The 144,179-nt window shown below is 43.8% G+C and overlaps 1 protein-coding gene and 1 long non-coding RNA gene across 15 annotated transcripts; both read right to left on the bottom strand.

Annotated features, from left to right (window-relative positions):
• Positions 1 to 8,613: 8,613 nt before the first annotated feature.
• On the bottom strand, positions 8,614 to 11,834 carry LOC134165376 (uncharacterized). Its single transcript, XR_009965504.1, has 3 exons — positions 11,763 to 11,834; positions 9,411 to 10,876; positions 8,614 to 8,862 (listed from the first exon to the last, which is right to left on the bottom strand). It is a non-coding gene; the product is annotated as an uncharacterized LOC134165376 (long non-coding RNA).
• Positions 11,835 to 27,730: 15,896 nt separating this feature from the next.
• On the bottom strand, positions 27,731 to 124,141 carry ARPP21 (cAMP regulated phosphoprotein 21). 14 transcript variants are annotated; one of them, XM_062621969.1, is made up of 20 exons: positions 124,002 to 124,141; positions 122,447 to 122,615; positions 121,575 to 121,616; positions 120,563 to 120,652; positions 116,776 to 116,926; positions 115,466 to 115,544; positions 114,119 to 114,178; positions 113,200 to 113,340; positions 97,888 to 97,996; positions 96,041 to 96,142; positions 89,473 to 89,510; positions 87,368 to 87,427; positions 85,307 to 85,539; positions 78,688 to 78,918; positions 74,145 to 74,314; positions 72,516 to 72,620; positions 70,030 to 70,293; positions 62,234 to 62,360; positions 29,680 to 29,831; positions 27,731 to 28,575 (listed from the first exon to the last, which is right to left on the bottom strand). In XM_062621969.1, exons 2-20 carry the CDS (start codon positions 122,612 to 122,614, stop codon positions 28,318 to 28,320), a joined length of 2,580 nt encoding a protein of 859 aa, XP_062477953.1. In that variant the 5' UTR covers position 122,615; positions 124,002 to 124,141; the 3' UTR covers positions 27,731 to 28,317. The 14 variants fall into 14 exon arrangements, with proteins under 14 accessions (XP_062477953.1, XP_062477944.1, XP_062477959.1 ...); XM_062621960.1 differs by having other exon boundaries at positions 122,447 to 122,659; positions 124,009 to 124,080; XM_062621975.1 differs by having other exon boundaries at positions 85,310 to 85,539; positions 122,447 to 122,659; positions 124,009 to 124,080.
• Between the last annotated feature and the right edge of the window lie 20,038 nt (positions 124,142 to 144,179).

Genomic DNA, 144,179 nt, shown 5'->3' with positions numbered 1-144,179 from the left:
GCCACCTTCTTGTAACACTCCCCAGTGTGGGGAAGGGAAAATAGCCACTATTCTGGTCACTTACCTTCCCACTATTGAGAGTAGAGACTCCTCCAAACGCTGATTCAGAGCCACAGCCTAGTTTAGCTAAACTATGGGACTTCCTTAGTTTTGTTGGATGTTATCCCATTAAACATTTTATTTCATTTCCAAGAATTCTGTCCTTGCTCAGTCCCATGTTTTACGCGTCTCTTTGGGTGCTTGCTTGTGGTGGGAAAGTCACATCGTTCATTACATCCCAGCCAGTGCCCAGAGCCAGCACCCAGTGAGTTATAGGTGACCAAGGAGACTTGCTTGCAGGAAACCCTCTCTACCTCTCAATGTGAATCTTTCTCCTCTTCCTCTTTGGCAGCATGAGGTTGTTCCTGATCTTTTCCCATTCACTTTAACCTTTTAAATCCATTCATTGAGGCACTAGCACACTTTCTGTGAAAGCACACTGGGCTCAGTCCTATGTGGAGTGCTTTACCCAAGCATTTAGCTACATAATGAGTCTTGCTTAATAAAAGCTGACATATTAAACACTGTTTCTGCTGAAGTACACTGCTCTGATTCTCCTGGTGATTATTTGATTGCAATGTCAATAAATCAGTCACCAGGTTAAAAAGAGAAACCAAAACAAATCGTTAATGTGGTCAGGCATAGGAATCCTAATGTCGGGAGGGAAGACACTCAAAAGGCCTGTAAGGTGATGTGTTGGGTCTTGTTTAGTGATGATCACATTCTAACCTTCACCTGCTCAGCACCAACAGAGCAAGGCAATCTCTCCCACTACCAATGAAGCTGTAAATAGGTGGGAACAAGGATTCCCTCCCTAGGAATAACTGCTAGGCAAAACACACCAGAAGAGTGTTTCGAATTGGAAGTGGCATACACCACTCTGCAGACAGTTACAGACAGGAAAGGGACAGTGCTGTTTCCCCCTGTGTTAGTAACTTGCTGAGGTGCAGTTACTATGTGGATGCATCATGAAGATAGATGAGACCCAGTCTTTGAAAAGCAAATGAAAAGTGCGTGAAGGATGTTCCCCCTTTAAGCAGAAAAACTCAACTCTGCTATTTCAAAGCAGAACAGTGAAGTAATCGGACAACTCCAGGCTTTGTCCACAGCAGTGAGTTACAAGGACAGCTTGGGCTTGAGGTCAGTACTGAGAGCGAGAACTCTGCTTTCCCAAGTGTGCAGCGTGCTCATTTTTCACTGGAGTGCAGTCAGAAACCCTCATGTTACAATCACAGCCAATGCAAGAGAAAAATGCTGCTAATAAGACAAAGAATCACTGATCACTTCTCTGATCTTGCATCTGCCTAATGACAAAAAGGAAACGGGCATAGATAATCCACCCTGCCCACATGCTGCTTTGTGGCCTGAAGCAACAAACCATCTCAACAAAACCAGAAGGAAAAGGTCTTTTACAGACCCCAGCTCTCATTCAGTTTCTCTTCAAATGGGAAGCTGCAGTTCTCAGTTTAGGAACGACCCACTCTACTTTTGCTAAGCTGCAAGAAAAGGCTTTTCATGCAGAACCACTTAAAACAATTAATAGCTATTTCTGATTCCCACCCATCGTGGTTGCAGCACAGCACCTAAATTGCATGGGCAAACACCTGGACTGTGTCTCCACTAGATCAGGCAGAAGCTGAACACTCAAAGATGGCAGTGAAGGACACACAAAGCCTTCTGTCATCACTCATGAGGGGCTTTTCTTTGGTGGACTACAGACATCAACCATAGTAACCAAGAACTGCCCATCCTACTACATCCCCTGCAAGGAGGGGAGCTCTCTCAGCTCTACTTCCTCTGGTCTAACACATCACACCTTACCTGGGGCTTCCAGGTGGAAATGACACCACAGTGCTTCCTCATTCTTAACTTGAAACCCATCTGACACCACCTTGCAACATCTCACCCTACCTTTGCATTGGTGGTGTGATCTAACTCTTGCACTACAGCTTAATGGCACTAAGTCAAGAGGGCAGCCATCAGAATGCATCTTCCCACAGCAGCCACCTTGTTACCTGGAGCCAAGTGGGACAATTGACTGAGGCCCTACAGCCCCATTCCCCTAAATATTTGCTGTTTGAAAACAGGTTTGTACTTATCTGTCAAGAAAGATTGGTTTGCTCCCAGGGCATAGCAATGATTTTCTTAGTACCTTTGAGACTTCCTATGGGAACAAGCCTGTAGCAGATGCTGGAGCCCAGCTCACTTGTTTCTTTAATTCTTTAGTTTGAGTTTCCCTTTTATGACAAATTCCCCCTGTGTAGTTTCTCCTCTCAAACACATGCAGCCATCTGTATCCACTGTATCACTTCCTTATCAACTGACCTTTCTCAGCGAGAGGAATTCCTTCAGGAAACATCATCTTCCTAAATGCTATCTAATGAACTCCTGCAGAAATATTGCCTTGACCTTCAGCTGGCACCTCATCATAAAAGGCAGCTCCTACACAGCCTCTACAATACCTAAGCACTCCTTTCCTTTGCAGTAGACAACAAGATGATGTTTCTTCCCCAAGGGAAGTAGTAAGCCCTTTCTCCTATATGCCAATGGAAACAGCATTTAACAGCATGTGGATTATTCTCCCCATTTCAGGACACCTTCTACACACCTACAGGAATGGTAATTACCATGCTATGCAATGAGATTTGCAATCAGTTGGCCGCCTGTCCTATGTCATGATTAACATGTCTAGCAGTGCTATGTGTCAATAGCTTTCATTCTGCTGGGTACCTCACTGAAACATGGGACTCATTGCAACAGCCATTACACTTACAGCATGGAACTGAAGTCCTTTTTGTCTGGCTCTGAACCCTTCCTGCAATAACTCAGTGGTGACTGTGCAGAGCTTGTTTCCAAGGAAATACTGCAAGGACTACATGAGCGTGGATATATAGACCACGAGTGAACCCACAGCTTAAGAAGGTCTTGCTCAATCAGTACTCTTTACGCACTCATCCTAAAAAAGAAAACAGGGCCATTTTAACAAGCAATGGTGACAGAGAACAACCAAGTTCTACAGCTTTACACCAGATCTATGGGGAAGTAACTTCCCATACAAGCCCAAATTGCAGCCATATTTCTTCAAATTTCACTTTTTATCCAATAATTCATGCCTCTGGTGAGGAGTTGGAGCTGCCTTTATAGGTATGTCTGTAATATGCCACAGAAGCTCTCCAGTTTGGCTCTCACAAGCTTGACCCCTGCTCTGCAGACAGTTTTATGCATCTCGGAAGCACAGCAGACTATTCCTGTACCCTAGACCATTAATTGCCTGTTAAATCGCCAGTTTCAGTTTCAGATCCATCTCTTTCTGTTACAGTGGCAATAATCTCTAAACTGCTTTCCATTGCATAAGCAGGCTCTGATGAGATTTGTCTTCAGGACTTTTTCTAGTTACAGGATTTCAATGATAATGCCTGAATAATTGGCAAGAGGGGGCTGGAAATAAGCGTGCAGATAGGACAACACTTCTGCAGAAGCTTAACGTGCAAGAAGAGTGTGATAGTAATGAAATATCAGGCTGCTCATAACCAAGTAATAGCATCTTCCTGCTGTCAGTCCAGTCACTTACCTACATGACAAAAATGAGCTAGCAGTTCACATGGCTAGACTGCAATAGTGTGCCCACTGCTCTAGATCTGGACCCCATGAGAGGGACAGCGGCACATGTAGAGCCTCATCTGACATGGAAATGACATGCTGCAAAAGATGTGCTGGCCCCGAAACTCCTTGTGGAGGAAGAACCTAAAAGCATCTGTCAGAACTGATAAGCCTGCTTCTTTGCCTCAGGAAGAGTTTGTATAGTTATTCAACTACATCTTGAGTGTGACACCAATGAACCTGTGAAAGCACAACTGGGTGACAAGGTGCTCTAAGACCTGAAGAGGACAGGAGAAATCAAGACAATTTTTCTATGTTTTGCATTAAAAAGGGCCTGAATAATTCTTAAGTGAAAAACCTGTTTCTTACCAAGATCTTATAAGCTACCTTAGCACTATTAGCCTATAGAAGAAGCAAGGTAATGCAACTTAAATACGTGTTCTTCCTTTGCAAATCAGGCAACAGCAAATGGCTTCCTTTTCCACGGTGACCAGGAATGCACGTACAGAAAGCTGGAGCCCAGTTATCACTCATGCTGTACTTAATGAACATTTAGTCAAAGCCCAGATGTCCTCTGGTATCTTGAGGTGGTGTAGCAAATGTGAGATGCCCATGAGGAGGCTCAGTCACGCATCACACCCAGGGCAGCTCCTTCACTTCTTACAACCTGCACCATCTCCATGCAGTTAGGTTACAGAGCCAGCTTTCTGTCTCCAGGACCAGACATGGTGGCTCGCTCAGCATTATTAGCATTACCTAAATCCTTTGCAAGCAGAAAATCAAATTCCCAAGCCAGTTATGCTGATGCTATCATTAATATTGGCCAATAAGTACATTATCACAAGCTGGCTTAAGCTACAGCTCTAACTGTTGGAAACATAAGCAGGTAGATGCATTACCAAGTACTTTATACATTTGGATTTTGCATGGAAGAGAATGTCAATGTATTTCTAAACCTAGGAGGAAAAAAAACAAACAGAATGCCATGAGTTTTCACTGGTTTTAAGGAAAAAAACAAATGCCTTTTCTTCAATGTTTTTTTCTTACTTTGAGTCCTGTAAGATTTTGTCTAGGAATTCATTTTGGGTCTAAACTACCTCTAATTTTATTTAAGTGCAGAATAAGTATTTCTATCTTCTGAACACTCAAGCGTATTATACCGATTCATCATGTTATAGCACGTGTTCCATAAACTGCAGGAAATACCATCATCTGAAATGCACGCTTCATTCAGGATCCCAGCTTATTTCCAGCACAGCAAAAAAAGATGAAATCATAAGAACTAATAATCAGAGGCACTTTTATGGGTCTCAATGCTCCTGACTCTCCAAGTTCTGTAACAACAGAAACTCACTTAGAGAATAATGATGTTCTCAATATTTTTTTCCCTGTTGCTGCCATTTATACAGTCCTAAGGGTGCTGTCTGGGAAAATAACAAGAGCTACTACAGAACAGCTCACTGTCAGCATTGAACATCAGCCTAAGTGAGACAGAGATCAACCTGAAGCGCACTTTACAAAGCCTGTCTTCAGACCTGGGGTAGATGCTTGATGGCAGGAATTGCATCCGTCCTCCGCCCACACCACCCCCTGCTCTCTGCAAACTGAATCAAGGCAGAAACCTTTCAAGCAGGTGCTGAATGGGAACAGTTAACACTTGCCCTACTCTTCCTTTCCGCAGTGTGAAAGATCCAGAGGTACTTCTAGGGATAACAAGTGGGTAGCATACCTGTTCTCCACCAATGGTCTTCCCAGGTGAATGGTGGATGATCACTGTGATGCCAGGTAAGTCGGGCAACTTCAGCTTCACTGCAATACCTCCTACCTAGAAAGTTATTTTATCAGACATGTCACGAAATACCCATCACATGGCAGATGCCATTAAGTAGTACTGGCTTGCTACGTCCTCTTATGCAGATCAATCAATGAACTTTATACAGCTAGTAAAATTGTACCACTGTAAAACCAACATAGCTGGGAGGAAAAAGGCTTCTTGCATGCTGCCTGTTAAGCACATGCACTTAACAGCCCTTATTTCACACGTGGTGTGCTTTTTTCTTCCATGTTCACCAAATGGTACTTTTTTCCCTTTAATGAGCATCCCTCCTCAGGTTTCGGATCCAGGGCTCTTTGGAGAACAGGTGGGAGAAGCTGCTGACTAGCACCAGGGGTACATTTTGGATCACAAGCTATTCTGTTGTTCAGGAGGTGCCTGCAAAACAGAGAAGTCATCCCATTGAATCCCACCCCACAGCCCTCTCCGCACAGAGGCATAGTCACTCTGATAGCGTTCTCCCTCCTTCATTGCTCTGGCACGTTCAATAGCTCTACATTAACCTTCAGGGGTCAGTTCACTTAATGAGTTGGATGAACGGTTTCATCGCTTTGCTTTCAATTGATTACGAAAAACAATCTTAGTGAATTCATGAGTCCCTTTGTGCTCCTCAAACTGTAAATTAGTTAATTTATGCTGCACGTACAAGTTACATACTTGTTTATGCACTGGATTGCTAAAACCCTGAGAAGAGAGGGATAAGCATGTGGGAGTGGAGGTGAGTTTATGGACATAATTATACAGCATTTTCCAGCTTGTTTTTCACTATCTGTTAAAGCAACAACCCAGGCACCAGCAATGAATCCAGACAAACCCATGCACAGCAACAACTGGATACTGACTTCAAAGCCCCTGAATTTGAAGACAAGATGATGCCTACTCCATGTAAACTTCCAGGCTTCGCCATACACTGCACCCCTCAGGACACGCTTATAACAAGGGACTTGGCTGTCCTCCTTGCTTCTTTGCCCCTGGAGATGGACTCCTTCCCTGCATCACTGTATAGCAAAACTCTTAACACAGTCACCTTGTACCACATGGCATTTACATAGCTAGAATATGAACAGCATGAGATTTAAATGGCCGGGCCAGGGTTTAGACAGCACATCATTTCTGGCAAATGTTCTTGTTAAAAGAGTCACAGTTGGACGTGTGATTTTCTGTGCATTTTCCTCAAGGATCAGGAGACTAAAAAGCCATCATCTCTGAAGGGCAAGACAGCTAACTCCTACTGATGTGTTTCCAGGGGAACCAATGTCCCCACTGACTGCAATATTTCCTCCTAAAATCTGCGATTTCGCTTTTCATCACCCAAGCATTAGATGCTTCCTCAGACCTGTAAACAATTCTGTTTGCATCTCATCTCTTCAATTCCATCTTAAACTCATGTTTATCGCACTTTAACAGCACATCACTTTAAAAGTGTTCTTCTTGTGAGCCAAATGTACCCACAAGCATCAGGTCAGCTAAAACCTTGAATATATACATTGAGAAAAATAATATCAACTTCTCTGGCATTTCCACTTGGCCAGAGCCAGTTCACACCACTCCAATGTTCAACTATGATGAAATTAAGTTTCCAGACAATTCTCCTTCACTATTCATCTCTCCTCCAAGTCTGCTGTGCCGAACTGAATGAGTTTCAGTTCCCAATGGAATTCTCGTGCTTTTCTCAAAAAATCAGAATAAAAAATGCAAGTGTAAAAATGCAAGAAACACCCCCAAATTTGCACTAATGCTGTGGGGTTTGTTGTACAACCTCATTTACTGGATGTCCACACAGGTTCTTTCCTCCCTGAATTTTCCCATGTAGAGCTTGTCACCTCAAAGCTGTTGGACAACTCCCTCCCTGTCATCTATGTCCTCTATTGAGAGAGGAGCACACACTGGTCTCATTTCTTTGTCCATATAAAACAGTGTCGACAGCCAAAGTTGCTGCCCATCCAGTCATCAGGCTGCATTAACAGCACAGTTGTATGTACTGCCTGACCAGAAGATGGCCCTATACAGCCATGTCCAGGGGACAACAGCCTTTTTCTTCTCTCATAATTAAGCAGGGACAAGAAGCACACCTGGGGACAAGAAGTGCAGGAAACAAGAAGTTCTCTCCCTTCCCTCCTCCCGATGCCTTAAGTAAGTATTCTCTTTATGAATTGCAAGCTCTGGAAGATGAAGGCCTCTCCAAGGAGAAAACAGCAAAGACTTCTCCCCATGTATGGTTGATGAAAACAACATTTAACCAGTACCTGAAGTTTTGCAAGAGACATGAATGCCAGCCACAGAGCTTTTTAGATGGGTGACAGTAAAGATAACTCACAGAATATGTTGGTATAAAGCTTGCTTTTGTGTCACTTGCTTCTGCCTGTAGATCTAAGTCTTGTCAAGTTTGCCTTACAGTGCATTGAGTTTATACTTCTCTAGAACCACAATGTTAATCTGTTGAAATCTTGATTCACATGGGCTGGTAACAGCTACAGGACCTGGAGATGCCTGTTCCCAGGAAGGGCAGTCCATAGGCAGACTGAAGTCACTGCTCGCAGATGCTTCAGAGGCATCAAGGGCACTCCACGGCTCATCCACTAATCCATGCAGACCACTCAGCATTAATTGCGTGCTGAGCTATCTAGAAATCAGTGTGGGAAGATGGTATTAGCCAAGCCATCATTGGTAGCAACAAGTTATGACTCGAGTCCTCTAAGGATTTCCATTGAATTCAGGACCTTTGGAAAATCCTGGCTTCAGAAATGGACTCCACAAAGTCAGGAAGCTCCAGAAGTACATCTGCAGAGGGATCTGGCTAGCTTTGGTATTTCCTGAAAGCACATCAGTTACTATTACACACATGCACATAATATTTGGATGGATTAAAGCTCAAACCCAGGGCACAGGTGCTACCCAGCTCCTAAACAGATGAATCCACTGGCTTGGTACAGCCTTGAGGCAGTTTTTTCCTTTTGCCTTTCTTATGGATCTATGGCCAAACACAAACTTTCTTCTCCCCACCTCACTGTCATTTCAGGTTGATGCATTATGCGTATGGCCTAATTTCTGACATGCTTCCTGGGATTAGATGAGTAATAAGAAGTAGTGCACTCTTATGGGTCTCAGACAAAAAGACAATTGCACATGCACAGCCTGTGTTCTGTACAAAACAAGTCACATAATGAACACATGCACACTTTGGAAAAAGCACATAAACCAGGTAAATCATTGCCAGCAGCCTCTGGGGCAAGCCCCTTGCCCAAATTGCTCTATGGACAGCAGTTTAAGTTCTCCCCAGCTGGGTAATAAGACTGTGATTCAGTTTCCAACGCACACAGTTTAATCTGCCCTCCATTAGGTGAGACAGACAAGACTAAATGAAGTAACATTGGTTTCCCAGGGTAAGCCTGGGTGCTTTGTGCCCTGGGTTCAGCAGCAGCAGTCATTTTTCTCCTCAGTAGCTGGTGCAGTGCTGTGGTTTTGACTTTCAGCCTGGGAACAGCGCTGATAACACTGATGTTTTAGTTGCTGCTCAGTAATGTTTAGTCTGACCAAGGACTTTGTGAGCCTCATGCTCTGCCAGGGAGGAGGGGAAGCAGGGAGCAAGCAGAGACAGGACCTGACCCAAACTGACCAAAGAGGTATTCCATGCCACAGCACGTCATGGCCCACTATAGAAACTGGGGGCAGTTACCCGGAAGGGCTAGATCACTGCTCGGTCAGGCTGGGTATCGGTCGGTGGGTGGTGAGCGGTTGTGTTCTCTTCCCTTGTTATTCCCCTTATCATTATTATTATTGGTGGCAGCAGCAGTGGTTTGTGTTATACCTTAGTTACTGGACTGCTCTTATCTCAACCCATGGGGGTCACATTCTTTCCCTTCTCCAGGAGTAGGGGGAGGAAGTGGGGGGAGTGAGCGAGCGGCTGCGTGGTTCTGAGTTATGGTTGGGCTTAAACCACAACACTTTGTTAAATCAAAATCTAAACACTGGCTGCTGTGAGGAAAACTAATTCCGACTGGAGAGGTGATGATCACTGCTACCTTTGCTGCCAATGAGAGTTAGCATGTAACCTAAGAGAGCCTGGTCTTGAAGCACAGGAGGAGTGCAGCAAGCACCAGGAAGCCCTCAGTCAAAGTACATTAACACATCAGAATCCTTTCATTGATTCCCTAAAAGCACTAAGTTGAAATTATCTTTGAAAATATAGAGAAGATTTTGGGAAAAACGGGTTTAAACATGAGTCTCTTTCCATGCCCAATTATGCTGTACTCCCTTCTGTCAGTGGCTTAACATGAGGGTAGTCACAAGCAGTTTATTTGGGGGAAAAAGGGCTTATATATTAAGGAAAAAGTCATGCCTGGGTTTTATACAGCAAAATAATACTGCTGAAACTACAGTCACCAATTGACCTTTGCTACATGCACACAAACACACCACACCTAGAGGCATTCTGACTTCTATTGCCATCATTCCCCATTCTTCACAAGCTGCTAGCACCAGCACTTTTCCAACTCAAAGGCAACGTGGCTCATTACAGTCAGAAAGAGATAGGAGGCAGGAGAGCACATGTGTTTCTTAAAGGACTATAACAAGAGGGAATGAAAAATCCTTCAGCTCCATTAAATACATAGCATATAAAAAATTAGCCAAGTTGGAATTACACGGCCAAATTACATACACAGATAATTGGTACAAGATAATTGCTACTAAGTTAAGCTCCCATCTAAAGGGTGGTGAAATCACAGATGGGGGAAGTGAAATGAGGAGGAGGTGTAAAGTTAGCCCTGATTACGCCTTGTTTGACTTGACCGTTTGAACAGCTAATCCTCTGCTAACATATCTGTTTTCAGAGATACCTCATTTTTAAAAGGCTGGATCAGTTTGTGCCTAATGTCATACTCAGGACGGTTTTGATGCGATCTTCAGTTTTGGGGGGTGGTGGCAGGTTGTTTTACTCTGCTTCAGATTGATGAATCTTTAATCACATTGATGGGGAAAAGTTAATAGAAAAATTAATGAAAACACAACAGCAGTGGCTGTGATTGTGTAAGGAATAATAATAAGGAGAACAACAGGTGCAGTCTGTTCGATGGCCCAATTTGGAATACTTCATGCCCAATTACAGACACACTCATTTTCTACAAGGCAGACAGTTGGATAAGAAAGAGATTATAATTTTCTGCTTTATGACTACTGTATAGAATACCTAAGGTCATAACATGGATGATTTATGGGAAACAATAGTTCTCATAGGACAGCTGCATGAAAAGGAGCCCAGCTCTCCCCTGCCTTGCAAAGGTATAAGCAGAAGGACCCCAGCGAGCCTTGTGAAGGCAAAGCATCCCAAGTGAGCCTTGTTTTACAACAATCACAACAAACAGAAGAGTTTCTCCTTGAATTCAATGCCCAGATGCAGATTTCCTGGTGAAAGAAGGAGGCTGGGGTACAATCATGTCCTGCACATACTCCCCCCCCACACACACCTTCTCCACTCTTTCTTCCCTCCATGTCCCTGCTACGGGTTATATCCGTGCTCCACCTGCACTGCTTCTCTTGCAAAAGGGATACTCCCCCCCTTGAAAACAACCACCTGCAGGCCCTTCATTTGGTAGCATCCTCTTTTGATGTCCTAGATGGCTCCCTCTTTTACCCTGGCAGAAATACAGTTCTACCTTATACAAGGAACTGCAGGATCTCCGTATTGCCTCTGTCCAACAACCCCCCTGATTTTAATGCTAAATGAGAAAAAAGCCATAAAATGAGGAATGACCCCAAACCCAACAACCCTGTCACCAGAGTCCAGACCAAACTCCTCACTTCAAAACTGCAAAGTACAACACTAGGATTTCAACTTCCTCTATTGGAACCCACAGTTAGTAAATTCTAGGCCAAACGTATCTGAAGACAAAATCCAACGGGTGGTTTTACCCCTCTGTTTTCCCAGGTTGGGTGGTGGTTGTGCTTATTTGGGTGGTTGATTTGTTCTATATCTTCCAAACTGAAACTTAGTTCAACCTCTGGTGAACTGATACTTTTGAACCAGAGAATAGACTGTTGGGAAGTCTGGAACTGGATATACTTCAGGCACAGCAGAAGTTCAATATGACTTAATGACATAAACCACTTTCTGAGTACTTCAAGTCTGCAAGATGACAAAGACCTTGCTTATCAGTATAAATATAACTCCTCAGATTGCTGCTGATCCCAATGAGGAAAGTCTTTGAATCCAATGCTAACTGCATCTGCCTGTGGTCTACGCAGGGGCAAAACACCTGAGAGAAACAATTGTTTGACTTATTAAACTCACCTGAAGTTTAAGGTCACTGCTTTAACAGGATCTTGTTTAGAGACTCTCCCTCTTATTGATTTGGGTAGAGCATAAGGGTTAGGAGTGGAGTGCAAAAGAAAAAGCAATATGATTTAAACTAAATTACTTCTCTTGCTACCCAGGGCAAAAATTCAATGAGGTCTGAAATAGGTCAAGTCCTGTTTTATCAGCTGCCACCTTAATCAGTCTGGATGTGGGAAGCTGTTAGCCACCCATATGGCTATTTTAGCTAAACAAGATATTCTCTATGATTGGGAGAGGCATTTTCAGGTTCATAAACTTGTAAATAATAATTTTTTGCGAGGGCTGTATCAGAAATGGGTTTCATGTTTTACACTGCGTGCCCTACAGGCACAGAAGACGACGTTGATAAAGTCTTACAATTATACACTAGCAAAAAGGGGCACACATCAAGATTCATATCACGTTAGCTCACCTAGAAGGCCTTACCACCAGTTAAACAATAACCTGGTACCTGCTGACACTGAAGGAGAGCACAGAATCAGAGCAAAGCCAAGCCAGCACTCGGTTCTATCTCTGAGCCTGAAAAAAGCGCTTTAGGATGAGTACAAGGATGGGAAGGAAGGCATTTCCTGTGCCTTCCCCACTATGCTTTTCCAGGATTTAAGGCTCAGAGGGCTTTTTGAACCAGACACAGTGCCTTTCTCTACATAGTATCCATATTATTCTTCCAGGAGTTTGCCTATAAATTGTGGTCATCCGTGGCAGCACAGGGCAAAGAATCCCACAGTTTCGCTTCATATGGTTTAAAAGAGCCTTCTGAGATAAACAGGGAATGAGCCTCCAAAAGTTATTCCTAGACAGGGAACTGCGTGCTATCAACCTCCCACTGGAGCTACAGGGTTTTCCACTGTGTAAAGAAATTGCTAGCTGCAGCATTAGAAAGAAAAGACAATGTTATCTGAAGCAGTGCCAGAATAGCTCCTTATCTGTTTGTTCAGGGTGCCTGTAAGGTACACTGAAACAGGCAGGACTTGCATAACCCATAAATGCAGGGCAGCAGAGCACCACAAGCCCATGCCACAGCAGTGTGTGTGCGGTATATATAAGTGAATATAGATCTGCAGTCTCAATTCTGTAATCATTGATGCAATCTAATGCACACGGCCACTTTTCAAGTTCTTTTTATATCCTTTGCTAATGTCCTCTCTGCTAAGAGGATGCAAAAAAAAAATCACAGCTATGTGCTTAAAAGAGAAAGCTCTGCTTCTACTTTGGCTATTCCCTATAGTGAAAAGCTAAGGATGCCCAGCATTCAGAAGATTAAAAAACAGAGAGAGAAGCAAACACACACAAATCCCTTAAAGGTCTGTGGGGAGCCAGCAAACAGAACTTCAGAGCACTGCGGGTGAGCAGTAAATATTGCTCACAAAAGGGGCTCCTATCAGGTTTTCACTGGTCATTATTGCTAGGACACTCCTAAAGATGGCAATGTGTGCACTCACATTAAAGATTTCCACTGCTGAGATACTCCTGGGTCCTATTTAGCACCCATCCTACAGGAATACCTGCAAGGGCACTTCTGTGAGGGCAAGCCCACCAGTCCATCACAGCTGCAGAGCATCTACCATGATTGTACACAGCAGGAACCCTTTGCAGCTGATTGCTCTGCCCAGCAGCTGGACTGAGCCAAAATAAGCAAGAGCAATTAAGCAGGGTGTGAACCTGAGTGTGGAATAGCTCAAGGACTGCAGAGGTGGGGTTGACCAGAGACAGGCTCCACAGCAGTAGGATTAGAGCAATGCTCTGTACTGAGGTCTCATAAGACCTGTAACAGGAGGACCAGTGAACTAGGAGAAAAAGGCAGGGACCCAAATCTGGGGTAATGCAAGGAAAAGCTTTGGAACATACAGGAACTTTGCACCACTGCTCACAACCCGACCTCCCAGCACCCACATTATCACCTTCAAAGCACCTCCTGTATGAAGACAGGCTGAGGAAGTTGGGGCTTTTCAGCCTGGAGAAGAGAAGCTACGTGGAGACCTCAGAGCAGCTTCCAGTGTCTGAAGGGGGCCTATAGGGATGCTGGGGAGGGACTCTTCATTAGGGACTGTAGTGACAGGACAAGGGGTAACGGGTTCAAACTGAAACAGGGGAAGTTTAGATTGGATATAAGGAGGAAATTCTTTCCTGTGAGGGTGCTGAGGCACTGGAATGGGTTGCCCAGGGTGGTTGTGAATGCTCCATCCCTGGCAGTGTTCAAGGCCAGGTTGGACAGAGCCTTGGGTGAGATGGTTTAGTGTGAGGTGTCCCTGCCCATGGCAGGGGGTTGGAACTGGATGATCTTAAGGTCCTTTCCAACCCTAACTATTCTATGATTCTATGATTCTATTTATTTCACAATATGAATCAATTCATTAATGCAGTACCCCTGCTTAGTACAGTAGGAAAAGCTTATCTCTGCCGTACCAGCATGCAAGCCAATCCCAACCCATCACTTCTCAGGTACTAGAATTACAGGACACAATAACTAGAACCAGGACCCTTACCTCTTTATTCAGCCCATCATTTTGCTTCCTTCTGGAGAACTCAAGCTAAGAGGAAGAGCAATTATACACAGCTGCCCCATCAGCATCACCAATGGCTGTAAGCAACCTGCAGCTGCTGCTCCAAGAAGTCAAGCCTTAATCAGAGAGTATCAAGCCCAAGTCCCCTTGAAACAATAGCCAAACTGAAGGATGTTTGTGGAACAGAGACTTTGTGCTTGCTAGTGTTCCTCTGAGGTGTATCTGTTCAAAGATTTAGTTCCCGAGCAAAAGCATAGCAATTGGCTAAGATGCTTCCCCATCTCTTTCTGATTTTGGAGTGTTGCTGTAAGAACAGAGAGGCAGCATGTGGGGACACTGACACATTTGCTGCTAGTTAAAACCCGGTTCTCTGCCTCACTCTCTTGTAGAAGTGCTTGTGGAGCAGGAGCTGCTCAGGAAACAGGGTGCTGGGTACAGGTCAGTCCTGGTGATAGGATGCATGAAGTGGGTCCATGCTCCTGATACAGCTTTTCAAGCATCAAGCTGCCTGCTCAATTGCTTAAAATGGTGTTCTCGGGGTAGCTGAGCACCAACTATGAAACACAGTCAGGCAAACAGAGATTTGGATCAACTCCTGTTGCTACAGAGGCCCCACCATCTGTGTTTAATATCAGCTCAAATCTCTATGCTACAGTCACCTCAGAAAATCTAGCCAGATGTTTGGAGATTAGATGGTCTCTAAGCACTGGGTGGGCATGGCTCCAAACCATGCACACAGGGGCACGGGGACAGAATGTCTGTATGGGCTTATTGTCATCCCTGGATGAAAGCAAGAGGGTGACACAGTGAATGCTTTGGACAGGATTCCTTGACACAGAAGGTGCCTTTTAAGCTGTATTTCCTCTGTTTTCATGCTTAGGTGATACGCGGATAGATGCCACAACTCGCTAAAGTTGTAAAGTAGGAATGCTTTATTCAGCGCTGAGGCGCATGGGGGATAGCTCCTCCCCAGCATAGGTTTGTATTTGCACAAAATACCACTGGTCTTCATGATGCTTTTATATGTGCTTAGCTATTACACATGCTTAAAATGCACCCACAGGGACGCTGAATTTAGTCACAGGCCCCACAGAGAACCTTGATGTATGTGTCCATGTAGGAGCATGGTGGGAAGTCGAGATGCATGAGCTACCAAAGAGTGACACTGGCATACAGGAAATCACAATGAGCCCTTCTGCGTGCTGCTGGGAGTCAGGGGACCTGAAATCTGTTCTTATCCCTGCCACTGAGCACTGCCCTCAGCTGGGTCATTTCCCTCTTGTTGTTTCTTCTCCTCTTTCCACTTCTTTGAGATTAAAACTGTCCAAGGGGATAATTTCACAGACCAGCTCTGCACTGAATGGAGCCACCATTTCCACTGCCTTATCCATAAAGCTTGTATAGCTGTGAGCAAACCATGGCATTGACCCTGGTTAAAACAACGTGGGTTTGGGTTTTATTCCTGGTTTTGGGACTGCTAAGGGCTTGTGCTGGGGGAAGAACAAGGGCAGGAGCAAAGGCACAAAGCTTGTTCTGCCCCTTGGCTGACAGGAGCTGGTGAAAAGACCACCCATACACATGGTCTGCAGCAAGAGGTAACCTCCTGACCTGCCTGGTCTGAGCTGATCTCAGCCTGAAGGTCACAGCCAACAGGACTGCATTCTGCTGGTGCTGAGTTTCTTGGTTTATACAGTGGTGCACTTGGAAAAACTAAGGAGCCATAAGGAGCCACAGCTGGGTCCAGATAACGGTGCCCATCCGCCCTAAGTACAAACCTGGACCCAATACTTTCTGGTGCCTTACAAATCAATGAGCACCTGGAGAAGGCTCACAAGCTGCTGAGGTGCATAACCCCCTCCTCATCCTCTGTGTTCACTGACACAATGTTGAAGAGGGAAGCAGAGGAACAAGCACAGGGGAAACATGCTTGAAATTGGACAAACTCAAGATGTACTTCAAAGGCTCCACGGTGCCAGGCAGAAACAGTACTGCTCAGATGTATTTAACATCATATTAACACTCAGCCTCATACCCTAATGAGAAACAGTGTGACATTACTTATTCATTCTGAAATAGTTTATTGCTGTGATGGTAAGGCTGAACTATGGCTCCTGCAGAATCTTATTTTTCTTACCAGCTGTAATGAAGCTGGTTTCACAGGAGCCCTCTCCCAGTTGTAATGAGCTGCCTGTCTCCTGCCACTATGATTCAGTGAGAGAAATAAGACCAGCTGAGAAATACTTTATACTTTGATCTGTCTCAACAAATCAGTTCAAGAGCTCTAAAACAGAAACCCCAGGGAGAGGGAAGGGGAAGCGAAGTTCAAGCAGGGAAGTTTTAAAGCTATATTTGATTCATTTCACCAGAGCTATGGTAGTTAAGAAAATCACGTCTGTCCATCTTTTTTGAGCTTTCTCAGCTCTCTCAAGCCTTACTACACTCCTAACTTTAGACAACTTTATTTCAGAGGTAACCGAAAGAACAAGTGTCCATCTATATATCTATAGCTATATCTGTCCTGGGTTGTGACAAGAGTGATGGTATATTGAAAAATGTGAGATCTGAGCAGGATGTGAATGGTATGGAATAAGGGGTGGATACTGTCCTGGGTTCAGCAGCAGCAGTTGTTTTTCTCCTGCTCAGTAGCTGGTGCAGTGCTGTGGTTTTGACTTTCAGCCTGGGAACAGCGCTGATAACACCGATGGTTTCAGTTGTTGCTCAGTAATGTTTAGTCTGACCAAGGACTTTGTGAGCCTCATGCTCTGACAGGGAAGGGGGGAAGCCAGGAGGGAGCAGAGACAGGACCTGACCCAAACTGACCAAAGAGGTATTCCATACCACAGCACGGCATGGCCACTACATAAACTGGGGAGAGTTACCCGGAAGGGTTAGATCACTGCTCTGTCAGGCTGGGTATCGGTTGATGGGTGGTGAGCGGTCATATTCTCTTCCCTTGTTATTTCCCTTATCATTATTATTACTGGTGGCAGCAGCAGTGGTTTGTGTGATACCTTAGTTACTGGGCTGCTCTTATCTCAACCCATGGGAGTCACATCCTTTCCCTTCTCCTCCCCATTGCCCTGGGAGCTGGGGGGAAGAAGGTGGGGGGAGTGAGCGAGCGGCTGCGTGGCTGACTGAGCTTAAACCATGACATATACATATATATAAAACCTGACATCTTGAAAAGTCAGGCCCTAGAAGCTGCCCAAGTTGGATTTCTCCTGTTGCCAATATATCAACGACCCTGTTATCTACCTCTTAGGAGAAAGAATGAATTGAGAAAAGAAGTACAGTAAGAGAAGGAATGGGTAGAGCCACACAGGTTTTGCTCCGTGCCTTTGAAGTTAAGCTGCTCTGAATGAGCAAGGCATGAATCCTACCTCTGGGATTCATCCTGCACCCTCCTTTGCAACGCTGGGGATGAGGAACTCATCACAGCCTTGAGCATTACCATGCTGATGTCTCCTAGCCTTAACATCAGCTACATGGAGGAACTTTGTATTTCTCTTGCACTCTTGCACTCCTTTTGTTCTCTGTTTTATTTTGTTGCCTGCCAACTTGCTGCAAGATCTTGGTCAAACCCCTTCACCCAAGTGGCTCCATCTGCTAAGAAGTGATGAGGCTTGCCTCCTTCCACAGGGAGTGTACAATGAAACATCTGGGGAGCATTATTATCAAGTTTTGTGCTATTGAAGAGGTTTTGCTGGATAATCAGCACTTCCCTGAAAGAGGGTAGAAATTTTAAGACTTTTAGTAAAAGAGAGCAAGAATTAGCAGGCAAAACCCAGATTTCAGTTATGAAGCTCCACATCGTCAGCACCCAAAGCTATCCTCAGTCTCCTGTATGTCCATGCCACTACTGCTGTTTCCAGCACACACTGGGAGTCGAATCTGTGCTCAAAGATGGCCACAGATGTGCAAACCAGGGGTGTCTTAATGCAAGTTCACCGCTGCAGCTCACACTGGCAGCACTTTGTGTAAAAGAGGGAATTGTAAGGACTTTGTAAACCCAGCCCACAGTTTTCTTGCCTATGTTTTGCAATGGACAGCACAACTGCACACATCCAACCACGCTGCTCTTTCAAGGGGGCACGCCAACTGAAGTCACATTTGGTATCCCATGTATTTTAACCAAAGCCATATTAGCCAGCCTGAGTGCCAACAACAGGTAAGATAACTTCTGTCAGGGGGGAAATATGTTTTCCAGTGTGTTGGTTGGTTTATACTTTTAATACCACATTCTATTTCCAAGACCATTTTGTAGCTGTGAATATTGTTTTAAAGAAAAAAAAACAACAAACCTTAGGAAATTTTGAGTTTAAAATCTGCAAAATTCAGAGATAAATTCAGAGATGGTGATAGTGCTTGAAAAACAACTCTGCCTTTCTCTTCTAATTGATGTTCAATGGTCAATGGGATTTTAAGGAAAATGCACAGCTCAGAAAACACATCAGAAGGAGGGAATGAAAATGAGTGACTAAATCAAATCATTCAAGTACAACACTAAATTAACTGATTACTTATACTTGTCCTTGTCAATGTTGGTGTTTGCACTGTCTTACGTGTGCTGCTGTCCCTAAAGATGTGCAAGGCTGGATGTGGCTCTGAGCAACCTGATCTAGTTGGAGTGGCCCTGCTCATTGCATTGGGGTTGGAACTGGAGGCTCTTTAAGCTCCTTTCCAACCCAAACCATGCAATGATTCTATGACCAAAGCCCAGTGGATTGCCCGTGCAGAAGCCTCTCAGCCCTGCCTTGCCACCATCCTCAGTTGGACCCATGAGGACACTGCTCCTCTTTGCTGTAGCTTTGGGGAGAACATGCCGGCTGTGACTGAGATTGGAAAAGCAATGCTGGCAAAGTTGTTCTGTCCATCCCCAGAGGGCTCTGTTGCTTCTAAAAGCTGAGTGTGCGATATTTACACTGCTCACCACACCTTACTTCAGCACTGGGCTTTGCCCAGCAGTTACCAGCGTCGGCTAGGAGGAGGCAATGGTGCCTGCTGAAGCACGGCTCCAGATTCCAATGCCACAGGCACGAGGGGCTCTTAATGCCTGCTTCGGCTGCTGTAAGCAAGCGAGAGACAAATGCAGGCTCAAGTGTCACAGCAGATTACCGAGCTGGATGCCTGCTTTATCATGACTCCAAGCTTCGCAGATGCCAGGACGGCTCGGTCCACACGAGTGACCAGAAGGTCACATAGCTGCATGTCTAGGGCCGTCAGCATTAGGCGCTATTTGCAAGCTAAGTGTGGATGTGATCCAAAGCTGACTGATGGGAATGTGCATCTGTTGAGGCAGTTGGGCCCACAGATGACATTCGTTGCTATCTGAAAGCCACCAACAACGTGGGGCTCTGCTGTCAGGGTCTTAACTCCCTTCGTAGGCTGGCAGGGGACCCAGATTCTCTTACAAGCTGCCGGCCACAGTTTCACTCTGAAATGGACCAGCTGAGAAGCCACACACAGATAAATGGCTGTTGAGAAGAAATACAGGGGGTGATAGGTTGAAAACCAGACTGGGTTTGACCCTTGGTTTTCTGGGATTCACAGGCACGGTGCACTGAATTGAAACCCCTTGCTCCGTTAGCTGTCAGCAGCAAAGATCACATCCCAGCACTTCCCTTGCTCTTCCCACAGCTCAGGATCTGACTGATCTCTTAGTAAGCCGTAGAAATAAGGCGTTCAGTGAGAGAGCATCCCAGACCTCCAGGCTTTTTCTCCAACTGCTACCCATGAGACACAGTGCACTGATTCATTTTTAAGAGGCTGTGCTCCACTTTGGTGAAATACCAGGGGGTAGAGGTGTGTGTCTTAATGACAGTGGGTGCAGGGTGCCGGCAATGCAGCGGTTGTCATTGGTCTACCTGGAATGATTTCTATGCCCTGGGTATCATTTATCCCACTTCTCACTGCCTAGAAGTTAGATATCAAGCTGCACTAATTATCTTGGCTCCCCTATTGCCAACAGACAGAGGAATGGGGACTCGCTCAGAGCGATTCATTCCACCCTAGAATATTGCATCCTTACAGATCTCTGTAAAGGATATGTCTTTATTGTGAAACCCTGAGAATAATAGCTGTTCTTCTATCGAAATCAGCAGCAGCAAAGGGAAATGCTCTTTGTGGGTAGCACAGGCAGAGAATCTTTAATGGTGTCTTTTCTGCCTGTGTTTCTATGGGAGCTCAAAAGATCGGTCCTCTCCCACAGACCCAGTTCCACAGTGTGGTTATTAGCATCTCTTTCATCTCCCTTCTGGCTCTCAAGGGTGCCAGAGTGTTAGGAATCCTTTTCCTACTGATCTGATACATATTGCTGATACTAGAAATGCCCTCCCTGGAGGGCATACCTTGTGTGTGGCCATCACTGGCTTTTCCATGCTTCCACTGTACAAAGAGCACCACAAGAGTATTCATAATAGGCACTGAGAACAAGCAGTCAGGATCTGACTTCACTTCCAAGCCACACTGGTACCAGGTCACCCATGTGCCTTTACAAGCAAGCACAATGGCAGGCTCCATGCTTTAGCCAGCAGGTTCAGAGACTTGGCCACGCTCATCCCCAGGGGCTCAGCACACATGCCGAGAGCAAACAGCAGCATTTCATCTGCCCTGAGCCTCCCCCCATGCTCCCCAAACCAGCCACCATCACACCTCTCCTACTGTATTCAAGTCATTTGTTTTCTGTGGACTATGTTTGAAAGCCCCTTTAACTCCAGCTCCCAGCAGTACAGGCTTGGAACAAGCAATGCAGTGAGGAAGGGGATAAAAGATGCAATAAAGTTCCTCTTTTAGCCACTCGCAGCATCCACAGAGCTCATCACAGCAGAGCTGAGCAAAAAGACCTTGGCATTCCTGTTTGCTCGCAGGTATTGCGGCTGCTTTGGAATGCAGATTGTTCAGTTCTCACAAATACAGATGCGTTTCTTTGCACAAAAAGTGTTCACTGACACCTCTGTAGTTAAACCTCACCCATTGTTTTACAGAAACAAGCTTTATTGATGGGATGAATCAATGAGATTACAGCTAAATTGCAGTTACAGGAGAAGGGTCCTCTGCTGGGTGAGTGGTTTGGAAGAACTGCAGCTTCCCATTTACACACCTGGAGTTTGTTACTTGCCCTCACTAACAGCCATTTTGGCTAACCAGATACGCGTCTTTTCAGACAATTAGCTTTCCCATTCCAAAACCCTCCAAACGGCATTGATCCAATCCCCAACCATATCTGAAGCTAAGAGGGGCCGTGCTTCTGGTTGGGTACCACAGAGCATCTCTCTACCAAACACAACCCCATTCCAGGGGAGCGGAGAAGCACATGAATAAGTAATAGAACAACTCTCAGATCAATTTTTTCCCCTGTGCTTTCTGAATGCTTCCTGTCCGGAGCTCATTCCACTGCTGTGTGACAGCTCTGATGTCTGCAACGGCTTTATTCACACATCAGCAGTAACTCCGTCCACCACATGCCAGCTACACATAATCCCCAAGTCCCAGTGGACTAGGAAGATAAAAATCAAGAAACACTCAAACCAAACCTTTTCCTCCTCCCTCCCCATCACCAGGACAGCAGGAAGGATCCAGATTTACCCAAGCATCCAGATTTAGCCGAGTGTCCTATGTACAGCCTGGACCCCTTTGTCCCTTGTAACGACTCCCTGTTAATTTCAGCTTGGTGGAAGATGGCAGTGAGCCTCACGACATGTGGTTTCCTGATATCCAGGCCAATAAAAGAAGTTGAGTTTGCTGATGACACCGAGCTGTGTGGTTTGGTTGATATGCAGCAGGGAAGGAATGCCATCCAGAGGGACCTCGACACGCTTGTGAGGTGGGCTGATGCCAACCTCATGAGGTTTAACCATGCCAAGTGCAAGGTCCTACAGCTGGGTCGGAGCAATCCCAGGCACAGCTACAGGTTGGGCAGAGAAGAGATTCAGAGCAGCCCAAGGAGAAGGACTTGGGGGTGTTGGTCAATGAGAAAATGAACATGAGCCGGCTTCAGTGTGTGCTCACAGCCCAGAAACCAACTGTGTCCTGGGCTGCATCAAAAGGAGCGTGACCAGCGGGTCAAAGGAGGTGATCCTGCCCCTCTGCTCTGCTCTTGTGAGACCTCACCTGGAGCATTGTGTGCAGTTCTGGTGTCCTCAACATGAAAAGGACATGGAACTGTTGGAACAAGTCCAGAGGAGGCCACGAGGATGATCAGGGACTGGAGCACCTCCTGTATGAAGACAGGCTGAGAAAGCTGGGGCTGTTCAGCCTGGGGAAGAGAAGGCTGCGTGGAGACCTCAGAGCAGCTTCCAGTGTCTGAAGGGGGCCTATAGGGATGCTGGGGAGGGACTCTTCATTAGGGACTGTAGTGACAGGACAAGGGGTAATGGGTTCAAACTGAAACAGGGGAAGTTTAGATTGGATATAAGGAAGAAGCCCTTTCCTGTGAGGGTGGTGAGGCACTGGAATGGGTTGCCCAGGGAGGTTGTGAATGCTCCATCCCTGGCAGTGTTCAAGGCCAGGCTGGACAGAGCCTTGGGTGAGATGGTTTAGTGTGAGGTGCCCCTGCCCATGGCAGGGGGTTGGAACTGGATGATCTTAAGGTCCTTTCCAACCCTAACTATTCTATGATTCCATTCTATGATTCTAAGTGTCAAGCTGTGCATAGCCCATAGTCATGGGAATATGGTGCCCAACAGGCTTATGCACCCAGTAGGAAGCAGGGCTGTGGATGCCTGAAGCAGCTCTGAATTAGAGCACGCTGTGTGTTTCATCTGTACAGATGAAACAAAATGAAAGAGTGGCCATTAATGCAAGCAGGAGCTTGGTTCAAGTGCCACGTGTGAGCTCCATGCAAATTCAGTCTGGTTTGCTCCACAGGAGAGAAACCTCACCTCAAGCTTAAGGGGGGTCAGGCCTTGGCTCTCACTGAAAATATGGGTCAGGGAGATTCTGGATGCTCCCTGGCCTCTGTTTTACTTCCTGCTAATGAGATTAACTGAGAGGGTTTGTGTGCATGCTCTAAACTGCTGTTTACAGGAAGCTTACAGACATCCAGCACTTACAGGTGTGATACCCTTGCCTCTACAATGGATGGCGCAGGGTGAGGCACCGACAGTGATTTGTTTTCTTTTCCCTGTGCAAATATCCCCTAATGTATTTGAGGAGCTTTTTTATCTGAAAGGCAGAATTTGTCCAGATTTACCATTTAAAGCTCAGGGTTTTTCTTCCCTCCTTGGCTCCTAGATAAGACCATTTATTGTGCACATAACTGCATGAAGGTTTGCACATCAAAGGACTGTACAGTGACCACCCACCTCCTGACACCACCGTCCCATGACTAATCATGCCTTCAATGAATCAGCAACCCTGAGCGTGGAAAACGGGAGCGCGAGGTTCACGGGGAATTCTGTAAACCCTCTGTTTTTAAATGAAATGCTTCAGGAAAAAACAAGCAATCCTTTTTATTCCATCTTGAAAGTTCTTAGCTACACATATGCATGCACAGGAGCCCTTTGCCCCCAGTGTTCCACCTGGCAATGAGAACTGATCCCGGTGAAATCACAGTTAACAGGAGCCAAGCAGAAAACTTCCAGCTTTGTCTACTACCGATTCACTTGGTTTTCCTACCATGTACCTGCAACAACAGAAGTTACTAAAGCATTTCCCATTCAGCTGTTTGCCATGTAGATAAAAGCAGGTTTTTATGATGGCGGGGAGGATCTGGCATAAAAGTGCAAGCAAAACCTGGGTATGGCAAGTGCCTTGATTCACCCCCCTATGATTCACCCTCAGGGTTAAAAAGCCCAGGTAGCCTTAGGAGCTGTGAAGTCTGCTTTTTATCTCCGGATACACAGCGCTCCAAGAGGCCCTTTTAAAGTGTTCCTCTTGGGAGGCATCCAGTAGAGCTCAGTGGAGATAATATCTGTACTGGGGGGGGCATATGTCTTCTACTCACATTTCCTTCCCATCACTGCCTTTTGTGTCTGCAGCATTCAAGGCAAAGAGGTTTTGACTTATGTTCCTAAATCTGCAGCCCCCAAAGTTATTCCTTAAAAACCCAAGGATGAACAGAGCTATCACTATATAGCCCAAAGGGTCAGCATGTGCCGTAGCTCAACAGCCCTGCGAGCTGAAAGGACACTGACCAGTGTGTGCTTTGCATCACTTTAGGGAATGCCAGCCAACAGTGGCGCTGGAGCACTCAATGGCTAAGCCAGGGCCACACTGCACAGCAGCTAATGGGGCAGAGAGCAAGAGGCTCTGGGCATGCTACAGCCTCGCCATGCAGTTCCATTCCTTTCTGCTGGGGTAATTCATGCAGTCTTCCTTCAGTAAAGGAAGCTGTTCACACAGAGCTAAGCAGAAACATAAGGGAATGCTGGTTTAGAAGGAAATCATTGACTTCTCGGGCAGCACAAAGGGCAAGACAATAGCAAGTGGCATCTGGGTTCTATTAGGATGTACAGCCTCTGCAAATTACAGCCCAAGTGAATTAGACCCACCTAAAAGGCTGATAGTGTCAACTGATGCAGGCAGCTTAGTTCAGGATACGCCTCTTCCATTTCTAAGTGCAATGTACTTTAAAAGAACAGTGGCAAATTAAGTCTGTGCAGGGCCTTGGGAGAGCATTCCATCAGCTTCAGCATATAGAAAAGGAGAAAGCACTACAAGTATGGAGCAGGTAAAAGGAAAATGCACACAGTCCCTAGCACTGCAACAGGGCTGAGCATGCCCAATTCCAGGGGAAGAGCAGAGAAAAACAAGGAGAAGAGCACGTCCTGTACATCACTGCTATGAGGTGGACGCTGGATCCAAGGCAACCTATTGCCAAGCTGCTTGAACTAAGTTGGGCCAGGTGAGTGTGACAGCTCTCCTCTTACGGAGCGTGCTATAAAGGATTTCAAAGCACTGAGAACAATGTGCTGAGCTTCACCTACCAGTTTTTGTTGCATGTATTTGCAGGTCACTTCCTTTTTAACTCCTCACCTTTTGACGATGCTGAAACACCTCTGGTTTAACCAAGCAGTCCAGCTCAGAAAACTTCTATCAATGAACAAAAAGTTTAGGAGAAAGACATGAAAATATCGTATGATTAAAAAAAAACAAGGAATAATTTTTGTGCTTCACTTGCTATAGGCACAGAATTACTTCATTGCCTTCCAGTATAAATTCTTCAGCACAAAGCAGATCTGTGCACCACCACGTGAGATTCTCCCCCATGTATGTGATACCTGAATAATTAGGGCACTCTCTACAGCTGAGGGAGATCGAATTCAGTTTCCTCATATGCCTAAGGAGATTCAAACTCTTTGGAGAGTGAGACAATCAGAGGATGTAGGCCATGCTGAGGTGGATGGCTGTGACCTTCTCCTGAAACTGCTCAATTTCACCTAAAAATGTCTCATTTTAGCAAGAATGTGCACTAATGTGCAGGCAGGAGCTGCTGCCACATGGCTGAGACGTCAATCAGCAGCATCCCTGTTCCCACAGCCACCTATGGGCTTTACACAAGCTGGTCATTGAAGTGCAGAGACAGGTAAGTCATGGGAGCCTGTGTGTGGCCATCACCATTGTCAAGACCATGGTCAGTCATGGGATATGCTGTTTGCCAAGGGGACATGACCAGGAGTGGCACGAGGATGCGAGGAGGGAGATGCTCTCCTTACTTGCTTTTTGACTCCCTTCCCCATCACTACTGAGACTATCTACAGCCCAGCTTGCCATTGACTGATGATGCTGAGAGCAGACTTTTTTCACCAGACAATTCACTCATAGCTCTCTGACAAGAAGGGAGATCAATAAGGTAACAGCAGTGCTTCAGAGAAGAGATGGGAACTAAATATAGTGATTAGCAATGGGTCTCTTCTCTCCAGACACTGCATTCATAGAGGTTGCCCTCCCTCCATTCTCCTTCAGCCTGGCTACACACAACCTGGCCTGCACCAAGTCACTTGCAGGTCCTTCCTGCTGGACTCTGGCACCTACATGGAGAAGGATACCCATTCAATCAGCTGTCAGTCATTCGGCAGCAACAACCCCATGATGTGTCATTATAGGACAGAAACCTCCATAATATATAAAACATTAAAAGGAAATAAGCCATACAGTGCAGGGCATCTGAAACAAGAGATCAGGGTCATAGGCAAAATTCAAATGCAGGATGTCCATTTATAAAAGGAAAATCAGTAGGCTCTCCCAAAGCATTTCACATCTAATTGAGGAGTGAATTGTGTTGACTTACCTGCTCGTGTTCTTGACTGCCCCATAGGAAATGATGTGATTACACTACATATATTTCAGTGTTTCTTATAATCCCATAGGACTGGATTCCACACTTTGAGACACATATATAAAAAAAAAGACTGAACTCTGGAGGGTACCTGTTCATTGCATTGAAAAGAAATATGTTGGGTTTAATTATGGGTAGTAGCTCTTCCACTTCAACAGCAGAAGTGTGCAAAGGAAAAGCCACCCATCATTAAAAGTAAAGTAAAACCTGTTTCTCATTCAGATTAACAATGAGCAACAGCCTTGCAGGCTGCCGTCATCTTGTGTCCACCTATAATTGTACTATCACACATAGAGATTTCACACATAGAAGGATCTCAGGCTTTTCCATGACACACCTGTGTAGTTCTGTAGTGCTCAACTCGTGTTTTAAAGGTGTTTAAAACTGATCAAAACTGCAGCTCAGGCGAAAAAACAACATAGGTTTTTGCCTGGCAAACACATTTGGGACTCAGATGTTGCCATCACTGAAGCAGAATGGGGAATTCCATGCAGCATTTATGAATGAAGAATAATTTATCAGCACAGGCTGGGAATTGGAGTGAACACGGACATAATAATGAGAAATGACACAGGAAATAAAAGCAAAGTTCTAAAAATTCCTGGCCATCCACTGTGCTGCTTGTTTTAAGACACAAAGACATTGTTCATCCCCACCACTTGAACATGATGGACAAGCTACCTGCAGCTATCTTTTTGCTGCAAAATGGCTTTATACTTGGAGTATCAGTAACTGGGTCGAGTATGGTAGGAGAACATGGCAGGAGAACTGTGCTACATCAATAGCAACTGATCTTCCAGCCAGTCCTTTGTCTTCTTAGATACAACTGTTATATGGCCTCTTTGACAGGCATGACTTAGGAGAGGCTCGCAGCATTGGTGAATTGTGTTTGTGACATTACAGCTCCTAGGGACTGGAAGAGCACAAACTTAGTTGAAGGTGATCTGGTACATGCTGCACTGAACACTTTTTTAGTGTCTACATTGCAGTGGTCTTAGCTCTTATGGTCCTGCATGCTGAGATGCAGGTACATCACCTTCTCACCAAACTCCTATCAGCCCAATAACCATTAATCCGCAAGACAATGCAGAACCAAAGGGAAGTTCACTCACTCAGAAACAGAGAGGAGACCAAGCAGGTGGTAGAAACATGACCTTTCTCCATGAGGTCAAATAGCTTTATTGTGATTAAGCACTACAATACAGTATATATCCATAAAAAACCCTCTATAGTGTATATAAATTATTCCTTCCATTCAGTAATTCTTTTTTTTTTATTTTTAATTTCTTTTATTTTACCATTTCCATTACAGCTTTGGTACAATGTGATTTTCTTATATTTTTAAATACTTTTAGCTTCACAAACTCAACACAAAGTACAAAACTAATCCGAATCGGGGATATTACAATCTACACAGTGGTGTTCAGTGGTAGGAAAAAATCTTACCTCAATGAATTCATGTCACTAGCTAAGCTATAAAGGCATACCTAGCAGACATGACAAAAATATGCACCATTAACCAGCAAACATCTTTTTTTTTCTTTTTTTTTTTTCAAAATTTATTATATTTTTAGGTTTTTTACAGGTTTTTCCAGCAGCAAATCACTTGAGCATAGTCAGTACCTCTGTCCTCAACTGATTATCCTGTTGTGTTCCTCTTCGTTTGAAGGCCATGAGTTGTTAGTCAGGTAATGCACCACTACCCTCGTATATCCACACGGAGCCAGTGTCAGTACTTGACCTGCCAGCCTGCACTGTTAATGCTCGCACAGTTTGTCCTGCAGCTGGCAGAAATAACTGGAACGTTATTGGAGGGGCAGTGTGGGGCGATCAGCCGTAGGCTGTTCTGTGGGGCAGGAGGTATGACATTACAGTAGACAGGCATTCCAGTGGCTGTAAGTGTCCCTTGACCTGATTGATTAGGTAGCATGATTGGTTGTTGGTATGATTGTTGTGGCAATCCTTGAGAACCCTGGGTCATTGGCACCTAGGCAGGAATAAGGGACGTAGGAAACAAGAGTGATTACTAACGAAATGACAGTAGGTCCCATGTATTCCCTTCTACTCCCTTCCTTCTAGCTGAGCTTCAGCGTACAAGATGCTCTGCCAAAAAGTGTCATTGTCTGCTGCTCAGAACTGTTCTCACCCCAAGGATTATGTTAGAGAAGGGCTCAGGAGAAATCCTTCTGCTACCTGGTCTGTCATGGTGCAGCTGAATATGGATTTCTGGGATCAGTGCAAGCAGAAGACTCAAGCCTGTTGTACCCAGGCCATCTAAAAGGTCTAAACCCTTTAACGTGGCCATCAGCCTTTAAAACACATTTTCAACGTGGCAATCCTGGAGATGTAAGGGGGAAATTTTACCCACAAGCAAGTCCCCCATCTCCACCCGGGGTGCTGCAGTGTTTTCAGAGCAGCCGGGGGAAAGGCTGCTCAGCCAGTGCAGTCTGTTCAAATAAATTTGATGCCGTTCACAGTCTTAAATTCCCAGAGGGAGCAGCAGGAAACACAAGCACAGGCTCCCGCTCACAGGCTCTTCTTCACCTCACAGAAACCCGGTACAAAAGCTGGGTAAAAATCAAGCCAATGCCTTCCCTCTCCTCAGCCCCAAACAACAGAATTCTATCTGGCTACAGGTTGTTATAGGAGGCACGGCGAGATCCTTGGCAGGACTCTCCCCATATGAGTAATTCTTATTGGCTCAGGAAAGCCTCCAGCTTCCTTACAGGAAACAATACTGCACTGGCAAAAAAAGAACCCCAACCAAAAACCCCACATCAAACCAACAGCGATGCTTTGTCTTTACTTCCTTTCAAATTCACTTTCTTCCCAGGAAGAAGCAGAACTCCTTCATCCTTTGTGATGCTCTACCTGCACTGCAGGCTGCAAGGAATAGTTCAGTTGAAGTATTCCCAGCTCGGAATGAAAACTGGGAGCAGTTGGAATACACAAACAGGAAGCAAAGAAACCCATTTACCCAGCTGCCACACACTGCCCTAATGAAGTAATAAGACCATTCTGTGATATGAGAGCTTGATTGAATTAAGCACTCCCAAGAAAAGCAGTCTTCCTTTAGGGCCCCCCCAAGTACCTGATAAGACGACATGGCTGGATACTGCACCATCATGCCTTGCACCTGATTCCCCTGTTGATTATTCATCAGGTTCTGGCTTTGGGGTGGCTGCTGCATTCCCATGAGACCCTGGAACCCCTGCTGCTGGTTCGGCAGGACAGGCTGGTAACCTGGAAGAAGATAAGGCATCTTCAAAGGTCCTGTTTGCTTCGAGGGGCAAGATTAAAACTGTCCCAAGGAACAGCACGTGAACCCATCATTTCTCCCCACATTCATCAGAAAGTTGCTGTTTCTATTGAAGCATTACTGGAAGTGAAAATGGAAGGGGAATAAGTAAGAGCTTATTTGGCCTTCACAGTTTAATCTGGCAGTCTTCTTTCAGGCCACGTTTTTTCTCTTACCCTGTTACCTTTATGGTAACACAGCTCCCGGGCATCATGTAAACAGAGAAGGCTCTATTTAATCAAGGAGGACATCTGTATACTCATTGATTCCTATTTGGCAAGGGCTTTTTATACTATTAGAGAGCATTTCCCACCCTACTAGTTTTGTGTTTGGCAGAAGAGGAAAACCATCAACTGAGGAGTGTCTGGTCCTCCCCATTGCTTGCTGGGAACGCTGCTGACACACAAACGACTGCGCAGGGATGAGAAGTTGGTGCTTCTGCTTCAACCTCAGACTGGCTCTGGGTCCAAAGTCACCACAACAGTGCAGGTTTTCTGCTTGCATAGGACTAAGTGAGAAATGGGCAAAGTCTGGATGATGGGGAGGGCAGGGTGATGTGCGAGTGAGGCAGGAGCATGGACGGGAAATGAAGTTTGGGCAGTGAGCTGCTCAGCAGCGACACTCTCTAGCCTGAGAATGGGCCTTGCTGGGTGGAATTGGGCTGGTGGGGGATGCTGCGACTTAGAGATGGGGGATTTTGCAGAAAAAGTCTGGAAAAGGGGGAAGAAAGGGGGGAAAGGGGGGGAAGAAAGGGGGGAAGAAAGGGGGGGAAGAAAGGGGGGGAAGAAAGGGGGGGAAGAAAGGGGGGGAAGAAAGGGGGGAAGAAAGGGGGGGGAAGAAGGGGGTAAAGAAAGGGGGGTGAAGAAAGGGGTAAAGAAAGGGGGGAAAGAGGGGAAGGGAGGAAAGGGGGAAAAACAGGGGGAAAAGGGGGGAAAGGGGGGAAAAGGGGGGAAAGGGGGGAAAAAGGGGGAAAAAAGGGGGAAAGATTCCATCCTTGAAAAATGCAGCCAGGCACAGGCACTACAAGTCCATGAATAATTTCTCTCTGAGACATCCTGTGCCCTTTATTTTTTAGCACGCAGCAATGCAGCGCGCTGCTAGCCCTGTGGGGATGGTCTCAGAACAAGCAAGTATCTGGCAAAGAAGAATTATCAGAAGGAGCAACGCTGTGCTGTGCTGTATGAAAAATGCATGTCACGTCCGCTCCGTTGATACCCATGACTACAGCACACAGCCCAATATACTGCACAAACTGGAGAGCATCACCTGGGTATTTCTTCATTGTGTAAGAAAAATAAAGTAAGGAATGCCTCTGTTTCTGCCAGCCCATTGGCAACTGACAGCTTCCCTTCCAAACCTCCCTGAGGCCAGAGGAATGCCAGGCATCTCTGGTCAATGTTTTGGCATTAAAGATGCTTTTCCTCGGGTATGAGATTAATGCCTCTGGTCAACTGAGCAGAAAAAAAGGATAAATTAATTCCACGAGTGATTAACTTGGCTGGGATATAGCATCAAACATCTCCCAAATGCACCAGATTATTATACATTCAGATTTGCTCTTTTCCTATGCACAAACACAGCGTCAGCAGCTTTTTTAGTCACAAAAATTACCAACATCAGAAGTGCTGTAACTGAGTTTCCAGAAGGCTTATGCAGCAATAATAAAATTACAAGTCCTCTTCTGCTCCTGTGCACCAATTATGGGGAGGGAGAGAAAGGACAGAAATAAAAGATTTAGCACTACTATTCTGGTATTTGCAAGACACAGTTTAAGCAGAGAGGAGTCAACTGACAGCAGAAGCAGCAACAGATAATTCATCTTGTGTCACATGTGGTCGTCAAAGCAAGTCCCAGATGTTGGAATGAATGGCTGACGGTGGGCCATGCATCAAGTGATGCTAAGTTGGGAGATGCAATCAAACATTGGGTCTGGGCTCGCAGAGTTGGACCGTGATGCACAGGCCCAGGAGGACATTGCTAGAGTCAATCAGAGCGAAGTCCCTCTGTTACCTCTAGTAAATATGATTGCGTTACCATGACTTTAGTGATAGAAACGTCATCATGGTGTCATAGAGTGGTTTGGGTTGGAAGAGACCTTAAAGCTCATCCAGCTCCAACCCCCTGCCACAGGCAGGGACCCCTTCCACTGGAGCAGCTTGCTCCAAGCCCCTGTGTCCAACCTGCCCTTGAACACTGCCAGGGATGGGGCAGCCACAGCTTCTCTGGGCACCCTGTGCCAGCGCCTCAGCACCCTCACAGGGAAGAGTTTTCAGTGCACAGCCCATAAGAAATCACTGTTCCCCCAGAATTACTAATCTTGTCCACACACAGTAGTTTCAATCCTCGAGTCAGCTCTGCCAAGCTTTTGACATGCAATCAGCCTTGGGAACTGACCACAGCACATGAAAAGCCATGCACTGCTGGGCAGAGGTGGGCATTTTGGAGCTGGACACCAGTGCCAGGAAACAAGTGAGAGCAGGAAGTGGCACCATGCTTTCTGCAGCAATAGTTTGCTTCATACTTGCTCTTTTGCTCATTAGCTTTCATACTACATAAAGTGTAATCCTTAAAAGCCTCTTTACTGTCCCCTGAGAACATACATACGTGGGTTATTTTCTAATGGCAGTACACATCAGATGAACCACCCTATTACTGCAAGCTCCAGGGCCTCTTTACTGCAATTATGCCATCCTGCTCTATGTTATCTCTGCTACAAAGGAGGAGTTTTTAAATCAGGGCAAACATGAGAGACATTGTTAAACAACCAGAGGAACAAATCACGCACAGAATTTCAATGAATGCCTCTGAGGAAAAATGAGCCTTGGAATGCAGTCAAAATGGAAGATGCTGTCATTGAATCAAGGTAATTCTCTGAACCTTTGCAGCCTCTATCACCATGCCTACAGCCGGCTACCTTAAACATCCCAGGGGAGAAAGACCCACATATGCTTTAATTTCCTGAAGAGGCTATGGAGCTCAAAACCCAAAATGCAACAGTCTTGCATCTCTGCCAGTAACATCACTGTAGGCTGTCATTAAAGCAAGTCTGGTGCTGTGCTGGACGCAGCATACAGCCTTCCCGAATGGCATATCCCTATTTGGAGGGGCTATTCCATTGCTCATTTTAGATTTGAAGCATATATTGGGAAGAGAGCTTTGCAGTATGTGCATCAGCACTCCAGGTAAAGAATAACCAGCACTGAGCTGATGAGTGTAGCAGCCTGGCATGAGTCCCTGCACTCCAGATCTTACTGTATTCTGACCACTTGAACACAGCCCATGCATCTAAGCCCATGCAATGTAAATGCATAAATTCACAGTGGTTTTGAGGCGATCTGACAGCTCACCTGCTTCCTTCCCACTTCACTCACTGCAGTGCTGGGAGCAGCCAAGCCATTGCCACCACCAAACCCCAAACGCAGGTACCTCGGCCACACACTGCGGGGGTCTAGGCAAGCAAAGCTCAGTAGACGTTCTAAAGGGAAACCTCAGCACAGCTAACTGGGCTGGGTGCGATGCTGCATAGACCTGGCCATGCTCCTGCCTCCTGCCCGCTCTGCCACCGCTGCAGTGACTTCCCAGTATAGACCAGCTCAGCCTCTTCTGTGACTGCTACCAGGAGCACCTTGAAGAGACTGAATCTGAGCTCCTATGGGAAAGCCAAGGGGAGCAAGCACCACTTCTTGGTGCAGATGCAAGGGAACACTCTGTGATGTGCTGAAACCAGTGGACCGGTAGGGTCTGCATCCAATGCTGTGCTCGCTGCAAGGGTTTACATCTACAGAAGGCTCCCCAAAAGTGCTAAGGGCTGAGAAGAGAGCTAAACAAATGATCTGAGGTCCGAAAGCATGCCTTGTCCTGGGAGACATAATGAGCTCATTCTGCTCAATGTATTCAAAAGATGAGGAGGAATCTGCAGGCAGATACTTCTTGAACAGAACAGAAAATGCTGTAATACAATTAAATGGTTGGAAGTTAAAACTAGAGCTCTTCAGATTAGAAATAAAGCACAAAGTTTCAACAGACCCCGTAATTAACAAGGAGGCAATTTATCCAGAGAGGAAACATATTTGCTATCACCCAAACCCTCTAAAATGAGGATGGACAGCTTGCGAGAAGATATTCATCAGTTCAAGAGAAGTTCTGGGGATAAAGATATAATTAGAGAGCTGTGTCCAGTATTATTCAGAGCATTAAATTGTATGTTCCAGGCTTGAAATACTCATGAAAATGTTAGCCAGTTAGCTCTTAACACTCTTCTTATCATCGCCCAAGGAAAAGGACTAATCTTTCGCATGCGAGATGGGATCTTCTTCCCAGTCTCCTCCCTTTGGTGATGTACTGACAATGACACCCAATTCACTGCACAAGCAGGCAGTTCATCTCTGTCTGTGGAATATCTGTGCAGATTCCAAGGGCAAATTCTGTCCTATTTTAGTTTCCTCTGCCCTGGAGCAGTGCTCAGTAGGCTGAAGAATGCCATTGCTATCTATTCCTTTTTGCTAGGCTATCGTTTTCTTTACTTTTTGAAACAAGCTATGGGTAAACTGTAAGAGGGGCTGGGTGTAAATTTTACTCTATAATCATAGAAACTTACAACCCCCATGCTAGTTACAAACCAGAAAAGAAACAATACTGTTAAAACTGTAAATCAGTCATGCATGTATCAGTAAGCATGGTAAAGTTCTTGGCAAGCCATTTGCTGAAAGCCCTGAGCTGGTCCATCCTAAAGTACTTGCAAAGCTTCACTTCCTAGGTGAGGCAGGCCTTACTAGGAAGGAAAAAACAAAGCAGTTCAGCAAGATCAAACACTGTATCTTAGAATCATAAAATAGAGCCATAGAATTGGTTAGGTTGGAAAAGACCCTTAAGAGCATCAAATCCAACCGCTAACCCAGCACTGCCAAGTCCACCACTAAACCATGGCTCTTAGCGCCACAAAGAACCTTTTGATTCTCAAACGGACCCTAAATGTTACCTGTAAAAGACGAGGAAGGGAAGCCACGCTAGGGAACTTTGCATTTAGGATAGTTGGCCAAGCTGTGGAAGGTGCATACTGCAATCCCTTCCCAGCAGGAATCTGAGGCAAGGGGTTTCCAGCAGCCGGAGCAAAGCATTCCAAGGGGTCCCTCATCTCACCTTCTACATGAGCAGCAGAATTGCCAGCTACAAAATACACTGCTCGCTCTAGAGAAGCAACGCTCCGGTGCATCGGGCTCAGGATTCAGTGTTCCGCACTGGATTTGGGTGGCTGCCGAGGAAATGGGGGGGTTCATTGTGCGCTTGGGTCACTACCCAGGCAGTTTCACTGCAAACGATGGACTGAAAGTCTCACGGAAAGCATCAAATTAAGCTATAAATTGAAGCTAATTTTGACTGTAGCCTCACCCCACAGTGTCTGCAGTCTGGAAGGCTCCCACAGAAGATGTGCTAATTAATGTGCCCCTACTGGTGTGTTATTTCCTATGTGAGTCTGAAGATTTAAACCGCGTCTTGTGCAGCTGGAATCCAAACCACTTTGTCAACAATTCTGTAGTTTAAGCTTGGATCTCGCACCCAAGGCAGGCTGCAAACCCAATCTGCTGCAGTCGATCAATCCACTCCTACTGTGTCTGCTTCCTCACTGCAATGCACATAAAAACGTCTTGACCTGGTGAGACAGGCTTTGTGCTCCGTTTGAAGACATCACTTAGAATTTATGGGTGTGAACTGGATACCATGTGAGCTAGAATGACAAATACTCAATAGCTTAATGCTAAAAATCCATCCCTTTCCCCTCAAAACATGCAATTATTTTTCACATACACACAAAAGGAAACCCAAGAATACCCATGCCTGAAATAAGTCTTAAAAAGCAACAACGAAGTTGGAGGTATGAGGTGGCAGCACACAGCCTCCTTTCTTTCCCCACTGCACTCGGTAGGCTCAGACCCTCCAAACCAAAGGAAGCCTTTTCCCATAAGTGACTTACAGGCTGACTTCTTTCATTTCAGGCCAAAGAATGTCCCACCCCAGCAGTGCAGCCCCAGGGGAAAGCATGGGGCATTAACACCAGTTTTGTTCTCAGTATTTAAAACTAATGACATTGATCTTTCAAGTTGGGTGAGATTCAAACAGTTTTGCTGATGGCGCTCCAGTTACATTCCTGACAACACAGTCATATATTCCTACACTGATTACAGTGACAGTGCCTTGAACCATCTGCAGAGCTGGGGTTATAAAACGGCAGGATTTTGAACTCAGAGCCTCAACATGTAACTGTTGCCAAAATTGAGCCCTCTGGTCCCCTAAATTTGCTGTAGCTTTGCTAAGAGCACATTCGTGCTTCCCAAACCTGGTACTAGATCGACAGCCACATCTGTTGGCAGACCCACAGAGCAAAAGCCATATTCAGCTGCATTAGGAACTCAGCACGATGTATATGCATCAGAGAGATGAGCCAGTAAGATTTGTGCTCACAAGAAGAAAAGTACTGGCTAGAAGACAGCTTGTCTGTCTTTCCCCTCCCCTCTCTCCTTGGTTTACAAAGCTATAAATCCCACAAAAGCAATAGCACAAAAATATCTTCATCCAGCTCCAGAAGAAGAAACCAGATTGGGAAATTTGCTGCAATTTTGTGTTATTTCAGAGCGACCAGTTGTTGGATTTAGTAAAAACTGCTGATGGAAATGCTCTGATACACAATAGGTTTTGTGGTAGGTGATGGCTCTGAAATGCCCCATCTGGCTAGTTCTGCTGGAGCAGGATCTGTCTTCTCTTTGCCCCTCTTTGTCTTCTTCATTCATTTTCCCCCCAAAAGCCATAGGAAATCCTGGTTTTACTTGTTTTGCAACCCCACAGGCTGGCAGAAACCCAAAGCACAGAGCATCTGAAGCATGGATGGTTTCATGCGCTACTTGAGACAACACTGCCAACCGGGGGCACTTTCCTACTGCTAACAAAATGGGGGGAAAATGAGGGGAATAACCCACCCTCCCAGTTCAAAAGATGCACAGGATCAAAGCCTCACAAAGCTGTTATAACTCTGCCTGCCCTATATAAACCAGAATAAGGTACATCTTTACAAAAGCTAAGAGAGGGTTGCTTTGTGCACAGATGTCTCCTCAAGAATAGTCACCACGTAAACCAAATGGCCTTCTCTGGGTGGTGGAGAGCCTCTTGTTACGGTGGTTTAGATTCTGCTCATGAGAAATGATGAAAGCAGCTACCTTCAGGGCAAACATACAAAATCAAGGATACAATGGCCTTAGGAATCGCATAGAGATGCATACCCACCCCTCCGTCACTTCTCCACAACGGAAAAGAGTCGTTTTAAAACTCGCTACCAAGTAAAAAGGCTCAGACAAACAAGCAGCATGATTAAATTCTTTCATTATACACCTAATGAAATCACATACTGTAACACCTTCTGAGACTACAGTTTTAATTAAGGCAGGCTGGCATTTTGGCTTCCTCCCCCCCCATGCCCATGTTCCGGGGGAACAGCAGGTAAGGTCAAACAAAAAGCTTATGTGATAAAACTGCGTGAGAGTGCTCCTGGGGGACCTGGCATTATTAACAAGAACACGAAGAAGGGCACAGTTGAACAGTTCAAAAGATAAACGAGTGCGTTCAGTTTACTTTTCGCTATCAGCTGGAGAACTTGAGAGAGCTGTTATTTGACAAGAAATGTATATAAATAGGCAGCAAAAAGAGCTTGAAGGGATACGAATAAAGGAGATTCAAGGTTGGGGGAATGTTTTCCTTTGGTTTAAAATCTAGATCTATTCTTTTACTTCTCTGCACAAAGGATTTCCAAATTACAGGGACGGCTTTAAGAACATGCTTCTAGTAAGTGGCTTGATGCTGAAAATAAACCTGCTCTTGCTGACAACGTAAAACCGTATCATTACATGCCACTTTAATCACTTATTTCATCCCCTTTTCAATGCACTTTATGTTTTGAGGCCGCTGAGCACTGTGTTCCTGTTCTTCAGAAATTATGACACAAATTATTTGCTCTTCTCCTTGAAGATAAATCTGAGCTGAAGAGGGGCACCTCTTTCGGGCACGGTTTGGAGCTCACAGCTTCTGTAAGATTCAGAAAAGAAAATTCTATTTTTAAGACAAAATCCTTTTATCTCACTTCAGTAAAAATATCGAGGGAACAGCCAGCTGCAAGCCAAAATAATTGCAACACAATAATGCAGGCTCCATTACAGCAGCGTAATTCTGGTAAAGCAGCTGATCCAGGATCTTGGCACTTACCCAGACCCCTGGAGCCTGACTTAAATGCATTAACCCAAAGCATGTGCAGCTGTTTGGTAATATGAGGCTTCTGCATTTTATTGGAGAGCAAAAAAAACAGCCCCTCAGCCAGCAAATGACACAGGTGATACAGAGACAGGAGGGAAGTATTTAAGCCTTTGAACTAAGTTAACCCATGGAGTGACGTGAACAGGCTGGGCAGCTATGGGGAGATGGCCTTTGGGAAGTGTTTCCCTTTGGCCAGCGAGAGGAGCAAGGGTTGACAGTGGAGCAGTGCATGCCCAAAGCTAGCTGAGGTGCCTGCAGGGAGGGTACTACAGGACCTGGAAACCATGGTTCTGAGAGGGGTGAAGCTGCTCCATCCCCACAGAGCTAAGCACTGAAGGCACGCACTGCAAGCTGTCACGCAGCTCTCATGGCATCATGGAGGTCCCGAATAGCACTAGGCAAGACCCAAGTGCTTTCAGTCCCTGCCCACCAACCCTGGTGATGCTAATGAGAATCACCCATGGGCAGACAAACAGATCACCCTGGAGAATATGTGGGTTGCTCTTAATAGAGCTTTACTGCTTAAAGACCAAAACAGATGCAACTGGAGAAGAGAAGCTGCGTGGAGACCTCACAGCAGCCTTCCAGTATCTGAAGGGGGCCTATAGGGATGCTGGGGAGGGACTCTTCATTAGGGACTGCAGTGATAGGACAAGGGGTAACGGGTTCAAACTGAAACAGGGGAAGTTTAGATTGGATATAAGGAAGAAGTTCTTTACTGTAAGGGTGGTGAGGCACTGGAATGGGTTGCCCAGGGAGGTTGTGAATGCTCCATCCCTGGCAGTGTTCAAGACCAGGTTGGATGAGGCCTTGGGTGAGATGGTTTAGTGTGAGGTGTCCCTGCCCATGGCAGGGGGGTTGGAACTGGATGATCTTAAGGTCCTTTCCAACCCTAATGATTCTATGATTCTGTGATTCTTCTTGTAGTCCTTACCATGGACATAGGCTGTTCTACTGCTGTAGTCTCCTGCAATTCCTCCTGATGGGATTTTTGAGTAGCTAATACACAACTAAACCACCAATGTAAAAACTTGTTAGTGGTGTTAGTGTTGACAGGAAGATTCCTTGAAAGCAAGATTCCTTTGGCATGTGATGTGCTGTAGGTCTTGCCTCGGGTTGAAAAGTGGCTCCTAGAGAGATGCCCTTGCCAACAAAACATTCCAGTTTTCATTTAGAATGACTATATAGCATTAAGTTCACTAATTCTGCTGAATTCAGAGACAAAGTACCCACACACTGTCGCAGAAAACCTGCGTTTTCTTTAAAGCTAAGATTTACAGTGAACTGGGATGACAGGAAGCATACGAGTAACTATTTTATTACTATCCTTTTTGGAAAAACCAACCAAACCCAAACCAATACGTTTCGCTAAAGGCTGCACAAGCAAATGTCTCTTTTCTCATCCCTCTGCCCAGAAAAATCTACTCTGCAGAACTGCAAAACGTAACCTGGGTTAAAGATTTATTCATTTTCACATGGGATATTTTTCATGCGAAATGGTAACTTCCTGTAATTCAGGGCAGGAATATGAACACTGGAGCTGGGACAAATTTACACTTGGTATTAATTAAACCTCTGATTTAAACCAAAATGGCACTAATATAACTCTTGGCATGCAGACACATACACACACCTGTACCTGAATCAGTGGAAACGAGCACCACATATCATGTAGAGCTCAGAAAGTTCCATAGCAGCCTGTTCATTAGGATTGCTGAGCTCTAGCTAACCACCCACTTCATCAGTGGGATTCACAGCTCTCATTTCCAGCTTCAGGTACAGGCTCCTGCCCACATCCTATGCCCTGGAGGAAGGCTGCAGTGATGCACGGTTCACCGTGCTGTGTTACACTTTACTGAGGGCACAATAGGGTAAATAACTATTTATTTAGTAGCACCATCAATTCCCACTAACAGTTTCTGCTTTTCACACTCGTAACCTAGGCTTCATTTCGTGGCTCAGCCCCAGGAAGAGTCTTCACAAACACATCACCACCTGCACGGCTTCTGTGTACACCTATAGGTTAATGTACCACAATGCTGAGCAAAAGGACTTGTATTTGTTTATTTACCTATAACATAAGGGCACAGCAAGTTATGGGCTACATCCCCCAGCTAGAGGCGAACAGACGCAGGATGATACTGAAGCCAACAGGACTTTGATGGAGCATATGTCTGCCCATATGGGTCCAACTGCAAAAATCCCATCTTTTCCAAGTGTGCCCATGCAGAACGTAATCCAAAGACTATTGGGGTTAGCAATCAGCTTTAACTGGCTTTGTACCATATTAGGAGCACTCGCCTGCAACACAGCGATTACACTGGCCCCTATACAGCAGAGCCCTTAAGCATTTGCTTAACTTTAAAGCATATGATAACCAATATACCATCTGATAACCAATAAGCAATTTCTTGATTCAAGAGCAATGACTTGCAGGCTTGAATACACTTCTGGGCTGAGGCCAGGGAACTCAGCCCCTTAAAGGAGGATATCTCCAGTAGGAGAGATACCAGAACATTTATTCATCCTTTAAAAGGCTTCTGACAAACTCCTGACCAGGCAGGTAGCAACACACCTAAGGAAAGAGAGGCCCCATTCCAATAAAATTCAGTTCTACTCTTCTCAACTCTTCTTTTGCACAGTTACTCCTTAATTCACAAGCTGGAAAGTGGGGCAAGATGGCACTGAACCTACATTCACACATGGCCCAATACACATCTATACGATTGTGTCTATGGAAGTGCCATTAGACTAAGCACTGGCTGTGCCCCAAGAGGTACTGCCAAGTAATAAGACAAATGGCAACCAGGGCTGAGTGTGCCCACTTCTGTGGCACAGGCACAGAGCGCTCCCAGTTGTGTTTGCCTTGCAATTAAAAAGCCTTCTCGTTTACTGGCAGACCCTAGTTTACTTCTCTTGTCTTGCTTAATTAAAAAGAGCTGTTAAAGAAATTGGGTTAGGACATTTTCTTCTATTAAAGCAATCATCATCATCAAGACCTTCCATTCGCATTACCCCTAGAAGCACAAGGCAAAAGCAACGTCAGGTACAGACGTACTTTGTGTCTCTGTTGGAGGCACCTACTCCATTCTGTATCACTGCAGAAATGCGAACACTAATTGCAATTGCGCCCTAGGTACAAAAGCAACATCCCCGGTCCTTTCCAACCCTAACTATTCTATGATTCTGTGATCACTGCACCAAACCTGGGCTGTACCTTCCAGCTAAAGCTTTTTCCTGGAAGGAGATGAACAGCAAACCCTACAGTTGTAGTCACCCCAGTACCTGGGTTGCTTCACCTGTGCCCAAATCCTTTATCTTACAAAGGAGGGAATAAGTGAGTAAAAGCCAAAAATGTCTGAAAAAGTACAAACTTTCCCTTTTGACATCGCAAGTAGAATAGAACCAATTCCTAAAACCTCAACAAGTTTAATTTCCGCTTTAAAAAACATTTTAAACGCAATGAAGCGGTTTAATTGTCCATAGGTAATGTAAAGCCTCTGTTTCATCTTTCAGTTTGCCTTTGGAGGGGGCAGGGGGAGAAGTCTCATTGCACAGGACTTTTAGGAGGCTCTGCTGTAATTGGCCAAGGAATCTGCAAAATAACTTGTTGATACAGTTTTATAAGGTCTTTTTATAAACCAGGCAGCTCAATCTGCAGAGCAAGCCTATCTCCACGTCCCAGACAGATGGATGCTCAACTCCTGCGTTGGGTGGGCAGAAGGATGCAAACACCTCATTCACAAAGGGAATGCCCTGAGGATGGAGACTTTCACCTTTGCCATTTCTAAGAAGGGTTTAAGGGGCACTTTTGAAAGTGTGAGGGTTAACACCTGGCGACACCACAGAAGAAATGAACAGATACCAACCCCACTGTCAGCAGCAAGCACCATGCTTTTCTGCAGAGCTGTGCCAGGACATCTTCACCCCAAGAGAGAAATGGGAGGATTGAACTGGCTTCCCAAGAGCCTGCTTGGTTTCTACATCGATCCCCAAGTCCCTGCTGAGTTGGTCAACAGCAGTGCCTGGCACACGGTTACCTCACCAGTCCCTGCCTCACTTGCACTAGTGGCAGTCTTTATGCGCACATGAGCAAGCCTGGAAGCAGAAGCACAGTCAATGGATGTCAGATATTCAGCCAGAGCATGGTTTAACTCAGCTACATAGAAAAAAGCCCCTCTCTGCCCTCACTCATCCCCAGTTGCCACTGTAGAGCACATTAGCTGGAAAACTCCCACTATAGCTACCCAGTGTTATTGCTGCAAGGGTGTTTTGGTTAACCCAACCAGTGCACTAGCCCGAGAAGGCTGATCTGCCAAGGAAAAGTGTTTTATGCAGACCCCATAGCATCAGTCCTGATGCCCTTACCTGTGCTCAAAGTCTCTGCAGCTGTAAATGATGCAAAATTCACTTCACGAGCAAAAATCTGAAGCACGGCACAAATGTAACGGTAGGGAAGTCTCCTGAATGCTTGGGCTCTGTATGCTGTGGGGCTCTCCAGGGTGATGCCTGCTACCAGGAATCACTGGGGGAGAGCTGCAGCAGAGCATTCGCTGTCACACAACACACTTTTAATAGTTTGCAACCCTAGCAGAGCTGTGTTTAGGGTCTTCATGGCCAAAGCTATCTGCAAAGTCTGAACTCGTGCTGGATGCCAGCTAAGCATTCAGAGCTATGGAAAATGCACAATAAAGGCCCTAAACATCTGGAGCTTTAAATGCAGCATAAGTACTGAAGATCAACCTGGGTGTGTGGCCAAGGCAGATTTGAGAGGCAGCAGCAGAACTTCTTCCTTGCATACATCATAAATTTTGATGGCTTTTTGCTTGCTTGGGGCAGTGCAGACTGAGTGCATCACTTCTCCCTGCATATTAGTTTTCCCACCTGTAAAATAAGGTTTTGAGGGGGGACTTCTTCGTGAGACATTCTGAAACCTGGAACTGCTGAGAAGTGCTACATGCTTCCTAGACAAAGGCAATGGAAAAACAACTGATCTCCAATACAATATATCATATGAAGAGACCTTTGAGCGCTGAATTTGCTAAGAGTTACATACAGAGCTTTGTGGAATTTTCTGCTGGATGAAGAACCCGAATTTGATCCAAGAAAGCACCTGCAAGGGTAGGGCTGAATTCCCAGAGCTCCAAAGTCTGCCAATGCTGGCAGAAAGGTGAGGAAGAGGGAGAGCATAGTAAGAGCCATTTGCCAGAGAACAAGTCTTAACTACAGGTCTCCCCAGCCAACAACACAAACGGGCATTTTAAAATGAACCTGGAAGGGTTTGCAAAGGCTCTGCAATGCTCACTAAAGGCAGCCGCCAGCTCCCCAGGCTCGGCAGAGGTGGGAGAGATGCCATCTGTGAAAGGAGCAGGTTGCTTAGTGGTTTTTTCACAGGCTCCCAAGCATCCTGCACATTGGGTTCCTCTGATCCCATGAAACGATCCACGCGTGTGGGCAGGAGTACGCATTCCTACACGTGCAATCGCTGAACTTCACACAGCGCCGTCATCCAAGCCGACCTTCGGCTAGAATACCTGCTCCTTGCTTCCGTGGTCTGGCTGGGGCAGCTGATTCCACACACTCCTTCTGGGGCTGCTCAAAGTCAAACTGCAAAGCAGCTGCCAAAAATGCCTCTCCCTGCACAATTTCCAACGCGCGGCTCTGAAGTGAGGAGCCAATCTGCTGAAAACGCTAAAAATCACTGAAAAGAGAAAATCACAGGATCCGCAGGCACATCTGCAGAGCGCTCTTTAGCAGCTACCGCTCGTTCCGAGTGCAAACCTCCAGCACAAGCACTGGAACTGGAAAAGGACAGATGTAAGTCAGCCTTTTAGACTGCTCCTCATGACCAGGAACTCAGTCTGCTCCTATACACTTTCCTTACAGTAGAGCCACTGTTCAACTTCCCACAATTAGCATAACTTCTTCCAGCTAAAACCCACCAAATATATCTGCTGCAAATAAATAATTTTCTAATTATAAAGCCTGACTACTTTATAGACCATCTTCTCATATTCTGGAATGAGCTATTGCATCAATTAAAAGAAAAGCTCTTTTTTTCCCCCATCATAGAAGAAGCCATGGCAAATTGGTTCATAAATATTCACTGGTATTTTAGGCATGGCCATAAAAAGGAGACATTTTACTGGCTGTCCTGGAAACAGCACATTTAATGTCAGAGCATCCCTGAGAAAGGAGAGCTGAGGAGAGGCTCTTGTTGCAAGGAGTAACAGCGAGGTCCTGAAGCAGCCGCAGGACATGCTCACAGACAGATCTACCACTGTTCCAGGGGAAGAAAAATAGGATGGATGAGCTTGTGTCTGCCCAGAGCTTACAGTGATGTCACCAGACACATGTATAGGGAGAGGCTGCGCTGACGGATGGGAGCAATCCCACCCAACACGCCTGGGACAGGGACAGCACAGTTGGTCCGTGCCCAGGAAAGTGGGTTTAGCTGTGCTAGGACACAGCTTTCCCTCTCCTCAGGTCACCACATCCCAGCTCCGAGTCCTCATACCATGCATGCTCCTGGCTGTTTGCTGTAATTCAGGGGGAAGGACTCCTACACGAAGGAATTAATCAGACCTTATGCACAATTAACTACTTGTGACTTCCCTGCTATGCTAATCCTGCAGGTTTCAGGTAAGAAGGCTCGTCTGCAAGTGCTTTCAGGATTTGAGAAGGTTCCTTACCTTAAATCCACACAAAGATCAGCTTGGTGGGCATACTGCACAGAACAGCAAAGAAACTCTATGAGGCAGGGATGCTCCTGCACCCCCCCACTGTCCTACTCACTGCAGAGACTCTGAGCAGGACAGAGCCTACTATCGCTATGTAGCTGCTCTTCCTGCTGCACAGAAGAGTGGGAGAGGAAATGACCTACAGAAACCCCCTACCCCAGCCTCATGAACTGCTTAAAAGAGTGAAAATTAACAAATCGAAAACCAACTGCAAGCGCTCTGAGAAATAATAATCACAGCTATAAACCACATCCCATAAAAATGCTCTCTTCTTTACAGAGCAAGGCAAAGTTTCCATTAAAACAAAATCAGGGCTGCTCAAATTTGTCTGACAAACTAAGTTATGATGCGTTACAATCTACACGTATAAAAGTCCCGAACAGTATCAAGACTATAAAGCATGAAGATAACATATTGCTCCGCAAGTGATAAAACTGCTTGCAGTGACAGCTGTGATTTATTGGAGCAATTCAAATGCACTTTGTAAAGTATATTAGCTTTGCCTCTGCCCACAAAGGGCACGTTTTAGCAGGGTAGGCCATGCGGGTGATAAATTACACACCAGCAAGGACTGAAGGCAATTGGCAACACCAGATGCCCAAAGGCCCTGAATTGCTGCGATAATGTGGTTTTTGTGATAATACCTCGTGCAATGGCACCCGAGCACCTAAAGAAACACATCAAAGCTGTGTTTCTGTTGGCTTTTTTGGAAGATAACATGACAACGGTGAGAGTGGCTGGGACTTCCCAGCTAATGCTGACACACAAAGCTATCACAAATTGGCTCTGGAGCAAAGTTTGACACAGAGGGTCACAGTTTAGACATCACCTTTAAGGTGGAAGCTGCAAAATAACTGCCTTTTGCTTCCAGCTTGTAAGGCACAGAAACAAACCACAGGCTGTGGACCTACAGGCTATCAAACTACTGTAGACCTTGCCTGCTGCAACGTACCTGCTGCACCACTTTAACAGGACCAGTAAAGTGACCCAAGTGCTGCTGCACTTCAGTAGTGCTAATACCCAGAATGGGATGGGGACTTGGCCGTATTGCAGTCACCATGGCCATCCTGGCACCTGCATCACCAGTGCTGTGCAGGAAGCGCATTCCTGGGCACACTTGTTCACTGGTCACACCAGTTCAAACCCATGCTAAGAGCCAGACCTTTCCCGTGGCTCAGAGTAGCACTGGAAAAAGAGGACAGAAAAAGCACGATGCCCAAGTCTCCTCCCACAGCAAGATTTCACCACTATAAAAGCACAGAAAAATTACTTTATTTTAAGACACTTTGGGCTAAATTCTACTCTTTAATGTACCAGCACAGACCAAGATTGACTTCAGAGTTAACGTGAACTTTAGGTGTCCTTTGAAGAGAACATGCCCTGGACAGTGCCATGGAAAACCACAAGGCAGACTCTTCTCCTTGTGTTACCAGGGACAGTTTAACAAATAGTATCTGCCCTCAATTACAGTCCTCCCATTCTCACACATGAGGAAGTACGTCTTTGTGTCTTTACAGCTCCTAAATTAAGAGCAACAAGAGAAATGAATGACCTGGTGTCACGGCTTAAGCCCAGTTGGCGACTCAGCCACGCAGCCGCTCGCTCACTCCCACCCGTTCTTCCCCCCCGCTCCTGGAGGGATGGAGAGAAGAAGGGAAAGAATGTGACTCCCACGGGTTGAGATAAGAGCAGTCCAGTAACTAAGGCATAACACAAACCACTGCTGCTGCCACCAATAATAATAATGATAAGGGAAATAACAAGGGAGGAGAAGACAACCGCTCACCACCCACCAACCCATACCCAGCCCGACCGAGCCTCTCCTTTGGCAGCAGAGTGCAGGCCACAGTTTGCTTTTACTTGGAGGGGCGTCCAGTACACTTGGCACAGACTACCTCAGGAGAGGGTACTTCAAAGATCCAAAAGGTTACCTGGAAGGGCTAGGTCACTGCTTGGTCGGGCTGGGTATCGGTCGGTGGGTGGTGAGCGGCTGTATTCTCTCCCCTTGTTATTTCCCTTATCATTATTATTATTGGTGGTAGCAGCAGTGGTTTAGTTTGAGTTGCCAACTGGGCTTAAACCATGCCACCTGGCCAATGCAGTTACATCTTGCTGTGGATTGGAAGGAGTTTATCAGCAATTAGACTGTAACTGGCTCATCTCCAAAAGGTAAAGAACATTTAACAAAGAGTTTGCTTCTGGTGGGCATTTTTAACTTCTATTTAATCCAAATACTCCCTTGAGAAGTGACAATGAGTATCTGTTTCTATGATACCCATTACCATATCACATAAGGACCTCAGAAATACTGCATATTATTATAGAATGAGTTCATGTAACTTTTCAGAGTTTATGCCAGTAAATACCTGAGAATTGTGTTTCTGTATTTACAGTCTCCTTATGGAAAATGCTCCAGTGACACCGTGATGGTAACGGTACAAAACACCTATATACAGGTTAATGTTTTAAGAGTAAACTAGTTGAACGCTTTCTCCACAGGTGGAGAAGATGCAAAAAAAGGCAATACTTACTGGTTATTTTCCTAGTTTCCCTAAAGCAAAGAGCTCAGCATGGTTTTGAACCTGCCCCTTCATCTGTTTTTGCAGCTCTAATCTAATGAGTAGATGAAAGCACCTTTTATTCTTGGCTTGAAATTGTGGGTAGTGCAGATACAAGCGCATAGTGTGTGTTATCGCTTTCACTTATTTATGGCTCTTCAGCACCATTCTTCTTCAAGAAACATTTGCAGGAATCGAATTGATTCTATGTTAAGTGTTATTCTTAATAGTTTTTTCATTGCTACCTAATGGAAATATGGATTCATCATTATTTTAAGCTTAATGCAGTGTAAAAGAATAAGTTTGGTACACTGTAATTACGATTTTTTTACAGCACTTAATAGACAAGGCAGAAATAGATTTCTGAAAGTAATGGAAAAGAATGGAGCATTTTGTTTTCTTCAGTAACAACAAGCCGAATATCAAAAGCTGTAACAAGGAAGTCACTCCTCCCCTTTGTTTTTCTTGTCTATACTCATCAGATTTACATTTGTCACTTATATAAAGGAACGTATTTGCAGCATCCTTCAATTCTACTGTACCAACAGACCAGAAATACATCTAAACTGGCTAAACTACCTCTGAGCAGGGGAGGGATTCTCCTCCCATAGCAGCAAATAGTAATTTCCACAGCCCCTGACTGAATTCAAAGACAGAAGAAATAAGAACACCCTTCCTTGTCCCATCACTTGCCTGTGCCTGTTGTCCTGAAGCAATGAATTAACCCTCAGAGCATTCCAGTGATGGAGGCAGTAAAACTGACCACAAGTTGCTTATTTCTGCTCCTCCCACACCCTCTAACCCAGAACACATCCACTTTACCCCCTGTTTCCTGGAAAATTTAACTCTTTAATAGGTTCCAAATCTCACTCCTTCCCAAACACCCATTTCTATGTTGCAGTGAGCGTGATGGACTGAAGAGTTCTTCACTCTTGCAATAAGAACACTAACCAGAGAGCATCATGCAAAGGAAAGGAGAAGAGGTGGTCTGCGCTCTTGCCATTTGCTCCTTGCTGCCTTCCTTTCCCCATTTTCTCCTTACTGCTCAGAAACTTGCTAAGGCACATAGGTCCCCTCACCTCCCTCCCTTTTCCCTAGGTGTTCAAGAATACTCAGCCATGGGTCTAGCAATGATGGCAACACAAACAACGTGTTCACATGAAAACTGGAAATACTCCATACATGCCAGGTTTCTTAGGGCTCTGAGGAAAAATGCAGCAGGATTCCCCAGGCCTAAGTCACTGGCTCTGGAAAGCTGCCATAAGAGAGTATATGAAAGGCATAAAAGCGAAGTATTTTACCACCTGCTTTGACAGCCTAGGAACTGTAAAGCATCTTTTGTAGTGCTGCCCTTCAAATGAAAGGAAAATTCCCCCCAATACATTCAATATTTCAGTTTCTGTTCTGTCAATATAAGTATCTTTTGTAACAAGAAGACAAAAGCTTCTCCATCTTTTTGGGGATCAGTATTATTTCTCAAGCAAGGACAACCGGTATCTCTTTGTGAAGGCTCTATTTTAAAGTACTGCCAAAATACAAATACAAATACAATTCTAACTCAGTAGATGATAACCAGCTTTCCAGACCTAAGGCTGAAGTAGCCAGGATGGGAAACCTACATATACACTTGCATCATGCAGCATCCTTCTCTCTCAAGCCCTGCACGCAAATAAGGAATCTGATGGTGCAGGATGGCCTGTGCAGATGCATGTGTCCCAGAGGTCAGCTTACACCAGCAGAAGGTTAAGGATTGATGTAAAGAGAAGTTTCAGACTCCTTAAGACTCATTCCATGCTACCCCCACTCTTCCTCACTGTGATCAAGCAGTTTCACTACTGAAGGACCCTTCAGCAGGGAGCTGCAGTTGTTCCTAAAGCTAGGGATGCATGACTTGTAAGAAAAAGCCTGATAAATAAACCTGCAACAAACCACACATGGACATCTGTACAGAGACCAGCAAAAGTCACCCTTACCACCTTATTTCCAGCAACTGGGCTGTATGTGAATGAGATGCAATATTTAATTACCTAATAATCATATATGCTGCAGAGTTTGCCCTCCAGATTGCTGAAGTGCCCCACTCAGCAGGATTTCTAATCTTCGTATTTCCTATGATGCGAACCACAGGAGGACTTCAAAATGGTTTTGAGCCCGACAGCTTATAAAGACTTTACCTTGGCCCCTACACAGGTCTAGACACTGAAGCCTGACAAACCCCATGAGAAGTATGCTGAGCAGGCAAAATGAAGATCAAAAGATCAAGCCTTGCTGAAATCTGCCTCTGCTCTTGTTAGGACACCTTGAAAGGGCAGTCATCTTATCAAGGGTTAACCTCCTCCCCTGGGGAGAGCTGGGGCTTGAGGCCCCAGGTTTTCTTTCCTCCTTGTTTAATTGTATGAGGAAGAAAGTACTGCCTGTGTATGTTCTCCTCATACTTGGAAGTCACAAATGTGGGGTACTGGTCAGTCTTATAAAGGATGCTCATTTTTGGAAAGAAGCAGATTGACACACAGCATCCTGAAAAGTAAACAGGCAAAAAAGCTCCACACATACTTATCTGGTCTTGGGGTCATGCCAAAGCACAGGAATTGAAGATGTTAAGAAATCAGCTGCTGGTCGATTGGGATCAGAACAGAATCTGCTGTCCCTCAGGAAGCAGTATTGCTCACTTCTGCTCACGCTCTTGCCTCAGGTACAGGCACATCAATCCTGGGACTGGAACTGAACAGCAATTTCTACATCATGGCTTTTGCTTATCTGCAGCAGAACCCAACACTACACACATGACCCCTCCTAACCGTTGGACTTGTGGGTTTCACTCCAACAAGTTAGCTCTTAAGATCTTTGAAGAGAAGTCAACTCTTGCAAGTGAAGCAGGTGGTTTTCTGAGGACTGATTTCTGTAATAGACACCCAAACATCCCCCTCTTTTCCATATCCAGGAAGTCCTGCCTTCCCTGCAAGTAGCCTTCTCTAACCAGGAAGCTCTATGGACCCTGCACTGAACAATGGTTAACTGAGAGTCCTTAGATGAGGTATTATAAAATAAACCTCCCTCTCAAATTGCTGAACGAGAAGAAAAAGGAAATATTCTGGAATCTACTAAAGCAGAGCCTAAAATCAACCGCCTGCAGAGCAGATGCACCAACATCCACCCCTGCTCCATCACCAGCACGACAGGTCTGTCACCAACACAATATATACAAAAATCAAGCCGGATCACACTTGTGATGATCAAAACTTACTGAGATTTTCAAATTATCATAGAACGGTTTGTGTTGGAAGGGACCTGAAAGCTCACCCAGTTCCCACACTCCTACCATGTGCAGGGGCACCTTGCACTACATGAGGTTGCTCAAAGCCCCGACCAACCTGGCTCTAAAAATCTACTATCACAAAAAACAGGTTATCACTTTTTTCACCTCCAGATTAAACATCCCCGGACCCAAAGGATTTGAAAACACTGAAGAATGCCGCTATAAAACAGGTATTCACAAGTTTTTGACATCCACCCTTTGGCTTGGTGAGCGCAGCAGGATTAGAGCTACTACAGTAACTACCAATGCACTTACACATCATAACCTAATGAAAAGAAGATGAGAGAAAATGGGTGAGATAACCTAAGGGGTTATCAGAGAAAGGTTCTGCTTTACCTGCCCATTCGTTGTGCCGTTGTTCTTGACTCACCTGAGCCATGCAGTACCCTTTCACCAGCCTGTGAGATATGGGAAATGGAGGATTTCTTTTCAAAGCCACCGTTGCCATCATTCAGCAGAGCATCCTGCTGGGATCGCTTCACATAAACACAAGCAGTTTGCTCACTGCAGACTGAGGCTTTCCCCCACCCTGTCTCATTTCCTCAGTTTCTACTTGATGGATGCGCTGAGTCTGTTCATTTACAGTAGGAAACTCAGGACAAGAGTTCTTGCTGATTAATTATGGCCTGCTTGGAAACAGCACTGTACTAGTCAATTAGAAACAGCTCTCCGAGGCAAACCATACTGTCACGTGCCCACACACGTTTCTCCAATAAATCACAGCATTCTGTACTTCCACAACAGGCCATATTATAGCACAAATGAGCTGCCTAATGCATTGCGAACGCTGCCCTAAAGTCATGTCACGTATTAATCAGGACCAAGTAGAATAAGCAAATAAACTGAACTAACTGCGCCCTCCTCCAGTCTTCAAATGCTGCAGTACCACCGAAAACCTTGTGGAAGGCAGCACTGATAAAGGTGCCCTGAGAGAAGAGCAGGAAGCTGCTTGAAAGGTGTTAATACACCCGTGCACCTTGGGCATTACCTTCTCCCTTCATATAACAAGTCCTATCATGAGAGACTCGATGTCAGTTGAGCTGAGAGAGCTCAAGAGCATTTGCCTATGCCTGCACTGCAAGACAAAGCATTTGGTGATAGCTTGGGTATAAAAGGTGCTTTGTAAAACCCAACTCCCGAATTCTACACACAAATCACAGTCAAATTCACTCTTTCCTGGAATAAAGAACCTCAGGAAACCTAATTCAGATTTGGTAATTCCCTGCATTAAACGATAATTCTATTTCACCAAATTACTTTTGCCTTGCGATGTAGCTGCATTCATAATTATTTATTGCCCAGCTCAAGGTTAAGTGAATGAACAGCCTCACTGTGATCCCCTATAAGCCCTTATTTTTCACAATGTACTACACAAGATTAATTGCTTCGTATTTCTCCAATAGAGAGAATTAAAATTGCCATTTCATACAAACTATTAACACAGCAGCCGCTTTGAAGTAGCCCATTGCTTCTTGCAATCTAATACATTTCTCCTCTCCTGCTTACTCTATAAAGTGCTACTTGGCAACCTTAAAAACGTAGTTTCTGGAAGTTCCTTTGCAGGACCTGTGTAAATCCAGGCTTTTGCACTCTTGCAGACTCGGTACCAGATGAAAAGTAGCTCTTGACAAAGAGCAAACTGGAAGCGTAGCTTTGTTGAGCAGATGGCATTGAAGATGCTGCTTCAACAGCATGCTACTTGCAAACCCTGAGGACAGTGCTGAAGCATATAATAAGTTGTTTTGATAGCACAGGCTGGCAAAAAGAGCATGGAAATATATATATATAGATTACACATATATACACACACATCCCCATAACATTTACAGGCAAAGTCCACTACTCAATTCTCAAGATGGTTCTGGGTTTTCATTGCATAAGCAACTACAAGAAACACTGAGAATGAAGATGATGAGAAATCCAAACACTCGCAAAGCCATCCATGAATTACTCCAAGTGGCAGCATTTAGGAGTGCACACTTAGGGATCCTACATGCCCGATCCCAAAGACTACAGCAGTCAGTGGAACTTTGGGTGCCCAAAGTCTTACAGAGGGTGAATGAATGAGCAGCTGCCATAGGAAAAGCTTTTCCTTCTTCTGATTTACCTAAGCTGTCTAAGGAACTTCTTAGAGATGGACAACAGCCCTGAATTGGATGGCCACCACAGTGCCTGCCTTAATGCTCTTTTAACAAGCTCTATGCTGGGTCCCAGGAGAGGAAAAGAAAATCTCTTCACATTGACATACCCACTTCTTAGCACAGAAGGCTCTCAGGGCGAGCTGCGGCTCCTTGGTATGACTACGGGACAAAAATCAGCATTGGACAAATTGGTGCAATAATGGTTTTTCTTTTCCTTTACTTGCTCTTAGGTGCTTGTATGACAGGAGTCAAAAGCCTGTGTTTGTCACGAAAATATCAGGCTACTGCATTGAAAATAAAAAACAAGCCTATAAAAGTACAGAAGGAAAATCTGCGTTTACGTACTTCTAATCCCAGCTCTTCCCAGATACACTGGGCAAAAAGCTTAGCTTCCAAGTATTCAGGTATGGTCGGGTCAGGCATTCAAACTGCTAAAAAACCCCATTGTGTAAAAAGCAATTTCAGTTCCACCTTTTAAACACTGTGCCTATTTGTCTCTCCATCCTGAAAACAATATTCCTGATGAGGGTATACTCATGTCTTGTCAGCAGCACACAAACAAAAGCTCTGAATAGCATTAACCAACCTCTATTCGTCAGTTCTGGAGTGAATTAATGTAAAACGACTTGCGTTTACAGCTGGGTCTTTAGACTGGCAGCAAAGGGGGAGTGAAGAATCACCTCGTTCCCTTCTCAGTCTACATCCTATCAGCCATGAAGGAACCCTCAGAAGAGTCTGCAACAAGAAAAGCTGCGTTTATCCTTATCATTCATAATGATGAATGCCAGCGATAACCACTGGAAGTGAAGCCTCGGCGGGGACTATGCATCACCAGTAATAACAGGAATAATCAAGCTGTTAGAACCAGACACGCAGACAGCAAACTCAATTCTTTTCATTCTCTGTCCAGTACCAATGACAGCTACCAGCCACCATGCATTGCAATTAGCTCACGCTGCAGGAATGCTCTCTGCTCTGGTACATAATGAGTGAGCTGCAACAGGGAGCAGGACCTGGGGAAGAGGCGAAGAACTATTTGGAGAAGCATCACATACCCTTGCTGTTGCTAAGGAAACCAGCTCCTTTCTTTGGGAAGACCCAAGGCCTGCATCCTTCCTTCACACCCCCACTCCATCAGCCTTATTTCACTCGCAAACAAACAGAAGAGAAACTGAGACAACTGCTCACGAGCTATAGAAATGCATACATTCTATATGTTTAATGTTGGTGAGTCAAAATGAAAATGTCCCTTTCATTGCAAAGGGGTGAATGGCTTGGGTCAATGGTAACTGACTGTAACAAAGGCTTGAATGAAGTTCAGCACTGGGACCTTTTTACAGATCAGGTCAGCCAAACAGTGCTTCAGTGACCAGGACATGGTTCCCGAGTTCCTCTACCCTAGCATTGAACACATAGATTCATAGAATCAACCAGGTTGGACAAACCCTTCAAGATCAACAAGTCCAGCTGTTACCCCAGCGCTGCCAAGGCCACCACTAACCCATGGCACCGAGGACCTCGTCTACATGGTGCGCGAACACTTGCCCGTTCCAATGCCTGAGCACCCTTTGGGGAAGGAATTGTTCCTAATATCCAGGCTAAACCCACATGCTGTGGCCCTTCTTTCAGGCAGCTCATAACACGCACACACATTTCTTCTGCTGCATCCCAGTAAGTGTCCTGTTCCATAAGCTTTACAGCTGCAAAGGGCACTTCAATTCCTAAATTCTCCATCAATAGCAATTACAAGGCAGAGGCCCGCTCCTCACCCCCCAGTGCAGATCTCTGGTGTACGTTTGGGGTATTTCTTCAATTATTAGCTCAGACCCAACTGCCCTCCTGCACTCCTTCATCCCACTGCATGCTTCCATCTGCAGGGAAAACCAAGCCCCAGAGCCTGTATCCATACTGTGAGCAGCATGCCTGAAGCAACGCTGGAGACGGCCTCTGCCCCTCTGTCGATGGTGGGTCTCCACTAGTTCTAGCCTAAATCTGTCTTTGCTCTCGAGGACTCCAATATAAACCTTTGAATTATTCAGCGCTGTAAAATTCCATCTCAAGAAGCTGGAGCACCGTGCATTGATCCAACACAGAATTAGCGAGTAGAAATGGTGTATGACTCTGTCTGGCAAAGAAAAGAAACATAAAGATCCTTTGTAGACACCGCTGAATACCTCAGAATGTTCCCTACATCCTAGTGTGGCCTTTGCAACTTTTACAGAGCCTATTTTGAAATCCTACCCCCCCGCACAATGCTCTCAGAAATCTTTTCTCTCTATGCTTGCTCCTGTACATTAACTTACATGGCATTAAAACATACTAATTCTCTAAAAAAGAATTAATCTTAAATCTATATTTTAGTGGGAAACCCCAGGGATGCTCTCAGAAATGGCTCGGATCTCAATTAGTGCTAGGGAAATTGCACAGAACTTGAGAAGCCTTGAAAGAAAACCACAAGTGAACGCCTGTCTTAAGATGCTTAGGGCTGTTGAGCCTGCTGGTGTTCTCTTCCCTCAATATTTGCTCTCTCTTGGTGTGAATGCTGAATAATTAAAGAAGTCATCCGAGGAAGAACAAAGCTTTTTGACAAAAGTGATTTTGCCTTTCAGCTTTCAGCATCAAGTGTGCTGCAGGAGTGTGATAGTATTAATTCTGCTATTACGTTAAATTACAGATACTCTGTAAAGCCAAATGCTGGTTCATTACCGGTGCAGCTCTATTGCTTAATGTCAGAAGGACAGCAGGATTTAGTGTTCCTAAGGCTTCGAAGCCCCAGGCCTGGCTTTCTCAGCAAGCTTCTGAGAAGCCTTGAATGCAGTATTCACTCACAGCATCCTCCTCCAGCAGCACAGGAATGAAATCCAGGGTGCAAAACTCTAGGTAGGAAACTCCCTGCGGCTAGCTAATAGGAAACACTGAGGAGGTGGATGGGTCTTGGAGCTAATCTTAATCACACACCATACACAACAGCGAAATACTGTAAAAGCAAGACCTTAAAATTGCAAAAAGGAACCTAAAATATATAATCAGAACTACATTTCATGCTTTATACCCTTCTTTGTCATGCTTCTTTACACCTTTAAAGAAATCACTGTAAGAAAGATGGAGAACACCCCTGCACAGCAGAGATCCCCAGGGAGCGTGTTCCCTGCAGTGCACCACATGGGTTAAAACCCTCCCAGGCCGAGGCACCTGGGTTTCCCACACAATGGGAATGCCTCACATTGGAACCACATCTCTAAGGCAGCTAGCTGGCAGGCGCTGCGCTCTGCCTTGCAGATGCTCTTGGTCTCAGACACAGTACTGTCCAAACAAAGAGCTCACAGGTAAAGCTTAAAGTTTCTGGGCAATTTCAATGTAAAATACTTGCACAGAAACCAATGATATCATCAGGGATCACTTCCAAATCACAATTCTCAATTTAATCCTACAGCAATTGCTGCGAACTCTTCCCTGATCCGGCCCTACTATTCCATAAAATGCCCTTAAATTTCAAAGCCTTACAACAACACTAATGAACACAACACTACGCTCAAGTGTCTAACACAGTAGGGCTTTGTCTGTCCCCTTCCTATCAAGCCCCTGTTAAAAGGGATGCTCACCCCTTGCAATGCAGTATCTGTTAACCCACCCCCTAGCATTGAGCACAGATCTTCAGTACAAAGCTGTTTCGGTAGTGCAGTAAGCAATCACTGCTGGAGAAATAGTTACTTTGGGTAATTAGATACCCACATATTGAAGTCGTTTATGTTTACATAAGCACAGACATTACAGGGGGAATTAGGCAAACAAATCTATCAGGGACCAGGAGCGCCTGTCGGGTTGCTAATGAAGGTAGAAAGCGGCAATCTTTCTTTATCAGGTTTTCTAATGGCCATGCTAACAAACCAATCTTCATCTCTCCCCCAGTTCCTTTCCTCTCTGTATCAATTTACAGGGACAAATACTTCCAGAAGACAGAGGGGATGATAACGCTCCTCAATGATGCTGACACCTAAGAGATTAAATTAAGCAAAACCTCAGTATTTCACTGTCAATTTGACTCTGATTTCTACATAAAGAGATTCATGGTCTCTGTTAAGGTACAGTTTGTCTTTGCTTGAAATTTGTTTCAGAGATGCATTAAAAAGACAATTACCTCTTTTCCCTTACTGGAAGCTGTAAAGGCCAATAACACCGTACTCCAGCAGAAGCATTACCTTTCCTTCAAGACAAATATTTGCTACTTACAGAAGTAAATACTTAATGTATACTTATGAAGAAAGGATTCTACACCCCGGCAGTGCTCAGCTGTGTACTTTCTCACGTAACAGCCTCCTTTGCCTACCGTACACAACCAAGTAGAACTGGAATTTTAGGAAAAAAGCAGAGATTTCCTATGCAATTTGAGCCTTATGCTATCTGGGCACTGAAACAGGTTATAACGGCAACATTTGTGGGTTCTCAAATGCACGGGAAACCCTAAAATCATTACATTAACTGCAGAAGTGACAGGCCATCCCATTATGCCAAATACCATCTTATTTTCTCTGGAAACACTGTAATGCAAACCTTTGGCTGGAAGATTGGTTTACCAAAGTACTACAAGTCTTAGCTTTAATCTCCTCAGAAGATGATCTTCATCCCTGACGCAAAACACACACCCCAGATTTTTACCTTACAACCGTGTGATAAACCAAGCTAACTGCCTTTTAGAACCATGACCTAAATCCTTAAACAAGGATCTAAGTATTATTGTAATCTATAAGGTGCACATCGAAATTATCTGGTACACATAAGGTGGAGATAGAACGATGAACCAAAGCAGGAGAAAAATCACATGATTTGTTGCAGGTTGTTCATTTGTGAACAGCAATAAGACCAGTTGCATATCCCAAAGTAATGCTCATGTACTTATCAACTCATGTTTATGAAGCACATTAAAGATGAAACGTCCTTGCGGTGCACAGCACTTGTTATACTGAAAGAAAATAGATACAGAAGTATAAAAGACCCCATTGCTGATTATTTCTATCATAATAAAATACAAAACGTTACTGATTTATCAGCAATATACCTCTATTTTTCTATTCAAACACAATACCTAGGAGTGAAAGCTTTGAAACTATCAATACAGAGGTAATTACTGAAGAATGAAATACTGATGATGCTAGACATGCAATTTACAGTGTACTGTTAGATGAAGACACGGAAATAACATCTTCTTCTGCCTGGTTACAGAACTGGGCATGTCACAGGATGTTAAGTATCGTCTGTTAGAGAGTGCAGAAATGAGTGATAACAATATAACCCAAAAGTATTTCTGTTTACAGACCAAACTACCACACTGTCAGAGACCACATTTTCACCCTGGAGAAGAGAAGGCTCCTGAAGGGGAGACCTTGTAACAGCCTTCCAGTGCCTAAAGGGGCTACAAGAAACCTGGAGAGGGGATTTGACAAGGACACGCAGTGATAGAGACGTGACAGAGGGGAGATTTAGGTTAAACATTAGGCAGAAGCTCTTCCCTGTGAGGGTGCTGAGGCGCTGGCACAGGGTGCCCAGAGAAGCTGTGGCTGCCCCATCCCTGGCAGTGTTCAAGGGCAGGTTGGACACAGGGGCTTGGAGCAAGCTGCTCTAGTGGAAGGGGTCCCTGCCTGTGGCAGGGGTTGGAGCTGGAGGAGCTTTAAGGTCCCTTCCAACCCAAACCAGTCTGGGATTGCGTGATTTTGACTTGACACAAACGTAATTCAAACGGCAGAGATTTTTACAGAAGCTTCATGGAAACCTCTGTTTGTGCCAGGCTGATGCCAGAAATGGGTCATTTACATTCCCATCCGAGCCTGCACTCAAGGGGGAAAAAAAACCAGCAGGAGGGGTAACCAAACCCCCACAGAAGTTCACATGCTTCTCTCCAGATGATCTATTGCTGCCAGAGCCCTAATCTAATTTTAGGTGAGCTCATCCTTTTTGCTGCCCTGGAGCCGCTTTAACTTAATATCGCTCTCCTTGCAGAGCCACGAGAGAGCACAGGCTCCCTTTCCCACCGCAGATGCTGTGCTGACATTTCACTTCAGCTGTTTGCTGTAAAAGTCATCAATATCGCTCCGCTCCTGAAGAGACCTTTTCTGAGCAAAATGAAAACAAATTGCTGGCGTTAGATCAAACTTTGACCTCTGCAGCCCAGAGGTGGGGAAAATAACACCTAAATTCCTTGCAGCCGCTTTGAAAGCTTCCAAAAGCTCCTCCAAGCATGCAAACTTGTGTATGGTAATAAAACACCTCCTGAGGTGCCAGGCTCCCTGCTCACACCGCAGCGCATGCCAGCCAGCAGGTATAGGCAGGCAGTATGTAGAGGTAGAGAGCCTGGCCTCCCATGGGCTCTCCTGCGCTGCAGTCATCCTCTCTCTGAAGCATCAGCAAGTGCTGTGAGGTCTTTGGGGAGAGCATTTCCAACAGCATTGTTTCATCTGCCTCCTTCCCATCTGTTCTCCCATTTCCATTCACACCATTCCTGACCTGCTCTCTGTTCCACCAGTCCTCCTTCATTTCCCTGCCCTTTGCTAACCCCAGCTCCTGCACAACCTGCTCACATTCTGGTCTGAAGCTAAGTCTACATGGGAAGGGAAACCATAGCCTGAAACACCCACTTGTTGCTTGTTATTTTCCAGCCACGTACAAGCTTCTAGGAAGATTTTAAAGGGTTTCTTTTGTTTTGCTTTATAAAAATGTGTTTTTTAAGGGAAAAGTAGTGAGGTTACTTGGCCAAACAATCCTCATAGCAGTAACATTTTAAGTTCATTGTCTAATTTCTACCCCATTTGACTGAGAGGTGAAAGCTGCAGAGAGATGACACGTCCAAAGTTTCATAGCAATCAGTGTCTTGGAAGAGGAGAGATGCTCCCCAGCTCCCCTGTTGAAAGGCTGCAGTGTGAGCTCGCAGGGATTTGCTCTGTTGATCTCCCACCACTCCATCTGCTGCAGTGGCAAAACACCATCTCTTGCCCAGTGAGAGCATCAAAGAGGAGCCCAAAGAGATGAGGACTTTGAAGAGGGGCTGAGGCCACAGGTCACATGAAGAGAAAAATGTATGTGTGTGGGGAGGCTGATGCTAAGGAAAGCAGATGTGGTGACACAAGGCACGAAACCACCTGAGATCATCACTGAATCATGTGGGGTTTTGGAGTCTCAGTGCATACAGTGAACCTTCTGCAATAAATCATAGCATGAATAATCACAGAGCCAACTAAGTTGGAAAAGACCTTTAAGATAATCAAGTCCAACTGTTACCACGGGACTGCCAAGTCCACCACTAAACCATACGCTTTCCTATGCCTTAATTTCTCTTTAATTTAAGTATAAATTATGTGACATTAGCTAGCTATTCTCCAAATACCCATGGATGCAGTGGAACATAAATACACATTATCCTTCCAGCATCTCCACGACAAGACCTGTAGAAAACTGCAAAGTGCTTCCTGTCATGCCTATCATACGCTCAGGTGACGGCTATGGGAAAGGATGTATCTGAGCCCAAAGGGACGGACCAGCTTGAGGAATCTATTCTCAGCCAAGTCTCAAGATCTGAGAAGAGTTAAATGCTTAACATCACCACCCCAGCAGGGAGCCTAAACCGTAGTCACAATGTTTTCAGTCTTAAACAAGAGATAAAAATAATGTTTCCAACCGAGCAGGCAGCTGAAAGAGTGAATTGCAGGGAAAGGCTGGCGTGCTAGAGACTGTACACAAACTCCTTGACTCATGTTTGCCAAACACGAGTCGTAAGGAAAACGATGCAGTAAACACAGAAACAAGATTAGCATTTGCATCTCTGCATTGTCTGTACCCAAACGTAACAGCTCCTGTGCTACAATATACCTTTAAAGCCAGGATTTTCTTAAGATCAAACAGCTGGATCTTCTCCAGAACATCACTCAAGTGCTTTAGACCATCCCTTGTGCACTTCATTTACCATAATCTCCGTTATGCTATGGATGTAGCATTAAACTTATAAATACGGCTTTATAACAACACAGTAGACCCAGATAATGTCATCTAGGTTGATTTGCACCGAGGTTCAAAGACCCACTATATAGAGATAATAAACATGGTATAGATTGTCAGGTAATAGAAGCTAGAGGAGACAGATGACCTTTGTGCAATATTTCACCCTCTTCCCTCTCAGGGATGTACAAAGATGAAGGTATGAAAGCAGACACAGTCAGGCACCACTGACACTGACCAAAATGCCACCATTTTTATTAGAACAGCTTAAAAAACAAAGCCAAAACCCCCAATCGATTGCTTACTTATAGCTGTGTTTGCTGCATCTGTTTCCCTGAGCGTGGACAAAATTGCCAGCAGCCACATTACAGAGACAGGTTGATGGCTGGCTGACCCCATAAGTCTTGTTCACATCTCATGTCTGCGCTGCTGACTTGCATCTTAAAAGACTTGTGTATCGGGGCCTCTGCAGGGAACCTGCTTTGCCATTCAGAGTGGGTTTTACCAAACCCAGACAGAACAATGAACGCTCTGTCCTACCCGGCATGTCTGTAATTGCAAGCCCTACCAGGAAACAACATCCCCTGCACCTTGGAGTTACTGTCTGAGACACTGAACGAGGAGAGATGTGCACTAAAGAAACTGACAGCCAACAACTTAAACAGAAAAACCTCCAAGACCAGAACTCTTTATTCCCTCGAAAGGTGAGGACCCCTTCACAAGCACAACCCCCGACATGCACCAGCCCAACTCTGCCTGTGTCCCTCTTAATGTGGTGTCATCAGGAGTGGCACGACACAGCAGGAAAAGAGACCGGTTCACTGTGAGACCTGCTACTCACTCTCTTACAGTGTAACGGCCCCCCTTCCAGCTGCACCCTTCTGCGGTGAGCTGGTGCCGATGGCCATCAACCACATAGACCGCCGCGCTGTTCCTCAGGCTCAGGGGGAGCAGAAGGTGATGGAGCACCTTCTCCATCACTGCAAACCTGCCCTCCTTGTAGAGCCTCATAAATACTTGTACTGCTCACATCAGTTCCCCCCCACTCCTCCCTGTGCTCCAGTATGTGGAGCACGGACACTGAGGACACAACACCGTGTCCAGGAAAGCAGTAGTGAAGAACAGAACCTCTGCTCTTCCATTGCTCAGCATCCCCAAGCAAAGAGTTTCTCAAGTCGTAATTTCCCCTGCTATTTTTAAACAGAACAGCAACCAGCTTTCTCCCCTGCTGTTTCAAAATGAAACCACAACCAAGAGGTTTCACCAGCCAAGGCACTGTGAGCCGCTGAAGAAATGAGTAACAGATGCAAATACCTGCTTGCTGTGCAGTCTGTGGGATCTGTTGACTCCGCTGTGCATTGTACTGAACTGAGGCAATGGGTCTGTACTGCTGAGTTGTTGAGGTAGGGTACTGACCAGATGGGTAATAATACACTGGCATCTGCAAAGAAAGAGAACAGCAGCTAACTACAGGCCCTAAAGCTCCAAGATTCACAACATCAAATGCAACTGGAATGGGAGCAGGAGTTCAAGTCAAGCAGATTAGTGGTAACTAATCGGAGGAGGGGGTTGCACGGCGTCACTTCAAAACCTGCTGCTTGCTTCTTAGCTTTGCTAGGAAAAGGACTACTGATGCCCAAATTTCTTCTCAGATACTTTAAGAAATGGGGAAAAAAAAAAAAGAATTTAATTGAAAGAGACAAAACCATACAGGTTGCATAAAAAACACGTACCAAAGAAATCACAGTAAAGAAGCAATTGCTGCAGAAAAGAGGATGCAAACACCACCTTCCATATCAACACAGTACACATAGAGAGCATGTTGACCAGGAAGTGAACTCTGGCAAAAACAGTCAATTCACAGCAAAGCACAGCCTGGAGTAAAAACACATAGAAGCAAGACAGAGGCAAAGACAGAGAGGGTGCCCTTAACACTTGTAAGAAACAATGATTAAATCCATGTTTTTGTTGAACAGCTACATGAACGTTTCCCTGCAGCCTCTCCCAAGGTTGGTGTGAATACAATTACAGTTCAAAACACAACCGTAACTTCTTTCTTGCAGGAGCTGAGGGTAAGCACCGAGCCAGCAAGTTCTGCTAGGTGGGCTTCTTTTTTGTGTTGTGATTGTCTTATAGAGCAAGGTGTACTACATCACCGCATCACGCAGAGGAACGTGGACGTTTGAGGGCGACTGGTGCTGCACGTTTGCTATAGCACTGTACTGAGACACTTGAGCTGAACAGCTTTCCACTGACCTTTGGCAAGTTCAAAGCACTCCAAGTCTTTCATTTTCATCTGCAGTGGATGCTGTAGTTACCTGACAGAGGTTGACAGCATACGGTATCATGAAACTGCAGAGAGATGCAGGTCTGGTTGAACATCGCTTCTCTGTTACATCCCTAGGCATTTCTTTATACAATTTACTGGTTTATTTTTCCCCTTGTGTGTAGCATTTATCCTACTCAGACCTATGCACAGAGTCCTACCAAATGCTTTTGGTTTGGGTTTGGTTTTTAATTTTCATACAAAAATAAGAACTATTTTTGCCACTTTCATTTGCCTGGAGGAAATGCTCACGACACAGCTCATTCAACTTGATCATGCATAAAGTATCAGCAGAGTAAAGGTAATAGCATCCTTGAGCATACTGCTAGGACATCAACAGAGACACTAGAAGGTTACTTAGAGATGCTGTCAGATGAGAAAGCACAGGCATAGACACAAAAGACTAGGTAAGAAGGGGGTATGGATGGCTACTTGGGCAAGCAGAAGACTGCTGAATGGGTAACTGGTGGGGAAAGTGTCAGGATCAACCAAGCTGAATTTGGTCTGGTTGGTGAAGTGAAACCCCCAGACCGACTGACAGTCAACATCCCCTGTCAATCAAGAGCCTGAATACCAATTCATTCTTCAAGGTTGCTTCATTTTCCATTCAATCAATGGAACTCTTCCCCTCACTAATAATAGCAGCCAGCTTCAAATACCAGAAAAACAAGAACATTTTGATTGAAAAATGTAAGCTCTCCTCCCTCCAGACCTACCGAGTGGCACGTAATGGCTACAGCCTGCCCTTGAGCCAGTTGGGTTTTTAGAGACTAAAGTAACCAAAGCAAAATGCCTTTGTAAAATGGACAAAACCAGGATGAACTTTGCTTCGCTCAAAGCAAAGCCACAAGGTATAGGAAAGCTGACCCAGACATTTAAGGTGCAAAATCATTCTTTAACTATCACAGCCATGTAAACTATGGATCAGGCAAGTTTAGTGTGATAAACTCATCTTGTGGAAAGGGGACTGCTCTCAGCAAGACTCTACTATAGCAGACTGGAAAGAAGCGAGAGGACTCAGCTTAAGTAAATTCAGTGCAAAGAGCTGATCCTGCCTTGGAGCAGGGGAACAGAGCAGACATTCCAGCAACTATTCTGTATTTTCTATTACCACCTTCTACAAATCAAAGAATATTAAACCCCTGTGGAAATACTCCCACTTCTCCTGGCAGCAGCTTAATCTCACTTAAAGGATTGAAATTTATTTGATTTACCCTCAACTTCCTCATTTTCCCTTGTACAGATGAGCCCCTAGATAGTTGAGAACACATGAGCATATGAGAACAATGTGAATTATCTCTTGTGGAAAGGTTCTGTGGGTATTAACTTTAAAACGCAGCCTAAAGAACATAGGTTTTGGAGTGACGTTTGGATCTGAATAGGCTCAGCACAAACCCATCTATGCACGCTGAAGCATTTAGGGTAATTTGGAAATAGGTATTTATTTTTACCACCCAGTTAACACCTCAGTTAGTCAAAGGGTTTTCTCCCTTGCTCTCATTTTCTCAATTCATTGGAATACAGTGGCTATATGCCTCCAGCTTGTCAGAGTGCAATCTATCAGCCTGAAAAATGACAGTAGTAGGAGTGTTGGGTAAAAAAAATCATCATTTCACTGAGCTTAATGGATGAATATGTCACTAATCACACATGCATGACTTGCAAAGGAGACGTTTAGGTTTTCCTGGGATCTTTTTGTTGTTGCTGTTGCCTGTAGTTGGTTTGGGGTTATTTATTTGTAGTTGGAATTGACTGGGTTTCCTGGGTTTTGTTAAGAGGTCAGCCATTAAAAGAAAGGCTTGGTGTAAAACATAGACATTGGGTAAAATAGGTCTTTCATGGTTGAGGGGCTTGCAAGGATCCACTTTCATTTATCTCGAGTACATCTCTGCGTCAGTAGTCGAAACGTGTTATTTGTCCTTTCTGCTATTACTTCAGTGTACAGTGGAATTAGAGGGATCAGAGATAACCAGTATCACTTACACCACCTGCCCTGACCCTATTGAATTTTTTAGTTTCTCATTGCATTGGCGTTACTAACACCTTGCTTACGTGCTCTTCCACAAAACCCATCACGTTTCTGTAGCAGCCTACTGACACGCTGCATCAGACTTGAATTGCTTCCCCATGTGAATGCACAGTCTAGCCTTGGACCTGTTGCTCATGTAACGTATTTCATTTACAGAACCTGGAAGTCTTTACTACACAAACAAGCATGCCAACGCAACTATATGGTCATCCTAGATTTCAAAAAGCCCTTCTAAGACCACACCTTGATAAATGCTGCCTTCTTCAGTCTAAGAGCAGTTTCTTGATGTTAATCCTTGACACTGTAAAAAATCCCTCCTTTTAAATAACTACCATAGAAACAGTTGACAGATGATCCTTACCCCCTTGGATATGCTTATTTTGAAGGTGAATACCTTCCTTGCTTGCAGGCTGACTGTTCCAACACATACTGCTTTTTCTCTCATATGCAGCTTTTTCTGACTGGGCACACCACTTCAGAGACACTCATGAAATGGCACAAACAGGCATTTCTTCTTCCTCCTTCTAATGTGCTTTGTCCCTAGATGATAGGCAGGGACTCAATACAGCACTGGCTTTCTGCTTTGTTCTGTCCACATACTGTTTGTTCAAAACCCATTTCCAGGCTGGGTCTCCCTGGACAGCTCTCTGCAGCATCCCTTAAATTCACAGAGATGTTGTACATCTCCTCATGGTAGAAACAGGATTCCACAGATCTTTCAGGTTGATTTTACTTCCCCAGACTCTCTTCCTACTGACTTACAGCTTGATTCTGACATCAGACAGATCTTCTGTTTTCTCTTAACATTGCTGATACCCAGTTAGGTTTGGATTAACAAATTCCTCTGGATGATTAGCGATGCTGACACTATTGCTAACAGCAGCATAAATGGGAGCAAAGACAACAGAAACCACAGTGATGCATAGACACATGGAGGTACCATTTCTTCCCAATACCTAACTGACTGGGATCAGTCATTCTTCAAGGATTTTTCTCTTCCTGCCCCCCCCTTTCTCTTCCCTCCTCCACTCCCTCCATAACATAATGGCCTGCGTACAACTGTAGGACGTCCTCCAATATCATTTTCTAAGATCATCACTAAGACCCATTCACTTGCAGTGACTCACCAGCCTTCTTCATGACAAGCTTCCTAGAGGAGACATGCTATAAATAAAGATTTTGTCTTAAGGTAGCTAGGGACTCTCTTGGAGCGGTCTTATGGAAAGAGACAGCTAAGACACAAAATGAACTCAGATGAAAAATACCTGCACATGTGCATTACTTCCCCAAGGCTCTCCGAGGCTTCATGCCACCTCATTTCTGGACATCACATTGCCAGTTTGCTTATCAGGAAGAATGATTCCATGGGGAAAGTAACTTTTAAGGGAGCATATCCTTTCCCATTGGCAGGGTACTCAGAGTTTTCCCATTTCTTCATTTGCAGAGGCAATGACAAGCACCACGGAGAGAGTGCTGCCAAACCCAAATGTGGACCCTTGTTCAAGTGCCTGGGCCCAGAAGTGTTACAGAAGTATTACAGAAGTATATGTCAAAGAAGCAAATTGCAAATAGAAGAATGCAGAGAAAGTAAAGATGTATGTTTCCTATTTGTGATATAGAAAGCAAACAGGCTTTAGTTTCTAAAAGTCCCTTTCAGCAAACCCTGGCTAATGGTTAAGGTTTGTTTGTTTCATTTTGGTTTGGATGTTTGTTGGTTTTCTCCTACTGGCTGAGCAAAGGTCATTATTTTCAGGTTATTAAATCATTACTCTGTCGGCAAGCTGGGGAATAGCTGTGATGAAAGAATCAGCAAAAGGAAAGTAAGGGGTCCTCTTGCCACTTCTTAGGCATCTCATTTCAAGCTCAGCCTGATGCTGCTTTGATGCAGCCTGGGAGAGAGAATCTTGGAGAGCAGCCATAGAGCCATGTTTAATTGAACTTCAATACAAACCCTAATCATTTAAATGCAATACCCTAGGGTTTGTAGGCTTGGAGAGCATTTCTTTCTCCTCCTTTAAGATCTCAAAGGAAATGACCACACTCACAGGACCTCTACTAATTTCCAACAGCATACAGGACACCACAGCCAGCCCACTAGAACCTTATCAGCAATGCATTTGCAGGAACTAATTACCCATTAGAGTCAAGCCTCTTTTTTACTGATTTAAGTTCAATAGCAACTTTTAAGGTATAGAAGTGCTTTTACATTGACTGCACTGATGAATACATCACATAATGTTTTGCACGCATTACCATCTTAACTGCACTTGTTGAGCAGCCTCACTACTGCATTTAAGCCCAAAACAGTAAAGGTAAAGCAGAATGCCAACAGCCACCACCACAGTGAAGTTTTGCCATGGGCAGGATGGAGAGATGGGGTCTAAGTGCCCTACACAGAAAGCTAAGCTATTAGGGCAAAGGAACTACTGTTTCCCAAGGCTTTGCACATCTTTTTACACAAGGAACCTTCCATTGCTGTACACATGCCACAAGTAGTACACAAACCAAAGTGCCAAATTCTAGCTGAAGAGAATGAATTAAAGCTGGAGACATCGATCAGGGGTTCCTATCTGTGCACGTGAATGCTGTGACCTGCTGCACCCTCTTCCTTCCCTGCAGACTAAAGCCACTATTTCACAGTACAGGAACACAGGCAGCAGGGACTGACATCCCACACACCCTCTTCCACACCAGTATCTGACAAGGATCTTTTAGAATAGCAATCAGCTGGAGACGGATGGTGCATGCAGTGCAGTAGACACCGACACCGCTGAATTTCTCGCCTTTCTATGCCCCTCTGAGGACAAACCATTCCCCAGTGAAATAATTGAGTTTGCTGCAAACCCCAAAGATATTTTTCTGCCCTTGGCAACTTTCCACTTTGTTATAACATAGGAGGAAAGCGCCTGCACATATTGTATTTGGGGTACAGAGACACACCGGCCATTGGACACAGCAGTACGGTACTGGTCCTACAGCATCCTCTACATGAAAAGACACCTCCTCATCGTTTGTCCTCTGAAGAAGTTCACCTCTGGTATCCCAGAGCAAGTATGAATGAGGGAAAACAGCCTCATAAGGTAACGTTATGCCAGACTGAATGAAAACTCAGATGCAGGATGGGATGCAGGATGCTGCAGCCCCCCCACCCAAGCAAACCCCATACAGCAAGGCTGGGAAACGTTATCGCTTTGTCTGCTGCAGTGACAGCTCATGAAATGGATGTGCTCACATTGATCCGGTTCACTGGGAGTGTCGGGAGGTTTGATTAAATGATGTCTGAAAACACTGAGGCCACTGGGGGGGTTGTACGTGAGGACAGAAGCCCCGCCAGCCTCCACTTGCTCACTAAGGAGGCTGAGTCCAGGCGGGGAGATGGAATCTGCTTGTCAGGTCACCTTTTTCTCCCAGATATTTTAAAAACATGCTACATTTGGCAAACATTGAAATGTTTTTCTACCAATATTATCTTTTTTTTTTTACAAAAATAATCACATTACATTGAACTTCAGCTCCTTAGAATTATTTTTATTACAAGCCTTCTCTCAGAAAAAATGGCTGCGTAGGTTCTAACTACGGACATCACCATCCTCTATGGGGTGTCAGCATCCAGCAGTCCTCGGGTTACTTTTGTTTTTAATTAGTGATCTCATTAACCGGATCTCTAGCTCACTTAAAACATTGTAACAGTATAAATTCTTCATTACTCTGGCAATACAGAATCCCATTAACAAACACAATTGGAGATTTTTAGTAAGAAGCAGCCAACAACCAACCCAGTAGGATTTACACTACTTCTACGTTAAAAGAAATGGTGATTTCTTTTTCCTTTATTTTTCATGTTTTCTTCCAAAGGATAAAATGAAACCAAGAAAGATACTATTAATGCCGTTTGAAAGTAGAGTTTAAATGAAGTTACCCATAATTGCATAAAGAAATTCATCTTTTTAAAGTGTATGCCTTGAAAATGGGCCAGAAAGTCATCTGTGCATTTTACTTCTTGACAGTAATCACTTTCAATATTCCGTAAAGGTACCCAGGAGACAAGTGGAGATGTTTGGTAGTGAACAGTAAAACATAATCAGTCTTCAGGAAGACAGTTAAAATTACTGATCTGTGACATCTCACATGTTCAAGTCAATTAAATATGATTAATGACTACCTGGGCTGATGTGAGTGTTGCTCTTTTGGTGTATATATACAGGGAAAAAGGACTATGGATATTTATTCACCTCCTTCATATTCATAGAATCATTTAGGGTGGAAAAGACCTTTAAGGTCATTGAGTCCTACTGTAAGCCTAGCACTGCCAAGTCCACCTGTAAACCACGTCCCTAAGTGCTATCTTAGTTGTACTTTGGATAGGGAAACAGGGTAAGAACAGAATAGCATCCAAGATCTTCCCCCAGTTCTTTAACCACTTTTAAAATAAAGAAACTTCTATATCCACAAATCCTTTTTTCCCTTTTTATTATTTCCCCCATCTTACATTTCTAATTGAGCTGGAAATTGATGTTCATAATCTGAACACTTATGCCAGTCAGAACGCCAACACAACGCCCTGACAGAGGGGAACTCTTCCCTTACCATATATGCAGGCATGTCCTGGAGTACAAACACGTGTTCAGAAAATGGTGTGAAGATAAGGAAGGAATTGCTGAAACCCAGGAAATGACAGAGGTTTTGCAAGTGTCCTGCTACCTAAAACTGTTATAATGAGCAACACGCCAAACCAATAGCAAGGGCTATGCGTACCTGAGCAGGTGGTGGTGGTTGTTGCACGAAGCCCTGGGGTGGAGGTGGTGGCTGCAGCACTGGTTGGGATCCTGGTGGACCTGAACCTGTAAAGCCTCCTGGGGGAAGCTGCTGACTTGGAGAAGCCATAATGTAACCCGTCTGCTGGGCAGGCTGCTGCAAGATAGGTGATGGGTACACAGGACCAGACGGCGACTCGGGGTTGTCTCCTGATGACTGACGACTCAAGCTCATCTGGTTGAACTGTGTTGTCATGTCATCTCGCTGCAGGGCAAAAGGCAGTAGAAGATGATGCAGGCATGATGTCTGCAGTAGGCACGCAAATGGGCAAAACAAAACAGGCTCAAACAGGACACAAAGGGGGAAAGGAATCACTTGGCTCAAATACCAAACTTTGCAGGGGGATCCATAAAAGCGGAGGCAGTTAGAATCACTATAAATGCTTTGAAGAAGACTTCCAGACTGCACGGGGAATGGCACCACATGGCACAAAAGCCAATTATTTTGGCTCTTACCCTGCTCCTCCATATTATTCCAAAGTGACAAGTGAACTTTACAGTGTTCAAAAGAAGACATCCTGAATATAAAGGGCATGACAGTAATGTTATGAATACCTCTTCCTCCACACACTGAATTCTTCAGCCAAACACAGGCTGGTAATGACACCCGTGTTTCAAAACCATCCCAAGAGGGAATCAGTAGGATTCAGGTGCAGACCTTTACCTTTCTGGGCTGTTTGGAAAACCCAAGGTTGTAAACACAGAGAAGGTAAAAAAAGCTGAGCCTTTAGATGCTATTTTAAGGCTTTTTATTCAGCGCTAGAAAGAAACAAGTACTTTATTTGACTGAAGGGGAAAAGAAATAAATGGCAGGATGAAAGTACCAAGTAAAGTCAATGGACCTGAGGCTCATTAGTGCTGGTAATGATACAGGGATTCTAGACAGTATCTCTTCAGTCTTGCAAAAAGATCCATACTAATCAACTCTCTCAAGTTTATTCTGTGAAGGTTGAAGATTTACAGACATGTTTCTATGCATCTTCACTTGTATCTGTATCACAAGACTTTTAAATACTCAACATACTCTATACCACAATGAATCCAGCATAAAACTCCTTTACGTGCCGATATGCAGATTATGGTCCCTTCCTCATACGCCCTCATGGATAGGGAATATGCACTACAAAAAGGCTTTTCACTTAGAACATCCATGCTATTTGACTTAACCTCCCACTCTGAGAGCAGACACCATGGGAGAACATTTCAAACACCCTCAGGTGATGTAAGAATGCAATGCTATTAACTTCACCATCCTCCTGCATCCATATTTAGGTACAGAAGCTGTTTGCCTGAAATAGTCTCTTATAAAAGCTACCTGGATGGTGAGCAACTGCAAACAAACCCTTCATTGAGCCTGGAATGTCTCTGGTTTTGTACAAGAGAGACTAAGCTTCAAAACCCTGTAATTAATACCTTGTGTGTATTATGCAATGTGCCTTGAAGACATTAATTCAGGTGAAGTTTCGCTATTAAATTAGCCACTGAAAATATCAGCCTTCCTATGACTACCACTAGAACAACCTGAGATGCCTGCAAGACGCTTTTTGAGTGAATTAGCATTGAGATATGCAACTTATGTTCAGCATGGACCATTTTTTATTGTCCTTTAAATGGTACTGCTCATCCACCGGGCATTAATAACGTTCTTTTAGCTGCAAGGATCCACTCAGCTTTGTTTCCATCTCTTACTATAACTACATGACATCTCTACCTTGGGAAAAATAATACCAGTCATAAACAAGATTACCAGAGCAAGAATAAAAAATAACATTAAAAAAGGAACCTTGCAATGCCTCTTCAAATGTGAGCTTCATTTTACAACGGCATAATGTTAGATCAGTAAGCACCAAGCCAGATGCAGGCTCCAGGAGAGCACTCTATTTATCTTTCTTACATGTGTCCATTGGTGCTTTCTCAGGACACACAGTGTACCGCACCTTCTGCAGCCGGTTCACCACTACTCTGCTTCCCAAGTGCTCTAGTACCACCAGGGAATGAATCCAGGCAGAGGGTTTCGTGTACTGAGAAAATAATATAAAACACAAAAGAAGGATTTCTGGAGTTCTCTCCTCCAGTCTTTATGGATATGAGAGGGGAACAGCCCAAATCTCCAATGCCCAAGTTAGCAATTTAAGCTTCCTCGACACAAAGTGGGAAGACACAAGTTCCTATCACAAGCACAAGAAAACATTTATCTGGATGCTCTGCTAACCAGGTAGACAGCCCTGCTCTTGCCATCATCCTCCAGGCTGGATAACCAGAATCAAGGGAAAGCTAGTCAGGACCAAAAGTGTTACGGCAAACGGGGCTCTCATGTGGGACACCGCTCTTATTGCCACCCAGAGGCTCTTGGGGATGGATATTCATGCTTACACACCCAACTCCAACATCAAGGAAAGGAAAAATGAAAGGAGAAATCTTCAGTACCACAGAAAACTGCTGCGTTGGAGAGACTGGCAGGAGGTGCTGGGGAGGATAAGAAACTGCTGGATACTGGACTGACTGAGAAGATGGCTGCATTGCCTGAACGGGCTGCAAAATAAGCACAAAGAATACACATAACACCGACCACCCCTGCCACCTCTGTTATTGAGAGCAAAGGTCTCAAACACAGCTCTGAAAATGCAAGCGGCTCATTGCCAGCCCAGGTACAAGAGGTCAGGTACTGCAATTTTCATCTTCATCTTAGCCTTACACCAAACTATTCTTTATCACAGATTTTTCTGCCTTTTCCCATGTATTTGATGGCTGCCAGATTAAATAAAGCCACAGCCACACCTTATTACTGATGGGAGGCAAAGCCACATTATGATTCTACATTTAATTTATAAAGATAAAATGAGAAAGCAGCACAGTGTAAGTGCGTATTTGAATTCTGATAACGGCTGATTTAACTGATGAGGGTGTCATAGGCAAAGGAATAATGACTGTAAAGCTGCTTTGGCAGAACACAATAGCCAAAAAAGGAACAAATGATAAAGAACAGGTTGTGAGTTACCAAAAGACAGATTTGCTGTGGATGTTTATCTAAGTGTAATTTTCTACAGCACTATTACCTTGGAATATCTTTATTATTCCTTTTGGTTTAATCTCTCTCTCATTTACCATGAGTCTTACACAGGTTTGGTACTACCTCTGTCTTCAAACACTGCTGAAACCAAATCATGCAGTAAGAGCCACAAACACACAAATCCAAACCCAGTAAAATCCAAGCAACTTCCCCACATTTTAGCATCTTATTTCTGGGTAGCCTGGGATGAACTGTGCCACATTATAAAGCCACACAAGAACCACAGCAGATCCTGGCTGCTCTGTGAGTAAGTAGGATGTAGGGTTCTTGCTTGAGTAGTTCCCCCCCCCTTTGGGAGAGCAGACACACAATCCATCAAATTAAGTCTGCAGCAGATGCTGACCATACTCAAGCACATCTGGCCACGTGTCACGTTCAGCCAGGGGCCAGAGAGCTGATACACCATGGCACGTGCCCAAGCTATGCTGCTCTGTAGATCCAGAGCTTGTGGCTCAGAGCAGGGTCACGGCCAGAGCATGGGGTGCAGGCAGAAGACCCACAACGTTGGGCAGGGGTGCACAGAGAGGGGGCTTCCCATAGATCAGGCCTCATATAAGTGGACACAGAAGGGTTTGCAGAGCCCTGTGCTGTACTTGACTCTTTGACTCAAACCCACTGCTGTTGGAAGGGTCAGGGAAAGCTCCCCATCTCTTTGCAGAGAATTACAGACCGTGCTAGCTTGAGAATTAAATGCTTCAGCTTTCACCTGTGGGCAATTTTTGCAAGATAAATATATGTAGATATGCACCAACTTGCTTAAAAGTCCTTTGCAAAATGAAACCACGCTTTAGATGAAACTGAAAATGGAATCTTCCCCTCTCTACCCATGTCATACACATTGAAAACACAAACCATGGGCCCCACTTGTTTCAGAAGAAAAGAACATCCTGATATTTCATCTACCTGCATCCTTCCCTCCTACCCTTTAGGCCATCCTTCACATCCACAAGAGCTTCCTCGCTTTTTCCAACGGCCACCACACCTACCTGTGTGACAAGGTGACTTGCCATTTGCTGCTGTGGCTGTTGAACCTGCTGAGGCTGCTGGGATGAAGGCTGCTGCTGAGACTGCCCCACCATCTGGCTCCTCATCGTCTGCTGGCCACTGGGAGGATTGTATATTGCCGGTGTCCCATCAGGATTTACAAACGGTTGACCTGAAACAGAGCACCCTGCCTTTGCTCGGCACCTTTGAGAATGTTTTCTGTGTGAAAGCATGCAACCTTGCTTTAGCTGATGGCTGTTTAGCTGACCTGCTATACCAGTACTCATCACTCTCAATGCCCCATTAGAGGATCAGCCATCCTTTTCCTTTCTTTCTTTTTCATCTGCAGACAAAGCAGGCAGCAGGTATCTGTTTTGGCAGTATGACTTCCCAAGGAATGGGTGGCAGGTTACCATGGCTATGAATCAGATGCAATGGTTACTTGGAATCATTCAATGATGAATCAATTAATGCTAAAAGTGAACTCTGAATCAAACACTGGAGGTAGAGAACATTTCATTGCCATGCAATAGCAGTCAAACGTGCACAACTACTCCTGATATATTATAGGTTGTAATGAAAGGAAAAAAATCCAAACCCATCCTCATTACTAGTTGATATACACATTCTAATGGCATAGTGCTGTACTTTCGAGAGCTGTGCCCTGTGTAATTAAAGGAGGCAGCACTGGGAGTTATCAGGAAGCAACGCTTAGGCTGTCTTTGAAAATCTCTTATAGACAGGACAAATCCTGGCCAAAGTTCTACTAAGTTGCTGAACATCTCTTGCTTGAGATATTTCAGCTGGGCAAGAGTAATGTTTGTGGAAATATAAATAAATTTACCCAAGTCATTGTTTTATGAACAGAAAAGAAACGGTATTTTTCTGTAAGGAAAATGTTTTCCATGACCTCAGTTCTCTTCCATCATAAATCGGTAAACCAAAGGAATTACAGATGTTTCCTTGAGAAGAAGGAATTTTGGCAGTGATAACATGTAGGTAACTAAAGTATGAATATTTGAGAGAAAAAGGGAGATCTGGAGGAATATGGTGGCTGAGAGCAGTAGTGAATTAATGAATTTCTGGTCTGTACATCACAAGCATCTCTACCTGTTCTAGGTACTCCTCAGCCTTTCGGTTCCTCCCTCTTACTAATCGTGGTCAGGAACATTTGAGGAGCACTGGCTAAAGAAACCCTGCTCGATCTCTAGAGCATCAGGACTTTGAGGATGAAGTCTTACTATACTGGGCACATCTCACACACTGAGAAAGGTTATCATTAGAGTGAATGGAAGCAAAGCACAGGGCAGTTCTGTCCACTAGCTGATCTCATGCTGTGAATATACTGGGTGGCAATGGCATAGACTCCCTAGATTTGGGAGTCTCAGGCTCTAGAAGTACTTTAGGAGACTGGGGAAGTCAGACTGCGTGAGCAGAATAACAGGCTCCCAAAACCTGTGCCAGATGCTCAAGGGAAACTGTAAAGAGCACTTCCTGTGTCTCAATGAAGGATGGCAGAATTGGAAGAGAAAAGGTCTAGAAATGCTTTTAAAGATGAAAAATAGACCTTTTATGAAGAAACCCTGAAATAAGAAATGAAAAGGAAAGATCATATGGTAACAGGGAAGACATTTGTAAGCTATGAACTGTGGCCCAGAGAGAAGGACACAGATTGTGATGCCTTTTAAAGGAGTAAGAATGAAATGTAAATGCTCTTAAATTGTCAAAGGGGTTAAGTCAGAGAACGTGGCAACAAGAATCCTTTAAAGGGTAAACCAGACTGCTGAAGTGGGTGAAACAGAGCAAAACAGCACAGCCACATAAATGGTGTTTCCCAAAGCAAGCAAAAAGGATCTTCATCTGGGGAAGGAGAAGGGCAAAGCAGAAGAGAGGAAACAAAGGAAACTATATAGACATGGAAAAGGAAGTGTGGATTGCCACCACCTGAGGAGGAGCTGAGAGGTATAATCAGAGCAGGGACATACTGACAGCATCTGTGGATGCCATTAGGGGCTTGCAGAGTCAGTGACTATTCAGTGTGAAAGGAAACAAGGGCCTTTAAAGGACATGGTGCTATGATCAAAAGAGAGAAAAAGACTGGAAGTAGCCACTCTGCAAGGAGAGAAGAAAGAGCTAAAGAATGGTGTTAGGGAAAGAAAATCTATTCATTACAGGAAACAAAGCTCCTTTCCCCTTTTCTTTAAACTGTCTTCTCTTCAGCTATGTTTTTGACAGCATCCATCACTTTGATAGTTGAGCACAGCATCCAGCAATCTAAGCCTCCTCCCTACGGAGCTTCTTTTGTAGTGTTACCCTAATAAGATGCAAAGATTCTGAGCCCAAAGAGTGGCAAATTTGCAGCATGTATTTTGCTGCATGTTAAAACCACAGCAGACACTGCAGTACACCCTGATTTCCAGCACAGGTAGCAGGGCGAAGCTATACATCTGAGACAAGAATTCCAACTCCAGAACTGCTCCCTCCATTGTCTTTACCATGCATGTAGTTACAAGGGAGCTACAGAAACAAAACAGAGTCTGAAAGAAACACTAAATTCTGTTTACACAAAAACCAATTGCTCCCTGAATGTTAAACACACTAATGCACATGGATCTCCCCATGATGCCTCTGCACACAATGAGGCACGCTAGGAGGGAAGACAAGGTGCTCTGGTCTAGTGACAGCACTGAAGGGCACTATTACCTATAGCAGAAAAAAATTTCCTAGGTACCATGAGCTAGCTGAGGTAAATTGCTAAATGGACAGTTCTATCACCTGAATTATGGATGACTTCTGTGTGGAAGTGGACCACATAGCATGCAGAATGCTGTCTTCTGTATTGGCCAAGGAATTCCAGTGTTACAGACAGAACTGCCAACTGCCAAACCAACAGCAATGATGGGTTTTGTCTTACGCCTATCTCCTACTCTGTCCTCTCCCCTGAGTGTTTAAAAAATGCCCCAAATCCCATTTATGCTGACTGTATTTAGACTCTCATGTCAATACTGCAATAGCTTGACAAAAGCACACGTAAGTAGTAAAAGCTTTAAAAAAGGCACTGATTTGAGCAAGTTACTAAGTCACCTCTCTGGAAAGAATGTATCACATTGGAATCTAAGCAAACAACTACTAATGCCTGATTTTAGGTATGCTGATGGGTATTGATCAGCCCCAGATACTGTCTCTAACTGCCTGTGGAGAGCTTGCTTTAATGGATTGTCAAGGCTATGTTTTTCTCAAATGCTGCAATTTTCAGTTTTTCTTGACTGAATTCTGACCAAAAAGAAAAGTATTTTTAGTGTGAGCTTCACGTATTTGCACCAAAACATTGGAACACAGGGGCGTAAGAGACATAAAATACTGGCTAGAAGCAAAAAGCTCCACATAAAAAGCTCCCGAATGCTCCATTAAAGACTTGGAAAAACTAGTTTGGAGTTCACTCTCAGCTCCCAATATAACAGAACACATACTACACTGTAGGCTTTGTTAAACATGGAATAACTCAGCTAAGGTTGACAGCACAGCTAATCATAGTCACTGAAATAACCCAAATCACTGCAGAACCATCACAGTCTCAACCTCCCTGAGCCTTTGTAATCTTAGAACCATGGAACAGTTAGGGTTGGAAGGGACCTGAAGATCATCCAGTTCCAACCCCCTGCCATGGGCAGGGACACCTCACACTAAACCATGGCACCCAAGGCTTTGTCTAGCCTGGCCTTGAACACTGCCAGGGATGGAGCATTCACAACCTCCCTGGGCAGCCCATTCCAGTGCCTCAGCACCCTCACAGGAAAGAATTTCTTCCTTATATCTAATCTATATCTAATCTTGCAAAGTACAACACTGTGGGGAGTAACAGAATGCAACCTGGACTTCATCTGGACCGAGGAGGTACCAAATTGCCTTTATCTTCCATCAAGCTCTCCAGCTCAAGCTGAATAGTTTCTGAAGCATCCACAGCACTGGGTGACTCCAAGTGCCTCACTTGTGTGCCACAGTGCTGCTAACTACCATTAATTGCAGAGGTTACAGCTTGCTTTCAGCAGATTTCCAGTTTCAATACCATGGCTAATCACAGAGCTCACAACAAACTCTGATGTGCTAATTCAAATGCAGCCTTTTAAGCCTTTTGAAATTCTGCTGTCAAGCACAGTGCCTAAGACTTTGACATTACATTTCAGTTGCACCGAATCTCAGCATGCTTGGTATGGAAAAGTATTTGTTGTTACTGAAATCAATAGAACCTCAGAGGATTCACAGCCAAGGAGTACTAGGACTTTACAAGAGTAATATCCTCTCTGGAACTGCACAAGTGGGCTTTGTATCACTTCCCACTTGCCATGCCACAACAGCCTCACAAAGCCAACCCAGCTGTGCCTGCGGACATGAGAAAACACCCTGCCAAATGTCACTCCCATGTGTACATGCTTCCTTATCAAGTGTCTCAAGGAAAGTATCTCCAGAAACAAGAAATCTGTCAACTCCCCAGATTACACTGGAAACGCCAAAGGGCAGCATCAGGCAGGAGGGCATTGTACTGACCTGTGTGCGGGTTCAGAAGGATGCTGCCAGGCGGTATCCCTGCAGCTTCAAGTGGAAGAATGATATAGCTGGTGTTACTGGGGGCCACCTGGCCACTCATCCCGTTCTCAGGGTAGGACACGCTGCCTGAAGAGCTGGCCGTCACCCCAGGGACAAGAGATGCACTTTGGAGAGGCTGATGTAACCGTGACAGTGACCCTGAGGAGCCAGCGCTGCTGGAAGACTCTGAGCCTAACAGAGAGACACAAACACGGCAGAGGGGTTACAAGGGACCGCAGTCCCCATCAGACATGAGGGCAGCCCTCACCGGCTGCAAAGGCAAGCACTGGTCCATGCCCAGCAGGCAGGAGTGGGGTTCTCACTCCCTGCTGAGCCCAGCATCCAGTGGCATTTCTACAGTTCAATGACCTCCCTCCTCCAAGAACCGCTTCCCCCCGGCCAACAAACAGCTTTATCAAACAACGCAAAGCACTCAGCATGTATTTATCATTCAGCAATATTGGATCATAAGGTATAAAAACTATATATATAAAAGGTATATTTATATAAGGTATATATAAAAGGTATAAAACCACTATATAAAGGTATAAAACCTAAACATGTTGTTTGCGAATGAAAGGAAAACCAAGCAACCAATTAAAAAGCCTACACAAGAGCAAATGGAACATCGTCTGTAAAGAAAAACAAAACCCCAACCCAGCAACAGCAATTGTCACAGACAAGTAGCACAGAGGCTGTGCCATATGTATTTTAACTTAAACCTACCCAAGTCGTGTTTCGGCACCTAGCCTATTAAAATGGCTCAATCAAGATGGATGAAACGTGCTAAAACACACTGCTGCCTGGAAGGATGGGGAGATGCATTATTTCAAACAACAAATACTATTTCCAAACTTCAGGGCTTTTACTTGATGAGATTTCAGTTTGCTTCGTGCAAAAATGACATGGATCTCTGAGAGCATAAGGCTCAGGTGAACGGCTTCCCTGAAGCAGCATGTTAGGACAAATACAAGGGAGGTATGAAAGCAAATACCCCTATGGATGCTTCCTCCCCAAAATAAAGTATATTTTAATTGCAACTTCTGTGCATTGACTGTGCATCTTACAATAATTACTAACCTCCTTAGTGCCTTTCTGCAGGTGCATACTCAAAGAAAACCCAGAACCCAGACTTAGGTTTTAGCAAACATTTTAAAGAGCAAGTTACATCCTTCATATTAGGGATGCCACAGGAGGACTGCAGTGGACTGCTTAGAGCCTTGGATTCGTTTTCAGTAAAATCCATATTGAAATTGATTTATTGCCTCATAATTAGACCAAAATAGGTTTCTTCTGAAGAAATCGCACCAGCATCTTGTTACTTAACAGAGGGTCTTTCCACAGACTAATATGGATTATTGTGTAAAACACATTTTCATCCAACTTCTTTAAACTTTATACTCATATGGCAGCTACTATAGACAGTCCTCTTTATGAGCTGTGCATTATTTGCCATCAGCAGGAGCTTAAATCTGCTTCTCCGGTACCTAATTGAGAGACTGGCAGAGATTTTAGATGAAATGTTTCATTCTTATATAGACACATCAAAGTTGTATTAGTTGCTGTATTTTTCCTCCTCCTTGTGGACTGAGGCTGGGGAGTTAGAAAGATTATTCCTGCAGGGATAGTTTCATTTATTGGATCATTTCAGATTCCAGTGTTTCTACAAATTGCAGAGATATTCCTGGTGGTCATCCTCAGCAAGCTGCAAGCAGTATCTGCCATCTCCCTTGCTTCTTTGAGTTCTTGCTTTACTTTCTCCTCTCTTTCATCACCTATTGAATTCAACAGGTTAGAAGGCTAACTGGAGATGCAGGAGGGGTGATGAGATTTCATAATCCCTTTTTTCCTAAGCATGTATGCAGTATCAAACCCGAGTTCAGACTTTTCTCTCCCCTTTTCGTGCTATTCTGGAGAATGCCATGAGGATAAAAGCACATTGCAGCTCTGACATTCAACTGTTTGCTGCTTCTGCCTTTTCAGCTGCTTTCATGGCAGAATTGTGGACTGATCTTTACCAGCTTCCGAATGTTAAAAGCCAAAGGACTGCAATGAATTCAGATGTACCCATCAAAGGGTAGACAGAAGCAGTGGAAAAACCTCTGGAGCTATCACTCCACCTTGGCCAACACAAGAGGTATGAGATGTCTGCCTTAAAACAGACATCTGTTTTCCTATGTCAGTAGATCAAGGTGGTGATTCTGATAGACCCCAAATAAGACACAAATCCATATCAGCAATTTTCTGAATCTAAAAGAAAAATCCCAGAAATTACTACTTAACCAATTTTGCCTTATTTCTCATGCATAAGAATGATCTATTTTCATTTTTTTTCCACCACTACAACTTATTTCCTATCATTTTAAGTCTACACATATTAAGCCAAGTAAATTCCAAGACTACTGTTTAGAAATTAACACCAATTAATCTTGTCTTTGTAGCTCTGATTAGCTGCTTTCACAGTGTCTAAACGTGGAATAAGAACTCACCACATGATGAATCCAGTACTGTAGCAAATGAAAAAAAGAGTGAACTATTTGACTTTATTCAGATTCACATTAAGAGATGTCTTGCTAAAGACTTCTGAAAGGAACTCGGGCTAAATGAGGTTTTTGCCCCCATTACACAACCCAACCTCTTCTTTTTCAGTATGGAATGATGGCTACTTCTAGATTCTTCTGTAATTTTCTTGCTGCTTCACAGCTGACATAATAATAACCTTTATATTTTCCATCGCTTTCCATTGCTCTAAAGTATTGAGAGATACAGCAGTTCAAAAAGAGTGATAGAAGAAAAAGAGACAGAAAAATCACCACAAGCACTTAATAGTTGAGAGGGTTCTTGGAGGGAAGAGCACAGAGGTACCATTAACTTCTCAATAATCTGAGTGCCAGTGAGTGATGTGCCATATCTTGCTCTATTTTCTTTGGGACAGCATTCAGTATCTGATGACTCTGCTCATCCCACCTTCCACGCCTGAGGTATTTCCTTTCTTATCAACTGGACTCTCAAAATCTACCCACTACTTGTTCCAGACAGTCGATTCTTCAGGGACAGCAGAGCACTGACCACTTCTGGAGATGTTTTAGACGCAGTTTCTTGGCTTGGGAATATTTGTTTACTACTTTTGTAAGGCACTTGCATTTCTGTGTATTACAATGTACGTAGTCTTTAGGATAATGGTACCTGCTCATGTGAACACAATCATTTCTCTGCAAGTTGCACCTCTAAGAATAGGACTGATGCTTCAGTACAGCCAGTTGGTGCACAGAGTATGACTGGGAGCAGTTGCCTTGGGTTTTATTGCCCATACATCAACATTCCTAGAGTGTCTCTGACTCAGAAGATCCATCGGGCTAATGCTAAAAGGGTTAATATATTGCAATGCCTGCGTATAATGGTCCTTCCCCAACAGGAGTGTCAATGAACGTCTAACAGGAGAGATTAGACTGGGGCTCCAATTACTTGGAGCCCCTCCAAGGAAGTTAATGATCCCTACAGATCTGTATCAACACAGCTAATGCCCCAGTGCAGACGGCTTTTGGTAAATGGGGAGGAAAGACACCAGCTCTAACAGACGGGCATTCCACTGAATGGAAAACACATTAAGAGAAGCTAAAGATGCAATAGTTACATCTTTTGAGTCTTCCATCAATTAAACAGGACATTTCTTTGAAACACATCATGTCTTCCCTCCTAATAATGTGTATTAAACCTGTTGTTATGTGTCAGCGACAGTAACATGGGAGTTGATGAGCTAGATTTTCTCTTATGGGTGAGTTAGAGACATTTTTTATGCCTACAGGGACACCTACTTCACTTGCCCCTCGACATGCTTAGTCAGCCCTGGGAAGTCTACTATATTACTGCAAGTCTGAATTAGCCAAGTTTTTTTATCACGTCCTAAATTGTAGTGTATGCAATCTGATTGCAATTTGTTAAATTATTAAGACTCCACTCAATATTGAATTATGGCTCAAAACATCTCTCCATACCTACTGAGCTTCAGAGCAACAAAGATGACTTTATTTGAGCTATATGGTCTGTGATTTGCAGTGGAATAAGGCTTTCTAAACCATCAACAGGTGCAGGAAAGCAACCATCAGAACCAGTAAGATAACCATGTAATGGGTTTCAAACAGCCACGTTTGTGAAGTTTGCAAGAAAGAAACAACATCATTCCTTTGCTAAGCTCTAATTCCCAAGCAGCTGGATGCAATTAAAGTCTAAGACTAATTGACACCACTGCGGGAAACAGCATGTTCTGTGATCAGTCTTTGCCTAAGGGAAGGCTAACATCTTTCTATGCCTCAGTTTCTGTTTGTCTGCTATGTACCATCAATTACTCATTTATCAGATGTTAAGGGCAGAAGATTTAGTTTTGGTGAAAATATTAAAAATGGACATATTAATGCTGACATTGCATCGCTGGATATACTCTAAGGCAGCTGTGCACCATCTGCGAGAAGCCTGAAAGGTTTAGTACTCCCATGCTCAAGAAGGATGCTTGTCAATGCTTCTGCATGACTGTCACGTATGCAGAACAGCTTTCTCATTTCAAATGTTCACATTTGCCATCATTCAGCCAGTGAAGAACATTTTGACCTACTCATGACTTCAGACTGATTTCATACATACGATATGCAACACAAAAATGTGTTAAATTTATTGCTGTGAATCATAAAGCCCTTCAGAGATCAGACTAATACTTTCTGCAGGGGAGAACAAGGACAGAATTGGTGCCTACCAGGTTCTGCCACGCTACCAGGGCTGCATGGCTAACATTTGTAGCTACACTTCTGCAACCCCATTTCAGCCGCTATAGTGAAAACAGCAGAACATAAACAAGATCCTCCAAAATGAAAACATGAGCAAGCTTTAAACGTGCAGTGAGCCTGGGGACATCCAGTGCTGCCTGCAACCAGAACACAGAGTAATGAAGATCGAATGCAAAACATGCACCCTGAAGTATCGCTTGGTACCTAATGTACCTTCGAAAACATATGCAAACAGCATGTGGGGGCTCTGACAGCTCTGAATGCACTCAGCATTTGTCAGTAAAGAGAGAACGCTTTATTATCAAGACATATTTCCCCATTGTTTCTTGAACAGTCATTCTTAATCTGCTTTAATGCCAATTCCATCATATTTTAGAGAGAAGGACAGAAATAGTGATTCAGATATTATTTCCTATGACTTTCCTCAGGCTGATGGACAGGTTGACTGAATGAAGCCCCCATGATCTAAGAGGATAAGGTCAGCAACCTCCTGCACCACTTAAGACACACACAGGTCTATAGGGCTGGATGTGATCCATCCTAGGGTGCTGAAAGGAGCTGGTGGAAGTGCTCACCAAGCTGCTTTCCATCATTTATCAGCAGTGCTGGCTACCCTGGGATGTCCATTCACTCAAGGGATTCATTCACCCATCTAACCTAAACGATTTTATGGTTCTATAAAATTTTAAGCTGTGTTCAAGATACAGAGGTCCAAAATGTAGTTGCCAAGTAAAAAGCTTTATCAATTTATCCTGAAAAATAAAGCATCCCTTCCACTGCATCCTGAATCACGGCAAAATCACTGTACAGCTTTGGGAACAGGAGTGAAATCTGACCAACCCAGGTTTGATAAACTGGGTTTAAATGAAATACTGTCCATAAAACACTCTCAAGCTGGAAAAGCACTAAGTGCTAAGTATTGATTACCACTTGTCCTGTACTATATGCATCAAATGAACCAAACTGATGGAATCATCTGATGGGCTCATTATTTATTATGCACTTCTACACATAAATATAATGGAGTGGCTTAATGGCATGGCTTGAAGTTACTTTGATCTAAGCCCTGTGACTCACTCCTCTGTTAATGTACCCATGAAGTTAATGCAAATAAATGCAGAATTCCCACCACGTTCCCAGTCTCCTGAAATGGTGCTTTCATTTAATGGGAACTAAACAAGAAAACCGAGAGATGAGGGGACCTCTGTGAGCCCAGCACTGCTGCCTGCTCCCACCGCAGCACACTGCCTCCACCGCCAGCAGCAAGGGAGAGGCTGTATGTACTCCAGGATCCAGCTGGTCTGAATTTTAGCAGCGACAACAAAACGTTCTTGGATTTCTCATCAGATACACGACATTTAATTCCGCACGATTCAAAAAGCTTAACAAACAGGTTATGAATTCCGTGCTTTGTCTGAAAGGAGTGCCACCTTTTCAGGCTACAAGTGAAGACAGCGATCAAACAGACACGTATGTACTCTGCTCCAGGAAAAGCCTAACTCACCGATGATCTGCAAACCTCAGGCACCAGTTTTCTTCTTGATGCCTAAAAACCTCAATACCGGGTACCCAGGTAGCTGAGCACATAGACAGACATACAGGCATACACATCTGCCAGGCACAGGGAATGCATCTGTTCATGTAAGCCACCATCTAGTTAAACAATGGGCATTGGACTCGATGATCTCCGAAGGTCACTTCCAACCCAAACCACTCCGTGATACACCACACTCAAGCAAGCAGCAGCACAGCCATTCATCACTGCACAACAAGTAGCCCTGTGAACCCAATACAGTACTAGCTACCTGTTTTAGACAGTTTGCCGGTACTTCTGTTACTTGATGAGCTATCTCCTCTCGTCAGGACGGTTATCCCACCAAAACTGGCTGTCTTTGTTATGGCTGGCTTCAAGTTTCGATTTGAGCTGTCCGAGTCTGTGCTGCTCCACGGTCTCTGGTGGTCTGCCCATTTCAGTTCGTTCTCTGTACTGCTCTGTCGACTGCCAGATGTCTTCCCCATGCTGTCCCTGTTACCCCTACAGACACCAGGAAACAAAGGTTTATGCACCAATAAAACCGTATCAGGGCAAAGCGTATCCTTGGGTACCGTGCAGTGAGACTAATAAAGGAAATACTCTGCATTTACAAAAGCATGCCTGAAATAGGGCACCTGACTCCTGTACCCATCTGCCTTCAGCAAGTGAACACTACTATACCCTTTTACATGCACAGCACTTACCACTGCTTCCCCTTTGCGTACATCCTAAGAGGACTCCACTGCATGGGGCTGATGCAGCGTTTCTGTTGCCTGCTGGCCAGTGTCTTCCCTCAGCAACCCTCTCACTACTTCTCCCTTTGCTGTTGCTATATTTTTCTCACTAACTTCACCTGCCCTGTACCCTTTGTCTTCATATCCATCCTCCTTGCTTCTATCACACCCATCATCTGCTCTGTAGTTATCCAAAGCCTTCCCCTAACCATGTGTCTTCCCAGAGTGACCCCAAACTGGCCTGTGCTAATGCTCCACTTAGAGATCCACCAGTTGGATGGGTTTTCTGCTTTCTGTTCCTCTGCATACAGCAGCTGCAAGGATCTCTGGGTGCAGCCAGTGTACTGTGAGTAACAGCACAGTAAACTGTGAGTAGAACGTGGAGGTGAACTGCTTGCAATGTGCGGCCGAGATAAAACCAGCATGCCTACCACAGCTTAGTGCTCCACCACTGTTAGCCCAAGTGATGTTAATAACACTGGCTTTAGGATGGCTTTTAGAAGACTGGAGAACCTGCCAAGCTCTGTCACTTGGTACACGAAGGAGCAGCGTATCACAGGCGGGATCAGGCTGGCGCGTTCCTTGCCTGTGACCAGAGCCCGTCACAGATGGGATCAGCAGTATTAACCTGGTGACCTTTGCTAGACCCAGACAGTGGGGAAGAGAAACAGCACAAAAGCAGCAACACAAAAAAATAAAGGAAAAATCTTTTTTAAATAAATTGTCTTCAAAATTTCACTGGAAAATAAAAAAAAAACCCAAACCAAAGTATATTATTTCCAGACTGTCCTTCTTGTGCTTAGAAATTAACAATGCCCTTAGATCCTAGTGGAAAAGAGAAACAGAATGCTTCTGTATCCCAGCTGTCAGTGGTTTGGGCTTACACAAAATTCCTTTCTGTTCCCCAAACCCAAGCAGATACGGGTTATTAAGAGTGTCTGCGCATAAGATGGCTCCTTAATCCTGCACACTCAATCCAAGACTCTCAGATCACCAAGGCTAGCCCAAAAACGCATGGAGAAGAGTTTTTCTGCCTGCTATCTGTGGCCGGCATGAGTTCTCCATGAAAACATGGACTGACTCCTGCTAACTCCCTGTGGCTTGGGGCACAATTTGGGATACAGGACACATCTGAATGTTCTCTGGGCAGAAGGAATTGAGTTTGGAGTACAAAGTTCACAGAGAAAGCATTTCAAAACACTGCTGCTTTAGAGAAGGGAATTTCTTGCTTCTATTTCAGCTTTTAATAAACCAATGAAAGGAAGAAAGGTCAGTCTGGGCACTGGTCTGTGCAACGTGCCTGCTGTATAGACTAGAGCAAAATGAACTTCCACCAGTCACGGTCACCCCCAGACTGTGGCAGCCAAGCAGCTGAAAATCCCATATGGCTCCTGAGCCAAAGACCTGTAAAATCCAAGGAAAGGGTCTCGTTGTGAGCTCCCCATTCACGGAGCGTGGGTCAGATTTCTGTTGTCCATTCTTCTTTCCATCCAGCAAACTGACATACCCCCACCTGTGCGAGCCTCCCTCGGCGAGGACACAGAATCATGAGTGAGAGTTACTGGGAATTGAATATTAAATAAAGCCATACAAACCTAAAAAGCTGTCTTTTCTTATGGGTATCATTGCATATGCTATTGTCTTCCAACAGCCTACTGAAAAACGAAAAGAAAGATTACGGTAACAGACATGGCAATTCAAATTGATCTTATCTGTAAAGCTGTATTTCATTTCTAGCATCATCTTCCAACTTGTGCTAGATTCATAGCTTAAACAACCGAGGCTAAAACTGCACGCCCCGTAAGCGTGCACAGTGAACTGAACACAGACGTGTCAGCCAGGGAGGCTGAAGGCCATTTAACATACCCTGTTACTGAGCAAGGTAATGCTCAGAAGCCAAGAAACCATACACCTGCATCCAAAACACAATTCATTAAACTATCACCCAATAAGAACATAAAAAAATGCAAACCAGCAAAACTGTGCATTTATCATCTTAAGCACTTCCTAAGTCACTTGGAAACCTCTGCAGCTCAGAGAAGTGCTCAGGTTCTCTGATGAAAAAGAAAGGCAAAGCACTTAAACACATACCCCGCTTCCAACACAGCAAATCAGCAAGGCTGCTCACGTGCATGGAGCCAAGTACACATGTAAGTGCTTCACCTGGCCAAAGGCTGTAAGGCATGCAGCAAGAAAAAGCGGTGTTCTGAGGAATACAGTTGAAGAATCCCTCTTGACAAGGAGAGGGCAGGCAGTAACAGCAGCCCAGTTTCCATCCTGGCCTTTTACTGCTCTCCGCCGGGTATGCATCCTCACACCAGCTCTCAGGTTCAAGCAAGAGGAACCACATGCAAACAGCAGGACTGGCTACATTCTCCTGCAGGCAGGCGTGGGATGGAATGCATAAACCGGTGGAGGGCTGGCTAGGAAGTTCCTGGTTCATCCCATAAAGGTCCCCACCTTACCCTCAGCAGTGCAGTACCCGAGCACTTTCCATACTGACATGGGAATGGGAATAACTGCATCATGCTTCCTGTCCCAGTCTCTCCAGAACGGGAAAAGGAGGCTTATGGGAGCATCTGCCTTTTACTTTTTGGTTTCCTTTGTTCCAGTTTTGATAAAACATATTTCCATAGTCATGATACAGAAGCAGCAGCTGAGGAAATAGCTTTGGCTCTCAGAACAGGAGTTGGTTGGAGGATAGTGGCCGTTACCTCCTGAGGGCCTTCCCTCATTCCACTTACAGGACTGTCCATCGGAAAAGCTGGTTTATACCATTATTGTGGAGTCATTTCTGTGAGAACAGCCTCATCCATAAATGCATCTGACAGATGTAAGGATGGACAGAGATAGAAATACTATAAAAGATAACCCCCCTTTCTGCAAAGGGGATGCTAAGCAGCTTTAAAACCTGCACAGGGCAGACCTGGGCTAGCACTGCTCAAACTCTCGCCAGCAAAAATCCCAGTGTTTTGGTTAAAATCCTTACTTGCCATAAAGGTGCACAATTTCCAAGCTTTTCAACGCAGTTAAGCTAATTTATGGCTGCCACGGACCCAATACTTCACATTTTGTGGATCTTAAACAGTTTCTTCTTCCCTTTAGGTGGATTTATTATAATGAAAAACCCCATCCATAAGAACCACCACACAGTCATGCGAAGGAACTGCGTGTCAGGTGTCAGCATTTCATTACTACATAATTACTACAACGCAGCAGGAAAGCAGGTCTGGGGCATTTGGCAACCTCCAAGAGCACGAGATGAAATCAGTGCTGCTGCTCAGCCCCACAGGAGAACAGGTTAAACAGCAGAAACACAAGCACGATGGTTCATACACACCATCAGCCAGAGTGCTTTTTAAAGATCAGTGAGTTAAATGCTAAAAGCACTCCAGAGATAGAGTGGGCATTGGAGATGAAACCTTAGGTGGGCTCCCCCCTCCCTCCCACAACCTGCTTTCTAAACCAGAACACCCCGTCTTGGGAAAGCAGCAGTAGCTCCTTATCTGCTCAGATACAATCTGCAAGGCAATCTCTTTCCCTCCCGCTCTTACAGCCCAAAAATCACTGCAGATAACACGGATTACAAATACGCTCAGTCTTCACATTAACAACTCTAGAACTAGAGAGAGAGAAAATAATAGAAGAAACAACTAAATTTAACATTAAAAAAAAAAAAAAAAGCAAGCTATTTTTTTACCTGTTTTCCACAAAAAGGTTTTCCTGGGAGCAAACTGACTGAAAAATAAAAAAGGCATTGTATCAGACGTTCTAGATATGCTCTGCTGTCCCAATTCTTTCCTTGAGTTTAGAATTACCTCCCCTGTTCAGGCTTAAGGGGATTTCAAATCATGCATCATTTGCATTTGCAGAAGACAAGAGGGGTGGGGGAAAAAAGGTCAAGAATAAGGTCAGGCCAATAAAATAAACTCCATGCATTACAACACATTGCCAACGAGGGGTCTCAGTTTGGAAACAAACTGAACCTGCTCACTCCTGAGATCAGAAGAAGGTGGGGTGTGCAAAGTACTGGCAATTCAAAGGGGAAAAAAGGCTTTTCCTACGTAATGAGGCTCCAGTGGTCTGCCCTACCACCTCAAAAGGAGACTGCAGAAGAGCACAGAGCCGCAGGTAGGAAGGACAAACAGGAAAGCATGCAGAACTGACAAAGCTCTTCAAAGGGAGAGAAGATACTGCAGTACTGAAAATACTGTGTGCTTTCACATTTTACAGCTGGAGAGGAAACAGTCGTACCCACATTGAGCTACAAAATGGTGATAATCACGTTAGTAATAATATTAACATCAATAATAGCCTATTCCAAACAAGTTCTCTGCTGGAGGAATTTGATCCTGTGGAAGGTGAAGGGCTCGGAAGAAATAAATCCTATGGGCAACTGCGTAACTCTTTTAGCATTACTTGGTTTTTTATTTGGAGAAATGAAGCTGTGCTCAATTTCCCATGAATAATTCTCCCTCTTTGATTTTTTCATTCCCCTCCTATTTCATGTTCACTACACAAAGTGCCTCGTAGCTGTCACTGGATTATATCTCTGTGATGTAGAGAAGAAAGAACAATCAGTACTTGCACTGATTTTAAACAAAAGGGAGGAGGGCACCAGAGATCATGCCCTTTACTTCTGTAACAGCAGGACTCAGCTGGAAGAATAATACAATGCCATCATTAGCTGTGTCAAATTTTAATGGTGTGGGATATGCAAGGATTAGGAATGTTTCTGTTTCAGAAAGGGCGAGCTAATGACCTACTCAGCACCAGCCAACACCAGAAGCTCATTCCCAGGGCTCAGCAGATGATGGGCAAAGTTTCCCCTTGGCACCACAGCCAGTGCCATCCCATCTCTTCACATAAGGAGGGAATCAGCTCCGAGAAGGAAATGTGGTTTCTCATTAAAGCTGTAATTCCCCATGTCCAGATCCACACCAGGGAACATCTGACAGCTCAGTGGGCTTCCCAGCTGAGCTCCCACCCTGCACCCCTAGTAAACATGCAAGGCTCTGGGCAGCATCTGTGGCGAGTGCGTCTCTCCTTAGCACAAAGCCTTAAGATGCGAGGAGCAAGTTCTTCGTTCCCAGGGATCAAATTCCCACCATCAACAGCAGACCTAGGGTTTCACCCCAGTCCGAGAGGAGACACAATCTATTCCCTCTAAAACCACTGGAATCCTTTGTACAACTACGACTCTGCCTCTTCTCTCCCTTTATGTACCTTACTCACAAGGGTTCATGAACAAAGGTGGCTGTGCAGACTTCAGCATACTTTAAGTACCTATGAGCACAGCAAAATCACCCCGTGGGCTTCTACAGCCTCAACTGTGGGGCTGCCTTCACTTTGAGGTTCATGATGGACACTTGTGCATTGACTTCACAGCTGTCACATTTCCAAAGCAGCACTATAGCTACTCTTCAAGGACAAGCAAGTAATCTCTCGTTAGACCAGAGTACTGGTCTGTGTTCCCACAAAGTCACAAAAGCAAAGGGGCACGCACCTGTCTGGATTTCTTTGCCAAGGTTTTATAGGGATTGGGGCACCAGCAGGATAAATATCTAGGGTTTATACTTCAATCAAGCAAGGGGAGAGGTCTGCTCCCTTTTCACTATCTCAATGGGTATCACTATCAACTGCATTACAGACTTAAAGACAGTGCCTGTAATAACTCCATTTGTCTTCCTGAGTAATGCTGATGGCACAGGGCCACACCATCCCTGGAAACTATATTTCTGTACAGGTGTGAGGCAGAGAAGACAGGCACTTCTTTATTATGTTATTCTTACAGTTAAATATCAGCTAGCTAAGCAGCTCTGGGTAGCAACTGAGCTACTACAAGGTCAGGACTCGCTTTCCTGATCCATAGCATCAACAGAGCTCAATTTAAAGCACCAGGAAAGCTTAAGTAGCCAGCATGAGAGCTGGAGTCAAAAAACATTCTTCAAACGCTTGGCTCTTGGATACTCAAAGACACTGGAAACAAACCTACAAAAGGAACAGAGTTTTGCAAGATGACCTACAAATTCACCTCCCTGGAGGCCTCTGCAGGCACGGTTTCCATTCGGGTGCTCTGGATGACTGTCATTTATGAGATGAGTATTTCACTCTTCCAGTTTCCTAAAACCTTTTAAAGTCTCCACTGGAAAAGGTGCATCAGCTCTGCCAGGGCATTAGGTATACTGGGGGTTGCTGCTCTTAGTTTTAATGACGTTAACCAACACAGATAACTATTAACATGCAGGAATATCCTGCTCTGGATACCATCAGGTAATCATTTTCACATCAGTTAACAAGATGTGATGGATCTCAGGCTTCCGACTAATGCTTATTGCTTGCTCTGCAACCACAAGCAAAGGCTCTGTACAGTAGCGAGGGGGTTTTAGTACCTATAGGTTTCTGGTACCCAACACAAGGCATGTCTTTGTTTTGTTTCTATTCATTTTAAACCTTCTTCTTCCTAACCTTTTCCTACTAGAAGGATAGGAAAGGCTGAAGCCATGTTTTCAAATATTTCTTTCTTGAAACTCTTTAATCAGAGCATGATAAAGATCCTCAGTGGTTTCTTAAGAAGAGGAGTCATGATTATTTTGTCTTAAGGATCTGGCTCTTCAGAATACACTCCTAAATCAAAACCAGCCATTACAATTAACAAGACAAAGGAAAAAGCATGGTGTATTCCCTTTAACACATCCCATGCGCGCCATGGGCAATTCCAGCGTTTGTGCAAGTTATAAAACATGGTCATTTTTCAGTGAATACACAATGATGACTTGAGAATAGAATTATGACCAGTGGATGATCCTTACGTGATTCTGGCTCATGAGGTTATGCGCTGTGTTAACCTTGAAGAATGACATTCCCCCCACATAATCCAATTGCTAGTCTTTAGAATCAATTTTCTGCTTGCTTAAAAGCCAAACGCAGTGTATCATTTACACACGCATTTGGGATTTTCAGTTAAATCTACAACTTGACTTATCAGAGAGGGAAAGAACATCTACCTTTTATTCCTTCAGATCGTTCTTTGTCTTTCTTGGACAATTACTTTTCAACCTGCTCAAAGCAACTAAAGCAGTTCAGACAAGAAGCTTCTCCTTTGCAAAGACCCAGGTACTCCACCTCCTCTGTTCCAGCGCACTTAGTTGTAAAATTCATGAACTGTTGTAAAACGAAGTTTCCAATAAAAAACGTGTTTTAAGAAGGAAGGTTGTAGGCTTTGTGACATAAAAAAGAAACCCTTGAAAACAGCTTTGAGCATAACAGAGCTCATGTAGTGCTGCTTTACTATTAGCGCCTGAAAAGCTGGAGGTGCGTGTTGTAGACCTTATTTCAATAAGCTGGAATGATTGCGTTTATTAACTATTTATTTCTTCACCAAATCTTTTATTAAGATATCCCATTAACATGCTTCTCGATCCCTGCCGCTTGTTACGACTCTACACGACAGGAGTCATTAAAGCCTCCAGCCCCCCTTATCAGAATTTATGATAGCCAACACAGCAGATGGAAAGCTTGCCAGGAAGCGTAATTTAAACTAATATCAGACTAATCATCATAAGGACTATCATAATGATGGCATTATTCATGAACGTATTTATTTTGCTAAAACCTCCCCACTCGGAAAGGAAGCTGTGTGATGCACTCGAGGGCTGCAAACTCAAAGGCAGGACAAGCAAGCCTTCTGTTGGCTGGGACGTGGGGTCCGGGGTAAGACATTTCTCACAGCACTTGAAACATGCACAGAAGGTTTTGTGGCCATACTCAGAGTGCCTCTTCCTCCTGAATTTTATCAGGGATCTGACTCCGGGGCTGATAACGTTAATCCAAGGAGTTTTGGCTATCTTGAACATGTTTAGAGAGGGGAGGCTGCGTGCAACATGTTACAGCAGTATTCTTGACCTTTGTGGTTACCCTTTGGAGACCTCTCATGCAAGCTCTCTTCATGCATCCTCTAATTAGAAGTGAAATATCTACAATCCATTTGCTAAGGTTCATAAGCAAGGCACTGATCAAGGCTTGGCTACGGCAGTGTAAACAGTATGGAGGTAATAAAAATGCCACGTAATTGATCCCTCTTTGCCTCTCTTCCTACATATATAATTTGCAGGATGACAAAGCTTAGGTACCTACCTCAGAGGAACCTGGGGAGAACTGGAATGATTAATTATTGCAGAGGGGCTTACAACTATAAAAAGCCTTACATGCAGTAAGTGGCTACCTATAATAGGAAGCCATTGCGCTCTTTCCTAAAGCTGACAAAGCCACCACCACAACCACTGTCATCCTCTTAAAAACCACCGCATATCTGGGAGTGCTCCACTCAAACCAGCTCAGCTGAGACATATGTTCCTAATAGTATTCATATAACTTGCTGCAATTCATCGCCCTACGATGTTCACTGACACCTGCAATAGCAGAGAGAGAGCTCAATGAGTGGATATGAGAGAGAGAGGGAGAGATATCTAACAGTGCTGATCTTTAAAAGTGCTCACTCCCAGTGCGCTTGACATGCTTGCCACAAACCACACTGTTATTTAGGTCTTGCCACTTGGAGATACCAACCCAATGGACCACAACGACCTCCTACTGTAGACAATGAAAATGCTCACTGCTCTCCCGTCTTTAAAACTCAAGTATCTAAAGATAAAACCAGCAGCACTCACGTTGTGGAGCGAGTTTCAGCACTGTTCTAGCCACCTCCGTTTCCCAGCCTGGCATGTCTAGCTGCTGCTTAGGAGAGAAACTACACTGTATGGGCAACAACTGTCCATCTGGCATTTTTAAACAACCTTTTGCCTCGTTTGAAGTCTGCTTTAAAACCCAAAGATTTCTTGGGTTTGCACAAGCTCCTCTGCAACCTGTTTCCTACAGGAAAGTTGCTGCTTCTAGCTTATTACAAAAAGGCTTTTACAGCCCTTGAACTACCCAGTTAACTCTACCATGTATACTGTGACAGTATATATACATCAGAGCCCCGTGCTGAAAGCAAAACACAAACTGAAGGGCCTCTGCTTTTACTGGAATTGTCTCAGCCAAGGAAGAAAAAATGAGGCTAAAACCATTCTGATGGGGCAAGCTACTTATTAAACAGCAAGCTTACTTATCGCACGTCAGACAACGCACACCTTAACACAATGCAATGTATTCTGCTAAAGAACTCGGACACGTGCCACTCCAAAACCAGAGCAAAAGAAAAGGATATCTAAACCAATACTATTAGACCTGCAACTACGAACAGCTTTAATTTAAATGGACACTGCCAAATATGATTTTCAGGAACAGTTTTAATCAGGTTTATCCCCATATTCCTCTAAGCGGCAGAGCTCCCGCTGAAACAGTAAAATGATAAGGTTTTTTTTCCCTTTTAGGACCCCATCATTACAACATTACAGCAAACTATGATTTTCTTCCCTTTTCAGGAACAGGAGGTATTGCTCACAGATGTTCCACATTTAAATGTTTTCCTCTCTCTAGCAATATAGCTTCTTGTGCATGTTCTGATTTGTTTGGTAAGGGCAGGAATTAGAATGCCTGTTTCACTGTATTCCTTTCAAAACAAAATCAATAATGTGACTCTCTGATGGCAGAAACATGGCCCCTTAACTGGTCATTTAAATAAAAACCCCATGCAACTCCATGTTTAACCTCTGGCTTATCTTTGTTCTTAGTGTTGTAGTGCTACAGCACTGGTCCAAAGAAACAAACCCATGCAAAAGGACACTTAGAAAATCTGATCCAGCTTGAAACAAACATCATAGAATCCCAGACTGGTTTGGCTTGGAAGGGACCTTAGAGCTCACCCAGTTCCAACCCCCTGCCATGAGCAGGGACACCTTCCACTAGACCAGGTTGCTAGAGCCCCATCCAACAGCCAACCTGGCCTTGCTTTATGGCCTTGCTTTATTGAGAGTGTCCATTTAAATCACTGCTCTGCCTGTCAAAAGAGAAGGCAAACAGAAGGAAACCTAGACCACACGAACATGAACAGTCAAAGAAACGGGATAGGCACTCCCCAGACAACATGCTGGGCCTGATCTTTCCTCTACCCTTCTCCCTGCACCGCTCATCATCACCTCCTTCTCCAGAAGCCAACCTCCACATATCTCAAGCTCCTCTCAGACCCTCTGCACCAATCTCCCTTCCCTGTCTCCTCCAGCCCCACAGGGCAGGTCCTGCTGCAGTGTTGGTGTTGGAGGGGGGCAAGACTGTCTGACTACCGGCGAAGGTATGGCACTAAAGAGGCAATTAAAACAACTACTCACATCTTGTGCAAATATTCTCTCCCTCACTCTCTGATACTCCTCTTCTCTCTCTTCAATTGATTTACTTCGTCTGTCATCTCTAAATGGAAGAATTCTGTTTTGCTGAGCAGAAAGAAAACCAGGAGGATTATATAAGTTGAGCTGTTAGAAACTGCCGTTAAGTAACTGTCAGCTGAGAATAATAAATGTTCACTCAAACAAACGAAGCATGGAAACAGTAGCTGTAGTCCCTGCACGGAGCACCCTGCGAGGATGGGCACCCAGGGCTTCCAGTCCACACAGCCAGGTGGCCAAAACAAGGCTTCCTGCATGGCTTGGGTGGACCCACCATCCTAAAACTGGGTGTTCTCGCCCCAAGCCTAAGTGCCTTCGACCACTAAGATTTCTCAGCTCTCCTACTGCCACAAGGAGCAGGAGCACAGGCAACGCTTGCAATCTGTGGGATCAAGGAAGGGAAGAGGGGAAACTAGGCTGGAAGAGCTAAACTGCAAACCCTAGAAGAAACCCACCAAAGCCTATGTGTAACAAGGAGAAGTCCCAGATATTTGGCACAGCACTCCCAACCGTTTCCGCACGGCAAGGAACCCTCAGCTTCAGTCTCGTTGGGAAAAGAAGGGCAAAAAGCCTGTGCCTCTCAGGAAATGGCTGTGCCGTGGGAGAGAAGGACCCTCAGCAAGAAACACTTGGTTGGCAATTGGGTTTCAACACTGCTCCTTCTCCCCCTGCACCCCAGCTCCCCGTGAGAGAGGTCATGTTGCTTTCCTTTGGCTGATGCCCATATTCGCCGTACCCTAAAAACGCTTGGGGTTTGCTTTCACAGGATGCAGCACAACTGGCGAGGCTGCTCTGGACCACTGGAAGTCAAGGGGAAAAGTTAAAAATAGAAAGGAAAAAGGAAAACAAAAATCAGTCCTTTGCTGAAAACATGGAGCGTGGCAATGAGAGACTCAATGGCAGCTCCCTCCACCAGCACAACCTAAGCAAAGAAAGCAGAGGCTGTCTTCTTACCTGTGAGACTTCTCTCATAAAAGCAATACACGTAAGAAACCCTTTTTGATTGGTTCTTTGGGTTAATATATTCCACATAGGCAGCTTGCACTGGATGGGAACAGCCCAGCACCCGCTTTTCCAGGCAGCACAAACACACTCATCTCCCTGGCACTCCCCTACTCATCAGGCTCACCTCAGGTAAGGGTGTGTTATAGCACAGGCAACACAGAGGGGAACGTCTGCCACAGTACATGCACAACAAGCAAGTTAAGTTACACAGACAGTAAAAGGTGGCGAGAGCACGGGAGGAGGGAGGGAACGAAAAGGTGAAACTGCTTGATTTTGGGTCAAAGCTTAATTTAGGATGGGTTTGTTGGTTTTTTTCAAATGAGCCTGGCCTCACCATCACGTTTGTTTGGGGGATTTTGATTTGAGTTTAGTTCCTCTCTCCTTTTTTTGGGCTGCATCAGTTTCTCATCAGTCCTTACTGAAATCCATCTCTGCATGGGTACCACAGAAGGAGGAAGCTGCAGGGAGCGGCACGACTGCCATAGTTAGGCGAGACATTGGGAAACGCGACTGACACAGCCTTCCACAGAGCCCGGAGCCGCCGGCATTCCCCCATCCCTTTGGCATGCAGCACATCCTGCGCCAAGCAAACCACCCATGCAAACCCACACACTGCCACGGCTGAAGCGGCCACGCCAGGGCTCAGTGCTACCCATGGTACGGATGCCAAAGGAGGCGGGAAGGGAGCAGGGGAGGAGGAGAGCAACAACAAAAGAACAACAATAACATCAGTCAGCCCACCTTCGAAAACAGAACAAATTGCAGCAACTCTCGAACCGAGAACCAACCTGATTGTCTTCTTTATCAATACTAGAGTTATCTCGCTTCAAGATAAATCGCTTCTGGGATTCTTCACCTTTTTCATCTTTTAAATGTTCAGAAAACCTTTGCTCTGGTCTGCCAGCAAAGTAAAACATAGCAATAAAAAAATCTTTCTTTTGGTTTCGCTTTGACCTTTATTTCTCAGTGCTCTTTTGTTTTCACAGAGGCATTCAGTGCAAAAGCAGTTAACAGTCGCGGTCATGGTGAGACGCTGCCTGTCGCTGTCTGAGGCTGCTGTATCGCTGCTAACTGTTATTGCTATAAATAGCTTTTGTTGTTGTTGTGTAGCAAGGAGCAGGAATCCAAAGTCTCGGTCACTGAAATATTTAGACTCTCCTCACTGCGACTGAAGGACAGGGAAAACAAATTAACATACTGCATGTTAATTTGCTTCCTTCGGTAGCTGTGGCCTCCAGCAACACTGCTGCAAGGGAAGCCTGTCCACCTTTGAAAGTAAGGAAAACCGGAGAGAAATCTTAACACAAACCCTAAAGTTCCCTCACTTCTAATAAACACAACCGGTAATGGGAGGGACTGATGGCGTATTGCTTAAACAACTATTATCACCATGAAGCAAAGAGAACACTCCAGAACAATCACAGAGTATCAAACAGTTCACTGAGTTAAACCCATCCAGACATTCATTCATTTATCCACTTGATTTTAAGCCAAACCCCACTGCTTAAGAGGTTGAAGCGTGTCAGGTTCGGAAGATGCCGGGATGCTGGTTCCACATTCTCACATTGTGCAAAACGCAGCACCTCACGGCACCTAACCTGGCACAGAAAAGCAAGTTTTAAGAAGTATCTGTTGTCACCAAGCTGGTCACTGCCAATGCTTTGTGGCTGTCAATAAATACCACTCCTGTCTGCACCACCCCCAGAGCCAAACCTGTCACGTTTTAAGCCCCAACGATGCCAAGAAGCAGACCAGGGGCCTCGAGAGTTGAGCTGGGATTCAAACATTGCTCTCAACCAACTGAGGGGCTGCCAAGGCACAGGCTGGTTTTTAAAAGCAGTAATACCCTGTGTCGTGCTGTGAGGTTCCTATCAGGGAACACAAACTCTGTCCTCTGCGCTGAAGGAGCTGCTAACAGCAGTCCTGGCGGCAGATGCTCTTGTCTACAGACCTACATAAACAAGGCACAAAACATCCCCTGACATTAATGGACCAAATGTGAAGAAATCAAAGGGTGGAATTTACAGACATCAGTGCCTTTGTAAATAAAAGCCCTCTGCAAAGCCTCAAAGCCCTCTGCTTTGTCTTATTTCAGAAAGGAAAAATCCGACCAGATCTGTAAATCAGCCACCATTTTGTTGTCAAAGCATTCAGATTTGCACTTAACTAATTCGCAATTGATGTGAAATCACAACACAGCGCATATTCACACCCTAATTACAGTCCATTCCAATTCATTGTCAGATGTGCAGAAAACATTTGTAATGAACTGGTAGAAATACCACACTGAGAGACAGAAGCTCTCCCGCCCCTCTTTCTGTGTGAATTTGAGGGACTCCCACTTCTGCTCACAATTTGCTTTCTTCTGACAAAGTGACAGAACAAACCAGCCCCATTTCCAAGGATTCGGAGCATTCAGGAAACCTTTGTCCATCATCTGTAGGTGCTAACAGGTACAGAGCCCAACGCAGGAAAGACCGTCCAGATGCCCTACTAGCCTTCCTTTGAGCAAGCCAAATGAAACACGGCTCTCCACACAGCTCTCGAACTCAGTGGATGATTTTTGACATTTCCTCAGCACCAGCTGAGGTTTGCATCCTGAAGCACAAGCACAATTTCTGCAATTATACTATCAGTGCATAAATCTATAGCTGTGAACTATGTGCTGAGCATCTAATACACTGTATGCCAAGTGCAATAAACTACTGGGATTTTAACGTGCAGAGAGGGAAAAAAAAAGTCATCAAAAATTAGAGAAAAAAAAGCTTGAAAAAGCAATTTGGGAAAATGTCTCCCCTAACTTAGTTACACAGCAACACAGCTTTAATACTTCATGGAGTTACTTTAACTTTTAAATCCCATTTCCACTTCATTTACTATTTATAAGATGTTTCCACTTGACAGCAGGCAAAAGGAGAAGCACAAGAACAAGGCACAAGCCTCAACTAATGATCCTGTATGTGCCTGTGAATAAAATTAATCAGGTGGTGATTAATGTCCAGTTGGGAAAAGAAGTTTGCTTGGGCAGAGGCTCTGGAAAGGTGCAGAGTGTTACCGAGCATCGTGGTAACACCACCACCATGAGAAGGTCCTGCCCTCCCCATTGTCCCTGCAGTTCCGGGTCACCACTGCCAATGAGGCTGTAGTTATCAAGACAAGCTCGGTTAATAAGGATACAAAGCCTGAGGGATAACTCTCAGGTGAGGAATAAGATGCATAGCAACAAATAACTTCAGGAAGGCCTCCCTTAAATGTCAGTTGAAATAAATGCAACTTCTTATAAAGAATAGCGATGTTTACACACATTTGTGCTCTTTTCTTCAATACTTTTTACTGCCTTTTTTAAGATCTATAGCAACAAATGTATTATTAGTAGGATGCAGATGGCAAATAGCTTAAAACCATTAAGTGGAACCAAATGCTCTCATCATTTAGGTAGAGAAGAGGTTGAATCTGTAAAGGTTTGTGTCTAGCTCTCTGACGGAAGTCAGTGCAAGCTCCACATTCACAGCTTTCAAGTTCCCTGTAACCATACAATGCATTTGCTAAAAGGAAGCACAGACATTCTGGTTGTCCCAGGGAAATCTGCTGCATCGGTTTATGAATTTGCAGGTGAATCAATTGCTTGAAAATGGAAGAAACCACCAGGTAACTTTGTGTAAGATGCAGTACACTGTCAATGTACTAATACAGTACATCATTACAGTAGTACAGCAGATACAGTGAATTTATCTCATGTGAGTCCTAAATTAATAATAATCACATTTACTGCTCTTCTGAGCTTTTCTGCCCTGATACTACCGTTAGCAGAGTCTGCACAACCCACCAAACTGTGCTCATGCATGTAAGGGAGTGAATTTATCATGCTTATCTTCAGTACTGGCATAAATAAAGATCTAACTCAAGTTAAAACACAGTTTACAATTATAATTACAACTCAGTGTAAAATGAGGAGAATATTCACTATTACCCCACTGGGTATACCATTACCTAATCTGCATCTTCAAACCCTCACCACAGCTCAGTTTAATTTTAAGTGGTAAAAATGTGATTTGCATAGCCTTTTGGGAGAGTCCCTGAGCACTTCTGAAGACCTCATCACTAACCCAAGTATGCTAAACTATTTAAGGAATCTTCTGCAAAACCACACCCAAAACATCCTCCAGTACCTATCCTGCACTGCTGCATTGACCCTGGCCACATGGAGCATCCCTCTGCATGCTAACAGCCATGTGCAAAAAAGCAGACACAGCAGTACGTGCTTACAGAGTGCTGCCTGCCTCTATGAGATGCAGCATCTCATTTAGCCCCCGTGTCTGGCATCAGTGGATCACTGGAGAACCTCAAACCCTGGTACTCCAGAAAAAGCTTAGGGAGGAAATAATTCCCTTCTAAGTCAATAGGATTTGTGCACTGAGAAGACCAGACAGTTTTCCAACTTACTCCTTAAAGGCTCAGAAACCAACACATGGGGAGGGGGAAATCACACAGGCTAAAAGATGGAATGTTTGGGGGGTTTCTGTTTGCTTTGGTTTTATTAAATATAAATTTTTGATCATCTAACATTTTATTGCCCAACAATAACGTGTGGAAGCAAAACATCTGTGCCCTAAAAATGCAACTTCACCAAAACATGATCGTGTATGAACCCATTTCATATTTCATACAGTTGTCAGGTCACGGTCAGCGCAGCAAAGTGTGCTCCCATCACCCTATCTTTGCAAACATCTTCCTCATCATCTTCTTTCCCAGTGTACAGAAGGGAGAGGATGGATTATGAAATAGCCTTTTGGTGGGTGATCAGTTTACCCAGTTGCCAGACACATGAAACAGGCATCATTAAGCTTCCCACCCACTGTTCTACCCTGGTTCAGGAGCACTTCTGAATACTTCACTGCAGTATCAGGAGCAGACTTGGGAAGAGTATCCAGGCAAAACCTCAGGACAATAGTGCTTTGCCATTTCTAGTGCTTGTGATCCCTTGCCATGCAGCCAATGGTCACTTTGCCTCTTTGACCCCATCTGTGTATTGGGAAATCATTACAACAGTTACCTCAAGATATGCATCAAGTTTCTTGTTTGTGGGCTTGGAATCCTTTCACAGTGAAGGTGATCAAGAACTGGCACAAGAGGCATCCTTGGGATGGTCCTGAGCAACTGGCTCTAGGTGGCCCTCCTTGAGCAGTGGTGTTGGACCAATAGACCTCTACAGGTCCCATTTAACCTCAGCCATGCTGTCGCCTTGTCAAACACTGAGTCAAATACATAGTAACAAATCCATAGCAGAACAAAGCTCCATCAGTACCTCCTAGATGCTGTGTCTGCTTTCTCTGTTAAAGTTGGCTACTATCATTTACCTTTCTCATTTTATAGGTACTTAAAAGCTATCTACAGTCCGTCCTTAAGCAGAATCTGAAAACAGAACAACTTTTCTGGGCTCATTCCTTCCAATGAAGCCTGTATTTTGGAATGGTAAAGTTGGGGTAAGCAGCAAAATATCTGTGTGTGTCAGAAAGCAAAAAGAAAGTTAAGATTTTGATAACATCCAATATAAGGTTTTTCCCTACTATCATGATGGTGATTTTAACGGGAGCTACTTCCATTCACTTTGGTAGTGCTCCTCTCAATTTATCTCTCTATGACAGAAAACAGAGTTTGCCCCTCAGGCTTATTTTCTACATGGACTCTTTAAGGAGAATTCCCCATTACATGCTCATTTAATGCTTTGATTGTGAATCAACCATTGTAAGCAGTAATGAAAAAAGAGACCCAAACCTTAAGTACCTTAACTGGGTATTCACTCCTCAATCAAATTCCCTATTTTTGTAACACATAGCAGGGTGGTAATAGCTATCAGGAGACATGGGCTACGGAAATAACAAGGTATTTCCTTGTATCTGTTTAGAAGCAAGCTAATGCGGTTTTATAGACCTCTATTTGCACGGGAGATAAGAAATGAAATACTGGGGGGGTGGGAAACCTTCACTTATTTCAAGTAAATTAATCAGCTCTGAAATAACTGCCTGAGAAAGAGGAAGCACAGACACCACACCAGAAGGACAAATGGAAAGAGACAAGCACAGGCTTTGAACGTGATGGTTCTGAAGACTTAGTCACTGTATGAGCAGAGCACACAAAGAGCCTGGTACTGTCAGGGCTGACACATACAGCACATAAATCCTTATCATGAGGCGTATGTTTCTGACAGCACCGTAGCGCACAGGCTGTTGCAAAATGCCTTTGGAGAGCAACAGCCTCACCACGTGTGAAAAGATGGGTTTGCCAGTACAGCGCCCGATGCAGGTAAAAGCCTAGCAAGTGCTGCAGTGCACGGCACCTGCGAAAGCTCCCCAGGTCAATAGTGAAGCAGCAGTCCAAAGGAACGCAAGGCAGGAAAGAGAGTTCAAAAGTGGAGACCCCTGCGGTGTGATCAGACAAGAGCCTGAAAAGATGAACTTAGTATTTACAATGCAATGGTGATCTAGCCCATGTAATATGGGACAGCATGGGAATACCTCTCTCCTGAACAAACAGCAACACCAAGTGAAAAATAGGAAAGGTAATGGGGCTAGGAACAGGCAAAACAACACCCTGGGTGCCTGCAGGACCATCGTCTGCCAAACAAAATGAGCAAGCAACAACATGCTCTTACACAAGGATGCTGTCAGAAAAGCAGTGGGAAGGTGAGAGCAGAGCAGCAAAGCTGCTGACAGGGTTCAGGGAAGTTGTGAAGATTCAGGGCATTCTTACGCAGGTGTTCTGATGGTTTAACGGCGTTTCCTTGTTATTTGCACTTGTCTAATTAAGCTTACTGCTCAGTCCAACATCACATCGGTCTCCATTCTGAAGGCCTGCTGTGCCACAGTGTGCTGGCCTTTCTTGCTTTGCTAGTTTCTGAGTATCTACATCTGCCTGCTGTGCTTTTTTGGTTTGATGCTGGAGGCTTTCCTAGGCCTTTGCATTTAGCAGCACAGCAAATCTACATAAGCATTACTCTAGCTTTACTCTACCTTGAGGGCTACAGCTCTGCTGTCTGCACTACAAACAACTGTTCTGATTATGCAGGCATGGGAATATATTCTGAGAGCTCAAGAATTCACAGGACTTGGAAGCAAGCATCACCGTTGTCAATGACAAAAGGTACAATTCCAGCCCTACACGTTAAATTATTTGATTAAATTATCGCAGAATAATGTTTTTCAAGAATGAGGGCCTGAACTGCAGCCTTCAAATAGGTTTCGAGGATGTAGGGGCTGATGGATGTTAAAACGTGGTTTCAAAAAGTCAGAGTGGGAATTTAAATACAGATAATTGTTCAAGTACAGTGCAGTTATATTATCACAACTTAAAACCACTCAAGATGGCATTTCAAGCATTCGAAGGTAAATGCCTCATTAACAGATTGCTGCTTTTACAGTATGAGTCACTAAGAACTTCTGTTGCAATGATAAAAGCACATTAAAAGCCATCAAAAAGAAAAGATCAGCCATGTACAAGACAGTTCCTTTAAGGTGCTGCCTTTTCTGTGCCACAGGACTGAAAAAAATCCAAACTCTCAATTGCCAAATGCCACATTGTTCCTGGCTAAAGACTGTATCTTCATTAACAGCATCTGAGCTCTAAGCATGTTCTGTATTTATTACTAAACAAGGATGTGAGAAGTCACAAGCTATTTTGACAGGGATTCTCCCCCTCAAATTGGGGTTGAGGATAAGCCTGGCAGGACTGAAGAGCCAGTAACAGTGCATGGCAGCGATACCTCCCAGTGCTCTTTGTTCAGTGAGCGTGAGGTTTATCCTGTCACCCTTGCTCACTCACCCTTCCAGATGCTCAGCTCTAGTAGCCCCCAGCAGCACGATGTTAGTGGGGCTGGCACCAGCAGCATTTCCCATGATGGAAAACCATGGTGAAGCTGCAGATAAAAGTCAATGCACACCGAGTCTCTTCCATGCCAAGTTATTCTGTGTGTGGTTAAAGCAGGGGCCTTACCCTTAAGGCTTTCAAAGTAGACAGTATTTAAAGAACAGAATCTAATGTTGAGGTATCACCATACAACTCTTGGCCCTCATAAGCTTTTCTAAAGCTGAATTTAAAAACCAGAAAATCATCCTAGTTTAACGTATGGATGCAAACCCACAGTGTATCTTGACCCCCTTAGAGTCTGCCTGAGTACTGGCTTCAACATTCAGCCCCGTGTTTTGGGGCTAGAACATGGAAATCTAGCTCTTAACTCGGGGGAGAAGCTAGCAGGCCAAGGCACACTGAGATACCAGCTCTGTTGCTCAATGGGGCTGAAGTGCAATGCCCCAGACAGAGACCATTTTAGGAGCTTCAAAATGCTTTGCTGCCCTATGATCAAGTTAAGATGACTTCTGGACCTGAAGGACCCAATTCTCCTGCTCCCACTCTCCTGGATTGGACTGAATTCTTGATACTCAGGGTGTCAGCTGAGACTGAACATCTTGCACAGCACCGATTTATTTCTAGCTAGCAGAGGCTCGTCAATGGAGGCACAGTTTGTTACCCAGTTCATTAATATTTGATGGTAAGGATGTGGCATACTCGGCAAGTGGCTGAAAATGACAGCGTTGCATAACTGCTGTGATCTATTTAAAATGACATTCTTCTACCTTAGAATCCCAAAAATGAACAAGAGAGAAAAAAGGAAGGAATTCAAGATTTGAAGGCTCCCAATGAAGGTAAGACAGCTCCCCAAAGACAAAGGGCTAACGAAGAAACTATGAGTGCTCCTGAAATGCCCCACGCATGCAACTTGAGACCAACACAAGTTCTTGTGCTTAATTCTGCTTCAGCCCACGAGCGTTTTCCCCCGTCTCCACCAGAAGACTCGTGGATCAGAAGTCATCCCCTGATCAATCAGTGGCCTGAAGCAGTTAAACTGTCAGAGACAGCGCTCACCTTGGGCACCACCGGCAGAAACAAGAGACTTTGCTTATACAAAGGTTTGATAAAACTCACCATGCTTCTTTCATTCCTAATGCACGTATTTCCTATGTTAAACAGTGGGCAGGCAACAGCAACGCAAAAGGCATTTCTAAAACCCATTTGGACCACCTCCAAAATTCCCTTGCTTGCCTCTCAGCACCTCATTTCTGAAATGCCCAGATTTAAAGCCGTTATTTCACCTACTACTGATGCACAATCACAGCTGAGGAGAGCACAGGGGCCACTGCAGATTTCCAGATCTCTCTCCAGTGGTTTGAAAGCATAAAATGACCAAACAGCATCTTGATTAACGGGCACTTTCCTACTACAGCTTAGACGAGCATGTAAAGACATGGGTTAATTACTCACGCAAGGAAGAGCTTCCCTCAACTGAATTACCTGCTTCCTATTCTATAGCATTCTCTTCCTGGCTCACCTCCTATATGCACTCAAAGCAGGTGACAATAACCTTCAAGGTTTAGCAAAACTTACACCGTTAAGTGGTGCGATGGTAAAGATTTAATAAAGAAATAGAAAAAAGAAATACTATAGATATATCCTGATTAACATCTAACTAATATTTCATTACAGTATAGAACAGCTGTAAAGAACATGTCCACCTTAATTATAAACAATTTACTTCTGATAAATTACACTAGATGAAAATTTAATATCGGAGCTATTAGAACTGGTTCATTAACCCTAACATCTCATTTACAGAGTAAGTCATTTCCATGGGTCCAGCATAAGGCTTACTGTGATTGAAGGAAGAACAAAGCCAGGAATCAAGGCTTTGTGAAATTCGGCTCAACTTCAAGCGTACCAAGTATTTTTTTCCCCTCTTGTATCTTCCATTTAAAACAGGCATGTGACTAAAAGGAGAGAATGCTTGCTCAGAAAAAAGGCTGTCCTAATGCAAGTATCATTAAAGAAAATAAACACTAAAAATAAAGGTTGGGAGGGGAGGAAAAAAACCCCTCTATCTCTTCCAGATGAGCATCAAGCACTGAAACGTGGAATATGCACAACCTCAAACAACGCATTTGGAAGAACAGTGGCAACTTTAGGTCTGAAACAAACGCCTGTAGCGTAAGAGCAAGATATTGCTAAAATCCCCACCATTTATTAACATATGTGCATCCTGAATCACTTCTCCAATCACCATGTGACTGGGTAAAAGAAAGGCAACTCAACTCCTCCACATCAGGTGCTTCTCTCCTGGGATAAAAAGCCAAGGCACTGCAGTGCAGCAGTTCTCAGAAAGTTCCCCGCTCTGTTTGGGATGTGACAGCCTTCCCCTGCTCGGCATCCAGGGATGCGCTACCCAGCTCTGGGCTCCAATAAGAAAAGGCAGGTAGGAGCTAACGGCCATCATCTAAGCATCACATCAATGACTACTGGGACACTGGGCTCCTGCATCCTAAACCCAATTCCTATTGCACTGAAAAAAGGTGTTTTTGTCTAATCATGTTCCTAATTTAATCCCAGACTGAAATAAGCTCACAGTTACTGTTATACGTTCTTGGTTTATTGATATTTCTACCAAATTCTCAGCTGTGTCATGTGTTAGTTCATCTTAAACTGGAACAATGTCTCAGACAATTCCAGTGTTACTTCCCAGTTAAACAGTTTTCCCATGTTAGCTGCATACATTCACCATGCACCCTTATACCTCTCTTCACATTTGTAACAGATGATGCTCATATACTGATTGGGCAGCAGCAAGTGTAAACCAAAGGGAAAGCACAGATTATCTCCAGTACAGATAGCCCCAGTTTCTGCTTGCTTCTTAGCAGTCAAGGAGCAAACATTCTCTAGTAAAGATGGGAAAGAGGGAACTACAATAGGGAACAAAGGAATTGAGTTGACTCCACAGCCCACTGAAAAATAGTAATGCAAGACTCCAATGAAAAAGATAAACTCAGAAATAAGGGTATGCACATGTTTTCCTGCTTTATGTGGCTCATAAAAGCAATTCTGCTCTCATGAGATCATTACTCTGTGTACATATATGATAATCAAGGATAGCATTAGGAGCTTAAAAGCAGATGCAGTACCATACAGCAAACCATTTGCCAGGTAACTGCTCTGTATTACAACAGCAGGCAGGGAGCCAAAATTGTGCTTCAAACACTGGCAAACATTGAATTGCTCTGAGATTTACAAGAGACACATGCGTTCAGGTATGAAGTTGTAACCACCACCATATACCTAGATGAAAAAGAGCCATTACAAATTGTGTGTGGAAAACACCCCATCTTTCCCATCAGCAAACAGCTGCTTAAAGAAACCGAATTGACACTGGATACGTGATCCAGTCAAAGGGAAAGGCATACTTTTCTGCATGCTCCAAAGGCTGTAACAGTGGGCATCTCAAGGAAATCTTCTTGGCACTTCAGCCTGGGATAACAAACATTTCTAGATAATATTCCTTATGGAACCTGCCAACGTTCAGTGAATGCCATGTTAGTGGCATGCATGTAGGATCCTTATCTTAAGGTGGGGAAATGGGCACAGTACACCTCTATTGGCATAGAAATTATCTACAGCAAGATCACTCGCTTAATAGAAACCCAGAGAATTTTGCTTGCATTTCAAACCACCCTTCCATAGAGGAAATAGAATAATATAGCTTCCACGTAGTAACGATGAAGGTCTTAGAGGTTATCCAAAGGATATAGTGTATGCTATGCCTCCTTCTGCTGATACAGTTAGAGCTTATAAGGAGCCCTTGTAATACATATCCTATGTGAGTACTGCCCAAAGTTTTGGATGTATCTCAATGGCACCAGAAAAACCTTTTGACTGGGCCAGTATTATATTAACACATATTAACAGAGTAGGAAGAAAATTAGATATTACAAGGATCATAACTCACGATGCTCTTGAAGAAAAATTAGTCATAACTGAAGATGAGTATAAAGTTCATAATAGGTGTGTTACACCCTCAGAATGTATGAAAATGTCTAACTACAACCATTATATATCATCAGCACTGCACCACTCCACCTTCTCAACTCTGATGAGCCCTGTCATTCATGTTGATATAAAAATGTACATGAATGCACACGTGGGCTGTGGTACAGACATACTTGTCACACGGATGATGATCTCAACTAAATGAAACCCCTTTCCATTTACCAAGCACACCAAACACACTTCCCCTGTATTTCTCCACCTATCTACAGCTAATGAGATGAATGAATCTGACTGAACCAATATACATTACAATAGGAACAGTGCTGCAAAAAAACTCTAAAGTACTTCCAGTTGTTTGATAGGAATCAACAGGCTCCAGTTTATGATGCCCCATCTAACATATTGCCTCAATTCCAAACTTCTGCCTATATCATATTTCACTGCCTTAAGTTCCCCTTCCATTTCTGGGTATCTTTAGATAGATGACAGGCAGACACAGGTGACAGGCAAATATACATTACAATGGTGACACGAGCAGTTTCACACTGAACCAAGCAGACGGCCCGTTTTAAGCTGTATTTGAGCTCTTTGACTATAAACCCAAAGCAACAACAACAGCAAAATCCTCCCTCATTTTCTGATGAGCTTCTCTCGTGTATGGTGCTGAGATTTCACAAGCTGGACAACTCAGGCAGGACCTTTGTCATTACAGATACGAGACCATGAAAAATTACACTGAAGTTCTTTTTCTTCACCTTAATTTCAAAAATCATGCAGAAAGATAATGCTTTTAAACCTACTATCCTGTAATGACAGAGAGGGCAGAGACTTCCCTTTACAAAGGTTACAAACATTTGGGCTGTGGAGCTCATCTCTGTGCTTTAAAATTTCGTTTCACAAAAAAAGCTTATAAAATACACATCCCAATAAATTTCAATAGGCACCTTAGAGTAAGCTCATCAATGCTCTTCAGATGGCTAAACTGCCATTGTGGTCTGAGTGGACTGTTAAGAGACACTTCACCGAGAGTCCACAGAAGCTACAGGGTTGCAGTCCCACAGACACTCAGGTCCTGATGTATTTTTACCTCTCTGTAAAGCAGCACGAGTGGCCAGACAAGCCACAGCCTTACTTCCAGCTGCAACCTCTTCAATAAGTCCTTTCTGCAATACCAGCCCCCTGAAAAGCAGGTACTTGATAGGCGCAGGTATATAGAAGTGGATATACATCGCCCTAGGATGGCAAATCGATGAAAGGAATGAAATGCTCTAATGCCCTGCTCGACAGAGCCTACTGCACCTCGAAGGCAGCATTACCAAATCTTCCCAACCACCCATTCATCTCAAAGCTATTCACTCTTCCGACCCTTGTACCTGCAGGCAGCAAGATGTGTGCTGAACAGAATAAACGCACCTCATTGCCTGGAGGCAGGGACCAACGCAGGGTCTGCAAGTGTCAGCAGGGATGTACACGAACTCTCGCTCAGCCAGAGGAAAAAAGGCCACAAGCTGCTTATTCAACCCACTCGGTGACTCCACAGAGCCATATGCTCTTTCCAAACAGACACACACACACATAAGACCCAGCCTGTGCAGGCTTCATGAATTCTTGAGCATGCAGGAATATTCCTGCCTCTCCTCAGCGTACAGCTGAAGTACTTTGGAAACCATATGCCATAAAGAGGAAATCCCTTGTCAAAATGCAGACCTTCAGGACATTTGTCTATGGAGGCTCTCCATAAATTCACATCGAACTACCAAGGCTCAGGCTGGCAGCCCAGCATGACCACCCTGAACAGCGTTCCAGCAGCTCTCCACATCCTCCGGTATTCTGGGTACTGCCCAAGAAGTAATTAATAGAGTCAACACGTTCCTGGGATTTGGTGGTGATTTTGAACCCACAAAATCGCCCCTGTGAGTAGTGAAACGCACAACACATGAAATCCCACCGGCCACTTCCAGATGTGGGGCTTAATGTTTGCTGCAGATACTAAAACCTCATCAGCTCTTATTCAAGCAGGATAATCATAGAATAGTTAGGGTTGGAAAGGACCTTAAGGTCATCCAGTTCCAACCCCCCTGCCATAACAATCTATTTCAAGTCAGAGCCATGTTTAAAGAACCATGCCATCTCCTCTGGTTATGAGGAGAAAGAGCTGCTTCTACAAAGCTTTATTTTACAGCAGTATCAAAATAGCACTCTGGAAGCACCACGTTGCAAGGAGAGCTTCGCGTGATCCAGTTACCTACCACCAAATCACTGCAGATGGGAAAGAACCTGCAGTTTGTGCAGGGCTTACAAAACAGCTTCAGAACACAGTCAACAGAGGGGCAAAGCCCTGTGCTTGTTTCTGGAAGATCTACCCAGGAATGGTGTCAGAATCGATTATCTGGCTCTGTGCCTCATCTCCACAGCTGAAAGGGTCATTTGATCCATTATACCCCTGCAGTGTCCTGCCTGCTGAGCTTGCCAGGTCATGCCTGGTAAAGAGCCTTGCTTGCTCATCCCCACCATGCAAGAAGCCCCAGCTTCACTAGAACACAGAGACAGTTCTGACTGCTGAAAACAACTTCAGGGTCCTCTCCGGAAGCACCGCACAAGCATTTCCAGCAGCGCTTCCAACACTACCCATCCCTGCGATGCACAGCCACCCAACCCAGAGAGGCGTTATCAGATATCAGTGTGATATTATCACATTATCAAGCCAACCAGGAGAAGGCAATGCTGCGAGGAATGAGCTGTAGCAGCTGGTGCACTACAGAGGTGACACAGATGTGAAGGGAAAAGGGAGGGCTGTGGAGAGGAACGCCTAAAAAGCATTCAAATATGATCAATTGTGTTCTGCTTATGAGGAAATGTTTCTTTTTCCCCCCTAATTTACGGCTCAAAAATGAACATCAGTTTGCTGCACACCCAGCTTTTTCTTATCCATACCCAAACATAGTCCTTGACAAGGGGCAGGTATCCCCAGAGCCTGAGGCTAAGCCTTCCCAGCCTGAGTGTTAAGTTTTATCGAGCTACTGTAATTCTCTTGATATGTGAAAATCACACTGTTGGTGCATGCTTTATTCCAACCTTTAAACACATTAAGGCTCAAGTGTTGTTTCTCAGGGAAAGCCCATGAAAAGGATCTAAAATAAATTGTCCGTGATCTACAATTTACTTAACACACATGGAACACGTTCAGGACTCGGTGAAAGAGCAAGTACCAATGTGTTTGGCTCAGGGCTCGATCCTGCAATATTAGTTATTGCTTCCAGCCTTTTACAGGAGAGGCTAATACCATTTAGAAGAATACTCTCTGCAACAGCATCTAAGCAACTCACCTAACTATTGGATATGTAAACGAAACAAATGGTTTTATCTCTCCTACTAACTGAATACAGGAAGTACACAACTTTCAAATGGGGCTTTCCCGTTCCAATGTCTTGGTATCACCAAAACTCCATTACCCAGTTGTAATTATTTCCCCTTCATTCATAGTTTATAGATAAAGGAGGAAGGCTTCGGTTTCCTTGATGGTTCATACACACGTGGCACTGGGCAGGAGTGATGCTGGTTAGACGAGGCCACACAACTGCATCTCGGCTGAATTAGCCAGGGAACTTGGTATGGAGCTTTTGCTATCTTGCTACAGGTTCATGGAGGACAGCCTAAAGCATGCCAGCACATGCTGAGCCTGCCAGGAATTCCACCATGCCTTTGAGCCATCAGAAGGAATTTGTACCCACAACAACTCTGTGGTCAAACAATGAGGTTTGGAGAGAAAATAAAGTGGAACCAGGAGGGGAGAAGAGGAGAAAAAGGGAGTGGATGGTGGCAGGTGGTGGAGGGGACCCAAATCCTAAATAAGCAGGTTGGGCAGACAACTACTCTTGAAGCAGGGAGAGTCAGAACAAGGGAAGAGGCAACCTTCCAAATGTATCTGGGCTATTTAAGAACATAGCCATATGGTATTAGGCGATGTGTACAGCAACAAGCTCATTTCTGTAGCCTACCAGTGACACTGAGGTGGCAGGGAACAAACTGGATTGATTTCCCCTTTTGCACCTTTACATCCTTAAATAACCTCACAGTGTGAGCCCCACTGTCCCCTCCCACCCTAGGAAGCGATAAACAGCACTCCTCTTGCTACAAAAATCAATAATAACAGCAAAGCAAATGCCACACAGCCATGGTACAAACCAGCTCTTGTGAAAGGGAACAAGTGAAAACACAACAGCGCTGCTACTTACATTCTGGTATTGCTGGTCTTGTTGATAATGACAGACTTCCCAGTCTGATCCACATTGTGGTCCATCCCAAAGTAAGCTGCCACTCTGTGCACCAACATCCTCTGGTAGGACGACATCTGAGGGAACTTTTTATAGTGATTACTGGAAAGAGAAAACAAACCACAGTGATAACAACATTCCCCCTGAGCTACAATTAAATGAGAAGAGCAACACATTCAATAACTCTGTGGGCAGAAATCTAACCAAAAACTTGCCCTTTGTGCATCTACATCTGAATATTTGCTTCAAGAGGGCGGAAAAAAAAAAAAGGAATTACTTTTTGAATGTCTAACAAGGACGTTTCCACGTGCTGCGCCGAGACAAAGCTCACGCTTCATGGTATCACCAGCGTTCTGTCTATTGGGAAGAGCTTGCCTCCTGACCCCATGCACCCACTGCACAAACAACCCTGCAGATGTGAGAGACACTGGCTGCAGCTCTCTGCCTTTCCCCCACAGGACAGATGCAGGGTGATGCTGAGAACATCTAGCTTGGCAAATGCTCCTGCTTCCTCTCTTATTGATAAAAATGCTTATTTCCCATCAGCATAACTTCTCCTCTGCTATTATCCTGACACTATTCTCTAAAACCACAGACACATTTCATTATACAGAGCACGTGGCAGCAAGAAACCCTCTACCCAAGTTCAGCTCTATTTTACAATGATTTAGAATACCATTCACACAAGGAACCCATGGGGCAGCGTATCTGATCCTCCTCTGCACTGAAAGCTTCAATTATATTTTTGGACCTAATAGAGCAGGGCCAATGCAATTACAACATCATGAAAAGCAAAAGGTATCTCTTGTATTTTAAGCAGTACCACCACGTGTCAGGAAATAAAAGCCTGATGGGGTCCAAGTGTGGAAAGTCGACTTACTTGTTGTCACTGATAAAATCAATAATTTCCTGCTCCATTTTCAAGAGAATCATTCTGTCCCTGTCAAAAAGAAGAGTAAGGATTTGTAGCATCAATGACCCATAGACATTTTGGTTGAGCAAATGAATATATCAATGTTCTTAAGGCAACTTTGCAAAGGCTGAAGCCATCTTGATTCAAAATGAAAGATGCTTTGCCCTGGCACAAGTAGAGAAGGTTGCTGCCCGCTTTTGCTGACATACGTGACTGATTTTGATCTTTCTGAAGCTCAACTATGGGGCTGAGAGTGCTTCCAGCCACACCAGGCTGTGAGCAGCGACTACATAGTAAGACTGACTGCTATGGATTGCTTTGCTTCACCTTTTTGTTTGCTGGAGAAGGAGGTTTCCAGCTCACCCAGCTCTTGGTGAATGAGAAGAGCTGTTACCCACAGCAACTTCCAACATTTTGTCTGAGACACATCTTCCAGGAGGCACTGATCTGCAGGTGAGAAGACTGGGCATACCTAACCTAGATAGAGAGCACAATACAGAAAACCTTCGGATTTTGGCTTCCCACGAGGCAGTGATGCAGCATTCCTCAGTCAAAATGTTCTGGTTTCAACTGGAAGGGCTCAGATGTGCCTTTTTCTCTTTCTTTTCTGCCAAAAACATCCCAAAATTCCCACACACCCATTTTTTCCTAAGCTTACAGAGTCCATCACTCCTTACTTCCTCTGAATGGTCTCATTTTGTGCAGATGAACCAATTTGAGGACCTTTGGTCATCAGGTTATGCAAGCTGTTACATACCCAGTTGTCCCTAGCTCTCCTATCACTGCAGAATCATGTGGTACCTATTTAACAGGTCCAACTGAAATGAACATTGAAAATAAACATATAAAAATGGTAGATATTCTTCCTTAAGACATTTATAGGCAAATTTATCACTGAGATAAGCTTGTTGATCCAAATGGAAACCATGGGAATAGCAAGAACAGGAACTGGCACTGCGCACAGACACAGAACTGTGTACAGCACTGCCAAAAGAAAGCTACTTCATATTCATACACAAATCTCCCACTGCAATGGCAATAATACATTACTGCTAACATCACACAGAGCTATGGGCAAGAGGTAAGGACAAAGACCAGATGTTGCTGAAAGTGAAGTGAAGCAATGGGTGACTAGATAGGGAAGGAGGAGTTGATGACTTTTTATAGCTTTTTGCTCAGTTATCAGCCTACTTCCTTTACATTTTCTTTCATAACCATCTCCAGAACTAATAAAACACCGCTCACAGTTACAGGAGCTCCAAGACTGCCAGCTATAATTTCAGGAATGCCAGCTCTAATGCAGAAAATACCTACCTGGGGTTATTCTTTAGTGTGTTAATGAGAAACTCGTGCAAATCTATGCCTGTTGAGTCCGTATACTCTTGACTGCAATCTGAAAGATAAAAAACAAACACCCCCCTCTCATTTATTTCATTTCAGCAATTATGATTAAGCCACGCTATAAACCAAAATCCATTTTCCAGCAACAATCTGAGAGCGCATGCTTGGAAAGAAAACGTTCATGTGGAGTTCAGCCAAGGAAGGTCCTTGCTTGGAAGCCTGGGGTGGACTCTCACAGTTCCTCTGTGCTGCTCTACTGTGAGCATGGCACCAAAAGCAGCCACCGACAGAAACCTCTGGTCATTGGAAAAGCATGGGGAAACCTTCAATGCCTCTGCCAAGTTCTTCCTTTAAACTACTAAGGAAAATTTGATAAAATAAGAATTAAAACCCACCCTTTATTCATCAATGTCTCTTTGAATCACTTGATAAGTGCTGTACATGTGGCAAATGAGGCATCGCGCCAGCACGGATTTTATTTGCATTGACAGGCTGAACTCCAGTCACGCCTGAGAGTGGGTGGGTAGGAGGGATGTGTGACAGTAGGCAGAATCAGTTTCTCAGCCTTGCTGTATCACTTGACTCAAAGGCACACAACACATCCTCACGCTGGTGTGAGTTGCGAGAGCTCCATTGAAGCCAAGCGACAACTCACACCAGCTGCGGATCCACACCCAGGGTAGCAATGATTATTTCTGGAGAGGTTCCATTGCACCTTCACACCATGGGCTCAGAAAGAGATTATGGGGTTGTTTCAAACACCAAATTTAGACACAACATCTTTTCTGAACAAGTAGGTGATAACAGTAGACTGCAATGCAGGTTACATGTCATTAATGGGTTCCCTTATAGCATCTAAGAGAAATTCTCCATCTCCTCCACAGTGAAGATTACTCTCTATTTGAATTGCACAAGTGACATGCCAATATGTTATCAACGGGGAAAAAAGCGCATCAGTTTTGCACTTACCTGATAGAATCAAACATACATTACCGTATACAATCACGTTTACATATATATATGTTTATACCAACACAGTTAATGTAAAATCATTCCTCTGAGTACTTAAGTTAATAGCCTCTAACACCAAACCTCAATCTGAAAGGTTTCCTCACTCTCAGAAGCCAATGTTTGTATGTAAAACACTCATGCATGCACATTCCAGGTTCTGAATTTTCTCACTGTATGAAAGCACTTCTGTGTATGTACACGTAATAAAGAAATACATGCTTATAGAAACATACCAGCAGTAATTACAACAATATAAATACTGTTAACTTCACCTTTTGATAACATTCTGATCTTGATTTTTTCACTGTTTTTATCTTTGTCTTTATTTCTTTCCTTCTCTTTTTCTTTCTCGGACTCATCTTTACTAGATTTATCTTCCTCTTGCAAGCTAGGAAAACTTGAAAGGTGTAGCTGGATTGATTCCTGTTGGGAAAAAGAGAAAGATAAGTTCAGGGGCAGAGTCAGTAAGCTTCCCATGGCTCCCAACCTGCAGAGAGTTGTGTTTAACTGGGTGTAATTGTAACTAGAAAAGCTGAAGCCAGATACATTTCTTTCCTATTTGACAAATGATTTCTTTTTTCCAGGAGAATAAAGACGTTTTCAATGCCAGATTCTAGTGGTAAGTGTATCTCTTCTCTCATATTTGAATACTATCAACTTTTAGTCCACCTCTGTTAAAGGCACCATATTGTTGTACACTTCAGTACTTCTCACTAGAATTAAGACTTATAACAGTGAAATTCATTTTATATGGGCTTTAAGGAAGTCTAATTTAATTAATACTACACGTTAGGTGATGATCGATGGACAGATGTCTGAAAAATAGAACTTTCTCGCCCCTCACTAGAAGTCCTGCATGTTCATATGAGCTGCTTAGACACTGCAGTATGAGTTAGACTGAGCTATTGAGCTCAGATAGCAGAGGAATGCCTAAAAATCATAACCCAGTTGTATACAAGAGGGCTTGCTACCTGATCAGGTACTTTAAATACAAAGGCATGTGCAGGCGTGCCTTTACAAAAGGGACGAAACGTGCCCTGTGATTTTCAGACAAGTTGTGCTAAGTGAACTTCTCCAAGACATCACAAGTGTGATCCTCAAAAATGCAGTATTTCAGAGACTCTGAGTCCCTTTGAAAGCATACTCTGGCTTTCCAAAGCTAATTAAAGTGGAGAATTCAAGCTGGTTTGCATTTTCTGATTTGCTTTAAAGACGTTGTTCCCCACTTAAACCATTACTTTAACAAAATACAACTTGTTTTCTTCTGCAGTTACCATGGCATTATTTAGATATTCCAAGAAAAACCAGTCTGGTTGGTCAAACCTGAAGGAAGCATACTGTGTGGTCATGTGCTTTTGGAGAAAAAGATGGACAAAATAACACTATATGCTTAAGTAGTGTCAAAACGCTCACTTGAATTAAGCTGTGCCAAAACTCCCTGATAATTCAGTATTCCTTAATAGAGTCCTGCATGCCTGATAATTATTCTTTTTGGGCATCACTTTAATGAAAACCAAATTCAGCAACACTGGAGAAAATCCAGTTTCTTGAATGCTAGTAAATCCCTTTCTCCCATAAGCTTTCAATGAATACTAGCATACCAAAATACCAAGACAACACTCTAAAGCGGATGGGTTTGTTTTTAAGCAACCAGACCATTATGAATTCAAAAGATGCTTGCAATCAGTCATTATTACAAATATTAGGTTTCTGATTTTTTTTCTACAACTACAAATCAGCCACCACAACACACGGAAGACAAGCTCCTAACAGAACGAGAGCAGCATAAACATGCCACAGGAAGACAGAAATTCATCAGTCCTCATCAAGTGACTTTGTGTGAGGTTTGAATGTGGCACAAAAGACTTGAGATGAAAAGCACTGTAAAAGAGAAACAAAGCCCTAGAGCCAAAATTTATCCTGACCTACTGCCCTTCATTCCTACTCCTGTTAGTTTTAGCTGACAGCATCAGAAAAAATGGAGCCTACAGAGGGAAAGGGTGGGAGCTCTTGGTCATTGGAGGCAAGGATCATCGGATACATAAAACAGTGCTTGCTAACCTGCTTGGTTGCACTTGGAGGACTAAGGTTATGCCTGCTTTCTTTCACTTCAAATGGCAGTTCTATTTCTCATTCAAACAACAAACTTCGGATCAATCCCTGGCAAAAGACCCCAAAGAATTACTCTGATTCCTGCACTGCCTGGAGCAGAGCTTTTCAAAACAGGAGAAAAATGTAACTGGCCATGCTGTTCCCAGGATATTAATCCTAACCTTGACAGTGTCCATTAAGATGCACTTAGGAAAGGAAAAACAAGACTTGACATATAAGCACACAGAGGAACATACAGTAGCTACTGTCTTACATATAACGTTACTTGTATATAGGCACTAGATGAAACACACAAAAAGGCTGTCGCGTCGTGAAAGCAAAGCTACTATATATTTTCTTAGGTTTTTATTGATATTTTTTTCTCAATAGTAAAATACAATGTTAATAAATACATTGATACAAGGTAAATATAGTGAACAACAAAATAAATGTTCAAATTGCAATAATACACTTCTTGGTCAATAGTTTAACATGAAAGGCAACATTCCTTTGAAGTAAGGACATAGTGAACCATCAGGTAAGCGTTCAAGATCAAGTAATACAGGTAAACAAGTCTTTTCCCTATACAGGAAAATGAAGGCAAGTGTTCAAATATAAATACAAACATCAGGTCTGCAGTACAATCCATACTCAGTCGTTCTGGCAATGTACCGTACATTCTCTGGTAATCAGGTCCCTGTGCTTTGTAAACCATTAAGATAAAATAATAACGAAAAAATAAAGAAAATCCAAACCGAATCATGAACTACCATGCGCTGCTTAATACAATCTCTTGATGCTATTCTCCTTTTCATTCCCCACCAAACAATAGAAAATACAAATGAAAGCAGAACAAAAGCCACACATCTTGAGGAACGCGAGTTGAGCAGAAAGCGGATACCTACAACAGAACAACTGATAAAATAACCTGCCCGTCTGCTGCATAAGCATCATTGTAGAGCAGTAGAACATCTACGTGTCCCCCTGCTAAACAACCTGGTTTTTTGGTCTTTAAAAAAGCAATAAATTAAAAAAATAGAAAAATCTCTCCATACTTCTGAGGCAAGAGGAGAGCTGGATTTGTTCCATTTCAAGTCAATAGAAGAACAGTGAGAAAGTACACTTAGATGTGATATTTTGTTTTTGTGCTAAGCTCACAAGAAGTCACTTGCTCAAGCTCTCTCGATGGTTGATCTCATTTGCACACAAACAGCTCATAAATTATAGGCAGTGCTCTTAATAGTTAGCTTTGGGTTCTTTTAATCCTTACCCGTACCAGGCAAGCAAAGAGTATTTGAGGTTTTTCCTTTTGCTTTTTGGGCTGTTTTTTGCAGTTGGCCTACAAAGACTGCTACCAGTCTGAGAGGAGGGGGGCAGGGGACAGAACTCTGCCAGCCGCTGGGAATACAACACTACCAGCACAGATAAAAACTCATATACACGCCTTTTGATACCGGGAAATCTACACCAAGAGTTGAGAAAACAAGTGCCACTCAGGAGGAGGCATCCTCAGCTCTACCAAGGTATTTCAGAGAGCAAAGCACCTGTGCATTATGTGTGAAGGGGGACACTGATATGAACTGGAGTCTCAGAGGAACCAGAAACCAGAGCATATTCATAACTGTATCTGGTGCAGCCTCGAAAGAGATAACCTTAGAGAAAAGATCATATTAATATTCTGATTGTCACTACTTTTTTAATTTTAGAATCTGAATTCTTTTCCATTTGGTGGAATTTTCAGGGGGTCTGGAAAAAAAAGCAAACAACACCCTGTGATATGGCATAAAACTGAGATTTCAAAATAAAATTCACGCTAAACCAGATAACTTCATAAAAACACATTCACTGTCAGATGTCATTTCCCCCCACCCCAAGAAAGACATTGTTAAATGCCCAATTAAGTCACATAATCATGCAACTGAACATAGACATCAACCATGCAGCTAAGGGCAATGACTGCAAGCGTACCTGATTGTCATGAAGATTCTCCGCCGCCGGGCGCGGGGATGACTCTTCACACACAGCAAGGCTCCGGACAAGTTTTCCTTTAGCTCCTGACTGAATGAGAGAGAGAGAGAAACCAAACCAGAGAACACTGCTACTGACCCCAAGTCACATCAGCTGCACCCCTCAGCTGTCCCTAAATACCCCAGATAACAACTACCCACTGAGCCAACAAAATTGGATCTGCCTTCGATGCGCACAGAAGAGGATTCCAAGCAGCAAGTCATATGCACACAGGTGAAGTGGTGGGTTCCAGTTTTGCTTTTAATAAATCTCTGCTACCGTTCACCCACTTCCACCAAAAACTGTAACGGCAAAGAACAGATAATCCAATACTGAAGGCAATTTAAGCTTCACTACTCTAGTACTTCAGTATTAGAACTCAAAGGTTCCTTTTGTAATCTGGAGTTTGGTTAGTTTGTATGCTTGCTTGCTTGGCCTACCCCCCATCTTCTTCTAGAAGGGTTATATCCAAGGAACTTAGACAATAAAATGGGCAAGCTTTATGGATCTACACTTAGAAAATTAAAAGAAGGTTTTTAGGGGTTTTTTGCTCCTAACAGTTCTTTCCTGCCCCACTTAGGGAGCTCCTCAGTCTCTGCTTCTTTATGTCAAGATTAGTCCATTAAAATAAAATTCAAACAAAACCCTTAATTACTAAAGCCCAAGGAACAAGCTTTTCCCTTCCCCAGTGGGTACAGAAGCACACATCCCATGCTGTCTAACACAAGTGCACGGCGAGCCAGGCAGCATGAAAGTACGATGGATAAATAAAGGGGAGCCTGACACATTTTACCTAGCAGAAGTCCTTTGTGCAATGAGATTATGGGGTTAAGGGAAGGAAAAGGACCACAAAAAAGAACCACGAACCACCACACACGTGATGAAAGGCCATCATTTCAATGGCAGGCAGACGTTAGATCGACATTCTTTAGCCTACCAAGGCATGTAATGCCAAACAGAGACCGACCCTTACCTTGGATCTCTTTTTCTGCTGGTTCTGATTTCCACCTCGTTTCTGGGGATAGCAAAAAAAGAAAGCAGTTACCAATTCAGTGGAAAATATGCCCGACAAGAGCATTACCAATAAAGAAAGACACTAAATCACTCCAAACCAATACTTTACAATCAGTTGATGCTGCAAAGAGAACTCTCCCAAACCCAGTTTGGAAAGCAGGGAAAACCAAGAATCATCTCTGCTCACTTTATTCATTTTAAGAACAGGTATAAGCAAAAGCCACACTGCAGAGTGTTCTGTAATTTTGCATATAATAAACATGTAAGAAAAGGCATACTTAAGTAAACACTCCCCCCTCCAAATTCCTCTTAAACTGCAGTCTCTCCCTTTATTCTTATATTTGTTTGAGCAAAAAGGAATAAAACCCCCTCATCCGATAAAGTCTTCTTCTCAAATTACCTTCTTAGGCTTTGCATACCAACTTTTTGTTGGCAGTAACACCTACAAACCAAACCACACATTAAGTAATTATTCAGTATTATTACCTGTAAAGTCACTAGATCAAGGCAGCTTTCTGAATCCCCAAAGAGGGAAAACAGCCAAATATTTCACCAAGCTCTAACACAGACATCTAGCAATTAACTTCTCAAACCTTAACGACATGGACAGCAGCCTAAAGAGCTTGAAAGGTGTAACAAATAACAGTATTTATTTCACAGGGAGATAAAAGAACCAGAAAGAAAAATAAATAATTAAAACCATAAAACAAAAGGGTCTCAAAATTACAACAGAGAAACCAGGAGAATTGTAGGCAACGAAGGATCACAGAAACGGAAAGGCAACGGTAACACACTGATACGTAATGTGCCCATTCACTAGTCCCGTCTCACCTGCAGCTCTGTCTTGGCATCACTCAGCTTCTCCTCCTTCTCGTCCACTTCCGAGCTTTCAGATTTAGTGAGGATACAGTTGTCCGGGTTCGCCTCCAAGATGGCAGTCTCCTGCTCCTTCGCAGCTTCCTCTGCCGTCTCCTGGTTCAATTTACCTTGCTCAGACATTCTTCCAGACAGAAATGAAAACAACAAGATTTGGTGACCTGAAAGGTCGAGATACCACGACACAAACACACACACAGAAAGAACACCGGAGGTGAATTTTCCCTTGAATTCCCAAGCAATTTCATTTCCTCTGATGAACAAATCAAGACATGCAGCTCAGGAGCTGAGAGACAGATACATGTTCCAGTTGAAGAGCTGTACTGAAACGACAATAGTGCCTAACGTGGGTTTTGTACATGGTAGAAGCCCATGGTGCTCACTACCAGTTAAAAAAAACCATACAATTTGAAGAGGTAATAATTCCGTGTAAATATGAAATCTAAATTTGGCAATAAAGCTCTTGGAGTCAACGCTTTCAGGCATCAAATTGACAGCTCCATTATTAAAATCCTAAGCCTCTTCCCAAGCCCCACGTTACTCTCCAGTACTATGAAAATCCTGCAGGAAGCCCTTGGCAGGTATTTCTAATGAAGATATCTTCACGGAACTGCATTTACTCTCAGCTCACAATGGGTTGTTGTACAGAAGCTTTAAAGGCTTTTCAAAGTTAAAGCCTATTATTATTTTCTCTCCCTTTCTCTCCCCCAGCTCCCTCTTGAAGCCTCCCCCACTGATCAATTGTCAAGCAAGGCTCATGAATTATTTAACTTTTCTTTCCTCATCCATTTGGCTTAAGCAGTATCTTCAGGAAAAACAACTGCAGTTGAGAGAGGGAGTTATTTCAGAAAGGGTCTTTTGCAATACCTTGCTGCTTCTCAGCAATGAAACAGCGGCTAGGAAACAAAGCCACACTTGGCCATGTTTCTTTTTGCAGCCTGTAATTAACATTCAACAGGTCTGGTAACACTTACCTTCATTTTTAAGTGATGTTTTAAGTAAAAAAAAGAATATGACACACCAAGTTTTACAAACTCACATCTTCCAATTTTTGCTCTGGCTTTGAATTTGTACGCAAATACAACAATAAAACCTTCCCTACATCTTCCTTCCATTTGAGAAGGGTTGTGAGTGTCACAAGAAATGGAGCTGCATGGCTTGTAAATGAGCCAACCGAACTCTGAAGCTCACAAATTAGCTCGCAGCAAGACAAGTGGAGCTTCAAGTGGTTCTCCTCCTCCCACCGCCCTCCCCAGGAAGTCCCATGGCATTGGCTACTCTGCAGTTACTACCGAGACTTGGACGCCTTTGCTACGAATTCATGAATGGCGAGACCTGAACCTTGTCTGTTAAATAAATAACCCTTCCTTTGTTCATGATTACCACCAAGAAACACACACGCATGCACAAGCTCTTCACGTTACCCCATGCCTCACCTGCATGCTTACACAGGGTTCACAAAACCATTTGCACTTAACAGTTTATCAGCCACACCAAAGAAGCCCTTTACCTGAAAGTCTGCTATAATTCCCACTGTCTTCCTATTGTCTTCTGTTGCTCTTCGCTGGTTAAGTCCACACAAGTGATCAATGACAACGTGAGTCCCATGTCCCCATTAACAGTTCAGAGTGCCAATCTCCATGCTGGTCCTTCAGAGACTTTGACGGATCATAGTCAACCTGGAAAAAGACGGAGAGTGAGTAACAATGGCAACAACCATGGCACAAGGTAAGGACGCAATAGAGAGAACCAGATTTCTAACACGAATGACCAGCTTCGAGCAAATCACTTTCACAGCTTGATCCAGCTCCACCTGTCTCAAAACTGCCTGCTTCTTCTCTAATGAAGGCTAGAGCCGGCTGTTCAAGTCATAACAGCTCCTACGCAAGGAGCTAAAATTAACAATTGCATTATGCACCGAAGATTACTCACTTCAATTTTAACCTTTTTTAGTGAATTCCAACACTTTTCATTAAAAAAAGCATTTATACATATTTATATATAAGCTCATCTGTTTGCTTCAACAGAAATCAATGAGGGTCTGAGGAAAAAAGGACTTGCTTGCTTTTTAACCACGGCTTCTGCTCCAATTAGAATTTCAATAGCCAAACACTACTGGAAAAGTGTTTGGAAAGAAGCCGGGTGGGTGCTTTTAGAAAGTGACCTGCTTTGCTGGGATAACGAATCGAGATGTTCCTTTCAGAAGCTCAACAGAACTTGGAATGATCCAGAATGGGAGCACAAGAAGGAAGAAATCACGTTCCCCAAGAAATGGCCACCAGAAAAGCTTTCTTTCGAGGCACTGTCTGAGGAGGAAAAAGCTCCAGGCTACAGTTTGGAAAATGAACCTGAGGGAAGAGTTGCCTCGGCAATGCAATTGATGCCGCTCATCAGACTGTGTTGCCAGCTGAGCAGCTGATCTGACAGGAAAGGAGCATTTTGGGATGAGTCGGACTCATTTACAAGCCATGGCTGTGTGCCGAACCGCCTCAATCCAACAGGCACCTCTCCTCAAGGCTTGCACATGAATCACAGTTGAAGCAATTAGTGCAAATACACAAAACCAGCAAACAGGAGGAAACGTGCATCCTTCTGCTTGAGGGAAGGATATGACACAAAACCAACATTAGACCCCGTGTTTCTGAGGCACGTTTCCCATCCTGTGCAGTTGTCATTGCTGTACAGTATGTGGCACGAACTGGAACTCACCACACTGGAAGAGCTGAATTTCATGCACCAGAAATGGAATCTAGTCTTTCAGAAACCACTCTCTCTATGAGCTCAGGCACAGGGAGCAGTCCAGCAGGCAGTTCAATAACGTACCACTGCTATCCTTCGTATTTACATACATAAAAGTATTTCTTTTCCTCAAACCACTCAGTAATGTACACAGACCAATACAAGTCAAGCCTTCCCACTCACTTTTTGGTATATCTCAAAGGGCATTTTCAGAAATACTATCTCACTGACAAGCAGAGGATCATGATGGGAGTGGAGGAACAACATGGAGAATTCTGCCTAAGCAGATGTATTTCATGGAACCAATACACAGAGAGGAAAGAGTGAGTAAACCTCAACTGAAAGAAAAACTTCCAGCACAACCATCTTCTGTTAACCCTTTCCCTCACACTTCTAAAAAGAGATTTAGGGCAACCAAAACCAACCACAAACCAAAAACCCCAATGAAACACAGCGCATGCATTACAGGTTGACCTGGAAAAAGACAGCCAGGGGACAGACCTTTGCAATCAAAGCCCTTCTAAACTAGGAAATAGGTATCTGTACCCAAATGGGGACACACAAAAATGATTTCAGGATTCTTCAGTGTTACCATGTCCTGTGAATTAACTATTTAGAAGGAAAACAAACAGAGCAAAAACAAAACCATACCAACCAATCAAAGCGTATCATATCCGGCCAGGTAAGAGACCTCCCAAGACTCCAATAAACAGCATTTATGGTTTCCTGCCACAGATGCTTAAAATAATCTTACCATGCTTTACCAAATATTTCTTCACAAACCAAGTTCTCCATATTGTTATGCCTAAGATCTCCAATGCCAGTATCATTTTTCATGGACAACATACAAGACTGCCACCGAATCTCAAATTAAAGCAAAAAAACGCCATTAATTTCCCCAAGAAAGCATAAGCAAGTGGAAAAGCAGCTTACAGGGTGCAGCAACCACTTTTCAAACCCCAATGACAGTGCTTCTTAGGTTGATGCTCTTGAAAAATCATTCATAATTACCTTATCAAGGGAAAAAACCCCAAGGCAGGAAGAACTGAGACATAAAGCAGTCACAGTGAAGCTCTTCACCTTCCCTCAATATAAGTTTCTTCCTCCTCCTCCTCCTCCATTAGGTAATTTACAAGTGATGACTAATCATTTACATACTACAATACGTAAAACATACTTCTGGTTGTTTGGGTGGGTTTTCAAAGGGACTTGGGTTTCTATAAAATACTTCAGGGAGAGCATAAATAGCAAAAAGGAACCAGTCAGAAAATAGCCATTGGGAGTGAGATGCTTTGATTGAAAATAGGCCTGCTTCTGGGATATCTGGTTATTCAGTGATGAAAGAACTTGTTACTATTGTCAGTCCCGCACGGACAGCACTGCTATGGAAAAACATACTGGATTGTTCTCTTCCTTGTACATCAACGGAAACGTCAGCGATGATTTGACTGTCAAAACCTTCAGTGCCAACGTTGACGCAAAGGGCTGAACAAATGCTCTTGTGGGTTTGATCCTTAGGTAGAAACCACAAAGCTTGTTGCTAGGTAAAACCCACCTTCTTTATTTGCAAGTGAGCACAATTCCATAGCAGCGTTGGGATCTTGGAAGTGGTCTACAGGAGCTTGAGGCAAAATTGCAGCCCCTAATCTCTTAAAAGAGCTTGAGTATCGCACGCTGAAACGCAACAGAAAATGCAGGTGCTCACCAAGCCATTTGTAGACCCACTTTAGTGGAAATAGAACCTGTTAGTACAGGATTTGCAAGCCCTAGCTGATCAGTGTACTCTGTGGGATGGAAATGGTAGGGTTTTTCTTTGCCTGCTTTATTAAGGGGATTTGCACTTTAGAAGCTGAGGGTACTACCCAGCTTGAGCAGCTACTGCCAGAGCTTAAAAAGGACTAGAAGAAGGCACATATGGTCACATACATTCATACAACACATACCACATGGATACCAAGAAAAGTCAGTGGGAAGGAATACACTTCATTTAATATGAAGGAGTTTTAAAACTATACCCAGAAGAACTGTCAAAAAAGCACAGAACAATGAGCAAAGACATCAGAAAACCCTCCTCAATTAACATCTGATGGCTACCCTGAGAGTATTGCACTTACCACCACAGGCAAGTTAAGCCCCTTCTCTACTATGTATCAGGAAACGTTTTGATGGTCTCAAAGGCATCACATACTGAAGCAGGAATTTTGAGGTCCTCATGCTTCCAGTAAGTTTCAACATGCTCTCTCCAAGAGAGGATGAGCGGGCTTTAAGGCCAAACAGCGCACTCTTAACTGAGAACAGGCACCCTGCAGAGGGAAACCCAAGGGCTTTTCTCTTCAAATAAAGCTGCAAAGCAGAGAGGTAAAATCATCTGAGCCTGAACAGCTCCTGCAACTGAAAACTGCCTGATGTTGGCAGTACCTACATGTCAGGATCCTGTTCATCCCACAGTGATTCTCCCCTCACGTGAATGGCTTGCAGATACAACCCATGAGCTGGGAGCTGAGATGTCAGTCATGATTGCCACCACGTGACATACACCTCATGCAGAGATATAAAGACAGCTTTGACTCATTATTGCTAACCTAACAGATTCCTGGAAACCATTGGAAACGGACTATGGCACTATCTTATCAGTACACACAGGCAATGCGCCCAAACTCTCATGGCTTAAAGCATAAACTTCCTGTTATTTGATTGACTTAAAATATTCCAGTTCCTATCATCAAGCAAACTGAACAGAATCTCAGGTTTCACACTGAAAACAAAAGCTTCAGCTCTCTGTGGTGGCTTCGAAACAAATCTTCAGGATATAAACCCTACTGTTTAAACACCCTCCTCCACCCCAAAAAACATCAACTCAAATCACCATTAAACCCCCCAAGTAAAATAAATCCTGGAGTTTTACTTTGAACACACGACTCCTCCATTGTCAGCCCTAGACTTCAGGACCTACATCATCAGTCAGGCAGTACTGTGTGCTCACTGTTTCCCATATATCCCACAGAAATACATGTATGCATTGCGAAGCTAAGTGTGCTGCTGCATATTAGCATAGCAGGGGAATAATCCATGCCAAAATGCTTTAGTATGGAAAAAAAAAAACCAATTAAAAATAAGATAAAAATTAAGGCTGCGAAATACACAGAATCCCACAAGTTGTTAAGAGACTGAAAACTAAACCTTAAAAAACAAGGGAAAAAAGGTCTCTTTAAAGGAAATGTTTGAAACCACATTTCATTTCCCACTTCCCCTTGACTTCATGTTGCCCATTCTCCATCTTCACTGCAAAAACAAGTACAGTGATTGACTACATTTTCTGCTCCATATGTGCCACAGACCTCTATGGGTAAAGGGTTATGCAGACCTCCTGTCAGCAGATGCAGTTGTTAATCCCAGGATTTAGAGGAACATGAACATTTGTGTGCAAGCAACAGCACAAAGCCCACTGACCCACCTTGAACAGGCCAGCAAACAACCATCAGTGTCAAATTTGATGAGAACAGGGTGGACTGGGATATACTGGAGACTTCAGGTCTTGTACAACAACCAGCTGTCTTTTAAAAAGGGGCGACCGGATGGCACATGGAGCAGCACCCCAGCTGAAACCTCTACCTTGGAATAGCACTGGCTTTCCTCCTAACCTACACATGAAACCCAGGGAAGAGAACAGGTCAACAACTAAAAAAGAAAGAAAAAACCCAGAATCATAGCACTTTTTTTTTGGTGGTTTGCACCTATATTCTTCTTCTCAAAGGGGTCCTCTTGTTCCTAATGGATTAACACCAATATTTTCCACTATAGTCCCCTGTCACAAAACCTCGTGTCAATGTCATCATCCTCAGCCAAAAGGAATGACGATGATGTTCCCTCTAGCTTGTTACATTTCTCCAAAGCTAGAAGCTTTATGCAGGAAAATAAATACAGATGGCCTATAGGAGAGCCTGTTTTGTTTCAATACTTAAGAAAAGGCTCACAAAAATGCTCTTTTATCTGTCACAATGACCACTTGATCTCTTCCAGGATCAACAGCCTCAACCTATGAGCCTTTGAACCATTTGGCTTTCAAACACATGTGCCAAATTGTATCTCATCCCCAGACATAAACCCAACCAATTTCCCTACAATCAAAGCCATTAAACTAACTGGTCTCACTGGTAGGGGGTGGAAAACAATGACGCAAAACACAGACACGCAGTGCTTCCAGCCATCCTTCAATGCACACAAGTCTTGTAAAGCACACAAAGTAATTTTCCTCAAATCCTGTAATGAAAACCACAGCCAATAAAGGCAACACACAATTCAAAGGGAACTGAACCTCACCTTCCCACATAATCAGCTCTATTTCTCAGCTATCAAAGATGATTGTATCACAAATTCCCCTTTAGAGACTGATAGCTTTATTTTGGGATTAGAGGGGGTCTAGGGAGGACGCTTCAGTAATCTCACCGTAAGGATGTTCAAGAACCTCACTGCTTGCCAGGACACTTTCTCCATTACCCCACTGTATATGTCAAATACTTTGTACATTTTAATTCATGTGTCAATAGCTATTCTTTATTTTAAATAGCTTTCCTGATTTCTCAATAGCTCTCTCCTGTGGGAAACAACTGTACATCACCTCATTATTTACTATTAGGCTTAAAGAAACCAATTCCTTTTAATTGTCAGTTAACCAGGTATACATTATTTCCATTACCATCTACATCTCGTTTAATTGTTATCAATTATCAGTCTGCTTCCACATTTCCTTACATCTCTCTCATGCTCTTCCTCCATGAGGACCACACTCTGTGGGAACAGGCATCCCACCACCCATCAGTGCACAGTGGTGAATGCACTGGAGAAGCTGTGTTTTCACAAACACCAGAACTGGTTTAAAGACAGTGACTATGACAAGGATAATCCAGAAGGAATACTGTTGTTTCAGTATGAAACACTGATTAACAACAGTATGAAACACTGGGGGTCGTCCGTCCGTCCCTCCAAGCGGTCTTGGCAGTGCTGAAGGGCAATCAGAGCTACTGCAGTGTCTGGTGGGATGGCTGATTTCCAGCACAAGCTAGATAAGATAATTAAAGCCATTTGTGGAAGGCCATGATACGCTGTTATACATAATGGAATCTGGAAGAATATAGAGCTTACACGAATTTTAATCTGAACAAAATATATATTTGAGTTTAATGCAGATGTCCCAGAACCACGTTTTTGTTCCTCTAAGATAAGCTATCCCTACTCTTTCTTCCTTCAATACTTCTTCTGACGTTTCTATTCTCTCAGGTAACCATGGATAAAGTCCATTTTGCTTTACACACAGGGACTGTAAGATCAACTTGATCTATTTCTTCATTCAGTTTAAAGCTTAAGGATTTGACTAGAAAACCCAAGCCCCACACATCTACATTTTGAGCATACATGACTTTGAAGAATTCAGTCTAAGCAGACTGCAGGTAAAACAAGTGGCCAGCTTAGCCATTGTGCTTCATTGACTGTAACTAACTGTGCCAAACACAAACCAGTTGAGACCAAGGAGGAAACAAATAAAACCCCAAACCAATGCTAACACAGAAACAATATTATACACTACACTGAGTCTTTGCACAGAATTTTCTAGGCAGCTTTTCCCAAAGCAAGTTTTAAAACACATAATAGTCAGGACATGGATGGCCCATAAATTATGGCCAATTGCTTTATACTTCTTCCATCACTAAGGGATGGACACATAACTACAACGCAAATGCTGCAAGAACAGCCTGAGACGCACTGAGGTTCAAAGATGCTCTTGCTGATTTTGTTCTTTCCCAATTTACATCATGGTCCCTGTATTTGATCCTGCCATTTCTTGACAAATGAGGTGCATTTTCACTTGTGCGAGCTTAACTGGCAAACCCTGAAAGAAAATAATTGCTCAGAGCAAAGCAGCATTATGCTGATGGAACAGACCTGCGGTCAACAGTTAGAAGTGCCTTAGCAGACACTGACTGCAAAACAGCACAAAGCTTTCCCCTAACAACCAGAACACAAAACCTCCTGTGTTACTTTCCTCCAAAAGTCTCTTTTGATTACTGGAATTCAACCTAGTAGCTACTCCTGCTTGTCCCAGTACCACTGTCTGGAACAAAACCAGTCTGCAGCTAAAGAAAAACCCTTCCTTCAGGAAAGTCATAAATCTATTGGGTTGGGGTTTTAAACCTTAAATCACACACAAACACACATAGATATACAGTACTAGAAAATACTAAGAGATATTTCCTCCCATATAACTTTGCTGCTCTGAAACCATGCAATTATACTCTCCATATCCAAAGACAATCGGTCTCAAGCTTATTTTACTTCAGAGTGAGTTTGCCAAGCTCATATTCCAACCAACTTGTATAGCTATAGCTCACGTCTCCTCTAGCAAAGGCAACAAAAGCTGGACCTTTTGAGAGTTCCCAGTACAGTATTATCTTCTGATTTAAAATATATTACTATTAATAATTTAGCATCAGGAACACGTTAATATTTATTCTTCATTGTGTTTAACAGAAAATACATTGGAATACAAATGCTACGTTGATGGCTTCTTTTGGATATTGCTCCCACTGAAGGGAGCAACATCAGTGATAATTTACATAGACAAAAACCTCATCAAGTTAAGTTTCTGACACCACTCTGCTGTCCAAAACCTTGCAAGAGATGAGATTTTGGCTATTTTCAATCAAATCTGGAGATAATTGCTGTTTTTAACTTGGACTCTCCTAAGTATGACTACTACTTCTTGTTAGAGCCAGCTCCCCCTGTTCTTTCATGGTCTGAAGCTCTTACGAAGGAAAAGAAAATTAAGGCAGCTCTTACTGTCCTAATACTACACAGAAATAATAAACACAGATGCAAATATCTATATATTAAAATTTGCATTTTATGTATTTAATTTATGTATCTTTGCATTTTAATATATGCGTATTTGCGTTTTCTGTAAATACATTAATCCCATTTCGTTGGCATCATTTTGGCTGGTATCAGGCAATGCAGTGAAGTATTAAACACCACACATTACAAAAAGAAGCCTTAAGCATGCTATGGATTGCATTCAATGCTCTATATTGCCATGGCTTCAAAGGAAAAATGTCAATTACAACCATAAATTAGAAGTGAAAATGCCCAATGAGTAAATGCATGTTACAGAAGCCAGTGAAACCATTACATATTTCCACACAATGCTCCAAGCCCTTGAGTGCCAAATATCCTCAGCTTATGCTCACTTGTAGAAACAGAAACCAACGTTTAGATCTTCTGTAAACGCCCTTGCCAGCTCTAAAAACATTAAAAGGTTCTCCCTCCGTGTTAAAAACCTTATTAAAACAGGTTCTGATGATGGAGGCACCTTACATTTTCTCACTGCAATGTATTACACAACACAACTCCTGAAGAAAAAAGCATCCAACAATAAAATACCAATCAGGTATCTTACACTGGTCACCCTAATGGCCAACAAGAAGAAATCCTCTTCAAAAGCAGTTGCAAGAGTCAAGAGAGAAAAGGCAGAAACACAGTTGACACAACCAGCAATGCCAGTTCATAGATTTGCAGCTTTGGCTCCTGCTAATATCTTGCCAGAAACCCTGTGGTTTCTGCATTATGTTTGCCTTTTCAGTGGGTAGCTCCAGGCTCCAAGCGATCCTCTGCACAAAAGGAAAGGCAGGAAAAGTGTTTCGATGTCTGCGTTTTTCAGGGAAGAAATTATGACATATGCATGAGAGAGGGCCAAGCAGTTCGGTTACAAATGTAATTGGCCACTCCACATAGGCCTAGCCAAGCAAGCTTCATGACACACAAACTAATAAAAGAGAGCAATGAATACACAACAGAAATCAAATATTCAAGCCAGTATCTCCAAGGAATATGTCCTATTAAATTTAGACTAGGAAAAAAGAAAGAGATATATTTAATCACAAAGGACATTCAAAAAGCAATCAGAAGAACAGTGAGATTTTTGACTGCTTTAAATCTCATGACACAGATTGAAGTCTCCACAAGTTCAAATATGATTTTAAGAAAACTTCTATAATATCCAAAATTGTGTTTACCTGCTGAGAAACAATCTGTCTTACTTGGCACTAGGAGCCACTAACTACATCAATGATCTAAAAATACTGAGATTCAAATTACAGGAGAAGCGCGGGACTGAAACACATTCAGTTTCCATTGCAGAATGGCCATAGCATCACTTCTTCCTATCTCTGTGCTCAGAGGAAGAAAGCAAACAAAAACACACTTAGAAAACACAGCATTGGAATGGTAGAGGGGAATATGCTTTATGAAGTGTGAAGAAGAAAAATGGAGGTGGTGGGACTTACTATGATGAATTTACACATACACACAAATATATATATATATAGGCATATATATACGCAAAAATAAGAGATGGCTCTATGCTACAGATTCTTTAAAGTAAAGATGTATTTCCAGGCTTGAGTCCCAGCCTGGACCTTAAACAAGGCTGTTAAATGGAACCTTCATTTAATAGTTCTTGGAAAAACAAGAGGCTCCCATAAAATTTCAACAAGGCAATGCTGAGATTTTGGAATTTAATGACTGCTTTGGAACTTCAGCTGCCCCAAATTCTTCGTATTGGCTGAGTGATGAATATTTTAGTAGTATTCAACCACATAATCCAGTGACTCCCTCCCCCCCCCAAGCATTTAAGGAAGTCCACCTGTAAATGAAGTACTTTCCACCCATTTAACCATATATTGGGGTCTAGGCTGACCTTCCCCATCCAAGAACCAAAGCCATCATTTTGTGTAAAACACAAAGCCTGTTTGGTCAATGCTTCTCTAACATGTAATGCTATGCCATTGGAGCCTCAGGATTTATTTTGATACCTTCAAGATTTTAAAGGCTGATGAAACATGACACAACTACGAGAAAGGGCAAGTCAATAACCACTCCTGTCACTGTAAATCCAGCTCTGAGGAGCTGCGATCCTGCTTGCAAATCACCCTTCCTAATAAAAAAGACCTTATCCTTTGCATGTCTTACTGGAACCTGTCAGAGTGCAATGGCAAGAATTTATGCCCTTGTCTTTCCTTCCAACATTAAATACTATCTGCCCGAGACCTTCCTGCAAAAGACAATAAATGAAGCAAAACGAGCTTGCTGTAGGGTTTGCTTCATTTATGACACACTCTATAGCAAAACAAACCTCATTGAATACTGATTAAAAACCTGTCTCTTCTGATTGAATATTGATTAAAAACCTGTCTCTGCTCTACAACTTGAAACCCTGAGAAGAAGGGAAGAGGAGAATCATAGTGTCATAGAGAAGAATAAACCAAATGAACCATTCCAGGGTATTATAAGTGCTGCAGTATCTCAAAACCACACAAAGCAATGCTGAAATTTCACACAACCCCCCAGTAAATGCTTCCCTTCAGGATATGGTTAAAACACACAGGGACCTGTTACATACCATTCTACTGTCTATTCTAATGCATATATGTGACAACTGCAACCAAGCTCGCAGGAGCAAGCATAAATAATCCCACACTACCAGCTCTGCTGGAGAACGACTGGACTTTGATTAATGCATGACTTCCACACAGAGCCATACGATGGAGTGAAATCTTTCACCCCTTTATGAAAGTTAAATTATCCCAGCCAAAAATATCCAAACTTTTAATAAGAAACTTTTCTCTGTGACTGAGTCACCACCTGAGGGTCTAAAACCGATGGCAGTATCTTACGGGAAGACTTGACAGAAATAATCTTAGAACAAAATCTCTCTGAAGTTGGCTTCAGCTGCCTCAGAATTCACTTATTTTCCACATTTCTTCACTTAAAGTAGTTGTATGTGTGCAATGTTCTCTATCTTCTCCTTAAACTTCAGACTTCCAGCACATCACTTGGATTTCTTTTTGCTGAACAGGGTTACTGGGCTAAAGTTGCTTCCTTTTCCTATTGCCTAGGCTTCCATGTTGCACAGGTGATTTTTCACAGCTCTTGCAGATGGGCACTGGCTTTGATATGTATGTACCATATATACAGAACAACTTGATGAGTTTCATTTGCTTCCCCTAAAAGTGCAACAGACGATAATGTTAATGAAATTGTTGCATAAGTCAAGAATAAAGTGTTGGCAGTAAGTTCAGTGCTGTAATTTGAGTGGGTCCATAGTTACCCTGAATCACAAAACTTGTTAGCATAGTATCTAAGTAACTTAACTTCAGGAAGGACCAAGAACAGGCCTGCCACAGCTCATGGTACTGCACCATGCAGTCCAACATCTTAAAGGCTCAACTGAACACCACCAGCAAAGCCAAGCTTGTTTTGAGACCTGATCCTCAAGCTCCTGCGTGCAAGGAGATCTGAACCCACCTCAAGACTATGATCCCAGTGTTAGAGCAAAGGAATACTTTCTGTGTCAGAGAACAACTACACAGACAAAACCTCAAAGAACAGTAGTATTTCAAACCTCAAAGAACAGTAGTATTTCTGTCTTCTTGCTACCCCTCTTCTGCACCCAGGTTCTCCTGGAGATGGCTGTCGGGTCAGACAGCCAGCTTATAGAAAACAAGCACACAAGTTAGCACCTCCCTGCTAGTATATGACCATAAAAATAGCTGGTTTCATTAAGAGTCAACGTCCTCTTGACTTACAAGCAAGAAGCCTAGAAGTTGTAGCTGTCACGGCTACTTCCTCACAGGACAACTTCCAACACTAATGCAAGTTTACCGGCAGCTGCAAAGTAGCACCTGCAAAACCAGCTGCTTTCCAAGTATCCCAGCTAACACCACGCTGTTAAAGCCTAATTTCCCATTTCAACTGGACCTACAAAATGAAATGCATTGTGCATCCTCTCTGATGAGGAAAACACTTATTAAATCAGTGTTTATCCGGCAGCCTCCACGTTTTGACAGGACCTGCTTGGAGCTACCACAACACAGGAAACAAAACCACCAGACAAAACCAAACAAGAATGTGGTGTGTATGCTCAGGGACAAAACCAAATCTCTACTAAAAACTGTAAAGTCCTATCAGCATCCTCTTAATCCATGTTAAACCTCAGGTTCTCAAAATGCAGGACAATAAGGACTCTAACACCTTCATTAACCTCCAAGGAGAGTTGAACACTAAAATATCCTTATGACAATCCAGCCTCTTAAAATAAGATACAACTAAACAGGATTTCTGCATTTCAACTCCAATTACAGCAAATTAAACAAAATCACTGTAAATGCAATAGCCTGCTGTTGATTACAAACTATCCTGCTGCTCCATCCGAACTCCTCTTGATTTCAGTGGGAGTCAAGGAGGATGATGGCAGAAAGCCTGAAGCACAACGCTAACACAGGCACAGAAAAATGGAGCTATCTTCTTCAGCTGAGCAGAAATAATCAGACCTTTCCATCACCAGTTGCAGGTCAATCCTCCTGGCCCTGTAAGTTGCACATTAAAAGCTGCATTGGGCCGACAGCTCAAACATACAAACATCAGAACCAAATCAAACACGATAAAGGAAAGATGAGACTGGGAGCAGGCTAAAAGGAGACGATGAGGTCCCACCACTGGACAGGGTAGGGCTTGCTATGCTGCTATAGCAGCTTGGTGATGTCTGCTTCAGCAATCACCCAGACCAGGTCAGTGTTTAAGCAACCCCCTGCCTTCTACATGGCGCAGCGCTGGCACTGGAGCTGTGAGTTGGACAGCAGTACAAGAACCAAAGGCTGCCTGGACTGCAGAACAGTACAGCACTTCCCAGTCAGCAGAACAGAGCTGTATTTTACGTATCCCTTCCCGTGCGTCTGCAAACCAATATTTCAATCTGTTTTTCTAAAAAACATTTATCAGAGGTTAGTTGGAACGTACTGAGATGCAATGTGGCCGTAATGGGAGCTTGCTGCTTCACGTTTTTCATTTCACTGCATGCTGTTATTTATTTCTTCTTCTATCAGCTTTCATTACAGAAACCTTAAATGGAGGACTGGTTGCTATGCAGAGTTCACAGGCATAGCAAGGTGGCACTCATGGCCTGAGCTTTACCACCAGTGGGCACAGAAAACAGTTTATATGCAGAAGGAAAAACACATTAATGTTACATTTCCAAGGAGATTTTAAGAACACAGAAGTCAAGATTTTCAAAGAGATGGCTCCCACAGCATGCATAATGTGTTATAAGGAATATGGCATATTGCTATATTCTGTGTTTTATGCCTTAATACATATGTGCAACTTAGCCTAGTTATGATTGTTGTGGGAACCATAAGCAGCCATCCTGACAATTTCATTCTCAGCTGTAATGTTGCACTAATGAAGTTTTGGTACTTAATCTCCTTGTTTGTTTCAAAAATGAGGGAAGAAAAGAAAGGAAAAGATACAGGGAAATAGGGCAAAAAAAAAAAGGAGAATATTATCATTTCTATGTGTTCTAATTATTCGAGTCCATGGTGAATTTGGAATGTAAAAAAGAGCTGAGCCTGTCAAGTATTGGGAAAACCAGTACCTACACTAATGTACTTCAAAGACGTCACTCAGGCAAATAAACCCACTATCCCTTCTATGTATTACTTTGCTATGACAAGTCCAGGGTGCATTATCACCAACACAGATAGATCCCCTTTACCGCACTCCCAGTGTGATGCAGACAGCCAAGACACGACCTGTTTGCCCTCAGCCAGCTTAAAAACCTTGCACTTTCCATTAACAGGAGAGATGCAAACACAAAGAACCTCAGACCTCAGTCCTTTAACTGGAGACTAGCATGTCTCTCGTCTCCTATTAGACTAGAGGCATGCTAACATTTGTCTGGATTTAAGATTGTAATGGTGCAGATATGGATTTGGAAGAGAATTTCACTTTGACCAGAGATGGGAATCTGTGTTTGCTGCGGCCAGAGACAGGTGCAAAAGCTGCCAAACATAATAGCTGGTATGCTGCTTTATGCTTAACGGTGCATTTTTAGCTATACAACCAAAGGTTAGGATGTAAAAGATTAATGGTCTCCTGAAAGATATTATCTGATAGAAGTGCCCGAATTTCAACTGTCAGGTTCAACAAAGGGTCCTTCTCCTTTCCTGGAAACCTTACTGCTGGGAAACATTTAGGTCTCACAAAATCAAAACACCAAGGCACTGACAGAATACTGAGGCAGACTAAGCAGCATCCATGCTGGCTGCTTCATGACTCAGAATGAAACAATGATACAGGACTCAGAATGCTAACTGAGTCACACTAGCCTACCAAACCCAACATCTCTCAAACATACTTGCCTTGACTGATAGAACTTCAACTTCCAGAAGACCAACAGGTCCTGAAAGATTCACCTACCTATGCACAAACATGTACAGGATCAAGCTTCTTTCACTTATCACCAATTTTATAAAATCAAAGGAAGGACAGCCATGGCAGAGGAAAGGCAACGATGGATCTTTGCAATTGTGGTTTTAAAACCAACAGTGAAGGAGAAGCTCAACACTTGTAAATACTCCACCTATCAAGCACCGTTCTGATCCAAGCTGTGGATCAGAACCAGCCTGGAGCTGGTAGAACTAGAGTGCCACAATGAGAAAGAAGCTTCCGTACTTATCAGGATTCGCTCAATTCTTGTCTACCTTGTCTTCAACCCCAAAATCTTGCATCTCTCATGTTTTGGCTACAATCAGAGCATGCCAAGAACATTATTGTTCTGCAGGCGATGGCATACAGCTGTTTTCATACTTAGGACAGCCTAAGACATGAAGTATCTGACATTTCAGTATATTGCATGTGTACACATGGGACACGATAGTTTGCAGTCTACAGGGCTGCCTAGTAATAGTCATCATATTACGATATATAGAGCTAAGGCTATTGATCAGAATATTGGGCAGCACTGAAAATAAAACAAACCAGGAAAGAAAACACCAAGCAAAACATAAGTTTCAAAGGTATTTTTACTCCTGTAACTTTCCACAAATCAAGTTTAGGTCATCATTATCATCCTATGAAGACATACTTCATTGGGAAATGCTTTCTTACTATTAGGAAGAATGTGATTTACCTTCACCAAAAAAACCCCAACCAACACTGATGCTACAAATGCATTTGCCTCCCATGCTCTGTCTGCATGAACACTGATCTCTGTTTCTCCATCTGTCTCCCACCTATGTCTGTTCAATGTAAAGGACCCTTTTCTCAGTGTGTGGCACTAAAAAGGGAGAAGTTTAACCAGCTTTTGATCTTGGCTGCAAACTCTAGGCACAACTACAAAGTATAACTGCTACGGCTACTCATTTCAGGAGGCTCAAATCAGTCTTTTGAAACCATTTGTAAGACTTTTCTCCTCCTCAAAAGGGCTTCTCAATACAAAACTTCTGAAGCACAAAGTCTCAGGCAGAGCAGGGGTAACGAAGAGAGGCAGTTACCATATTTTTGGTGGCTGTCATGACTGGCATTGTAACTAATAGGCTACTCCCTGAAGAAGGACAAACCACTTGGCTGTCCAAGCATCATTCGTAGAGCCTTGTCAGCTGGCTTGCATAACGTTGGTAGTGCACGCACCAGAAGACCTCCTCCGAGGGATAATCTTTCCCTTCCCTTCATTATCAGATGCCTTACTATTACCCTCTGTAGTGTAAAGAAAGGTCTCTCAAGTATTTAACTTCTGGATAGCCACTTTCTTTGGGTTGCCAAGGCCTTAAATGCAATAGGAGAAACCCGTTTCAATTTCAGGGGAAGCAATTTTCTCAATATGTGAACATTTAATATCTCGTACCAATTGATTCAAATATCAGGCTGCACTGACTGCTTGCCACAACAGAATCAGCAGCAGTTCAGCTGAAGTTGTGCTTGGCAAAGCTACAACTGAAGCCCTCCCACAGCACGGTCCTGTGCGGCTGCTGGCTGTAATTCCACCCATGTGCTGCACACCCTCACGATCAGCTTACCTCCTTCTACACTGAAGATACTCTGCTGCCTTCTACTGAAATCAAAGCTCTTCTCTTTTAAGTCCCCACACTAAAGAGTTAGCATGAGCAACCTGACAAAACTGACCAAAATAGGACAAACTTTCTCTTATAAAATAATACAATCATAAAAACGCCTTCAAGTTTTATAATCTCTTATGAAGAAGGCTTATTGACTTAACCTGCTAAATAGCTGTATCAATCCAAGTACATGAACCAGTGCTGTACAAGAACAAACTTCCTACACCTCATTGGGATCTCTGGCGATTCAGACAGGGGAGAAAACAACAAATGAGTTATAGTAACACAGAACCTGAGGTCTGAAGGGATAATTTAAGTACATTAAAATTCTGTTTCAAGAGACACACCATAAAACTTTTCAATGCTCTTCAGTTCCTCTGCCAGGCACTTCTCTGAGTACGTTCCAAACTCAAAATTACCTCCCAGGAGAGCATCTCAGGTTGGAGCTTTCTTTCATTGTTTCTGGGTTTGCTCCTATATTGCGGATTATTGCTTCCAGATGTGAACTGGGGATGGTAAAAAGCCTTAACCACTACCCCAAGTTTCCTTGGTCTTTAGGAGATTCTATAGGAATTAAAGGGAGTTCAATTTGCTTTTCATCTGTGGACCGTCTCTTGGGGAGGTCTCAGAGATGTACCATGTAACTCACAGGCCTCTTTCTCTCTCAAAATGCATGTTTGAGGATGCTTCTTACTGTTCAGTTTGGTGAAATCACCAAGTATTCATGCAGTAATTTGGAGCCCTTGACCAACCCTTCAGAAAGTAAAGCCGCAACAGAACCTGACTGGGGCCCTTCTTTTTTAAATGAAAAGTGGTATTACAATACTGATGGTTTTTTGCCTTTCCTTCGCAAACACCAAATGACAGGAGTGCAACTAGTGTGCAAACCTGACTTAGGAACTGGAAACATCATTGGCTTACCTGGTTAAATTTAACCAAGCATTTTTATACCCTCCTTTTATCTTAGCTCTATTTTACTGCTCATGACCACAGTGAACGCAAAACTTTAGTTGCAGTGAAGTACAGGTGAGCATTCTACGTACATACCTGTGCATACATACAAGAAATCAGGGCACGAGTAAAACAAGCAAAACAAGCCACTGAACCCTGACTGCAGTGGTGTCTCCTTTCACATGTGGAAGCTAATGGCAGCTGAGTACCATCCTACTGGGGACAAATGGGTAGCGATGTCCCGTACCCACTGGCACACACGTAATTTAACACTAAACCCTTCACAACTGCTCCAGCAGATCAGACCTAACTATTTGCCAGCATTAAGTCCTAAAGAAACATGGATGCAAGGCTAACTAGTGACACTCGTGGAAGGCAGCTTCTGCTTCTGACACATGATGTAGAAATTTACTCAATGCACGTGCACTTTTAATTGCTCAAGCATTGGGTACAGGTTCTCACCAGACAATCAGAAAGCCAACACAACAGCCTAACTCAACCTAGGACAACACCATCTTTCAGCTTGCTGGCTGACAAGGTTTTAGCAGGCAATCTTACCTTTCAAAGAGCAAATTAATGCTAAAAGCATTAATGTTTTACTGCTGCCACGGGCTTATTTGATTACCAAGCCTGGCTTTGGGCTTTATGCCTCTGGGTATCTGGGTTTTGGAAAATGTAAAACGCACCACACGTTTTCAAGCACATAAGATGCTATTAAAAAAGCAAACGAAGCACTCTGCATGCAAGGGGAGCTGCTCTTGCATAGACAGGGAAGGCACAACTGTCATAGGGGTGCTCTCTCATTGACAGATAGCAGAAATACCAGAAAATGCAAAGGAACTCAAGGGCAGGGACTCAGGGTGTTACTCAAACCAAAAAGAGAATGGCTGGAGTCAGCTGCAACTGCAGCATTTCCAGTAGTAAAAGAAAACTTGGAGACCAGGGCAGGCACAATGCTCCAGCTGGAAAAGAGAAAGGATAACTCCTGGTTTAAATTAACCCCCTTTTTAATAGCGCTGAAGACAAAAGTGGAAAGCAACCAACACGCTTGTCCCAGCCACCTATCCATGGCTGGTACCTCAGTGCACAGAGAGAGGGGATGCAAACCCTGGCACAAAGGAGGGTACCTGCAGCACAGCAGTCAGGCCTGCTCCTCAAAATGAGCCTTCAGCAGCACTGAGAAGGATTGTAAAAAAGCCTAAAACTAATGGCATGGAGCAGTTATAGAAGAAATAGGAAGTGCAAGAAGAAGAAGAAAGAATTGTACTTTTTTATTGTTTAATAATTGTATTTTTATCCAAAAGCCACTGAATTAAGCAGCACCTCCACATGCAAGCCAGTGGCACAGAGAACTGGTCATCTCAGTGCACAAACTGCAGTGGTGTCCTGGTCACATCCAAGAGATACCCCTGATGCTGCAGAAGCCAACGGAAGCTTTACAGGTAAAAGCCAGGACCTCTCACGTACACAGAGCCCAGCAAACCAGCCAAAGCCTGGGCTTAACCATAAGCCAGCTTCCAGAAAAGCCCTATCAAGGGAGTATTTTTCCCTCGATATTAGAATCCTTGCAGATTCTAATGCAAAATAAGAGCCTCAAGGTAAAAGTCCACAGGGAGATGTAAAAGGCGATTAAACTCTTAGGTATACCTATACAATCACTACAGTATCATGCTTAAACTGTTTAGAGAAGTATTTACATTCCAACAGTAACACACATACATAAAGGATCCAGCTTAAAGAGCAATTATTCTCCAGCTGTGCCGGGACAAGGAACATGTTTGAAACATTCAGCAGAAGTTAGCACAGGCAATTCTAAATCATCACGGTTCATTAAGGGGGATGACCTTTGATAAACACACCACCCCAAGTGCAGATACAGGCACAAGAGAGGAGTTCACACGCCTGTAATGGAAAAGCTCAAGTCTTCTTTGTAACCATTTCAAAAGCTTCTTTCTGGAGATGCTTTGTCTCCTAAACCTTGTCTTACAAAACAAACATCTGCCCCCCCCAAGTGAACGCTGAGCGCAACGCTCACAGCTGGCATTTGTGGTTTGACTTGTAGGTACCATGGGGGTTTAAAAACACAAACAAAAAGCAGCCCCACGCTTGGAAAACCTCTCCTGGATACAGGCCTGAATGTATGCTATAACAGAACAAGGGGTTTCCTGTGAGACCTCACCTGGAGCACTGTGTGCAGTTCTGGTGTCCTCAACATAAAAAGGACATGGAACTGTTGGAACAAGTCCAGAGGAGGCCACGAGGATGCTCAGGGGACTGGAGCACCTCCCGTATGAAGACAGGCTGAGAAAGTTGGGGCTGTTCAGCCTGGAGAAGAGAAGCTGCGTGGAGACCTCAGAGCAGCTTCCAGTATCTGAAGGGGGGCTATAGGGATGCTGGGGAGGGACTCTTCATTAGGGACTGGAGTGACAGGACAAGGGGTAACGGGTTAAAACTGAAACAGGGGAAGTTTAGATTGGATATAAGGAAGAAAATCTTTCCTGTTAGGGTGCTGAGGCACTGGAATGGGTTGCCCAGGGAGGTTCTGAATGCTCCATCCCTGGCAGTGTTCAAGACCAGGTTGGACAAAGCCTTGGGTGAGATGGTTTAGTGTGAGGTGTCCCTGCCCATGGCAGGGAGTTGGAACTGGATGATCTTAAGGTCCTTTCCAACCCTAAACTGTTCTTTGATTCTATAACATAAATCAGCTGAGAGAAACCTGACAAATCCTTTTGAAAGAGCCAGTTTTGAAAGTCCAACCTTTACCTGGGGTACAAATTCTTCACCGTTATCACCTGCTAAAACTCCAAGAAACACGTTATCACATCATTTGTCTGGAAAAGAATCACTGCATAAAAGCAGGAACACCCAACACTGACAGCAGCAGCAACAGGAAAGCGAGTGTCTTTGTATCTGCAGTGGACTGAAGGACTACACACAACTAACAACTGTGACTGATCTAACTTGTGAAGGTACCATAACTTGGCTGTATCTGCCAATAGTAGCGCAATAGAGGCAATGGGTAATTCCTATAGTGCCTCTTTTATAACAAGTGCCAT

The sequence above is a fragment of the Pezoporus occidentalis genome, unplaced genomic scaffold, assembly GCF_034315485.1.
Source record: "Pezoporus occidentalis ecotype Australia unplaced genomic scaffold, CSIRO_AGI_Poc_V1 ctg107, whole genome shotgun sequence".
Classification (NCBI taxonomy): Eukaryota; Metazoa; Chordata; class Aves; order Psittaciformes; family Psittacidae; genus Pezoporus; species Pezoporus occidentalis.
Note: the sequence above shows the minus strand (reverse complement) of the source record. Positions and strands in the feature narration are given on the sequence as shown.

Coding starts and splice junctions, on each gene's coding strand:
- ARPP21 (XM_062621969.1), bottom strand. CDS start 122,614: ATGTCTGAGCAAGGTAAATTGAACCAGGAGACGGCAGAGGAAGCTGCG. Junction 87,428..89,472: donor AACCTTTTTGTGGAAAACAG/GTAAAAAAATAG, acceptor TTCGTTTTTCAG/TAGGCTGTTGGAAGACAATA. Junction 29,832..62,233: donor ACAGACTGCACAGCAAGCAG/GTATTTGCATCT, acceptor ATCTTCTTCCAG/GTTACCAGCCTGTCCTGCCG.